This window comes from Dama dama, chromosome X (assembly GCF_033118175.1).
Source record: "Dama dama isolate Ldn47 chromosome X, ASM3311817v1, whole genome shotgun sequence".
NCBI lineage: Eukaryota > Metazoa > Chordata > Mammalia > Artiodactyla > Cervidae > Dama > Dama dama.
Genome location: NC_083714.1, coordinates 157,493,225 through 157,637,403, shown reverse-complemented (window position 1 = coordinate 157,637,403; position 144,179 = coordinate 157,493,225). Strand labels below are relative to the sequence as shown.

The 144,179-nt window shown below is 44.1% G+C and overlaps 2 pseudogenes; one reads left to right on the top strand and one right to left on the bottom strand.

The window, feature by feature from the left end:
- The window catches only part of LOC133052984 (solute carrier family 25 member 3-like), a 14,448-nt pseudogene extending 10,306 nt beyond the window's left edge, over nt 1–4,142 (bottom strand).
- Nucleotides 4,143–42,948: 38,806 nt separating this feature from the next.
- On the top strand, nt 42,949–120,816 carry LOC133052983 (histone-lysine N-methyltransferase PRDM9-like; annotated as a pseudogene).
- The last annotated feature ends 23,363 nt before the right edge of the window (nt 120,817–144,179 follow it).

The following is a 144,179-nucleotide window of genomic DNA, read 5'->3' as shown; positions in this document are numbered from 1 at the left end:
TCATGCATTGTCAACACTTAGATTATTAGTGGGGAGGGCCTGACCATGGCAAACCAGCTACCTGACCAAAAGCTTCCTCTTTCAGCAGAACCAAAGCCCAGGATCCACCCATGTGCCTCCTTCTCTCTGGCCTTCTCCAGTCAGAAATTCCTCAGCTAACACATCCAATGCAGTCACCCCTCTCAGACCCTCCTGAGACCATCTGAAAGAGACCACCTACAACCAGAGGATCCTTCCCCAGGCAATCAAAATCAGTGATATTCAGATCCACACAGCCTGAGTGACAAACCTGAGGGTCAGGAGGCCAAGGAAAGGCCCCAACCTTTGCTGGAAAGCATAAGGCTGAAGAGGATTTCAAGGGCCTCTTCCTATTCACCTGGAGGACAAATGGGGGGTTCTGGGGTGCATGAGAGAATGAAAGAGGAGCCCAGCACAAGCCAGAAACAATCCGGAGGACACAGGCCCATTGCTCACGAAGGCAGAGGTCTCAGGGATTATGAGAGTCACGTATGGAGAGTGTGGGCAAGGCTCCAAGGACAGGTCAAGTCTCAGCACACACAAGAGGACACACACAGGGGAGAAGCCCTATGTTTGCGGGGAGTGTGGGCGAAGCTTCAGTCGGAAGTCAGATTTCATCAACCAGAGGACAAAAACAGAGGAGAAGCCCTATGTTTGTGGGGAGTGTGGGCGATGCTACTGTCAGAAGGCTCATCTCATCACACACCAGAGCACACACAGGGGAGAAGCCCTATGTTTGTGGGGAGTGTGGGCGATGCTACTGTCAGAAGGCTCATCTCATCACACACCAGAGGACACACACAGGGGAGAAGCCCTATGTTTGTGGGGAGTGTGGTTGATGCTGCTGTCAGAAGGCTCATCTCATCTCACACCAGAGGACACACACAGAGGAGAAGCCTTATGTTTGAGGGAGTGTGGGCGAAGCTTCCATCGGAAGTCAACCCTCATCAGACACCAGAGGACACACACAGGGGAGAAGCCCTATGTTTGCAGGGAGTGTGGGTGAAACGTCAGTCAGAAATCAGATTTCATCAGACACCAGAAGACACATACAGGGGAGAAGCCCTATGTTTGCAGGGAGTGTGGGCAAACTTCAGTCGGAAGCCCGTCCTCATCACCCACGAGAGGACACACACAGGGGAGAAGCCCTATGTTTGTGGGGAGTGTGGGCGAAGCTTCAGTGATAAGTCAAATCTCATCTCACACAAGAGGACACACACAGGGGAGAAGCCCCATGTTTGCAGGGAGTGTGGGCGAAGCTTCAGTCGGAAGTCACTCCTCATCAGACACCAGAGGACACACAGAGGGGAGAAGCCCTATATTTGCAGGGAGTGTGAGTGAGTCATGATCAACAAACCACACCTTAACTACAGGAGGATTACTGCAGCCACCCCATGCCTCAGTTCTAAGGGGACCTCAGAGGAGGCCTGTGACCCGTTACTGTCCCTAGGAGTATGAGGAGAGATTTCCCAGGTGGTCCAGTGGCCAAGACTCCAATGCAGAGACCCACGTTCAATACCTGATTGGGGAACTAGCTCCCACAGACTGCAACTAAGACACAGCACAGCCGAATAAATAAATATATGATAAATATTTTAAAGAAAGAGTGTGATAAGCACAGAATTACTTGTTAAATAGACATTCCGCTTTCATGACAGGAGAGGAGGTAGATAAACAGCAGAAGGTTTCTTAAGTGTTCTGGAGATGTTCATGCCAATTGCCTTCGTGGTTTTTTAGGTCTCCTTTTCTAATAAATTTTGTCTCCAAACAAATCTGAGTCCCAGACTATGTACTCATTCCCCCCTTTTCACTGACAGCAGTGGGGTCCAGTCACAGCTGAACCCCTGGGAAGGCATCATTCTGGAGCCAAGTCAGTAAGGTCACTGGACAGTCAGTCCTGGGTCCAGGGAGAGGAATCTAGGGGTTGAGACAGACTCACCAGAGAAAGGATTCCCTGGCCTCTTGGGAAGTGCGGCCTCCCCTCCTTATAGATCACAACTATCCTTTGGCCTCTCCTGGTTGCCCTCTGGTTCCCTCTGACTTCTGTAGCATCAAAGGTGATGTCCACGTGCATGTGTGTGTGTATGCAAGCATGCCTGGCTCAGAATGGGCCATCTGGTCTCTGCCGCCCCCTTGGGGTAATCACAGCATCTGGACTCCAGATTCGACCACAGGGATCCAGTTCTCAACCCTGCCCCCAGCAGCTCTGTGAGCTGGGGCAAGATGCTCAACCTCTCTGTGTCTCTATTCTCATCTGTGATACGGGGTGGGAGCACCAGCATTTTGGTCTGATGCGGAAGCACAGGCGGAATCTGGCAGAGGCTGGCTGAGAATGCAAGCCCCACCGTTGCTGTCCTTTGTGTTTTTTTCTTCAATCTTTTTTATTTTTTAATAGAAGGATAATTGCTTTACAGAATTTGTTTCCTGCATGTCCTCCAGTCCCCACACCTTCCAGGTCTTCAGAGCTAGACGAGGAAGGGGCCGTTTAGGAACCCTGCTGCCCTGATGACTGGGTGTGAGGTCAGGGGTGCTAAGGGAGGCCGACCTCCCTTAGCACCCCTGCCGTTCCTACTGAGCTGGGCAGCCCCAGGGCCCCTCCACAGACAGGCAGTGCCCACAGTCGTCCCCCCTGCCGAGAACAGAGCCTGGAGCCGTGTTTGCAGGAAATCCCTGTCCGCCCCCATCCCCCCGCCACACAGAGGGTCCTTGAATCCCACACCGCGGCTTCTCTATGCGTGTGCCTCGTTCCTGTGCCCGTGCACTCTGGGCAATGCTGTCGCGACCCTGAAATTCTTAACCATGGAATAGTTCATCCTTACATTTCCCTTTCATGAGTGAAGTCTGATGGGCCCCAGGGTGAGCTGTGAGCAGGGCAGATGCACACACAGCACGGGTCCTGGGGTGACCGAGCGGCACGAGGGGACAAGTTGGACACAAAGCCCCCCACCATGGGTGAGTGAGGGTGGGGACAGCACCAGGAAGCCACTCTTGCTGAGACCCGGAAGTGAGCTCAGACACAGAGTGGGGGCAATGGGGTTCTTAAGGTCGACCACACCCTCCCCTCTGTGAGTGACCTCTGCTCTGGCCTGGTCCTTCCAGAAGGGGTTCAGGAGGCTGAAGTCCGCCCGGCTACCAGAAGACACCAAGGGGAGAGTGGGCCACGGGGCGGGGGGCAGAGGGTGCGAAGTCCAGGACTCGGGACAACGGCCCTCAGTTCCCTCCATGTGCCAGGCTTGTGAAGCGTCTCTACATGAACCACATCAGTGATAACCACCCACTATTATTTTCCGGTTTCTATGCTTTCTTAAAGGAACACGTTTGTCTGTGGCTTGGTTTCCATACAGGAAGGGAAGCCACATAAACTCCCCATCTTCTTTGCCTTCAGGCCGGGGCCATGGGAGGGAGAGTTAGGGCTGGTGCAGGCAGAGGGGCTTCAGCTGAAAAACGGTGGGGATCCAGAAACCTGCAGGGGCTTCTCAGCTGCACCTCCCACCAGAGTTGGGCCTGGAATCCCCTGGAAGGCTGAGCAGGTCAAAGCTTATCCCTCCCCTCCCCTCAAAAAGCTGGCTCCTGGGGCCAGCCCAGAACACCCACAAATCCCCCATCACCCACAAACCCACACAGGCCCTCCCTCACAGAAGTGGGATGAACTGGATGGTGGCACAGATGGTGTGTGATCCCAGAGCTGGGGGTCTCAGCTGACCTTGAGAAAGGGGGTTGGTGCTTTACAGAGCCTCCCAGCCCAGGGAGCTGCCAGCAGCCACAAGCCATGATCTGAAGCGGTGCTGGGAGATGGAGAGTGGTGACTCCAGACAACCTTCCAACGTTCAGGGCTCAGCGTTCAGCCTGCAGGATCCACAGCCGTCAGCTCAGCCACCACGCTCTGCACTAGGTTGCTATTTAGCCCTGAAACCTACACTGCAGGAGGCCCTCTAAATGTGGCATCCTGTCCAACAAACTCTCAGTCACACCCTCCAAGCCTGACCCAGGCCCAGCTTTGCTGAGAGGGTCTCACTGGGACCCAGGTTCCCCCTCCTGCTTTCCCACATTCCGTACCAGAGTGGGGAGAAGGCAGGGGCTGGGGGTACAGTGCCTCCAAGCAGGTAGGGCGGGCGTTCTCCCATCATCCCTTGTTGTCCATCCCTGGGAGCACAGTCTCATGTCACTTTTACCAGCAGAGGACATGTGTCCCCAGATCCGGCCCACTCTCTAGGGGGTGTGAACTGTGAGCACTAACACAGGAAACCCCAAGTGACCTGCTTAGGCTGGAAGACTAGTTCCTGGGATGTGAGCTGAAGTCTGAAAGTAGCTTCTCATTGGGATTAGCCTTCTCCAGATGTAGCTTGGGGGCAGCAAGTGTGCAATAAGTGGCCCCCAGCTGGGGCAGCCACACAGTGCCTCTTGACAGCCCTGTGGAAACTGTGCACCAGAGTCACCAGGAGCCCACATTCACCCTGCAGATGGCTTCTGAGAGGTCAGTGACAGACTAAAGCAACCATGAGCCTGTACTCACAGCAGAAAGCCTCTGAGAGGTCTGTGACAGACCAGAGTGACCACGAGCCTGTACTCACCCAGTGGATGGCCTCTGATAGGTCTGTGATGGACCAGAGTGAACACAAGCATGCATTCACTTAGCCAATGGCTTCTGACAGGTCTGTGACAGACCAGAGTGACACAAGCATGAATTCACCCAGTGGACAGTTTCTGGTAGGTCTGTGACAGACCAGAGTGACCACGAGCCTGCACTCACCCAGCGGACAGGCTCTGAGAGGTCTGTGACAGACGAAAGCAACCATGAGCCTGCACTCACCCAGTAGATGGCCTCTGAGAGGTCTGTGACAGACCAGAGTGACCACAAGCATGCACTCACAGGGCGGAGAGCCTCTCAGAGGTCTGCGACAGGTCAGAGTGACCACAAGCCTGCACTCACCCAGTGGTGAATTCTTGCTTGGAGAATCCCATGGACAGAAGAGTCTGGTGGGCTAGAGTCCATGGGGTCACAAAGAATCAGACACAACTGAACACCTGAGCACACACACATGAAACAGAAATGGACTCAAGGACAGAGGGAACAGACTGGCGCTCTCCAAGGAGGAGGGGGTGGTGGAGGGCCAGAGTGGGAGGCTGGGGTCAGCAGATGTAACTTTTGTAAGTAGAATGGTTAGAGAAGGCCCTGCTGCATAGCAGAGAACAATATTCAGTATCCAATGATAAACTATAAAAGAATATTTTTAAAAAGAATGTATATGGGTGTATAAGTGTATCTCTGAGCTATGAGCAGAAATTAACACACTGTAAACCAGCTATACTTCAAAATAAAAATACTGATTAAAAAAAAAAAAAAAAGAACAGACCCTAGTCAATTGCAATAGACACTCAACCCAGGAGCACCAAGTCCCGAGCAGTCAGAGCATGGACCAACCAGTCAGAAGAGGGGCCGACAGCAGACGGGGTCCCACGGTGGCCCACAGGCTGGCTGGGAGCCCTGGGCTCCATAAGCCACAAGTGTCGCTGGAGGAAATGAGAACTCTACCCACACGGCTCCCCCTCCAGCTCAAAACAAAGCGGCTCTGCTTCCCCTGACCCCTTAACTGAAGGGGTCCCGGGATGCCCTGGCTTGGTGCTGGGACCAGGAATGTACTGGTCAGACCCTAATGCAGGGGAGGTCTGTGAGGGAAGCTCTGGAGCGGGTGGGCCAGGATGAGCGCAGCAGCTCCGCCCATTCTTCGAACGTCGGACAAAACAGAGCCCAGGAGGCCGGAAAGTGCCCTAATGGAGGGCAGGCCCCACGTCGGAGCCTTCGCTCTCAGGCTGAAGCCCAGCGCTGCCCCCCTGTGCCAGTCTGCAGCACGTTCTGCACATGCCCTGACGGCTCAGCCACTGAGCCCCAAGGAGAAGGCTTGTGATGGCAGCCAGGCCCACAGGCACCAGCAGCACTGACCATCTGGCTCCCGGTCCAACAGCAAGGTCCAGCTGAGACCAGTGGACACGTTGTCAGTGGTGCTCCAGGGTGGGCCACGAGTCATCAGTAAATGGCAGTGTTGTGATGCAGGCCAGCAGGACTCAGCCTGGCGGATTGCTAGAATCAGCGGGGACACACCGACACATGAACACTCCCGGCCCTGGGTCAGGCAGACACCCGAACAGGCAGACAACTGCAGAGAGCAGAGTCCATGGAACAGACAAGGAGCACCCGTCCCCGGGCAGGGAAGGGGCCCCATCTCAGGGGGCGCCCTTGGGATTCCCCAGCTTAAGCATAAAGAGGCTTCAGGCACAGGTGGTAGGAGGAGACTTGGAGCTGCTTATAAGTCATGCAAGGCAGGACACGCAGGTGAGTGAAGGCCAGAGGGAATGTACCATAGAAAACAGAGTGTCTGGGGAACAGACGGGCTTGGGTGGAGCTGACCACAAGGGGGCTGGGAGTCCTCGTTTAGAAACCCTGTACGCCTCTCTCCCGTCTCGGCGTGCTAATCTACTTAACACCCACTCTGCAGCCTGATGCCGACTCTCCTCCGCATCTCCACACTCGGACCATCCACTCATTCACAGATATTTGCTTAGCACCTGCCTCTGGCCAGGTCGTGTTCCAGGCACGGGACAGCCGTGAGGAGACAGACAATAATCCCAGTCCTTGGGGGCAGAAACTCTACCAGAGGCCAGATGCACCACTTCTGGGGCTGAGCCCCGGCCTTGCCCTCCTCACCCGCCGGCCAGCCCTGCTGGAGCTCCGGGCCCAGATGCAGTTCTGTCTGAGCATGCCCCCTCCTCCAAGAAGGCGCCTCTCTGGAGTCGCCGCCCGTCAGCCCCTGCCTCCCCGAGTCCTGTGTCCTTCTCAGCACAGACCACCATCGGAAACGGACTCCCCGCCACCTGCATGACCTCAGTGTACCTGGCAATCTCACGTCCTCGGTGAAGGAAGGTTTCAGCTACCCTCACGCCTTTTCTGCTGAGTTCCCTCCACAGATTCCCATCATGGTAGCCTGGAAGGACTCTCCACATGGGTGTGGGCCAGGGGCTCGGTGGGTCCCGAAAGAGTGGGTCCCCTGGGCCGCTCCAGTGGTCAGGGTAGACAGGGACCTCCCAGCAGTGGCTCGGACCGGCCGGCAGGCCGATCAGGTTCCTTCTCCCTGGGACCACGAGGGGGCAAGGCTCTCATCGCTGCTCAGGGTCGTGGCTGCCCAGGAACGGGTGTCAGTTCCACAGTCCTGAGCACCCTGTGAGCTGTTACATGTTTTACCTGTGCGATCTCAGCTCCCTCAGGCAGAACGCTCTAGGCTACACACTTGGAAGAATCTACAGGAGTGGTTTCAGTTCAGTTCAGTTGCTCAGTCATGTCTGACTCTTCACGACCCCATGGACTGCAGCACACCAGGCCTCCCTGTCCATCACCAACTCCCGGAGTTTACTCAAACCCATGTCCATTGAGTCGGTGAGGCATGCGACCATCTCATCCTCTGTCGTCCCCTTCACCTCCCGTCTTCAGTCTTTCCCATCATCAGTCAGACATGACTGAGCAACTGAACTGAACTGATGCGACTGTGAATAAATGCAAGAAGAAGAAATCAAAGTCCTATCCCCTTTGTTTATCATATTGCCTCCTGACTGTCAGCCCTTCCTTCTATGAGCCCCTAGACTCCTCAAGGAGGGCAGGGACAGGTCTTGAGGCATCAGCCTGCTTGTTCCCCTCTCTGCTGGCTGAGAATTGAAGCCAACTTTCTATTTCCTCCAGACTCAGTCTCTATCTTCTTTTATTCAGCTTCAGTGGGCAGAGGAGGCCAAGATTTCGGTCAGCAACAATACCACTAACCTGACCACCAGTTCAATCTGAATTAACACCACCACGCACGGCCTAGTAATTAGACTCACAAGCCTACTCCTCCTTAATCAATGATAACAGCCTCAATTTCTCATTAGTTTTCTCCCACTCCCTATGGACACCACCACTGATTTTAACTACATGGTTATGACCCTTTATACTAACCGTCAACACCACTTATTAAAAGAATCTCTACCAGGAAAAAAATATTATCACTGCTAGTCATACTATAATTACTTTAATTATAACATTTACTGCCATAAAATTAATTCTTTTATATATTCTATTTGGAGGAACACTTGTTTCAACACTCATTATCATTACCCAAAGAAGAAATGAAGCAGAACACGTTAATGCAGGCCTCTATTTATTTTATACCATAGTAAGTTCTCTCCCCTTCTTAGGAATACTTGTCTACATTCAAAATGCAGTAGGATCTTTAAATATTCTAATGCTGAGCCCAATCAGTATCCAACTCTTGATCCAATGGTTTCATATGGTTAGTATGCATAATTGCCTTTATAGTAAAAATAAAATCGTATGGCCTCCACCTTTGACTACCTAATGCACATGAAGAGGCCCCTATTGCAGGCTTCATAGTTCTGGCTATGCTGCCAGCACTACTAAACTTTGGATGCTATGGTATACTACGAATTACGAATTACAATAGTTTGAAACACACCAACAGACTTCATAGGGTATCCACTCATTCTATTGTCCTTATGAGGCATAATTATAACCAGCTCAATTTGCTTGTGCCAGACAGACCTAAAATCACTCACTGCATACTCTTCTGTCAGCCACATAGCACTTTGCTATCCTTACCCAAACACCTTGAAGTGGTATAGGAGCCACAGCCCTAATAATTGCCCACAGTCTTACATCCTCTGTTTTGTTCTGCCTGGCAAATTCAAATTACCATTTCCATCGCCAAACAATAATGCTAGCCTAAAGCCTACAAATGTCCATTCTACTAATAGCAACCTGATGATTACCAGCAAGTTTAACAAACCTAGCTCTACCCCCAACTATTAACTTGATTGGAGAGCTATTTGTAGTAATATCCTTCTTGTGATCAAGCATTGCAATTATTTTAATAGGAATTCATATAGTAATTGCTTCCCTATACTTTTTATATATAGTCATTACAACACAGTGAGGCAAATACACACCACATAAGCAGTATCTCTCCATCTTTTACATGAGAAAATGCTCTCTTTTCTTTAACCATCTTACCTCTTCTACTCTTACCCTTAAACCCAAAAATCATTCTAGGCCCCTATACTGTATATATAGTTTAGAAGAAAACACTTGATTGTGAATCTAGTAAGAGAAGACAATACCTTCTTATTTACCACAGAAATAGATAAGAATTGCTGATTCTATACTCCCATGACTAACAGCACGGCTTTTTCAAACCTTTATCCATTGGTGTTAGAACCAAATAATTGGTGCAACTCCAAATAAAAGTAATAAATTAAATTTCCTCTTTCACTCTAGCCTCACTACTTATATCATCTATCATAATAACAAACACTATCATTTATAAAACCACCACATACCCTCTATATGTAAGATTATCTCACATGCCTTCACCATTAGCTTAGTTCCAACAATAATATTCATGTATACAGTCCAAGAGATAATTATCTCTAACTGGCACTGATTCACACTACAAACCCTTAACCTATCATTCAGTTCTAAAACAGATTATTTCTCAATAACGTGTGCTGGTGGCCCTATTTTTCATATGATCAACTATAGACTTCTCAATATGATCCATTCACTCAGACCCCATCATTAACTGATTCTTCAAGCACTCCTTTTCCTTGTTACAATACTAATTCTTGTTACCACTAATAATCTCTTCCAATGACTTACTGGCTGAGAAGGAGCATGGATTATGTCCTTCCTGCTCATTGGATGATGGTGTGGATGGCAGATGCAAACACGGTGGCACTACAGGCAATTTTGTATAACACCACAGTCGCTCAGCTGCATCCGACTCTTTGCAACCCCATGGACTGTAGCCCACCAGGCCCCTCAGTCCATGGGGTGTTCCAGGCAAGAATCCTTGAGTGAGTTGCCATTTCCTTCCCCAGAGGTGAATCACCTCAGCGAAGCCCAAAGACTGACTGGAAAGAGGAGGCAGACTGCTGGCTTGCACTGTGTGGATGTGGGGATGCAGGGCACGGGGGCGTGGATGTGAGAAAGCGGGACCAGGGGGGCATGGGTCTGTTTTGTAAAACTCCGTGCTGCTGCTGCTGCTGCTAAATCACTTCAGTCGTGTCCGACTCTGTGCAACCCCATAGACGGCAGACCACCAGGCTCCTCCATCCCTGGTGTTCTTCGGGAACAACACTGGAGTGGGTTACCATTTCCTTCTCCAATGCATGAAAGAGAAAAGTGAAAGTGAAGTCACTCCGTCGTGTCTGATTCTTTGCGACCCCCATGGAACACAGCCTACCAGGCTCCTCCATTCATGGGATTTTCCAAGCAAGAGTCCTAGAGTGGGGTGCCATTGCCTTCTCCAAACCCTAGGCTGATACAGGTTTTATTAAAACAACAGCATGATTCTTACTTAACTTCAATGCATGACACAACAAGTTTTTATCCTCAGCTCAGTTCAGTTGCTCAGTCGTGTCCACCTTTTTGCGACCCCATGAACCTCAGCACACCAGGCCTCCTTGTCCATCACCAACTCCTGGAGTTTACACAAACTCATGTCCATTGAGTTGGTGATGTCATCAAACCATCTCATCCTTTGCCGTGCCCTCCTCATCCTGCCCCCAATCCCTCCCAGCATCAGGGTCTCTTCCAATGAGTCAGCTCTTTGCATCAGGTGGCCAAAGGATTGGAGTTTCAGCTTCAACATCAGTCCTTCCAATGAACATCCAGGACTGATCCCCTTTAAGAGGGACTGGGTGGATATCCTTGCAGCCCAAGCGACTCTTCAAGAGTCTTCTCCAACACCACAGTTCAAAAGGATCAATTCTTCAGTGCTCAGCTTTCTTTATAGTCCAACTCACACATCCATACAAGACTACTGAAGAAAACATAGCCTTGTCTAGACGGAATTTTGTTGGCAAAGTGATGTCTCTGCTTTTTAAGATGCTGTCTTCATTGCGCATAACTTTCCTTCCAAGGAGCAAGCGTCTTTTAATTTCAAGGCTGCAAACACCATCTGCAGTGATTTTGGAGGCCTGTTTCCACTGTTTCCCCAACTATTTGCCATGAAGGGATAGGACCAGATGCCAGGCTCTTAGTCTCCTGAATGTTGAGTTTTAAGCCAACTTGTTCACTCTCCTCTTTCACATTCATCAAGAGGCTATTTAGTTCTACTTCACTTTCTGCCATAAGGGTGGTGTCATCTGCATGTCTGAGGTTATTGATATTTCTCCTGGTAATCTTGTTTCCAGTTTGTACTTCCCCCAACCCAACATTTCTCATGATGTACTCTGCATATAAGTTAAATAAGGAGGCTGAAAATATACAGCCTTGACATATCTCTTTTCCTATTTGGAACCAGTCTGTTGTTCCATATCCAGTTCTAACAGTTGCTTCCTGACCTGCATACAGGTTTCTCAAGAGGCAGGTCAGGTGGTCTGGTATTCCCATCTCTTTCAGAATTTTGCACAGTTTATTGTGATCCACACAGTCAAAGGCTTTGGTATAGTCAATAAAGCAGAAATAGATGTTTTTCTGGAACTGTCTTGCTCAACTTAATTCAAATTTACCTATATTAGGTTTAGTATTAGCTGCAATGGGAGAATTTGCCAATTTGGGCTACACCCATAATTACCCTCAACAATCGAGGGACCACATCAGTCTCTGCCCTAATCCACTCAAGCACAATAGTAGTAGCAGATATGTTCGTACTCATTCACCTCTAGCCTCTGACAGAAAGCTATAAATGTACCCCATCAGTTACATTATGCCTAGGGTCTATTACAACATTTATAGCAATATGTGCAGTTACCCAGAATGATATAAAAATAAATCATTGCTTTCTCCACCTCCAACCAATTAGGCCTCATGATAGTAACAATTGGCATCAACCAAGTCTACCCAGCATTCCTCTTTCTGCAAAAAAATGCTTTTGCCTTGTTCAAAGCCATTCTGTTTCTGTAATCCAGATTGTTCACAACCTAAATGCTGAACAAGATATTCAGAAAATAGGAGGTCTGTTTAGAGCTATGACTTTTACTACAACCGCCCTTATCATTGGCAGCTTAGCATTGACAGGAATGCCTTTCCTCACTGGATTCTACTCTAAAGACCTAAATATTGAAACTGAATATGCCTTATACCAATGCCTGATCCCCTGCACAAAATGCCACCTCACTCACAGCCGTCTACAGCATCCTGACTCTCTTCTTCATGCTACTAGGACGGCTTCAATTTTCTACTCTGATTATCATTGACAAGAACAACCCCCTCCTAATTAATTAAATGCCTACTAGTTAGAAGTATTTTTGCTGGCTTTATTATCTCCAACAATATTCTCCAACAGCAGTTCCACAAATAACCATACCTTACTACCTCAGAATAACTGCCCTGGCCCTGAATATTCTAGGCTTCATCTTGGCACTCAAAACTATCAGTAACACAAAACCTGAAGTACAACTATTCAAATGTATTCAAGGATACTTTTCCACTATCATACACTGCCTGACCCCTTATTTAAATTTAACCAGCCAAAAGTCAGCATCCCCCTTCTAGACTGAATCTGATGAGAGGATATTTTGCCAAAACCCACCTCCGTCAATCAAATACAAATGTCTATATTAGTATCAGATCAAAAGGGGCTAATCACACTGTATTTCTTCTTTCCTTATCACCTTACTCATCAGTACAATTTAAATTTGCATAAGTAATTTCTGTAATAATTAGTTATGACCAACTTGTAACATGGTTGGTTCCCCTTCTCTACAAGCTAATTTATTGCAGCACTTACTATAGTCCACTTACTATCTCTTCATGAAACAGGATCAAATAACTCAGTAGGAATTTCTTCTGATATAGACAAGGTCCCATTCCATCTATATTATACATTTAAAGACATCTTGGGTGCCTTGCTACTAGTTCTGGGGTTAAAAATACTAGTCCTATTTTCACCTGACCTACTAGAAGACCCAGATAGCTACATCCTGGCAAACCTCTCAACACACCTTCACACATCAAGCCAGGATGATACTTCTTATTCACATATGCAGTCCTACGATCAAGCCCTAACAAACTAGGCAGAATTTTAGCCTGAATCTTTTCTATCCTAATCTAAGTATTAAATCCATTAGTTCATACATGCAAACAACAAAGCATGACATTCTGACCATTCAGCCAGTGCCTATTCTGATTTCTAGTAGTGAACCTCTTAACACTCACATGAATTGGTGGACAACCAGTAGAACATCCCTTTATCATCAATGGACAACTAGTAACTATTAAATGTTTTTCCTTATCCCACTATCACTGTCAGTAACTAGCATTACCTAAAATAATCTAAAATGAAGCAAAGCATTTTCTAAATCCAGATTGAACATCTGGAAGTTCATGGTTCATGCTCTGTTGAAGCCTGGCTTGGGGAATTTTGAGCATTACTTTGCCAGCATGTGAGATAAGTGCAGTTGTACCGTAGTTTGAGCATTCTTTGGCATTGTCTTTCTTTGGGATTGGAATGAAAACTGACCTTTTCCAGTCTTGTGGCCACTCCTAAGTTTTATAAATTGGCTGGAACATTGAGTGCAGCACTTTCACAGCATCATCTTTAAAGATTTGAAATAGCTCAACTGGAATTTCATCACCTTCACTAGCTTTGCTCATAGTGATGCTTCCTAAGGCCCACTTGATTTCACATTCCAGTATGTCTGGCTCTAGGTGAGTGATCACACTATCGTGATTATCTGGGTTGGGAAGATCTTTTTTGTACAGTTCTGCTGTGTATTCTTGCCATCTCTTCTTACTATCTTCAGCTTCTGTTAGGTCCCTACCATCCCTGTCCTTTATTGTGCCCATCTTTGCATGAAATGTTCCCTTGGTATCTCTAATTTTCTTGAAGAGATCTCTAATCTTTCCCATTCTATTGTTTTCCTCTATTTCTTTGCACTGATCACTGAGAAAGGCTTTCTTATCTCTCTTGGCTCTTCTTTGGAACTCTGCATTCAAATGGGTATATCTTTTTCTCCTTTGCCTTTCACTTCCCTTCTTTTCAGAGCTATTTGTAAGGCCTCCTCAGACATCCATTTTGCCTTTTTGCATTTCTTTTTTTCGGGATGGTCTTGATCACGGCCTCCTGTTCAATGTCACACAGTTCCATCCATAGTTATTCAGGCACTCTGTCTAGCAGATATAATCCCTTGAATCTATTTGTCACTTCCGCTATATAGTCAAAAGCGTTTTGATTTAGGTCATATCTGAATGGTCTAGTGGTTTTTCCTATTTTCTTCTATTTAAGTCTGAATTTGGCAATAAGGAGTTCATGGTCTGAGCCACAGTCAGCTCCCAGTCTTCTTTTTGCTGACTGTATAGAGCTTCTCCATCTTTGGCTGCAAAGAATATAATAAACCTGATTTCAGGATTCACCATCTGGTGATGTCCATGTGTAAGAGTCATCTCTTGTGTTGTTGGAAGAGGGTGTTTGCTATGATGAATGCATTCTTTGGGCAAAACTCTATTAGGGTTTGCCCTGCTTCATTCTGTACTCCAAGGCCAAATTTGCCCGTTACTCCAGGTATTTCTTGATTTCCTACTTTTGAATTCCAGTCCACTTCAATGAAAAGGACAACTTTTTTGCATGTTAGTTCTTGAAGGTCTTGTAGGTCTCCATAGAACCATTCAATTTGAGCTTCTTCAGCCTTATTGGTCGGGGCATAGACTTGGATTACTGTGATATTGAATGGTTCACCTTGGAAATGAACAGAGATCATTCTGTCGTTTTTGAAATTGTATCCAAGTACTGCATCGGACTCTTTTGTTGACTATCAGGGCTACTCCTTTTCTTCTAAGGAATTCTTGCCCAAAAGACATAATGGTCATCTGAATTATATTCACCCATTCTAATTCATTTTATTTCACTGATTCCTGAAATATTAATATTCACTCTTGCCATCTCCTGTTTGACCACTTCTAATTTGCCTTGATTCATGGACCTAACATTCCAGGTTCCTATGCAATATTGCTCTTTACAGCATCGAACTTTACTTCCATCACCAGTCACATCCACAATTGGGTGTTGCTTTTGCTTTGGCTCTGTCTCTTCATTCTTTCTGAAGTTAGTTCACCACTGATCTCTAGAAGCATATTGGGCACCTACCGACCTGGGGAGCTTATCTTTCAGTGTCCTATCTTTTTGCCTTTTCATACTGCTCATGGGGTTCTCAAAGCAAGAATACTGAAGTGGTTTGTCATTCCCTTCCCAGTGGCCCATGTATTGTCAAAAATCTCCAATGACCCATTCGTCTTGACTGGCTCTACACAGCACGGTTCATAGTTTCACTGACTTAGACAAGGCTGTGGTCCATGTGAACAGATTGGATAGTTTTCTGTGATTGTGGTTTTCAGTCTGTTTGTGCTTTGATGGAAATCCAATTTTCTGTTGAAGGGCGAGGTTTTGTTCCCTCTCTGTTTTTTGACGTGAGGCCAAACTATTGTGAAGGTGATGAAGATAACTGCGACCTCCTTCAAAAGATGCCATGTGGGCCCTGCTACAGTCAGGCCCCCAACCCTGCAGCAGGCCACCACCAACCCACGCCTCCAGCAGAGACTCCTGGACACTCATGGGCACGTCTTGGTCAGTCTCCTGTGGGCCACTGCTTCTTTCTCCTGGGTCCTGGTGTGCACTAGGCTCTGTTGTGCCCTCCAAGAGTCTGTTTCCCCATTCCTGCGGATGTCCTCACAGCTCTGTGGTGGGTTAATGGTGACCTTCTCCAAGAGGGATTATGCCATACCCAGGTCTACATCACCCAGAGTGCCTGTTCCTGCAGCAGTCCACTGCTGACCCGTATCTCCTCAGTACACACCCAGACACATGTCTGTCTCAGTCTCCATGTGGCTGAGGTCCTGCTGTGCACAGAGTGTGATTGAGCCCTCTGAGTGTCTCTGGCAGGTGTGGGGTTTGATTCTGAATGTGACTGTGCCCCTTGTACCATCTTAGTCAGTCAGTTCAGTTGCTCAGTCGTGTCCAGCTCTTTGTGACCTCATGGACTCTAGCACACCAGGCCTCCCTATCCATCACCAACTCCCAGAGTTTACTCAAATTCATGTCCGTTGAGTTGGTGATGCCATCCAACCATCTCATCCTCTGTCGTCCCCTTCTCCTCCTGCCTTCAGTCTTTCCCAGCATCAGGGTCTTTTACAGTGAGTCAGTTCTTCACATCAGGTGGCCAAACTATTGGAGTTTCAGCTTCAACATCAGTCCCTCCAATGAACATTCAGGACTGATTATGTTTAGGATGGACTGGTTGGATCTCCTTGCAGCCCAAGGGACTCTCAAGAGTCTTCTCCAACACCACAGTTCAAAAGCATCAATTCTTCGGTACTCAACTTTCTTTATAGTCCAACTCTCACATTCATGCAGGATTACTGGAAAAACAATACACCTGACTAGACGGATCTTTGTTGGCAAAGTAATGTCTCTGCTTTTTAAATGCTGTCTAGGTTGGTCATAACTTTTCTTAAAAGCAGTAAGCGTCATTTTATTTCTTGGCTGCAATCACCATCTGCAGTGATTTTGGAGTGAAGAAAATAAAGTCAGCCACTGTTTCCACTGTTTCTCCATCTATTTGCCATGAAGTGATGGGACCAGATGCCATGATCTTAGGTTTCTGAATGTTGCTGCTACTGCTATGTCACGTCAGTCGTGTCCGACTCCATGCAACTGAGTACCCCGTAGATGGAAGCCCACCAGGCTCCCCCATCCCTGGGATTCTCCAGGCAAGAACACTGGAGTGGGTTGCCATTTCCTTCTGCAATCAATGAAAGTGAAAAGTGAAAGTGAATTCGCTCAGTCGTGTCCGACTCATCACAACCCCATGGACTGCAGCCTACCAGGTTCCTCCAACCATGGGATTTTCAGGGAAGAGTACTGGAGTGGGGTGCCATTACCTTCTCCTCTAAATATTGAGATTTAAGCAAACTTTTTCACTCTCCTCTTTCCTTTTCATCAAGCGACTCTTTAGTTCTCCACTTTCTGCCATAAGGGTTGTGTCATCCACATCTCTGAGGTTACTGACAATGCTCCCAGCAATCTCAATTCCAGCTTGTGCTTCCTCCAGCCCAGCATTTCTCATGATGTACTCTGCATACAAGTTAAATAAGCAGGCTGAAAATATAAAGCCTTGACATACTTCTTTCAAATTTGGAACCAGTCTGTTGTTCCATGTCCAGTTCTAACAGTTGCTTCCTGACCTGCATACAGGTTTCTCAAGAGGCAGGTGAGGTGCTCTGGCATTCCCATCTCTTTCAGAAATTTCCACAATTTATTGTGATCCACAGTCAAAGGCTTTGGCATAGTCTATAAAGCAGAAATAGATATTTTTCTGGAACTCTCTTGCTTTTTCAATGATCCAGTGGATGTTGGAAATCTGATCTCTGGTTGCTCTGCGTTTTCTAAAACCAGCTTGAACATCTCAATGTTCACAGTTCACGTATTATTGAAACTATCATATCTATTACTGTGGGCAGGAATCCCTTAGAAGAAATGAAGTAGCCATCATAGTCAACAAGAGAGTCTGAAATGCAGTACTTGGATGCAGCCTCAAAAATGACAGAAGGATTTCTGTTCATCTCCAAGGCAAACCATTCAATATCACAGTAAACAAAGGCTATGCCCTGACCAGTATTGCTGAAGAAGCTGAAGTTGAACAGTTCTATGAAGACCTGTAAGATTGGAATGCAAAAGAAGGAAGTCAAGAAACACCTGGAGTAACAGGCAAATTTGGCTTTGGAGTACAGAATGAAGCAAGGCAAAGGCTAATAGAGCTAGGCCAAGTGAATGCACTGCTAAAAGCAAAGACCCTCTTTGGAAAAAAGTGTACTTAAAACTCAACAATCAGAAAGCTAAGGTCGTGGCATCTAGTCCCATCATATCTGGCAAATAGATGGAAAAACAATGGAAACAGTGACAGAATTTATTTGGGCAGTTGGGGGGGGGGGGGGCTCCGCCAGGCTTCAGCAATACATAAACTGTAAACTTTCAGATGTTCAAGCTGGTTTTAGAGAAGACAGAGGAACCAGAGATCAAATTGCCAACATCCACTGGATCATCAAAAAAGCAAGAGAGTTCCAGAAAAAGATCTACTTTTGTTTTATTGACTATGCCAAAGCCTTTGGCTGTGTGGATCACAATAAACTATGGAAAATTCTGAAAGACATGGGAATACCAGACCACCTGACCTGCCTCCTGAGAAACCTGTATGCAGGTCAGGAAGCAACACTTAGAGCTGGACATAGAACAACAGACTGGTTCCAAACATGAAATGGAGTAGGTCAAGGCTGTATATTATCACCCTGCTTATTTAACTTATATGCAGAGTACATCATGAGAAACCCTGGGCTGGAGGAAGCAAACGATGGAATCAAGATTGCCAGGAGCAATAACAATAACCTCAGATATGAAGATGACACCACCCTTATGGCAGAAGGTGAAGTAGAACTAAACAGCCTCTTGATGAAAGTGAAAGAGGAGAATGAAAAAGTTGGCTTAAAACTCAACATTCAGAAAACCAAGATCATGGCATCTGGTCCCATCACTTCATGGCAAATAGATGGGGAAACATTGGAAACAGTGACAGGCTATTTTGGGGGGGTTCCAAAATCACTACAGATGGTGACTGCAGTCATGAAATTAAAAGACACTTGCCATTTGGAAAAAAAAAAAAACAAAAAAACAAAAACCAAAAAAACTATGATACACCTAGACAGCATATTAAAAAGCAGTGACATTACTTTGCCAGGAAAGGTCTGTCGAATCAAAGCTATGGTTTTTCCAGTAATCACGTATGGATGTGAGAGTTGGACTATAAAGAAAACTGAGCCCCGAAGAATGGATGCTTTTGAACTGTGGTGTTGGAGAAGACTCTTGAAGAGTCCCTTGGACTGCAAGGAGATCCAACCAGTCCATCCTAAAGGAGATCAGCCCTGGATGTTCATTGGAAGGACTGATGCTAAAGCTGAAACTCCAATACTTTGGCCACCTGGTGCGTAGAGCTGACTTATTTGGAAAGACCCTGATGCTGGGTCAGACTGAAGGCGAGAGAAGGGGACAACAGAAGATGAGATGGTGAGATGGCATCACCGACTCAATGGACATGGGTGTGGGTCGTCTCCAGGGGTTGGTGATGGACAGGGAGGCCTGGAATGCTGCAGTCCATGGGGTCAGAAAGAGTCGGACGGGACTGAGCAACTGAACTGAACCAAGTCACTGTTATTAACAGTCTCCTTCCTATCAATTTGAGCATTAGACCCCTGATTCCAATGTGACCAATGAATACATTTACTCTCAAATATTTTCTATCCCTAACACTAAGCCCTATGCATATGACACAGATCCTTATCCATCCTATTATCAAGTACACTTCCACAAGCATAAGAAATGTGTCTGACTAGACTTACTTTGAGAGAGTAAATAATAGAGATTTAAATCCTCTTATCTAGAATTGTAGGAGTTGAACATACCCCTAAGAATCCAAAGTTCTTTGTGCTACCAAATTACACCACATTCTATAAGTAAGGTCAGCTAATTAAACTATACTGTATCTCAAAAATGTTCATTGTTACCCTTTCTGTACTAATAAGCCCCATCATCTTTATCATTATCCTAGCAATTATTTCCTCATGATTTATTGTCATTATAATTATCTTCATTGATTACTTATCTGATTTGGCTTTGAAATAAATATATTAGGCATGATCCCCATCATAATAAATAAATTCAACCCAGGAGCAACAGTAGCATCAACTAAATACTTGACACAATCCACCACATCAATATGACTCATGATAACTGTCATTATTTATTATTCTCAGGGCCATGGACTGTCACAAAACTATTTAATCCAAAAGCATCCATATTAATAACAATAGCCTTATGAATAAAACTTGAAATATCTGCATTTCACATTGGAGTATCAGAAGGTATACAAGACATTTTACTAACATCTGGCTTCATTCTATGACCATGACAAAAACTTGCACCCATGTCTGTGCTATACCAAACTTCACCATCAATTAATTTAATAGTGAACTCTGTGCTGTGCTTAGTCGCTCAGCCATGTCATACTCTTTTTGACCCCACGGACTGTATCCCACCAGGCTCTTCTGCTATGGGCATTCTCCAGGCAAGAAAACTGGAGTGGGTTGCCATTGCCTTCTCCACTAAACCTGGTTATATTATCTTAACTTCCACCATATTCAGAATGTTCATAACCAACTTCACCACCACCACATTATCACTATGACATACATGCAACAAGATACCAATCCTAACAACCCTTATCCTCATCATTCTATTAGCAATAGGAGGCCTCCCACCACTATTAGGATTCAGACCCAAGTGAATAATTATTGAAAAAATAACAACAACCAAAAAAAGCATCGTTTTACCAACAGTTATAGCAATCATGGCACTACTGTGCTTCAACATAAGACTCACACCCTCCACGGCACTAACCTTATTCCTCTCTGCAAATAACAGAGAAAACATGACGATTCTACAATATGAAGCAAATGACACTCCTATCCACAAGAACTGTAATAGCCACATTATTTCTACGCATAACACCAATTCTCTCAGTGCGGGAATAGGAATTTAGGTTAAATAGACCAAGAGCCTTCAATGCCCTGTGTGCTGTGGGCTTAGTCGCTCAGTCATGTCCAACTCTTTGCGATCCCATAGACTAGCCCTCCAGGCTCCTCTGTCCATGGGATTCTCCAGGCAAGAATCCTGGAGTGGGTTGTCAGTTCCTTCTCCAGAGGATCTTCCTGACCCGTGGATGGAACCCAGGTCTCCTGCATTGCAAACAGATTCTTTATTGTATGAAATACAGGAAAATTCCTGTACTACAAGGATGTTCCTTATACTTCAGAGCCCTGAGCAAGTATAATTTACTTAATTCCTGTTCATAAGGTTTGCAAGATTATATCTTACATCAATTGAATGCAAACCAGACACCTCAAGCTCATCCCTCTCTAGATTGGTGGGCTATAACCCCATGAACTTTTAGATAACAGCTAAATACCCTGGTCAATTGACTTCAACCTACTTCTATTGCAAAAGGAAAAAAAGAAAAAAAAATAAAATAATAACAGTGGTATAAGTCCCAGCAAATTGAACCGGCTTCTTTGAATTTGCAATTCAACATGAAATATTCATCACAGGACTTAGTAAAAAGAAAAAGTGGATTAAACCCCTGTCTTTAGATTTACAGTCTAAAGATTACTCAGCCATTCTGCCTATATTCATTAACTGCCTATTATTTTCAACTCACCGTAAAGATATCGGTACTATATACTTACTATTTGGTGCTTGAGCTGGGAAGGCAGTGTTGCAGTGAGAGGGAAAAAGGAGGAATGAGTTTTTCTCCTTTCTTTTCTGACAACAAAGAAGATAAAGAGACGAGTGAGCAGGCCTGAACATTCCTAACTTTTTTTTTTTTAACCTGTAACTGCTCCTCACGCTGAATGTCTGTGACGAAGTTTGCTTTTCTGTCCCTTCACTCTGAAGAAGCTACCCGTGGCACCTATTTTCCTTTGACTCTGCGCTAAATATATCCCCATCTGCTGTTTACCCTCAGAACACTCTTCCCCTTGAGGTTACGTATCAGAAAGAAGGCCACAGGGTCACCGAATGCCAGACTCAATTACTGGGTTATTGACATCAGTCTCCTACTGTCTTTGAAACAATGCAAAAGGAAGAAATCAAGATCCTATCCCCTTTGCTCCTCATCACTGATTCCTGAGTGTGAGTTCTTGCCTTCTATAAGCCCCTAGATTCATCTCGGGGGGCAGGGCACAGCTCTCGAGGCATAAGCCTACAGCCTTTCTCCTCTCTACCAGCTAAAAAGAAAAAAAAGCCACCTTTCTATTTCCTCCAAACCCTGTCTCCATATTTTCCATTCAGCGTCATTGGGCAAAGAAGGCCAAGGTTTTGGCTGGCAACAGTAGGCACAGTCCCAAGGTTCTTAATCTGTGCTGGGTTGAGCCAACCTGGAACTCGACTTGGAGATGACCAAGTTTATAATGTAATTGTAACAGCTCATGCATTTGTAATAATTTTCATTATAGTACTCCCTATGATGATTGGAGGCTTTGGTAACTGATTAGTTTCCCTAATAGGTGGAGCTAATGACATAGTTTTCTCTGAATAAATAAGCTTCTGACTTCTCCCTCCCTCTTTCCTCTTACTGCTTGCATCACCAATAGCTGAAGCAGGCACTGGCACAGGCTGAGCTGTCTACACCTTTAGCCAGAAATCTAGCTCATGCTGGAGCTTAAGTAGACTTTACTATTTGTTCCCTACACCTAACAGGTGTTTCTTCTGTCTTAGGTGTTATCAATTTTATTACTACTACTATTAATATAAACCCCTGCCATATCCCAACATCAAACGCTGTTATTCATGTGATTAGTCCTAATCACAGCCATATTACTATCACTAACTGTATTGGCAGCTGGTAATTTTACTATGCTATTAACAGACTGAAATCTAAGTACAGCTTTCTTTGATCCTGAAGGAGGAGAGGACCCAATACTGTATCAACATTGATCTGATTTTTGCTACACTCTGAAGTATATCTTTTGATTTTGCCAGGATTTAGGATGATTTCACATATTGTAACCTATTACTTAGGGGAAAAGAAACTTTCAGGTGCATGGGAATGGTCTGAGCTATAGTGTCAACTGGATTCTTATGATTTATTGGATGAGAACATCGTATATTCACAGTAAGGATGTATGTTGACACACAAGCCTATTTCACATCAGCCACTATTATTATTACCAGGCCAACAAGAGTAAAAATGTTCAGTTGATTAGCAATGCCTCATGACAGTAACATTAAATGACCCCAGCTATAATGTGAGTCCTAGGTTTTGTATTTCTTTTCACAGTCAGAGGGTTAACAGGAATTTTCCTGGCTAATTCACCTTCAGATATTTTCTTCATGATATATACTATGTAGTTACATACTTGCATTATGTACTTTCAGTGGGAGATTTGCTATTATAGGGGGCTTTCTGCACTGAATCTCATTATTCTCAGGCTATAATCAACTTGACATGAGCAAAAATTCACTTCATAAATGTATTTGTAGATGTTAACATAACCTTTTTCAAAAACACTTTCTAGGCCTGTTTGGAATACCACAACAACATTCTGACCACCCAGATGCATACACAGTATGAAATACTATTTCATCTATAGGCCCATTCATTTCTTTAACCACAGTAATACCAATAATTCTCATTACCTGAGAAGCATTTGCATCAAGACGAGGTCTTAACAGTAGAATAACCATATCACACACTCAAAGAACCTATGCACATCATTTTAAAATAAATAAGGAAGGAATCAAACCCTGAACTACTGATTTCAAGCCAAAATCATAACCATGATTTCTTTCTCTATTTAGGAGATATTAGTGAAATATTGTATCACTTTGTTGAAGTTAAGTTATAGGTGAAAAATCTGTATATATCAATGGCATATCCTCTACAACTAGACTTTCAAGATGCAACATAGCCATCACAGAAGAATTCTTACACTTCATGATAACACATTAGTAATTGTTTTCTTAATCAGCTCACTAGTACTTTATATTATCTCACTTATTTTGACAACAAAACTCACACACACTGGCACTATAGACACACAAGAAGTAGACTATCCAAAAAATCTTACAAGCTATTATTTTCATCTTAATTGCCTTTCCATCCCTATAAGTTTTATACATAATAGACAAAATTAACACTCCATGCCTTATGATATAAACTATCAGTCACCAAAGACATTGAAGCTATGAATATACAGTTTATGAAGACTTGAATTTTGACTCCAATATAATTCCAACATCAGAGTTAAAGCCAGGGTATTTGGAAGTAGATGATTGGGTTGTTTTACCTATAGCGATAGTTAAATGAATGTCAATTTCCACAGAAGAAGAGCTATGCTCATGAGCTGTGACTTCTCTAGGACAAAAATCAGATGCGATCCCAGGGCACCTATACCAAACAATTTTTCTAACACTAATTCAGTTCAGTTCAGTTGTTCAGTCATGTCTGACTCTTTGTGATCCCATGAAGCGCAGCACACCACACCTCCCAGTCCATCACCAACTCCCGGAATCCACCCAAAACAGTGTCCATCAAGTCGGTGATGCCATCCAACCATCTCTTCCTCTGTCGTCCCCTTATCCTCCTGCCCTCAATCCCTCCCAGCATCAGGGTCTTTTCAAATAAGTCAGCTCTTTGCATCAGGTGGCCAAAGCATTGGAGTTTCAGCTTCAACATCAGTCCTTCAATGAATATTCAGGACTGATCTACATTAGGATGGACTTGTTGGATCTCCTTGCAGTCTAAGGGACTCTCAAGCATCTTCTCCAACACCACAGTTCAAAAGCGTCATTTCTTCTGTGCTCAGTTTGCTTTATAGCTCAATACTCACATCCATGCATGACCACTGGGAAAAGGATATACTTGACTATACAGACCTTTGTTGACAAAGTAATGTCTCTGCTTTTCAATATGCTGTCTAGATTGCTCATAACATTCCTTCCAGGGAGCAAGTGTCTTTTAATTTCATGGCTACAATCACCATCTGCAGTGATTTTGGAACCTAGAAAAATAAAGTCAACCACTGTTTCCCCATGTATTTAACATGAAGTGATGGGACTGGAGGCCATGATCTTAGTTTTCTGAATGTTAAGCTTTAAGCCAATATTTTCACTCTCCTCTTTCACTTTCATCAAGAGGCTCTTTAGTTCTTCTTCTCATTCTGCCATAAGAGTGGTGTCATCTGCATATCTGAGGTTATTGATATTGCTCCCAGCAAACTTGATTCCAGCATGTGCTTCCTCCAACCCAGCATTTCTTATGATGTACTCTGCATATAAGTTAAATAAGCAGGGTGATAATATACAGCCTTGATGTACTCCTTTTTCTATTTGGAACCAGTCTGTTGTTCTATGTTCAGTTCTAACTCTTGCTTCCTGACCTGCATATAGGTTTCTCAAGAGACAGATCAGGTGGCCTGGTATTCCCATCTCTTTCAGAATTTTCCACAGTTTATTGTGACCCACACAGTCAAAGGCTTTGGCATACTCAATAAAACAGAAATAGATCTATTTTTGGAACTCTCGTGCTTTTTTGATGATCCAGCAGATGTTGGCAATTTGATCTTTGGTTCCTCTGCCTTTTCTAAATCCAGTTTGAACACCTGGAAGTTCATGGTTCACGTCTTCCTGAAGCCTGGCTTAGAGAATTTGAAGCATCACTTTACTAGCCGTGTGAGATGTGTGCAATCATGGGGTAGTTTGAGCTTTCTTTGGCATTGTTTTTCTTTGGGATTGGAATGAAAACTGACCTTCCCAGTCCTGTGGCCACTTCTGAGTTTTCCAAATTTGCTGACATATTGAGTGCAGCACTTTCACAGCATCATCTTTTAGGATTTGCAATAGCTTAACTGGAATTCCATAACTCCACTAGCTTTGTTCACAGTGATGCTTCCTAAGGCCCACTTGATTTCACATTCCAGGATATCTGGCTCTAGGTGAGTGATCACAATATCATGATTATCTGGGCCATGAAGATCTTATTTTTACAGTTCTTCTGTGTATTCTTGCCACCTCTTCTTAATACCTTCTGCTTCTATTAGGTCCCTACCATTTATGTCCTTTATTGAGCCCATCTTTGCATAAAGTGTTCCCTTGGTATCTCTGATTTTCTTGAAGAGATCTCTAGTCTTTCCCATTCTATCGTTTTCCTCCATTTCTTTGCACTGATCACTGAGGAAGGCTTTCTTCTCTCTCCTTGCTATTCTTTGGAACTGTGCATTCAAATGGTAATATCTTTCCTTTTCACTTCCCTCCTTTCACAGCTATTTGTAAGGCCTCCTCAGACAGCCATTTTGATTTTCTGTATTTCTTTTTCTTTTCTGTATTTTTGGGGATGGTCTTGTTTTCTTTCTCCTCTACAATGCAATGAACCTCCACCCATAGTTCATCAGGCACTCTATCAGATCTAGTCCCTTAAATCTATTTCTCTCTTCCACTGTATAGTCATAAGAGATTTGATTTATGTCATACCTGAATGATCTATTGGTTTTCCTTATTTTCTTCTATTTCCACTCTGAATTTGGCAATAAGGAGTTCATGATCTGAGCCATAGTTGGCTCCTTGTCTTGTTTTTGCTGACTGTATAGAGGATCTCCATCTTTGGCTGCAAAGAATATAATCAACCTGATTTTGGAGTCATCCATCTGTTGATGTCCATGTGTAGTCTTCGCTTGTGTTGTTGGAAGACAGTGTTTGCTATGACCAGTTCATTTTCTTGGCAAAACTCTATTAGCCTTTACCCTGCTTCTTTCTGTACTCCAAGACCAAATTTGCCTGTTATTCCAGGTGTTTCTTGACTTCCTACTTTTGCATTCCAGTCCCCTTTAATGAAAAGGACATCTTTTTGGGGGTGTTACTTCTAGAAGGTCTTGTATGTCTTCATAGAACTGTTCAACTTCAGCTTCTTCAGCATTACTGGTTTGGCCATAAACTTGGATTACTATGCCATTGAATGGTTTGCCTTGGAAACTAACAGGGATCATTCTGATGTTTTTGAGATTGCATCCAGTTACTGCATCTCAGACTCGTTTGTTGACTATGATGGCTACTCCACTTCTAAGGGATTCCTGCCCACAGTAGTAGATAAAATGCTCATCTGTGTTAAATTCATCCATTCCAGTCCACCTTAGTTTGTTGATTCCTATAATGTCAATGTTGACTCTTGTCATCTCCTGTTTGACCACTTCCAATTTGCCTTGATTCATGGACTTAACATTCCCAGGTTCCTATGCAATATTGCTCTTGAGAGCATCAAACCTTGCTTCTATCACCAGTCCCGTCCACAACTGGGTGTTGTTTTTGCTTTGGCTCCATCCCTTCATTATTTCTGGAGGTATTTCTCCACTGATCTTCAATAACAAATTGGGCAACTACCCACCTGGGGAGTTCATCTTTCAGTGTCTTATCTTTTTTGCCTTTTCACACTGTTTATGGTGTTCTCAAGGCAAGAATACTGAAGCGGTTTGCCATTCCCCTCTCCAGTGGACCACATTCTAACCCTAACCCTAATCCATACATCTTAGTTCACTTATTCCTCAAACGTCAATGTTCACTCTTGCTATCTTCTTCTTGACCACTTCTAATTCACCTGGATTCATAGGCCTAACATTCCACGTTCCTATGCAATATTGCTCTTGACAGCATCAGACTTTATTTATACCACCATACACACCCACAACTGTTTCTGTTTTCACTTAGCCTTTTCATTCCTTCTGGATTTATTTCTTCACTCTTCTCCAGTAGCATGTTGGGCATCTACCAACCAGGGGAATTCATCTTTCAGTGTCATATCTTTTTGTCTTTTCATACTGGACAACTGAATATTAAATGCCAGCTGAATTCTTAGGCAGTTATTATTCAGGAGGATTCAGGTTTTTGTAGTTGTTCAGTTGCTAAGTCTTGTCTGACTCTTTGTGACCCCATGGACTGCAGCACGCCAGGCCTTGCTGTCCTTGACTATCTCTGGGAGTTTGCTCAAACTCATGTCTGTTGAGTGGGTAAAGCCATTCAACCATCTCATCCTCTGCTGCCCACTTCTCCTCCTGTCCTCAACCTTTCCAAGCATCAGGGTCTTTTCCAATGAATCAACTCTTTGCATCAGGTGGCCAAAAGATTGGAGCTTCAGTCCTTCCAATGAATATTCAGGGTTGATTTCACAAGAACTTTCTCTTTAACACATACAAATATTTAGTACAGCTCAATTAAATAAAAAAACTCACGAAAAAACAATCAGCCAAAGGTCTAAATGCATGTTTCTCTAAAGAGTTCATACAGACGATAATAAAAGCACATGAAAAGATGCTCAGCATCACTAGTGCTTTGAGAAAGGCAAATCAGATGTACCATGAGGTATCACCTCACATTGGTCAGAATGGCCACATCAAAAACCTACAACAATAAATTCTGCAAAGGATGTGGAAATAAAGAAACCCTCCTACACTGTTGGTGGGAATGTAAATTGGTACACCCATTAGGTAGAACATTATGGAGGTTCTTTTAAAAACTAAGCACAGAAGTACCCAGTGATCCAGAAATCCAATACCTAGGAGTAGATCCAGAATAAAAAGCAAAATTTTAAAAGACACCGGCACTCCAAAAATCATGGCAGCACTAGGTACAACAGCCAAGACAGGGGGAGCAACTTAAGTGTACAAGGACAGACGAATGGATACAGAAAATGAGGTACATATACACAATGCAATATGGCTCAGACATAAAAAAGGATGAAATAATGCCATTTCCAGTTACAGGGAAGAAACTAGAGGTGATCAAACTAAGTGAAATAACTGATAAAGGGAAAGATAATAGAGAGTATCACTTCTGTAGAATCTAAACATGGAAACAAATGAGCGTCATTACAAAATGCAAACAGATTCACAGACTCAGAAACTTACCCTTAACAAAATGGAAAGGTGGCGGGGGCGGGGGCGGGGAGTAATTAGCTGCACAGATCAATATTTACATGTCATAACTGGTGCGGTTTTTGTTGTTTAGTTGCTCAGTCATGTCCGACTATTTGCAACCCCATGAACTGTAGCCTGCCAGGACAAAGGATGCCCATGGGATTCTCCAGGCAAGAATAGTGGAGTGGCTTGCCATTTCCTTCTTCAGGGAATCTTCCCAATCCAGGGATCGATCCCAGGTCTCCTGAAAGTCTCCTGCATTGCAGGTGGATTCTTTTACCACCGAGTGACCAGGGAAGCCATAAAACAGGTGGTGAAGGGCTTTAAATAGGCACAAGTTTGACAGGGCTTTAAATGACATCTGCCCTCAAGAAATGTCCTGGGGTATTTCATCAGAAAAGAATTCCAAACAGGGTCAAGTTGCAAGAGGCCAGTTTCAAGAGATAAATTGTACTCACAAACTATAAAATAATAAAGCACATGGACAGATAGTCCACACCAATAATTATTAAATCAATGCCAATCAAAACTTCTATGAGGTATCACCTCACGCTGGTCATGGTGGCCATCATTACAATGATCTACAAAGAATAAAGATTAAATAAATAAATAAAATAAAACATCTGCAAAGAATATATGGAAAATGAAATTCTCCTACAATCTTTTTGGGAATTGTCAATGGTGAAGCTACTTTGGGAAACAGCCTGGTGCTTCCAAGAAATACAAAACATAGAGATATCACGTGACCCTGCAATCCCACTCATGGGCCTAGGTCCAGAGAATGTGAAGTGAAAGTCACTCAGTCGTGTTCAACACTTTGCAACACTATGAACTATGCAGTCCATGGAATTCTCTAGGCCAGAACACTGGAGTAGGTAGCTTTTCCCTTCTCCAGGGGATCTTGCCAACACAGGGATCAAGCCCAGGTCTCCCACATTGCAGGCAGAGTCTTTACCAGATGAGCCACAAAGGAAGCCCAAGAATACTGGAGTGGTTAGCCCATCCGTTCTCCAGTGGATCTTCCTGTCCCAGGAATCGAACTGGGGTCTCCTGCATTGCAGGCGGATTCTTTACCAACTGAGCTATAAGGGGAAGCGCAGGTCCACAGAAAATCACCATTCAAAATGACACGTGCACCTTGATTTTCAGGGCAGCATCTTTCAACAGGCAAGACATGGAATCCATCAAAAGGTCCAGTGGAAGAAAAGTGAGGGCAAGGTGGTACATCTACTCTGGAACACCACTCAACCATAAAACAGATTGAAACCGGGATGCTTTCAGCAGCATGGGTGTGCTAAGATATCATCACACCAGGTGAGGGAACTCAGAGACAGAAACACAAATATCATGAGATATCACTTACAGGCGTAGTCTATAAATTCATAATAATAACCTAATGTACAAAACAGACTTAACAGCCTGCGAAAATCAAATTATGAGTATCAAAAGAAAAAAAGAACGGATAATGAGTTTAGGGTTTATATACACACTAAGATCTAACAAATAGATAAGCAAATAAGACCTAGTGAAAAGAACAGGGAACTCTACTAAAGAGACTGTAATAACCTATATGAGGAAAAAAATGGAAAAACAATAGATTCACTTCTATGAAAAATCAAATTTAGTAACTGTACAGGTAAAACGAATAAAACAATGGAAATCAGCCTGACTCCAATAGAAAATAAAAATTAAATTACAGAAGATCCATCTATGGGACCCCAGACAGTGGCGACCCTACAGATTAGGTCTGTGATACACTATGATGTAAGTATGACACCGCCAAAGGTTTCCACCCAGCAGAACACAGAGCAGCAACCCATTCAAAGGTGCCTGACCTCATGTGAATGTCCCAAGATGAAGAGAAGAAACACCACAGGTTAATCAGGGCAACACCCTCCATTCAGATATTGGGGATCTCCAAGCGGCAAGACACACAGAGGTGAAGAGCAGACACGGGGTCTCTGGGCACAGGATCCAGCCCCGTGTGGACGGGGTGAGAAACACACGGTCCCCAAACCCTGCATCTGGGGCCACATGACTCTTGGTTAGGACACCAGATCCCTGATGGCTGGGCCGCAAAGGCAGAAACGAGTGGGTTCTTGGAAACTTCTCTCATCCCAGAGAAGTCACCCTCTACTGCCCTTTGGTTCTGTCTGATACTAACTGTTTTGACAGCTGTCACGATAATGTTGATCACACTGCCTTGGCTCCAGCAGGCTCCGTTCTTTGTTTTCTCACTGAAGTGTTGAGAAAATATACCCCGTGCAGGGCTAGAAGACGAGGGTCAGGTCTGGTGTCTGCTGAGCGGGGACAGCTGATGGGAAGGCGATCACATAGCAACCTCACCTGCTGCCCATTTGTTTTTTGCCTGAACCTTGTACCCTGGAATCAATTAGCCAGGTGAACCTGCCTCCCTACTCAAACTGAATCTGCTGAAAAACTGGAATAATTACCAAGTAGCCCACCTGAGGAGTCTCCATGAGCCTCAGGGCAGGTGAGCCTGGCAGGAGTATAGACTAAGAGCCCTACTGCAGCACTGACCCCTGGGAGGACCATGGAACCCCTCTCCGAGAAGGGCACATTACCCAGAGAGGCCCACCTCAACTCCAGACCCCAGACCTCTGAGCACTGACATTCAGACACAGGCACAGAGTTTTCCAGGACTGAGGCCAGGCCCAGTCCGCACCCAGGTCTCCATGTTCTTGTGCACACAGAACATGGTCAGGTGTCAATATTCTCATTGCAGAAAGGAAGCAGTCTTGTCTAAACATAATCAGTGCAGACAGGATTGAAAAATCAAAGTGTTCATCATTCAGACATGTCTGACTCTTTGTGACCACATGGACTGTAGCCCTCCAGCCTCCTCTATCCATGGGATTCTGCAGGCAAGAACACTGGATTCAGTCGTCATTCCCTTCTCCAGGGGATCTTCCCAATCCAGAGATGAACCCAATTCTCCTGCACTGCATGCAGATTCTTTACCATCTAAGCCACCAAGGAAGCCCCTAGACAAGACAGAGAGGTCCAAATCTACCATGCAGACAGAACTTGACCAGGTTTAAACTAGCATAAAGTTGCTCTCCCTGGAGGCACATGTCTCTCATCATTGGACAGGGGCCTCACCCTCAGGTGGAAACTAGCAGGTAAGTTTCTTAAAGAAAAAATCATTACTGGGCCCCACATGTCACCCACATCAGGAAACCAAAAGAATCTTTGTCATTAAACACTTTAACAGGCAAAACAAAACTGTTACCAGTATCTTTGGCCTTGTGGTGGTTAGGATGCAGGGAAGATCCGGGGATTTCTTAGATTTGAGTCCAGTGTCTTGTAAAGACAGACAGAAAGTTCCCTGATTGCTTCTCCCATGCTTCCAGCAGGAGGCAGCCACACTGGAAGCTTTCTAGAAAAGGATATTCTTTATCAGAAGAAGAATTGTTGAAATGGAAAGCATACTAGTTAGTATTTGCCAACCTAAAATATTCTTAAAAGCTTGGCCCCCAGATCTTTGCAGTTCCCACTGGTTCCTTTGTGTTCAGATTGTCAGGAGAGAAACAATCCGTTGTTTCAAACTGGTTTCTTCTAATTCTGTTATTTGCTATTATATGAATGAAAGGTCACACTTGAAAAAATACATAAGAAAATTCTTTCCAAAAAACAAACAAACAAACAAACAAAAAAAAAAAAAACATGGAGTCAAGGAGCCCATAATCTGTATGAACTCTGCCTTCTAACAACTTCAATTTCAAAGACTGAGGGCAGGAGGAGAAGGGGATGACAGCGGACGAGATGGTTGGATAGCATCACCAACATAATTAACATGAGTTTCAGCAAACTCTGGTAGATGGTGAAGGACAGGGAAGCCCAGCATCCTGCAGTCTATGGGGTTGCAAGAAGTTGGACACGACTGAGCAACTGAAAAACATCAAGCTTCAAATTTCTGCCTGGAGAAACCTGATAAAATAAGCACCCTGATTTTGTCACTTCTCTGTTTAAACTCTCCTAAAATGAAATTGATATTCATAGAACATGTAAGAGTTTCTGAGTTTTGAGATGTCACACCAAGGTAACAGGTGCTGGTGAGAATAGAACGCTGCTGGTGGGCAAAACGTTCTTCAAACAAAGCTCTGTTTCAAACTGGATTGAAATACAACACTACATGGGTACATGAAGTATGAACCAAGAGCCTAAATATAGCAGGCAATATGTAAAAGCAAATTTGGTATCCCATATGTGAGAGTAAAAGCTACTGGTTTTTGCAGTAGTCATGTATGGATGTGAGAGTAGGACCACATAGAAGGCAGAGCACTGAAGAACTAATGCTTTTGACCTGTGGTGCTAGAGAAGACTCTTGAGAGTCCCTGGGTCTGCGAGGAGATCAAACCAGCAATCCTAAAGGAAATCAGTCCTGAACATTCATAGGAAGGACTGACACTGAAACCAAAGCTCCAATCCTTTGGCTCCCCGATGTGAAGAGCCGACTCACTGGAAAAGACCCTGATGCTGGGAAAGACTGAAGGCAAATGGAGAAGGGGATGACAGAGGAAGAGATGGTTGGATGGCATCACTGATTCCACTGTCATGAATTTGAGCAAGCTTTGGGAGTTGATGATGGGCAGGGTCACCCTGCCCTGGTGTGCTGCAGTCCATGGGGTCACAAAGAGTCAGACACAACTTAGCAACTGAACAGCAACTACAACAACATGAGAATAAATGTTTCTTGACAGACCTGCAGCTGGTACGCACACATTGGTTTAGAACACTCTCCAACACAGATTGTCTCTAAGGTGATGAAGTGTGTCACAAGTGCATGAACCAAAAGGTAATGCATTCAGTCCAGGATGGGATAGAATGTAACTGTGAACAGTCTGTAAAACTTACAGAGTCTGTAATCCACTCAAGATTTCAAATAATAAAACATTCACCTGAAATTTAAAGCCTCTTGGAAAGTTGCATCCTATCTATGAAAACATTCCACAGATTTCTTTTCATAATCAATTTTCACAGTGATAACACTTTAACTCATCAGTTGTTGATATTATTACCAAGATGAACTTGTTCTCATGGGTGTGGGAAATGAAGTGGATCCATTGTGATTGCTCTCTGGTCAAATGACTCTCGCAATTTCTAATTATGTTCTATATCCACAATATTTATTTTTACATCCATCGAAGTCTACTTCTCAGATCTTTATGTATACCAAACAGTAGATACCTGGTGAGTTCAGATTATATTAAACACTCTTTCCATAACTTTTCCAATGTCAATTGAATCAGAACAAGGTGAAGCAGGGAGAAGTGTTGAAATTTTAAATGACCTCTAAGGACCCTAAAAAAAAAAAAAAAAATTAGACAGAAATCCTAACCATTACTGGTCTATACAAAAGAATCACAATGTGTCTTTTTCATGAAATTGCAACAGTTGACTAACTAGAGTTGCAACAAGTTGGAGTTATGCTTGATTTGAGTTGAAACAGTTTGGATGTGCGCATATGAGGATATATAGGATGATACATACTTAAGGAGGTAACGAGTATGAATCCAAAAATTTATAAAGTATACTTTGTAAACAAAGATGAAACATTTAACTTGTTTTCAGTATATCACCCTTCCAGACTTTGCCATCATCTACTGACTGCCTGTGGACTTGTTGGTTTAGTGCCCTCAGATTAAAACTAGTCACATGCATCTTGCTTAGCTGTGTTCTCTTTGTTTGAAATTGTTTATGTTTCTCTCCCCTAGTATGCTCTTATAAATGCGACTATCTGTATCACTTATATTGTCTATAAGGTTGTCTCCTTCATTGTCCACTGTGTAACCATCCTCCTGTATACAGATATTTACATGTCTATCTATATAGATATCTATGTCTATATGTATCTAAAATAGATATTTATATCTGTATATACATAGATAGTTATGTCTATATGTACATATATATTTATATCTCTATGTATATAGATATTTATGTCTGTATGAACCTAGGTATTTATACATCCATGTACCTAGAATGTACATTTCTATGCATATAGACATTTGTATATCTACGTACCTAGACATTTATATATCTTTCTTGACATTTACATATCTATGTACCTAGATATGTACATTTATGTACACTTATGTATATACAAATAGATGTCTTACCAGTATAACAGGGCCTGTAGAAAAGGGAGCACTCCTACAAAAAGACCTGACTTGGCAACTGAACAACAACAAAATAGAAAATACTCTCGGTTCACCTGCCACCAACAACATATTGTATATCAATGTTACTACAATATGAAATAAAGTTTACTTTAAAGAAATAATGTTTAAGGGGACTTCCCTGCAGTCCAGTGGTTAAGATTCTGTGCTTCAGATGCAGGGGGGGAGGGTTCGACACTTGGTCAGGGAACTAAAAATCCCACATGCCACATGGACCTGCCAGTAAATTTAAAAAATTATTAAAATAAATAAATAAGAATGTTCAGAAAGAACACACAAGCTTTTCAGTGTTTCTACAGGTACATTCCATATTGAATTCGAGTCTTGAGTTAAAACGTGAAAGTTTTCACTTTCAAGGTAATCACAACTGGGCATGAAAATGTCCTGACACCTTGTGGCCATTCCTTGCAATAGCAATCTTAAAACTTATGCTTATGAGAACATTTCATGCAAAGACGGGCTCAGTAAAGGACATCAATGGTATGGACCTAACAGAAGCAGAAGATATTAAGAAGGGGTGGCAAGAAAACACAGAAGAACTGTACAAAAAACATCTTCATGAACCATACAGTCATGATGGTGTGATCACTCATCTAGAGCCAGACATCCTGGAATGTGAAGTCAAGTGGGCCTTAGGAGACATCACTACAAACAAAGCTAGTAGAGGTGATGGAATTCCAGTTGAGCTATTTCAGATCCTAAAAGATGATGCTGTGAAAGTGCTGCACTCAATCTGTCAGCAAATTTGGAAAACTCAGCAGTGGCCACAGGACTTGAAAAGTCAGGTTTCATTCCAATCCTGAAGAAAGGCAATGCCAAAGAATACTCAAACTACTGCACAATTGCACTCATCTCATACACTAGCAAAATAATGCTCAAAATTCTCCAAGCCAGGCTTGAGCAATACGTGAACTGTGAACTTCCAGATCTTCAAGCTGGTTTTAGAAAAGGCAGAGAAACCAGAGATCAAATTGCCAACATCCACTGGATCATCGAAAAAGCAAGAGAGTTCCAGAAAAAATATCTATTTCTGCTTTATTGACTATGCCAAAGGCTTTGACTGTGTGGGTCACAATAAACTGTGGAAAATTCCCAAAAAGTGGGAATGCCAGACCACCTGACCTGCCTCTTGAGAAATATGTATGCAGGTCAAGAAGTAACAGTCAGAACCAGACATGGAACAACAGACTGGGTCCAAATCGGGAAAGGAGCATATCAAATCTATATATTGTCACCCTGCTTATCTAAATTCTATGCAGAGTACATCATGAGAAAAGATGTAGCACATGGATGAAGCACAAGCTAGATTCAAGATTGCTGGGAGAAATATCAGCAATGCAGATGGCACAACCCTTAAGGCAGAAAGTGAAGAAGACCTAAAGAGCCTCCTGATGAAAGTGAAAGATGAGAGTGAAAATGTTGGCTTAAAGCTCAACATTCAGAAAACTAAGATCATGGCATCTGGTCCCATCACTTCATGGCAAATAGATGGGGAAACAGTGGCTGACTTTATTTTGGGGGGCTCCAAAATCACTGCAGATGGTGACTGCAGCCATGAAATTAAAAGACACTTACTCCTTGGAAGAAAAGTTATTGCCAACCTAGACAGTATAGTAAAAATCAGAGATGTTACTTTGCTAACAAAGGTCTGTTTATTCAAGGCTATGGTTTTTCCAGTGGTCATGTATGGATGGGAGAGTTGGACTATAAAGAAAACTGAGGGCTGAAGAATGGGTGCTTTTGAACTGTGGTGTTGGAGAAGACTCGAGAGTCCTTTGGACTGCCAGGGGATCCAACCAGTCCATTCTAAATGAGATCAGACTTGAGAGTTCATTGAAAAGACTGATGTGGAAGCTCAAACTCCAGTGTTTTGGCCACCTGATGTGAAGAGCTGACTCATTTCAAAGGACCCTGATGCTGAGAAAGATTGAGGACAGGAGGAGAAGGGGACAACAGAGGATGAGATGGATGGATGGCATCACCGACTCAATGGACAGGAGTTTTGGTAAACTCTGGGAATTACTGAGAGACAGGGAGGCATGGCGTGCTACAGTCCATGGGGCTGCAATGAGTCAGACATGACTGAGTGACTGAATTGAACTGATAAGGGGAAAGAATATGAAGAAGAATAGGTATCTATATCTATATCAAGAATAGATATCTATATGTATACCAGACCAGCTGGAATGTAAGGGATGCTGATGGTGACTGGTTCTGACTCTCAAGACTTCAATCGACTGAAGCTTGGAGTCTCCCACAGCCCAAGACCCTTAATGAACATGCCTGGAAAGTTAAAGTGTTAGTCACTCACTCATGTCTGATTCTTTGCAACCCCATGGACCACCAGCCTCCTCTGTCCGTGGGATTCTCCAGGCGAGAATACTAGAGTGGACTGCCCCACCCTCCTATTGGAATCTTCCTCATTTAGGGGTTGAACCCGGGTCTTCTGCTATGCAGAGATTGTTGACCATCTGAGTCACCACAGAAGCCGGAACATGCCTGTACTCATAGATTAAAGTTTACCCAACTTTGTGGTTTACAAAGACCCTGCTCTGGAAAGCTCCATGGTGTTATCCATAGTTCTGCAAGTAATACAGTTTTCCTTCCCATGAGCCTTGTCTGAGTTATACATCCTGGCTCTACAACCACTAAGAGGTAAATTCACTTTTCTGGTAACATTTCTCCATCCAGACTCCCAACCACCACTTGACACTTATTCTACACCCAGTCACTTTGCTTCCAATACATGGAAATCACATTATTTTTCTGTGAGCAAAGCTACCTAAGGGCCAGAAACAGTGTCCCTATTTTATCTTGTGAAGCCAGTAGGTGTCAGGCAAACTCAGCTCAGTGGATCCACAGTCCTCCAGATCGATGCCTCAGCTTCCAGAAAACTCTTCCAAGGCTCTGAGGTTTTATTTATACCTCATTTTTGAAGGCTTTTCATACCTACGTTAAATATACAGATGGCTCATCAGTGCCACTTCTACTTTCAGGTTAAAAATTCTCCAAGTTTTTTCTAACATCCTTATTCCATGATTTGTGTTTAAATCTTTGACCATACTGGTGTTTATCTTGTGTCTCATGAGAATGTAGCTAATTACACCGTTTTCCCTTGAATAATGCAGTACTCACCACATAAGAGTTCTTGCCAAAACTGGATTTGAAAAGGTAGGGCACAGGGGGACCCAGGATACACTCCGGGAGCAAGGTTACAGTCTGGTGGAGCCGATATACGAGTTGAGAGCACTGGAAAGAAACATTCAGCCTGAGGACAACTCGCCCACTTGAGGATCCAGGCCTAAGAGGCCAGGCCTGAAAACAAAGAAACTAGCCAAGAGGCGCCTGCGCACTGGAGGATTGACAGACACGCCCACAGAGCAGCCAATCCCCGAGTGAAGGCCCGGGGCCTCCATGGCCATCCACACCCTCCGGGCGCCTATTGGCCAGACTGCCTCAGTCACAATGCCGATTGGTCGCTTGTGCCTGACAGGGTACAGGCAGGCTGCTGGCCCTTCACTTCACCTCAGAGCCGAAGGACTGTACGTCGCTGAACCTCTAGCGCTCCTGGGGACAGGGTTGGCAGCGCGGCAGGACAGCTGGGAGGCTGACAGGAACGCGTCCTGCGCAGCCATCATAAACCCTTAGCCTGATGGCTTCAAATTCCAGGGTGGGAGGCCCGAAATCCTGTCAACTTTGAGTAACCTGAGTCCTAATCTGAAGGGGGCTTGATCTCATCAGCTTCAGGGATTACAAGTCCCTTCACCCACAAAAACACCAAATCCCCTAGTGCTGCGACCCTCCAATACCTAGATTAACCCCAGTTCCCCACAGCCTGAGGCACCCTAAAAATACCACCCTCAGAGAGATCAAATTTCCTCAACCTCGCAGACCCTGAATCCCTCCACCTGTGAGCTCTTAAAACTGTTCCTCCTCAAGACCCTAACTGTCCTGCCTGTCGGAGATTTAAAGTCCCTTAAAAAGAAACCCCCGATTTCGTCAGCCTCACAGATGCCAAGTTTTCTCACCCTGCGCAGTCTACATCAGACAAAAGATCCCCAGTCCCCTCTGTCTGAGGACCCCAGTTACTTCAGCCCTTGGGACCCAGATCTCTTCAAGCCGAGCGACTTCTCCATTAGACGTAGAACCTACGTTATGCCCAGATTTTTCCGAGTGTCCAGGAGGAGATCCTCAAAACCCTTCTTGGAGAAACATTCCCTCTGCTGCACTGGAACAGAGCCCTGATTTCAGCCTGACCCCAGTCCAGCAGTTAGGGGTTTCCGGGTCTCATCAAAAATCCCTCCGTCTCCTACAGACACTTCCCTCCCAGTGCCTTCCCTCAGAGGGGCTGAATTGTAGGGGAACCAAAGAAACCAAATCTAGTTCACATTAGGCTGATCTGTCATATCTAGTCAGGATCCGTCCATCCCACCAGTACCCTCACCCCGAATTTCCCCTCACCTTCCTGCCCTGGACACTCCACCCAAGGAAGACAGACCAGGCACTGGACACTGGTCTGGGCTCTCTCAGCACCTTCTTCTTCCACAGGCACCTTGGCCTTGAGCACTCCAATGGCCTTGAAGACGAACAGGTCTCCAGAGGAGAGCACTGAGGGAGATGCCGGGAGAACAGAGTGGAAGCCCACGGTGAGAGGTGGAGGCGGCAAACCTGGGCTCTAAGCCAGCTCTATAGGAAGGACACGGTGCTGGTCCCTGAAGCACCACAGACTGCTTGCCTGGGCAGCTGAGTGAACTTCCCTGTGACTGTACACAGGATGGGAATGCCTGGTCCTGCCTGAGATGGTGGGGTGGAGTGGGACAAAACAGGACACTAGCTTCATCAACTGCTCTGTGTCCAGGGAGAGTTAGGAAAATGTTCAGTGTTTGTTCAGTTAAGCAGGACACAGTCGGGAAGGAAAGTCTTCATCCCTGTCTCACACAGACCATCCAGTAGCTTCAGGCTACTCCCTGCACAAAAGGTGGAGGAGAAGCCTCAGCTCTAAGGTCTGACTTAGATTAGTAAATCACTGACGAAATCTGTTATTTTCCTTAGGCCAAAGATGCTTTCAAAGACATCTCCGTATACTTCTCCAAGGAAGAATGGGAAGAGATGGGAAAATGGGAAATAATCCGATATAGGAATGTGAAAAGAAACTACGAAGTGCTGATTGCTATAGGTAACAGGAAGTGCTGGGTGCCTGTGAGCCTGGGAAACATGAAACAGGTCTTCACCCTCAGTGTTCACTTGGCCCGCTCTTAGGTGGCTCCATCTGCTCACAGTTCCCTTTGGTGTGGAGACTAACCTGGAGGAAATGTTTACAGTTTTGCACCAAAGGGAGGTTGACCCTGCAGTGCAGAGCTCACCTCTTGCCTTGTTCTAGACTCCCCCAGCCCATCCCACTGATTCCCTGACTTTGTGACACTTCCCATGGCTTCTGTGATTTGTTTCTCCTTCTTAGGACAAATGTTTTGCTTCTTTCCAGGGTTCAGAGCCACTCGACCGGATTTCATGCATCACCGCAGGCAGCACATCAAACCCCAGGTAGATGACACTGAGGATTCTGATGAAGAATGGACACCAAGGCAGCAAGGTGAGAGGCCGGGAGGATTTGGAGGTGTCTTCCTGAAACCAGCATGGGCTTAGGTCTCAACTACATCTCAGCCATTAGCAAGGAAAACATAATTTTCAGCGTTCTGAAGTGGTTGTGGCCAAATATTTACATAAGCCTGAATGAAGATGAATGTATAGGTTTTCCAGTGTAATTCTCAAAAGTTTTATGGTTAAAATTTATCATTCTTTTTAAAAAGAATTATTTTTGCTAAACATTCTTAGTGAAAGAGAGTTAAACAAACCTTAGAAATAAATTCACTAAACAGATTTAATACTCTCATTAGTTATTAAATTAAATCTCTTAGAAAAGGAAATGATTAACATATTATGTCAAGATACATTATTTCTGTATGTATATAAAACAAAACCCATGATCTCCTTACCTAAGGTTAAACTAATTCTTTATTTTGATTCTGGGAAAGGGTTGGAGAGAACTATTTATTCTCCATGATCTTTCCCACATTTCACTGACCAGAGATAGCATCAGGTAAATAAAATGAAGTACACTTATTATAAAATAGAAGTGAGCACTCACTTTCTCTTCAGCTGCTCAAAGAGTTTAGAAGAGTTAATCTGCCTAGACTGGAGAAAACAATTTAGATAGTTCTATGATTCTCCATCTATGGATTTCTGTTCTCCCAGATTTTTAAAAATTATTTATTTAGTTTTGGCTGCACTGGGTCTTCATTGCTGTCCATGGGCTTTCTCTGGTTCCTGTGAGTGTCTTCTTGTTGCAGAGCATGTACAGGCTCTATAGTTTGTGACATACAGGCTTAGCTGCCCCGCAGAATGTGGCATCTCCCTGGGCCAGCCATCAAACCTGTGTCCTCTGCATTGGCAGGCAGATGCTCATCCACTGTGCACCAGGGAAGTCCCTCTGTTCCGTGAGGTTATTAAAACTAGTGAAAGGGACATGAAAAGCAAACATTTGGTTGTCTGCAAAGGTTTTGACATAAGGAGAGATTCTTCATAGGGAATACATACACCTCGGTTTACCATATACCTACACATCTTGATTTACCTTTTTAACAATTTCTGACTGTATGGCACATTGTTGCTAACTATGTGCACGTTAGTGTTAGTGACCATAGTGCTAATCACTCAGTCATGTCTGACTCTGCGTACTCATAGACTGTAGCCCACCAGGCTCCTCTGTCCGTGGGATTCTCTAGGCAAGAATCCTGGAGTGGGTTGCCATCTCCTGCTCCAGGTGATCTTCCCAACCCAGGGATTGGGCCTGCATCTGTTGCATCTCCTGCATTGGAGGTGGATTTTTTTACCACTGAGCCACCGGGGATATATATACACATTGATGTACAACAAATCTGTAGAAATGTTACATCTTGCATAACTGAAGTCCTAACCCACTGAGTAACAATTCTCCAACCGTTCCTCCTCACAGCCCTTGGCAACCACGATTATATTTTCTGTTTCTATGGATTTGATTAATTTAGATACCTCATCGAAGTGGAATCAGGCAATATTTGTCTTTTTTGATTGGTTCATTTCACTTAGTATATTATCATCAAGGGCCATCCATGATGTAGCAATTGACAGAATTCATTTTTAAGGCTTCAAAACATTCCATTGTGTGCATGTGGATATAATAGCCCTAACATATATCTTATATATGATCTTTATCTTTTATCCACCAATGATCATTTAGATTGCTTACACATCTTGCCAATTGGGAATAATGCGGAAATGACCATACATGTGCCCACTATTTATTCAATAAAGGAAATACACCCTTGAGTGGGATTGCTAGATCATACAGCAGTTCTAATTTTCTGTGAAAACTCCATACTGTTTTCTAGAAAGCTTGCAACATTTTATATTGCCAACAATAGTGTATAAGTGTTCCAATTTCTCCATATCCTTACCACGCTTGCTATTGTCTTCTTAGACATATTGCCCATCACAGAAGGTTTCAATTTGTATTTCCCTATTGGTTAGTAATATTGAGTATCTTTTCATATGTTTGTTGGCCATTTGTGTATTTTCTCTGGAGAAATGTCTATTCAATTCCTTCTCTCACTGTTAGTCAGCTCAGACTGCCATAACAAAACAGACTGCATTCCTTACACCACAGAAATTTGTTTTCTTACAAGGCTGGAGCATGGAAAGTTGATATCAAGGTGCCATCATGGTCAATCAGGTTTTCTTCTGGGCTTATAGGTACCCTTCATACTGGTGTATGCTTAGTAACCACTTATCAGATGCATATTTTACAAATATTTTCTACCATCCTGTAGGCGTCCTTTTCAACTCTGTTCAGTGTCCTTTGCTGCACAGAGGTTTTAAGATTAATCTCATTCGTCTATTTGTACTTTGTTACTAATACTTGTGCACTTGGTTCCATATCTGAGAAATCATTGCTGATTCAATGTCCTGAAGCTTCACCCTTGTTGTCTTCTAAGAGTCTTATCAAGTCTTGCATTTAGGTCTTTAATCCATTCTGAATTGATTTTTCTTCAAGATGTAAGAGGTTCATTATTTTGCATATGGTTATTTTGTTTCCCCAGCACCATTCATTACAGGGATTAAACTTTCCCCATTATCTTGACACCCGAGATGAAGATCATTAGACCAGGTACCCAAGAGTTTATTTCTGGCTGTCTATTCTGTTCCATTGATTGACATATCTGTCTTTACACCAGTCAGCTTCCTCAGTGGCTCAGCAGGTGAAGAATCTGCCTTCAGTGCAGGAGACACAGGAGATGCGGGTTCACTCCATGGGTTAAGAAGATCCCCTGGAGAAGGAAATGGCAACCCTGTCCAGTGTTGTTGCCTGAGAAATCCCCTGGACAGAGGAGCCTGTTGAGCTACTGTCCAAAAGGTCACAAAAAGTCAAGAAGACTGAGCGACTAAGGATACATTTTTTTGCCAAATCTACACTCTTTTGGTTCCTGTACCTTTGTAGTATATTCGGAAATCAGAGGCCTCCAGCTTTGCTGTTCTTTCTAAGATTGCTTTGCCTTTTTGGGGTGCTCTGAGATTCCGTGTTAACTGTTGGATGGATTTTCTATATCTGAAAAAAATTCCATTGGGATTTTAATAGGAATTGCATTGAATCTTTAAATTGCTTTGCGTAGTATGAACAGCTTAATAATATTAAGCCTCCAAATCCATAAACATGAGACATCTGTCTATTTATTTATGTCAGATTCCTTTCAGCATTATTTTGTAGTTTTCAACATATAAGTCTTTCATCTCCTTGAGTTTATTCTTATTTACTTCATTCTTTTAAATGCTATTATAAATAAGATTATTTGTCCAGTGTCTAAGACTCCACACTCCCAGTGCAGAGAAGTTGTGTTCAGTCCCTAGTCAGGGAACTAGAATCCACATGCCACAACAAAGGCCTGGCACAAACAAATAAATAAAAATAAATATATATTTTTTAAATTTAGCTCTTGAATATAGCTTTTAAAAAATAAATAGGATTGTTTTCTTACTTTCCTTTCTGTAATGGTCATTCTTCATGCACGGAAAGATATTTGAATGTTGATTTTGTACCGTGCAACTTTCTGTGCAGGATTTTTGTGTGTGTGGATTTAAAGATATTTCTGCACATAAAACCATGCCCCTGTGAACAGACATAATTTTACTTCTTTCTTTCCAAATGGAAGCCTTTTGTTTCCATTTCTAACCTAAAGCCCTGGCTAGGAGTTCTAATATTATGGTGAACAGAATTGTTGATAATGGGCATCCTTGGCTTTTTTTCTTGATCATAGAAGTTTTTAGCTTTTCACTGATGACTAGGATGTTAGAGGTAGACTTTCAATATATGACCTTTATTATATTGTAGTAACTTCCTCATATTTCTACATTGATGAGTGCTTTTGCCATGAAAGACTAGTAAATTTATTAGATACTTTATGAACATCAGATGAGGCACAGATGAAGTTTCATATTTTTTTTTAATTTTAAGAAAATTATGTAATGCTCCCAGTGGAGCCATGGGAGGTGATGATACAGAAATAATCTTCCATTCCTCCTTTGGTAATCATTGTCTTTGTCACTCTCTGGCTTAGAATTATGTGTCCTTAATTAGAATACGCAGAGTTTGGAAACATTTCCCAACCAAAACACTGATTCTCATCACTTTTCAGGTAAACCTTCTTCGATGGTCTTCAGAGTAGAGCACAGTAAACACCAGAAGGTGAGTATTTCCCAAATCCTGTTGCCAAAATATCCTCCTCATGGATCCAGTCACAGGTGAGAATAGGAGGAAACACAGAGATCCTGGAGACGGCTGCCTTCCTGCCCTGGATCTTTAGCACACTGCCTGATATCATCACCATCTTTACAGTTAGTAAGAAAAACAGCAGTAGCAGGAGGTTCTGTTGTTACATTATTTTCATTATTTTCATAATATTTCAGACTTCAAGCGTTTTATGTGAATAAACTTACTTAAACCTTAAATCAATCCTACAGTACCTATAAGTAGGTATATAGCTATCACCATTATAGATCCCAAAAATGAGGTAAAAAACGTTTGATTATATGCCTGAGATCACAGTATCACTGGTAGTGCAATCTAAACCAATGCACGTTCTCTAAACCACTTACAAACTGATTAAAACTTCCATAGTTCTATGAAGCTGATTCATACATCTTTATATCATTCATCTGAGAGATGTTTTCAACCTCAGTTCTTTTGTGCTGTGCTAGGGAGGGATATGCTAAGACATCTGACTAAGGGATGCTTAAGGACATGCTGGGCAGTTTGTAGAGTGGATGGTCCAAGGTGAAGAAGGAGACAGGATCCCTACCTCAGAGCCTCCCACTCCAATAAGAGGAAGCAACTTGCAACCCTGAGAAGCCTCAGGTTTATGACTGAAAAGCAACAAATAAGAAAATAACAGAAGGACTTCACATAGATTACCCACTTTTGAGTAGAAACTCATCATCTGGACATCATTTCAAATGCTCATTCCTGTAGGAGCGAGGAACAGCTCCTCCTCGGAGCTCTAATAGGCAACTCTCCTGTTTGGAATCATTTGTTTAGCCTGCCCCTGTGTTGTGAGCTTTGGGAGGCTAGCCCACACCCATTCATTCTCAGAAGTCCAGGCCCAGCTCAAAGCCCTTGAGGGCCCCCTGAATGTTTTGTGAATGAGTGACTCCACACTTAAGCATTCATCTAGGAGTAGAAAGGTCAAAGGATGCTGAAGATAGTATCTGTGAGGTAGACTTCAAATATAGATGCAGTTTAGGGTATAAATTGATACCAGGGATGTACGCTCACGTTCTTACTGTATTAAGTAGTTCACACAACAATTTGTTGTAAGTTATTAAATTTCATGTCTACTATAATATTAAGAATTAGCCTGTATACCAATGAATGGATCAGCAAACTGAGTAGAACTAGCTCATGATACAGTCTTGTTCAAGGAGAACTGATGAGACCAGCTACTTTAATTCCAAACATTGTCTCTAGGCCATGGCAACCTGCAACTTTCATCTCATTTTCTTTATTGTCTAAAAGTGTTTCTGCCGGTCGTCTTTTCTCTTCTTAATCTCACTGATTTCTCACGTTATTTTCCAGATGTGTTTTGTCCCCTCTGTAATTTTCCATACTTCCTTGTCCATCAAAGTGCCAGTAATTAATACAACCCCCACAGATCTCTCTACGAGCACTTACCCTCTTCTTTCCCTGACCTCCAGCTATTCTCCCTGCCTTGCTCTCATTTTTATGCAGAAAATTGAAGGGGAATAACATTAAGATGTGAATTCTAGTTTTGATTCACTATCCACCTAGGTCCTTTTGTTACATTCCAGTGTTCAGCCGCACCTCCCGCCCCCAAATCAGTTATTTCCAAGAATTGTCAAAGTATTAACTAAAACATGCATGTGAAAACACTTCATAAAGTCCTAAAGAACTAAAGAAATGCATGTTGTCTTTTACTCACATGGAAGAGAATGTCCAGGGCACCATTAAGTAAGGAATCTAGTTTGAAGGAATAGCCGGGAGTAGCAAAATTGCTGAAAACAAGTGGCTCCAAGCAGGCTCAGAAACCAGTGCCCCATCACAGAAAAGCAAGGACCCCTGGACAGCACCCCAGACAAAAAGTCGGTAAGAGAAACTTTGGGGAGTTCCTTTAATTAGTTCCTCTAATCCCTGTAGAAAAACTAATAAGTATGGCCTAGGTGTGTGGCATGGATTTTGGGTAGGCATGGGTTAAGATGGACTGATATGAGACATGAAGTTAGCACTGGGGCCTTGGGAAAATCTTATACATTTTCTGATGTCCTGATTGCTATATGTAAAGTGAAGATAAGGATACATAACTCATACAGTGCTTGAAAGCCTTACATTAAATGCAAAAGTCTGACACCTACAAGTAGTTCAATAAACCCAGCTGTGATGATGGGAACCGAGCTTTATTAGTGTTTATGCCCAGACCTCTGCTCAGTACCTTACGTGTCATGTTCCCTTAACATATATTTTCTGAGTAGATGTGTCGGTGAACTATTTCTTAAGTAAGAAGGTGGGGAAGTTAAACCTACTAACAGGAAGTGCAGGAAGCTATCACTGAACTGGGCATCTGTGGTCAGTGGAGCCTCAGTCTCCTGAATCTGTAGTTAAAGGGACAAGAAGCAAAGTATAGAGAATGGACTTCCTGGTGGTGAAGCGGTTAAGACTCCATGCTTCCACTGCAGGAGGTGTGGGTTCCATTCCTGGTCAGGGAACTAAGATCCCACAAGCCATGCAGCGTGGAGAAGAAATAAATAATGTATCATTAAAAAAATAAAATTACAAAAGTAAAAGTTTGAAAAATACATGTAAGAAAGTTTTAACAGAATGTATAGATGGACGGTAGGAGATCTCACACTTACCAATAAAACAGGGACTAACTCCCCAGACCCCACTGGCCTTGCTTAGCTTCTGTTCTCCATCTTAGAACTCAGAAGAAAAGAGACTGGAGTGAAGAGGTACAGTTTACGAGAAAGAAAGGGCCACATATACCAAGAGGTCAGCCAACCCTCTGTGAGTGACCCCGGTGGCCCACTCAGGGAGAAGGGGTTATGGTGCCTTGGTCCACTAACCCTACCTCATTATTTGGTCCCCCGGCCATCCCCTTCCTCTATGACTTGGGGTGCAGGATCGAGGCCAAATGCCATGAATGCCCCAGTTCTTTCTGAAGGGCGTTACAACCAGCAACAACACGATACCTCCTCTCATCACTGTTCTCACCTCCAGATTGTGAGGAGTGTCAGAACTTCTTCATCGACAGCTGTGCTGCCCATTGGCCCCCAACCTTTGTAAAGGGCTGTGCAGTGGAAAAGCGGCATGCCAACCGCTCAGCCCTCATGCTGCCCCCTGGGTTAAGCATCAGACTGTCGGGCATCCCTGACGCTGGGCTTGGAGTGTGGAATGCGGCGTCTGATCTGCCACTGGTACTGCACTTTGGGCCCTATGAGGGCAAGATCACAGACGATGAAGAGGCTGCCAAGAGTGGATATGCCTGGCAGGTGAGAAGCACCCGTTTCCCTGTCCTCTGGCCTCTAACCGCTTGTGTGTGGTGGGGGTTACTTCATGTCTACATGCGAGGACGCAGATGGTGATAACCCGGTCGGCAATGACACAGTCAGCCCTGGGTACTGTGTGCCCTGGGGGTCAACAGAAGACTTCCATCTAAAGGTCAGAGGAGAGGTGGGACCACAGTGTAGAGACACTCAGGACCTCTATCTAAAGGTCAGAAGAGAGGTGGGAACACAGTATAGAGATACACAGAAGTGACTCCTCCCTTGTGGAGCCCTTGTCTTCAATGAGCCAAGGAATCAGACTTGGAATGATGAGTAAGGGGCTTACCATGTTGTCCGACTGGCAGTTGAATCCATATAGGCTGAAAAGGACCAATGACTACAGAGGGAAATAGCTCTTCTATATCTTCCTACCAAAAAACAAATAAAATAAAGAGGAAAGCTTATAACTCTTTTTCTGACACTCAGATCACCAAAGGGATGAACGGCTATGACTATGTGGGTTGTAAGGACACGTCTTGGGCCAACTGGATGAGGTGAGTGCAGTGAGTCTGCAGTGTGTAGACATTGAGACTCCCTCAATCCCACGCCCCTTTCCTTCTCAACCCGGCTCCCTCAACAGCTTTCACATCTTCTTTCCTCTTTTCCCTCCATATCATGCTCTTTCATTTCAAAAGACACTAGAAAGAAGCAAATAAAAATATGGCATGTGCCATCAAGATACAAGTCTATATGCTGAACAAAACTGGTGGACTTGAAAACAACTTGAGGAGTCTAGATTCACCAGGGACACTTTAACTCACTTAAAGGACACTTACCATGCACTTTATGTTTCAGTTTAGACAGTGAACTTCGTTACTGAAGCAGATCACACAACCCATGTCTGTCCTTTTGGAGAACATACTGCAAACAGACATTAGCCAATTGATTTTAGGAAGAGTAACCTTATTTTTTTCTCTTTGAGTAACTGCACAGCAACAGGAAAACCTAATACAGGAGACCTTGACTCTATGTGGGCAACAACCTCTTCAGGCTTGGTTGCAGTGAGAAGTGGGCCCTGAGGCCTCAGAAGGAATGGGAGGCAGGACGGCCCTAGGCGGGGCCATTTTCTGAGGGCCTCCCTTTCATCAGGGCAGGCAGACAGTGAACAAACTATTAATGTTCCATGTCTCAAGCTATACCAGAACTCTCTCCAACTTTCCGTGGGAGGGGGTGGGCAGGGAAATAGGACCCTGGATACACGTGGGGAGATAGGAGAAAGCCTCGGGAGAGAAAGCAGGCTGGGGTGAGTGCTGAGGGCTGTGTGTCAGCCAAGGAGCACTAAGTCCTGCAGATGGAAGAGAACTTAATTCAGAGTTTAGAGGAGCTGGAGGTCACCAGCCTCACGGACAGTCCAAGTAGAGATGAGTCTGGAACTGGGCTCTGGAGAAATGGCTAATTAGGTAAGGAGAGAAAAGCATGGGAATTCACATGGCCTGGTTAAAGGTGTGAACAGAAGGTCCACATGAGGGGCGGCCTCAGAGGCAGAAGGCAAGGAGCTGGGCATGGTCGGAGAGTGGAGGGCACTCAGCACCTGAGGTTTCTTTCCCTTTCCCGGTCTCGACCCCAGGTATGTGAACTGTGCTCGGGATGATGAGGTGCAGAACCTGGTGGCCTTCCAGTATCATGGGCAGATCTTCTACCGAACCTGCCAGGTGGTCAGGCCGGGCTGTGAGCTGCTGGTCTGGTACGGGGACGAGTATGGTCAGGACCTTGGCATCAAACGGAACAGCAGGGGGAAGAGTGAGCTCATGACCGGGAGAGGTGACTGTTACCCCTCTTCCAGCACTGGACCCCATCCTCCGAGCCTCCGTGGTCCAATTTCGAAGCAGAGTACAATCCAGTCCAAAGTCAGTAGGGTTGCAAATAAATGCCTCAGAATTTGATTCTTTTCATATGATTGTTAGGAAAAATTTTTATATTAAAAATACTAGTTCTAATTTTTACTATTTCATGCAAAAAAATGTGTAATATCACCTTCTGCTGAAAGGCTGAGAAGCAAAAAGCAACATTTCTAGCACCTAGCAGCACTCTGTCCTTTACCTGTTTCTTCCTCATTTCCTCCCATATGTACGCGACACATGTACAGTGATGTGCATTCAGTTACTGTTCCAGTTTATTGTCATGTGAGTTCATACTCTATGTCAGACAGGGCTCCACGCACTGAAACAGACAGAACAACGGCCCTGGGTCAGCAGGGGCTTCGTACCAGACAGGGGCTGGTGCTCTGAGGAAAACCAGTGCAGGGAACGTGCCTCGGGTCAGCGTGCAGAGGGTGGGGTGTGGTGCATGATGGTGCAGCAGGGTCTGGGCAGAGATAACACCTGCGGGAAAGGATTCCAGGCAGGGGAGCAGCCAGTGCTGCAGCCTCAGGGCCGGGAAGAGAGGCCATGCCAGGAATCTCAGGAGGAAGCACAGAGGGAGAGGAAGGAGGCTGTATGGGACACGGAAGCCTCAGGGTCTGTGTCCACGTGCAGGCACCAGGGGTCCTCCTGGGTGACACAGAACAACCATATGTCTTTCACCTGCAAGCATCATGTTCTCTGTGCTAAGACGATGCTTTGGTTCATTTTGGGGACGAGACATCAGCGGGGAGTCCCCTCAGAGGTCAGTTCATTGCCAGACATGAGGGGAGAGTGGGCTGGCTGAAGATGCTTTCGAGTGAGGATGTGAAGAGTCTGGCTGGAGATGTATTTTTAAATAGGGCTTCCTAGTGCACGTTAAATGGACTAAGCCTGAATGTAATAAATGAGGTATGAGTACTGGTGAGGCTTGAGAAAGGATATGCCTTTATTTTATTATCTATGGGAAACTGAGAGAGGAGAAATTTGTGAACCTGTTTGGGCAGCAGGCGCCAGAGAACTGTAGTCAGTGAGACCTGGGCCTCGTTCAGTTTCAAACCCACTTCCTGCAGAGATCGGCACAAAGGCTGCTCTTTGAACAAGGAGCCACAAAGTCAGATTACCCACACCTGGTGTAACCACCCCCTGTGCTGCCTCCCATATGCAGAGAACTCCAGGTCAGGCGCCCCTAACTTAATAGACCCTTTCTCCTCACAGGGAGCCATTCAGGAGATTTCACCTAAGTCATCAAGTCTTATCTCTCAGTAGGGTAAATACCTGTGGCCACTGTGACGTGACTTTTCAGACCATTACCCGCAGGGAAAGTCCCTACAGATCCACCTCTATCAGGAGAGATGCTGCCTCTGATGCTGCTGGAAGGTCCCTATCTGGGTCATATGTAGAAAAGGCCCCTGACACCAACTTCCTGGATTTCTGTAGATGTAGAGAATAAGAGTGGAGTGGAAACGTGGACTATAAAGACACACTCGATGAGAGACAAATTATGCACTGTCAATGCTTAGATAATTAGTGAGGCACGCCTGACCACGGCAAACCAGCTACCTGACCAAAAGCTTCCTCTTTCAGCAGAACCGAAGCCCAAGATCCACCCATGTGCCTCCTGCTCTCTGGCCTTCTCCAGTCAGAAATTCCTCTGCTAACACACCCAATGCAGTCACCTCTCTCAGCCCCTCCTGAGACCATCTGAAAGAGACCTCCTCCAACCAGAGGATCTCTGCCCAGGCAATCAAAATCAGTGATACACAGATCCACACAGCCCGAGTGACAAACCTGAGGGTCAGGAGGCCAAGGACAGGCACCAACAATTGCTGAAAAGAGTAAGGCTGAAGAGGATATCAAGGGCCTCTTCCTACTCAACCAGAGGACAAATGGGGGGTTCTGGGGTGCATGAGAGAATGAAAGACGAGCCCAGCATAAGCCAGAAACTGAATCCAGAGGACACAGGCACATTTCTCATGGGGCCAGAGGTCTCGAGGATTATGAGGTTCCAATACGGAGAGTGTGGGCAAGGCTCCAAGGACAGGTCAAGTCTCAGCACACATGAGAGGACACACACAGTGGAGAAGCCCTATGTTTGCGGGGAGTGTGGGCAAAGCTTCAGTCAGAAGTCAGATTTCATCAGACACCAGAGGACACACACAGGGGAGAAGCCCTATGTTTGTGGGGAGTGTGGGCGAAGCTTCCGTCAGAAGTCAGCCCTCATCAGACACCAGAGGACACACACAGGGGAGAAGCCCTATGTTTCCAGGATATGTGTGCATAGCTTCAGTCAGAATTCCCTCCTCATCAGACACCAGAGGACACACACAGGGGAGAAGCCATATGTTTGTGGGGATTGTGGGTGAAGCTTCAGTCAGAAGTCAGATTTCATCATCCAACAGAGGACACACACAGGGGAGAAGCCCTATGTTTGTGGGGAGTGTGGGCAAAGCTTCAGTCACAAGTCCGTCCTCATCAGACACCAGAGGACACACACAGGGGAGAAGCCCTATGTTTGCAGGGAGTGTGGGTGAAGCTTCAGTCAGAAGTCAGATTTCATCAGACACCAGAGAACACACACAGGGGAGAAGCCCTATATTTGCGGGGAGTGTGGTCGAAGCTTCTGTCAAAAGTCAGCACTCATCAGACACCAGAGGACACACACAGGGTAGAAGCCCTATGTTTGTAGGGAGTGTGGGCGAAGCTTTAGTCAGAAGACCCATCTCATCAGACGCCAGAGGACACACACAGGGTAGAAGCCTTATGTTTGCGGGGAGTGTGTGTGAAGCTTCAGTCAGAAGTCCGTCCTCATCAGACACCAGAGGACACACACAGGGTAGAAGCCCTATGTTTGCAAGGAGTGTGAGTCATGACCAAAATACCACACCTTAGCCACAGGAGGATTACTGCAGCCACCCCAAGCCTCAGCTCTAAGGGGGCCTCAGAGGAGGCCTGTGACCCATTACTGTCCCCAGGAGTATGAGGAGAGACTTCCCAGGTGGTGCAGGGGTCAAGACTCCAATGCAGAGACCCTTGTTCAATACCTGATTGGGGAACTAGCTCCTACAGGCTGCAACTAAGACACAGCACAGCCGAATACAGAAATATATGATAAATATTTTAAAGAAAGAGTGTGATAAGCACAGAGTTACTTGTTAAATAGACCTTCCACTTTCGTGACAAGAGAGGAGGTGGATAAACAGCAGAGGGTTTCTTAAGTGTTCTGGAGATGTTCATGCCAAGGGCCTTCGTGGTTTTTTAGTACTCCTTTTCTAATAAATTTTGTCTCCAAACAAATCTGAAGCCCAGACTATGTACTCATTTCCCCCTTATCACTGACCACAGTGGAGTCCAGTCATAGCTGATCCCCTGGGAAGGCATCATTCTGTAGCCAAGTCAGTTAGGTCACTGGACAGTCAGTTCCTGTGTCCAGGGAGAGGAATGAAGGGTTTGAGACAGACTCACCAGGAAAGGGGTTCCCTGGCCTCCTGGGACTTGCCCCCTCTCCTCCTTATAGACCTCGACTCTCCTTTGCCCTCTGCTGGTAGCCCTCTGGTTCCCTCTGACTTCTGTAGCTACAAAGGTGAAGTCCACGTGCACGTGTGTGTGTGTGCGCACCTGGCTCATCATGGGCCGTCTGGTCTCTGCTGCTCCCTCAGGGTCATCACAGCATCTGGACTCCAGAGTCGACCACAGGGGTCCAGTTCTCAGCCCTGCCCTCAGCAGCTATGTGAGCTGGGGCAAGATGCTCAACCTCTTCGTGTCTCTAATCTCAACTGTGATACGAGGTGGGAGAACCAGCATTTTGGTCTGATGCGTAAGCACAGGCGTAATCTGGCAGAGGCTGGCTGAGAATGCAAGCCCCACCTTGCTGTCCTTTGTGTTTTTCTTTAATCTTTTTTTATTTTTTAACAGAAGGATAATTGCTTTACAGAATTTGTTCTCTGCATGTTTTCTGCAAGCCAAAAATAAATAAATAACCTTTTTTAAAGTAGGACTTCACAACATTCTCTGCTGATCCAGAGGCTAGGACTCTGAGCTCCCAACACAGGGAGCCACGTTCAATCCCTTCTCAGGTCACTATTTCCCACATGCTGCAACTGAAGCTCCTGCTTGCCACAGCTAAGACCCAGCACAGCCAATCAAATGAATACTTAAAAGTAGGAGGCGGTTCATCTGTCTCCATAGAAAACTGCAACATTTTAGGAAAAAAAAAAAAAAAAAGATCTTATTTTGCAAGTGCTCATGGTTGATTGCAAAAATTTTCTCATAATATGCAGCTGTTAAAAAAAAAGAAATTTATAAAATACACAAACTAAAACCCACCCATAAATGTGTGGGGAACATCAATTACTGCAGCATCTGGCCACCACACATGGGAACACACGTCCGTGTTTTTCTTCTACAAAGATGCTTTCAGCATCCAGCCCCCTTCCCACCGGCCTCTGCTCTGCTCACCAAGGAGACTGCGCTTTGGCCTTGTGACCTGGGGGTTTCTGTTGAACTCAGGGAGGCAGAGGAGGAGGGCTGTGTGGTTGGGGGCACCGTTTGGTCTGCAGTGAGGAGAGAAGCGCGAGTGCTCCACCTCTGGGCCCAGTAATTCCAGGGGCCTCGGGGAGCCGCCCGGGAAGAAGCCTCTCAAACACCTTCCCTGCAGTCTCCACAGTTACAGCACATCCCACGTCTCAGGGTTCAGCTGTGGGTTAACAAGACCTCTCTTGTTGGACAGAAAAGTGTTTCCACAGAGAATCTGCCTGGATCTTGGCCTCGGTTGGTACAGACGTAACAGGCAGTACGTTCAGGGCTCAGGGGAGTTAGTTCTGAAGCTCTCTGGGTTTAGGGATACAGCACCTCCTCACCTCCACCCCTTCCATGGTCATGGAGCCTTCTCTTCCAGAGGAAGGTGTTTGGGAACATCAGCCACAAAGACAGACACTAAAGAGGAGCAAGGCCAAGGCAGGCGGGGCTGGGTGTTCCTGGGGGAGCAGAGGGGCCTGGGACACTCCAAACTGGACCCCTGCCCCACTGGCTTCTCCTCCTTCTCGCTGGGCATGCAGCTTTCACCTGCTGGGTGCCCGCCAGTGAGGGGCCCCCAAGACACCAAGCTGGGGTTGGCGATGTGGGAGCTGGATGCCAGGGAACCCGAGACCCTGCAGCAGGTCAGTGCACTGTGGACGAGGGCCGGCCTCACTGAACGGTTAGGCCATGTGCACTCAGGACACCCTCTCTGGACCCCGGGTGGAGGTGCTGCTGCCCCCAGTGCCCACCTGGGTCTCAGGAGGTGGAAGAGAGACCGGGTTGTCTTTCCCACCTCCTGCCCAGAGAATGACAAAGGCCAGTTCCCAAAAGTCAGAGCAGGGTGGGGAGAGTGAGTCTTGGGTCTCACAACTGCTGCCTGGATCCCTCTTGGCTGGTTCCCCTTCTGCATTGTCTTTACACCAAATCTCGCAAGGACGAGGCAGTCCGGGTGCCCACAGCATCACTCACCCAGGTGCCGACAATCCTCCTTATTTATTATTGGCAGGGAGACAGGGTGGCTGGTGTGACGCTCCCCTGGACCAGTGAGGAAAACCCCCAGGGTGTGTCCATGCAACCTCCTGAGACCCAGGTGGGAATTGGGGGCAGAACACCTCCAGGTGGGGTCTGGAGATGGTGTCCTGAATGGACACGGCCTAAATGTCCAGTGTGGCTTCAGGGGGTACGGGCAAGAGGGGCACGAACTCATTTCTAAATATTTCAGACAACCACTGAGTTCCTTTTGGTTTTTGGTTCCAGATATTTTTATATGGTCCATTTTCAGAGTCTTTATTGAATCTGTCACAATATCGCTTCCATTTTATGTTTTGATTTTTTGACTGCAATGCATGTGTGGTTGTTACCAAGTCCAAGCTCGCTCTGCACGCCTCACAACAGGGCGATAAATCAGAGGCGAGGTGCTGAGGCAAGGAAGATGACTTTACTCGGAAAGCTGGTGGATTGAGAAGACAGCAGACTAATATCTCGAAGAAACCATCTTGTCAGGGTATGGATGCCAGTGTCTTTTATAGAACACAGAGCTGGGAGCTGAGGAAATTCACTAAAAAGGCCATTAATCTGGCAAATATCACCTGGAATGGCCAGTCTCGGAGGGATATGTGTTACTTTCTCCCTGCTGTAGCCATCCACAGGTGGCCAGGTCCTGGACAGAGGCAGAGGGGCGGGGTTTCCTGAGGCAGGCCATTATGTATGGATAGCATCCCTGTAGCAAACAGACCAACAGCAAGCAAAGGTTAGAGTAAAACATTCAACATGGAGTCAGATTTTGTTCTTCCCTGTAACAATTCCCAGTGTCAGCATCCATTCCCCAATCTTTTGGGAAAAGGGGTGATGAGTGTTCTAATTGCTCCACTAGTTGCATCTTTTGGGGAGTGCCCACCACTGGTGCCAATGTTCTGAATGTAGAGATTTGTCTTTGTTGTTCTTTGGAAAGTCTCTACTTCTTATGTATAGACATAATAATATTATATTACAGGTCTTGAGAGTTGTTTTATTCAGTACAAATCTTTTAGGACTTCAAAACCAGGGGACAGCATCTAAAGTTAAGGAATTTAGCCCTTTTCCATGTGTGGGAAGATGCAGCAGCCATCTCACTGAAATTATCCCCTTTGATACACACCTTACCACCTGGGACCAGCATCGTGTCTTCTCCTTCCTGAGTTTCCTCGGGGATCACAGTGGGGAGTGGCTGCAGTCTGATGGCTGCTGGAAAGCAGGTATTCTTTTCTTTCCTGAGTTTCCTGAAGGTTCACCATGAGGAGTGGCTTCAGTTTGATGGCTTCTAGACTGTAGGAGGGGGAACCTGGGTCCCCATTGAGATCATCTTAGCTCTGGAATTGCCGCCCATCAGCCCCTGCCTCCCCGTGTCCTGTGTCCTTCTCAGCACAGACCACCATCTGAAACAGCCTCCCCGCCACCTGCATGACCTCAGTGTACCTGGTGATGTCATGTCCTCGGTGAAGGAAGGTCCCAGCTGCCCTCACGCCCTTTCTGCTGATTTCCACCAAATATTACTGTCACGACTGCCTGGAAGGACTCTCCCCATGGGTGTGGAGCAGGGGCTCATTGGGGCCTGAGAGGGTGGGCCCCCTGGGCCGCTCCAGTGGTCAGGGTAGACAGGAACCTCCCAGCAGTGGCTCGGACAGGCCAGCAGGCCGATCAGCTTCCTTCTCCCTGGGACCACGTGGAGGCAAGGCTCTCATCTCTGCTCAGGTTCCTGGCTGCCCAGGAACGGCTGTCAGTTCCACAGTCCTGAGCACCCTGTGAGCTGTTACACGTTTTACCTGTGTGATCTCAGCTCCCTCAGGCAGAACGCTCTGGGCTACACACATGGAAGAATCTACTGGAGTGGTTTCAGTTCAGTTCAGTTGCTCAGTCGTGTCCGACTCTTCACGACCCCATGGACTGCAGCCTACCAGGCCTCCCTGTCCATCACCAACTCCCGGAGTTTACTCAAACCCATGTCCATTGAGTCACTGAGGCCATCCAACCATCTCATCTTCTGTCGTCCCCTTGTCCTCCCACCTTCAGTCTTTCCTGTCATCAATCAGACATGACTGAGCAACTGAACTCAACTGATGCGACTGTGAATAAATGCAAGAGGAAGAAATCAAAGTCCTCTCCCCTGTGTTTATCATACTGCCTCCTGACTGTGAGCCCTTGCTTCTGTGAGCCCCTAGACTCCTCAAGGGGGGCAGGCACAGGTCTTGATGCATGAGCCTGCTGGGTTCCCCTCTCTGCCAGCTGAGAATTGAAACCAGCTTTCTATTTCCTCCAGACTCAGTCTCCATATTCTTTTATTCAGCTTCAGCAGGCAGAGGAGGCCAAGATTTTGGTCAGCAACAATACGACTAAACTGATCACCAGGTTAAACTTGATTAACACCACCACGCATAGCCTACTAATTAGACTCACAAGCCTACTCCTCCTTAATCAATGATAACAGCCTCAATTTCTCACTAGTTTTCTCCCACTCCCTATGGACACCACTACTGATTTTAACTACATGATTATGACCCCTTATACTAATAGTCAATACCAAGTATTAAAAGAATCTCTACCAGAAAAAGAAATATTATCACTGCTAGTCATACTATAATTACTTTAATTTTAACATTTACTGCCATGAAATTAATTCTTTTATATATTCTATTTGGAGGAACACTAGTTCCAACACTCATTATCATTACCCAAATAGGAAATCAAACAGAACACCTTAATGCAGGTCTCTATTTATATTATACCCTAGTAAGTTCTCTCCCCCCTTAGGAATATTTGTCTACATTCAAAATACAGTAGGACCTTAAAATATTCTAATGCTGAGCCCAATCAACATCCAACTCTTGATCCAATGTTTTCATACGGTTAGTATGCATAGTTGCCTTTATAGTAAAAATACCATTTTATGGCCTCCACCTTTGACTACCTAACGCACTGGAAGAAGCCCCTATTGCAGGCTTCATAGTTCTGGCACTGCTGCCAGCACTACTAAAATTTGGATGCTATGGTATAGTACGAATTATGAATTACAATAATTTGAAACCCTCTAAGAGACTTCATAGGGTATCCACTCGTTCTATTGTCCTTGTGAGGCATAATTATAAGCAGCTCCATTGGCTTATGCCAGACAGACCTAAAATCACTCACTGCGTACACTTCTGTCAGCCACAAAGCATATTGCTATCCTTACCCGAACACCTTGAAGTTGTATAGGAGCCAGAGCCCTAATAATTGCCCATAGTCTTACATCCTCTGTATTGTTCTGCCTGGCAAATTCAAATTACCAGGTCCATCGCCAAACAACAATCCTAGCCTAAAGCCTACAAATATTCCTCCTACTAATAGCAACCTGATGATTACCAGCAAGTTAAACAAACCTAGCTCTACCCCCAACTAATAACTTCATTGGAGAGCTACCTGTAGCAATATCCTTCTCAATGTGATCAAACATTGCAATTATTTTAATAGGAATTCATATAGTAATTGCTGCCCTATATGCTTTCTATATACTCATTACAACACAGTGAGGCAAATACACTCACCACATAAACAGTATCTCTCCGTCTTTTATATGAGAAAATGCTCTCATATCTTAACCCATCCTACCTCTTCTACTCCTATCCTTAAACCTAGAAATTATTCTAGGCCCTCTACGCTATATACATAGTTTAGGAAAAAAAAAACAAACAAAAAAAACACTCGATTGTGAATCTAGTAAGAGAAGACAATACCTTCTTATTTACCACAGAAGTAGATAAGAATTGCTGATTCTCTACTCCCTTGACTAACAGCATGGCTTTTTCAAACTTTTATCCATTGGTGTTAGGAACCAACTAATTGGTGCAATTCCAAATAAAAGTAATAAATTAAATTTCCTCTTTCACTCTAGCCTCACTATTTATATCATCGATCATAATAACAAGCACTAACATTTATAAAACCACCATATACCCTCTATATGTACAATTATCTCATATGCCTTCACTATTAGTTTAGTTCCAACAATAATATTCACATATACAGACCAAGAGATAATTATCTCAAACTGGCAATGAATCACACTACAAACCCTTAAGCTATCATTCAGTTCTAAAACAGATTATTTCTCAATAATGTGTGCTGATGGCCCTATTTGTCACATGATCAATTACAGACTTCTCAATATGATCCATTCACTCAGACCAAAACATTAACTGATTCTTCAAACACTCCTTTTCCTTGTTACAATACTAATTCTTGTTACCACTAATAATCTCTTCCAATGACTTACTGGCTGAGAAGGATCAGGGATTATGTCCTTCCTGCTCATTGGATGGTGGTGAGGATGGCAGATGCAAACACGGCAGCACTACAGGCAATTTTGTATAACACCACAGTCGCTCAGGTGTGTCCGACTCTTTGCAACCCCATAGACGGCAGCCCACAAGGCCCCTCAGTCCATGGGGTGTTCCAGGCAAGAATCCTGGAGTGGGTTGCCATTTCCTTCCCCAGGGCCAAAACACCTCAGCGAAGCCCAAAGACTAACTGCAAAGAGGAGGTAGACTGCTGGCTTGTGCTGCGTGGGTGTGGGGATGAAAGGCACGGGGGCGTGGATGTGAGAAAGCGGGGCCGGGGGATGTGGACCTGTTTTGTATAACCCTGTTCTGCTGCTGCTGCTGCTGCTAAGTCGCTTCAGTGGCAACCCACTCCAGGATTCTTGCCTAGAACATCCCATGGACTGAGGGGCCTGGTGGGCTGCTGTCTATGGGGTTGCAAAGAGTCGGACACACCTGAGCGACTGTGGTGTTATACAAAATTGCCTGTAGTGCTGCCATGTTTGTATCTGCCATCCTCACCATCATCCAATGAGCAGGAAGGACATAATCTCTGATCCTTCTCAGCCAGTAAGTCATTGGAAGAGATTATTAGTGGTAACAAGAATTAGTATTGTAACAAGGAAAAGGAGTGTTTGAAGAATCAGTTAATGTTTTGGTCTGAGTGAATGGATCATATTGAGAAGTCTACAATAATTTGAAATCCACTAACAGACTTCATAGGGTATCCACTCATTCTATTGTCCTTATGAGGCATAATTATAACCAGCTCAATTGTTCTGCCTGGCAAATTCAATTTACTGGGTCCAACACCAAACAATAATCCTACCCTAAAGCCTACAAGTGTTCCTCCTACTAATAGCAACCTGATAATTACCAGCAAGTTAAACAAACCTAGCTCTACCCCCAACTATTAACGTGATTGCAGAGCTATCTGTAGCAATATCCTTCTCATGATCAAACACTGGAATTATTTTAATAGGAATTAATATTGTAATTACTGCCCTATACTCTTTATATATACACATTGCAACACAGTGAGGCAAATACACACACCATATAAACACTATCTCTCCATCTTTTACATGAGAAAACACTCTCATATCTTTACCCATCCTACCTCTTCTACTCCTATCCTTAAACACAAAAATCATTCTAGGCCCCCTATACTATATACATAGATTAGAAAACAAACAAACAAACAAAAACACTCGATTGTGAATCTAGTAAGAGAAGACAGTACCTTCTTATTTACCACGGAAGTATATAAGAATTGCTGGTTCTATACTCCCATGACTACAGCATGGCTTTTTCAAACTTTTATCCATTGGTGCTAGGAACCAAAAAAGTTGGTGCAACTCCAAATAAAAGTAAAAGATTAATTATCCTATTTTACTCTAGCCTCACTACTTATATCTCCTATCATAATAACAAGCACTAACATTTATAAAACCACCACACACCCTCTACATGTAAGATTATCTCATATGCCTTCACCATTAGCTTAATTCCAACAATAATGTTCATGTATACAGGCCAAGAGATAATTATCTCAAACTGGCACTGAATCACACTACAAACCCTTAAGCTATCATTCAGTTCTAAATTAGATTATTTCTCAATAATGTGTGCTGGTGGCCCTATTTGTTATATGATCAACTATAGACTTCTCAATATGATCCATTCACTCAGACCCCAACATTAACTGATTCTTCAAACACTCCTTTTCCTTGTTACAATACTAATTCTTGTTACCACTAATAATCTCTTCTAATTACTTACTGGCTGAGAAGGAGTAAGGATTATGTCCTTCCTGCTCATTGGATGATGGTGTGGACGGCAGATGCAAACACGGCAGCATTACAGGCAATTTTGTATAACACCTCAGTCACTCAGCTGTGTCCAACTCTGTGCGACCCCATGGACTATAGCCCACCAGGCCCCTCAGTCCATGGGGTGTTCCAGGCAAGAATCCTGGAGCGGGTTGCCATTTCCTTCCCCAGGGCTAAAGCACCTCGGCGATGCCCAAAGACTGGCTGGAAAGAGGAGGCAGACTGCTGGCTTGCACTGTGTGGATGTGGGGATGCAGGGCACGGGGGCGTGGATGTGAGAAAGCGGGGCCAGGGGGGCGGGGACCTGTTTTGTATAACACGGTGCTGCTGCTGCTGCTGCTGCTAAGTCGCTTCAGTCGTGTCCGACTCTGTGCAACCCCATAGACGGCAGACCACCAGGCTCCTCCGTCCCTGGGATGCTTCGGCAACAACACAGGAGTGGGTTGTCATTTCCTTCTCCAATGCATGAAAGTGAAAAGTGAAAGTGAAGTCACTCCGCCGTGTGTGATTCTTCGCGACCCCATGGACCACAGCCTACCAGGCTCCTCCATTCATGGGATTTTCCAGGCAAGAGTCCTAGAGTGGGGTGCCATTGCCTTCTCCCAACCCTATGCTGATACAGGTTTTATTAAAACAACACCATGATTCTTGCTTAACTTCAATGCATGACACCTACAACTAATTTTTATCCTCAGCTCATTTGAGTTGCTCAGTCGTCTCCAACATTTTGTGACCCCATGAACCTCAGCTCTCCAGGCCATAACCAATTCCCAGAGTTTACCCAAACTCATGTCCATTGAGTTGGTGATGCCATCAAACCATCTCATCCTTTGCCGTGCCCTCCTCATCCTGCCCCCAATCCCTCCCAACATCAGGGTCTTTACCAATGAGTCATGTCCTCACATCAGATGGCCAAAGTATTGGAGTTTCAGCTTCAACATCAGTCCTTCCAATGAACATCCAGGACTGATCTCCTTTAAGATGGACTGGGTGGATCTCCTTGCAGTCCAAGGGGCTCTCAAGAGTCTTCTCCAATGCCACAGTTCAAACTCATCAAGTCTTCAGTGCTCAGCTTTCTTTATAGTCCAACTCTCACATCCATACATGACTACTGAAAAAACCATAGCCTTGACTAGATGGACCTTTGTTGGCAAAGTAATGTCTCTGCTTTTTAATATTTTGCCTTGGTTGCTCATAAGTTTCCTTCCAAGGAGCAAGCGTCTTTTAATTTCATGGCTGCAATCACCATCTGCAGTGATTTTAGAGCCCTGCTTCCACTGTTTCCCCATCTATTTGCCATGAAGTGATAGGACCAGATGCCCTGATCTTAGTTTTCTGAATGTTCAGTTTTAAGCCAACTTTTTCACTCTCCTCTTTCACTTTCATCAAGAGGCTCTTTAATTCTACTTCACTTTCTGCCATAAGGGTGGTGTCATCTGCATACCTGAGGTTATTGATATTTCTCCTGGTAATCTTGATTTCAGTTTGTACTTCCTCCAGCCCAGCATTTCTCATGATGTAGTCTGCATATAAGTTAAATAAGCAGGGTGACAATATACAGCCTTGACATTCTTCTTTTCCTATTTGGAACCAGTCTGTTGTTCCATGTCTAGTTCTAACAGTTGCTTCCTGACATGCATACAGGTTTCTCAAGAGGCAGGTCAGGTGGTCTGGTATTCCCATCTCTTTCAGAATTTTGCACAGTTTATTGTGATCCACACAGTCAAAGGCTTTGGTATAGTCAATAAAGCAGAAATAGATGTTTTTCTGGAACTCTCTTGCTCAACTTAATTCAAATTTACCTATATTAGGTTTAGTATTAGCTGCAATGGGAAAATTTGCCAATTTGGGCTACACCCATAATTACCCTCAGCAATAGAGGGCCCACATCAGTCTCAGCCCTACTCCACTCAAGCACAATAGTAGTAGCAGATATGTTTGTACTCATCCACTTCTAGCCTCTGACAGAAAGCTATAAATGTATCCCATCAGTTACATTATGCCTAGGGGCTCTCAGAACATTTACAGCAATATGTGCCATTATCCAGAACGATATTAAAAAAAAGAAAGAAAAGAATCATTGCTTTCTCCACGTCCAGTCAATGAGGCCTAATGATAGTAACAATTGGCATCAACCAACTCTACCCAGCATCCCGCTTTCTCCAAAAAACTGCTCTTGCCTTTTTCAAAGCCATTTTATTTATGTAACCCAGATTATTCACAACCTAAATGATGAACAAGATATTCAAAAAATAGGAGGTCTTTTTAAAGCTATGTGTTTTACTACAACCGCCCTTATCATTGGCATCTTAACATTGACAGGAATGCCTTTCCTCACTGGATTCTACTCCAAAGACCTAAATATTGAAACTGTGAATATGCCTTATACCAAGGCCTGATCCCCTCCACAAACTGCCACCTCACTCACAGCCATCTCCAGCATCCTCACTATCTTCTTCATGCTACTAGGACAGCCTCAATTCTCTACTCTGATTGTCATTAACAAGAACAACCCCCTCCTCATCAATTAAATGCCTACTAGTTGGAAGTATTTTTGCTGGCTTTATTATCTCCAACAATATTCCCCCAACAGCAGTTCCACAAATAACCATACCTTACCACCTCAAAAGAACTGCCCTGGCCCTGAATATTCTAGGCTTCATCTTAGCACTCAAAACTAGCAGTAACACAAAACCTGAAGTACAACTATTCAAATGTATTCAAGGATACTTTTCCACTATCATACACTGCCTGACCCCTTATTTAAAATTAACCAGCCAAAAGTCAGCATCCCCCTTCTAGACTGAATCTGATGAGAGGATATTTTGCCAAAAACCACCTCCCTCAATCAAATAAAAATGTCTATATTAGTATCAGATCAAAAGGGGTTAATCACACTGTATTTCCTCTTTCCTTATCACCTTACTCATTAGCATAATTTAAATTTCCACAAGTAATTTCTTTAATAACAATTAATTGTGACCATCTAGTAACATGGTTGGTTCCCCTTCTCTACAAGCTAATTTATTGCAGCACTTACTATAGTCCACTTACTATCTCTTCATGAAACAGGATCAAATAACTCAGTAGGAATTTCATCTGATATAGACAAGATCCCATTTCATCTATATTATACATTTAAAGACATCTTGGGTGCCTTGTTACTAGTTCTGGGGTTAAAAATACTAGTCCTATTTTCACCTGACCTACTAGGAGACCCAGATAGCTACACCCCGGCAAACCTCTCAACACAGCTTCACACATCAAGCCAGAACGGTACTTCTTATTCACATATGCAGTCCTACAATCAAGCCCTAACAAACTAGGCAGAATTTTAGCCTGAATCTTTTCTATCCTAATCTAAGTATTAAATCCATTAGTTCATACATGCAAACAACAAAGCATGACATTCTGACCATTCAGCCAGTGCCTATTCTGAATTCTAGTAGTGAACCCCTTAACACTCATATGAATTGGAGGACAACCAGTAGAATATCCCTTTATCATCACTGGACAACTAGTATCTATTATATGTTTTTCCTTATCCTACTATCAATGCCAGTAACTAGCATTAACTAAATAATCTAAAATGAAGAGAAGTCTTCATAGTGTATCCATGCTTCTGGTCTTGTAAACCTGAAAAGGAAAACCATAAAACTCCCTAAGACTCCTTGCACAAGTTTGTGTCAGCAAGTAGTATTACTCCTTGATGGTGAACAGTAAATAAAAATAATCTAATATTAGGTTATTAATTGCACTGTTAACCCAACAGAGGCATTCACTCAAGCAAAGATGAAAAGAGGAAAAAGAACTCGGCAAACATAAACCCTCCTGTTTACCAAAAAACATCCTCTCTAGCATCACTAGTATTAGAGGCACTGCGTGCCCAGGGACAATCGTTAAACAGCTGTGGTGTCCTGACCGTGCAAATGTAGCCTAATCATTGGTTCTCTAAATAACGACTTATATAAATGGACGCACAAGGGTTCTACTCTTACTTCTCTTCAGTGAAACTGACTTTCCCATGAAGTCAGGGGAAAAAACCAATCAGCCGAGAAGACCCTATGGAACTTCAATTAATTAGCCCCCCAAATAAAGTTAAACAAAGGGATAACAGAACTTTTAATGAGCTAATCATTTTCATTGGGGTGACCTTGAAGAACTAAAGATCCTCCAAGTGTCTTTTAAAGCCAAGACCACCCAGTCAAATCAAATTATCACTTATTGATCCAAGAAATTGATCAACGAAACAAGTAACCCTAGGGATAATAGCACAGTCCTATTTTAGAGTTCATATTAACAACAGTGTTTACAACCTTGATGTTGGATCAGGACACCTGAATGGTGTGACCAGTATTAAAGATTTGTTTTGTTCAACAATTAAAGTTCTATATGACCTGAGTTCAGACCAGAGTCATTCAGGTCGGTTTCCGTCTGTTATACAATTTTCCCAGTAGGAAAGGACAAGAGAAATAAGGCCAACGTTAAATAAGTGCCTTAAAACAATGAATAATTTTATCTTAATGGATAAGTAAAACATTTCCACCCACCCAAAAACAGGCCTTATTTAAGGTGGCAGAACCTGATAACTCCATAAAACTTGAACCTGTATGATCAGAGATTTAAATCCTATCCTTAACAAACTGTTCATAATATTCTAATAGTTATTATGCCCATCCTCCTAACTATAGCATTCTTGACACTAGTGGAATGAAAGGTTCTAGGCTATACACAATTCTGAAAAGGCCCAAATGTTGTACGGCCATACAGCCTACTCCAAATTATTGGTGATGCAGTCAAACTATTTATTAAAGAAGCCCTATGACCAGCCTCATCCTCAGGTTCTGTACTTATCCATGAACCTATCTTTGCCTTGAGCCTAGCTTTAACCATATGAATTCCTCTACCCAAGCCATCAGTTAAGTCGTTCAGTCATGTCTTATTCTTTGTGACCCCATGGGTTGCAGCACGCCAGGCCTCCCTGTCCACCACCAAATCCTGGAGTTTGCTCAAACTCATGTCCATGGAGTCAGTGATGCGGTCTAACCCTCTCATCCTCTGTTGCCCCTTTCTCCTGCAGCCTTCAATCATTCCCAGCATCAGGGTCTTTTCCAATGAGTCACTTCCTCACATCAGGTGGCCAAAGTACTGGAGTTTCAGCTTTAGCATGAGTCCTTCCAATGGATATTCAGGACTGATTTCCTTTAGGATGGACTGGCTGGATCTCAATGCTGCCCAAGGGACTCTCAAGAGTCTTCTCCAACACCACAGTTCAAAAGCATCAATTCTTCAGCTCTCAGCTTACATTATAGTCCAATTCTTACATCCATACATGACTACTCTATAGTCCAACTCGCACACCCATACATACATGAAAAACCATAGTTTTGACTAGACGGACCTTTGTTAGCAAAGTAATATTTCTGCTTTTTAATATGCTATCTAGGGATTCTTTTCTTCTTTTCTTTTCTTTCTTTTCCTCCAAGGAGCAAGCGTCTCTGAATTTCACGCCTGCACTCACTATCTAGAGTGATTTAGAAGCCCAAAAATATAAAGTCAGCCACTGTTTCCCCATCTACTTGCAAGAAGTGATGGGGCCACATGCCATGATCTTAGTTTTCTGAATGTTGAGTTTTAAGCCAACTTTTTCACTCTCCTCTTTCACTTTCATCAAGAGGTTGTTTAGTTCTTCTTCACTTTCTGCCATAAAGGTGGTGTCATCCACATATCTGAGGTTATTGATATTTCCCCCAGCAATCTCGATTCCAGTTTGTGCTTCATCCAGTCCAGTATTTCTCATAATGTACTCTGCATATAAGTTAAATAAGCAGAGTGACAATATACAGCCTTGACGTACTCCTTTTCCTATTTGGAACCAGTCTGTTATTCCATGTCCAGTTATAACTGTTGCTTCCTAACCTGCATATAGATTTCTCAGCAAGCAGGTCAGGTGGTCTGGTATTCCCATCTCTTGAAGAATTTTCCACATTTTGTTGTAATCCACACAGTCAAAAGTTTTGGCATAGTCAATAAAGCAGAAATAAGTGTTTTTTCTGAAATTCTCTTGCTTTTTTTGATGATTCAATGGTTGTTGGCAATTTGATCTCTGGTTCCTCAACCTTTTCTAAATCCAGGTTGAACATCCAGAATTTCATGGTTCATGCTCCGTTGAAGCCTGACTTGGACAATTTTGAGCATTACTTTGCCAGCATGTGAGATGAGTGCAGTTGTACCGTAGTTTGAGCATTATTTGGCATTGTCTTTCTTTGGGATTGGAATGAAAACTGACCTTTCCAGTCCTGTGGCCACTCCTAAGTTTTATAAATTGGCTGGAACATTGAGCACAGCACTTTCACAGCATCATCTTTTAAGATTTGATATAGCTCAACTGGAATTTCATCACCTTCACTAGCTTTGTTCATAGTGATGCTTCCTAAGGCCCACTTGATTTCACATTCCAGGATGTCTGGCTCTAGGTGCGAGATCACACCATCATGATTATCTGGGTCAGGAAGATCTTTTTTGTACAGTTCTTCTGTGTATTCTTGCCATCTCTTCTTAATGTCTTCTGCTTCTGTTAGGTCCCTACCATTCCTGTCCCTTATTGTGCCCATCTTTGCATGAAATGTTCCCTTGGTTTCTCTAATTTTCTTGAAGACATCTCCAGTCCTTCCCATTCTATTGTTTCCCTCTATTTCCTTGTACTGATCACTGAGAAAGGCTTTCTTATCTCTCCTGGCTCTTCTTTGGAACTCTGCATTCAAATGGGTATATCTTTCTTTTTCTCTTTGCCCTTCACTTCTCTTCTTTTCAAATCTATTTGTAAGGCCTCCTGAGACATCCATTTTGACTTTGGCATTTCTTTTTCTTGGGGATGGTCTTGATCACTGCCTCCTCTACAATGTCACAAAGCTTCATCCATAGTTATTCAGGCACTCTCTCTAAAGATATAATCCCTTGAATCTATTTGTCACTTCTACTGTACAGTCATAAGGGTTTTGATTTAGGTCATACCTGAATGGTCTAATGGTTTTTTCTATTTTATTCTATTTAAGTCTGAATTTGGCAATAAGGAGTTCATGGTCTGAGCCACAGTCAGCTCCCAGTCTTCTTTTTGCTGACTGTATAGAGCTTCTCCATCTTTGGCTGCAAAGAATATAATCAATCTGATTACAGTATTGACCATCTGGTGATGTCCATGTGTAGAGTCTTCTCTTGTGTTGTCAGAAGAGGGTGTTTGCTATGATGAATGCATTCTTTGGGCAAAACTCTATTAGGGTTTGCCCTGCTTCACTCTGTACTCCAAGGCCAAATTTGCCCATTACTCCAGGTATTTTTTGATTTCCTACTTTTGCATTCCAGTCCACTTTAATGAAAAGGACACTTTTTTAGGTGTTAGTTCTTGAAGGTCTTGTAGGTCTCCATAGAACCATTCAATTTGAGCTTCTTCAGCCTTATTGCTCGGGGCATAGACTTGGATTACTATGATATTGAATAGTTCGCCTTGGAAATGAACAGAGATCATTCTGTCGTTTTCACGATTGCGTCCAAGTACTGCGTCAGATTCTTTTGTGACTATCAGGGCTACTTCATTTCTTCTAAGGAATTCTTGCCCAAAAGACATAATGGTCATCTGAATTATATTCACCCATTCTAATTCATTTTATTTTGCTGATTCCTGAAATATCAATATTCACTCTGGCCATCTCCTGTTTGACCACTTCTAATTTGCCTTGATTCATGGACCTATCATTCCAGGTTCCTATGCTATATTGCTCTTTACAGCATCAGACTTTACTTCCATCATCAGTCACATCCACAACTGGGTGTTGCTTTTGCTTTGGCTCTGTCTCTTCATTCTTTCTGGAGTTATTTCTCCACTGATCTCTAGAAGCATATTGGGCACCTACCAACCTGGGGAGCTTATCTTTCAGTGTCCTAACTTTTTGCCTGTTCATACTGCTCATGGGGTTCTCAAAGCAAGAATACTGGAGTGGTTTGCCATTCCCTTCTCCAGTGGCCCATGTTTTGTCAGAAATCTCCACCAGGACCCATTCATCTTGGCTCGCTCTACACAGCACGGTTCATAGTTTCATTGAGTTAGACAAGGCTGTGGTCCATGTGATCAGATTGGTTAGTTTTCTGTGATTGTGGTTTTCAGTCTGTCTGTGCTTTGATGGAAATCCAATTTTCTGTTGAAGGCTGAGGTTGTGTTCCCTCTCTGTTTTTTGACCTGAGGCCAAACTATTGTGGAGGTGATGAAGATAATGGCGACCTCCTTCAAAAGATGCCATGCGGGCCCAGCTATAGTCAGTGTCCCCAACCCTGCAGCAGGCCGCCGCCAACCCACGCCTCCAGCAGAGACTCCTGGACACTCATGGGCACGTCTTGGTCAGTCTCCTGTGGGTCACTGCTCCTTTCTCCTGGGTCCTGGTGTGCACTAGGTTCTGTTGTGCCCTCCAAGAGTCTGTTTCCCCAGTCCTGTGGACGTCCTGGCAGCTCTGTGGTGGGTTAATGGTGAACTTCTCCAAGAGGGCTTCTTCCATACCCAGGTCTATTGCACCCAGAGTCCCTGGCCCTGTGGCAGTCCACTGCTGACCCGTATTTCCTCAGGACACACCCAGACGCAATTCTGTCTCAGTCTCTGTGTGGCTGAGGTCCTGGTGTGCACAGGGTGCGTCTGAGCCCTCTGTGTGTCTCTGGCAGGTGTGGGGTTTGATTCTGAATGTGATTGTGCCCCTCGTACCATCTTTCTGGGGCTTCTCCTTTGCCCCTGGACGTGGGGTATCTCCTCAGAGTCACTCGAGTGTGACACAATTGCTGCTCCAGCATATGATAGAAACATCAGTCAGTCAGTTCAGTCACTCAGTCGTGTCCGACTCTTTGTGACCCCATTGACTCTAGCACACCAGGCCTACCTATCCATCATCAACTCCCGGAGTTTACTCAAATTCATATCCATTGAGTCGGTGATGCCATCCAACCATCTCATCCTCTGTCGTCCCCCTCTGCTCCTGCCTTCAGTCTCTGCCAGCATCAGGGTCTTTTCCAGTGAGTCAGTTCTTCACATCAGGTGGCCAAAGTTTTGGAGTTTCAGCTTCAACATCAGTCCATCCAATGAATATTCAGGACTGACTATGTTTAGGATGGACTGGTTCAATCTCTTTGCAGTCCAAGGGACTCTCAAGAGTCTTCTCCAACACCATGGTTCAAAAGGATCAATTCTTCAGTACTCAGCTTTCTTTATAGTCCAACTCTCACATCCATGCAGGATTACTGGTAAAACAATACCCTTGACGAGACACATCTTTGTTGGCAAAGTAACGTCTCTGCTTTTTAAATGCTGTCTAGGTTGGTCATAACTTTTCTTAAAAGCAGTAAGTGTCATTTTATTTCTTGGCTGCAATCACCATCTGCAGTGATTTTGAAGCACAAGAAAATAAAGTGAGACACTGTTTCCACTGTTTCTCCGTCAATTTGCCATGAAGTGATGGGACCAAATATCATGATCTTAGTTTTCTGAATGTTGCTGCTGCTGCTGCTGCTATGTTACTTTAGTTGTGTCCAACTCTGTGCAATCCCGTAGACAGAAGCCCAGCAGGCTCCACCATCCCTGAGATTCTCCAGGCAAGAACACTGGAGTGGATTGCCATTTCCTTCTCCAATCAATGAAAGTGAAAACTGAAATGGAGTCACTCAGTCGTGTCCGACTATTCACAACCCCATGGACTGAAGCCTACCAGGCTCCTCCAACCATGGGATTTTCCAAGCAAGAGCACTGGAGTGGGGTGCCATTGCCTTCTCCTCTAAATATTGAGCTTTAAGCAAACTTTTTCACTCTCCTCTTTCAGTTTCATCAAGAGGCTCTTTAGTTCTTATTTACTTTCTGCTATAAGGGTGGTGTCATCAGCATTTCTGGGGCTGTTGATAATGCAGCCAGCAATCTCGATTCCAGCTTGTGCTTCCTCCAGCCCAGCATTTCTCATGATGTACTCTGCATACAAGTTAAATAAGCAGGCTGACAATACACAGCCTTGACATGCTCCTTTCAAATTTGGAACCAGTCTGTTGTTCCATGTCCAGTTCTAACAGTTGCTTCCTGACCTGCATACAGGTTTCTCAAGAGGCAGGTGAGGTGCTCTGGCATTCCCATCTCTTTCAGAAATTTCCACAATTTATTGTGATCCACAGTCAAAGGCTTTGGCATAGTCAATACAGCAGAAATAGATACTATTTGGAACTCTCTTGCTTTTTCAATGATCGAGTGGGTGTTGCAAATCTGATCTCTGGTTCCTCTGCCTCTTCTAAAACAACCTTGGACATCTCAATGTTCACAGTTCATGTATTATTGAAACAATTATATCTACTATTGTGGGCAATAATCCCTTAGAAGAAATGGAATAGCCATCATAGACAACAAGAGAGTCTGAAATGCAGTACTTGGATGCAGTCTCAAAAACGACAGAAGGATTTCTGTTCATTTCCAAGGCAAACCATTCTATATCACAGTAATCCAAGGCTATGCCCTGACCAGTATTGCTGAAGAAGCTGAAGTTGAACAGTTCTATGAAGACCTGCAAGACTGGAATGTAAAAGAAGGACATCAAGAAACACCTGGATTACCCGGCAAATTTGGCCTTGGAGTACAGAATGAAGCAAGGCAAAGGCTAATAGAGCTATGCCACGTGAATGCACTGGTAAAAGCAAACACCCTCTTAGGAAAAAAGTGTACTTAAAACTCAACCATCAGAAAACTAAGGTCGTGGCATCTAGTCCCATCATTTCATGGCAAGTAGATGGGAAAACAATGGAAACAGTGACAGAATTTATTTGTGGGGTGGGGGTGGGGGTTCGCCAGGCTTCAGCAATACGTGAACTGTGAACTTTGAGATGCTCAAGCTGGTTTTAGAAAAGACAGAGGAACCAGAGATCAAATTGCCAACATCCGCTGGATTATCAAAAATGCAAGAGAGTTCCAGAAAAACATCTATTTCTGTTTTATTGACTATGCCAAAGCCTTTGACTGTGTGGATCACAATAAACTATGGAATATTCTGAAAGACATGGGAATACCAGACCACTTGACCTGCCTCCTGAGAAACCTGTATGCAGGTCAGGAAGCAACAGTTAGAACTGGACATAGAACAGTGGACTGGTTCCAAACATGAAATGGAGTACATCAGGGCTGTATATTATCACCCTGCCTATTTAAATTATATGCAGAGTACCTCATGAGAAACCCTGGGCTGGAGGAAGCACAAGCTGGAATTGAGATTGCCAGGAGCAATAACAATAACCACAGATATGCAGATGACATCACCCTTATGGCAGAAAGTGAAGTAGAACTAAAGAGCTTCTTGATGAAAGTGAAAGAGGAGAGTGAAAAAGTCAGCTTAATACTCAACTTTCAGAAAACCAAGATCATGGCATCTGGTCCCATCACTTCATCACAAATAGATGGGGAAACATTGGAAAGAGTGACAGACTATTTTGGGGGGCTCCAAAATCACTACAGAAAGAGACTGCAGCCATGAAATTAAAAGATGCTTACTATTTGGAAAAAAAAAATATGACACACCTAGACAGCATATTAAAAAGCAGTGACATTACCTTGTCAACAAAGATCCATCTAGTCAAACCTATGGTTTTTCCAGTAGTCATGTATGGATGTGAGATTTGGACTATAAAGAAAGCTCCGCGCCAAAGAAAGGATGCTTTTGAACTGTGGTATTGGAGAAGACTCTTGAGAGTCCCTTGGACTTCAAGGAGATCCAACCAGTCCATCCTAAAGGAGATCAGCCCTGGATGTTCATTGGAAGGACTGATGCTAAAGCTGAAACTCCAATACTTTGGCCACCTGATGCAAAGAGCTGACTTATTTGAAAAGACCCTGATGCTGGGACAGAATAAAGGCGGGAGGAGAAGGGGATGACAGAGGATGAGATGGTGAGATGGCATCACCGACTCAATGGGCATGGGTGTGGGTCAACTCCAGGGGTTGGTGATAGACAGGGAGGCCTGGAATGCTGCAGTCCATGGGGTCACAAAGAGTCGGACGGGACTGAGCAAGTGAACTGAATCAAGTCACTGTTATTAACAGTCTCCTTCCTATCAATTTGAGCATTAGACCCCTGATTCCAATATGACCAATGAATATATTTACTCTCCAATATTTTCTATCCCTAACACTAAGCCCTATGCATATGACACATATCCTTACCCATTCTTATCAAGTACTCTTCCACAAGCATAAGAAATGTGTCTGACTAGACTTACTTTGAGAGAGTAAATAATAGAGATTTAAATCCTCTTATATCTAGAATTATAGGAATTGAACATACCCCTAAGAATCCAAAGTTCTTTGTTGTACCAAATTACACCACATTCTATAAGTAAGGTCAGCTAATTAAACTATTGGGCCTGTACCCCAAAAATGTTCATTGATACCCTTTCTGTACCAATAAGTCCCATCATCTTTGTCATTATCCTATCAACTATTTTCTCAGGATTTATTGTCACTATAATTATCTCCATTGATTACTTATCTGATTTGGCTTTTAAATAAATATATTAGGCATGATCTCCATCATAATAAATAAATTCAACCCAGGAGCAACAGAAGCATCAACTAAATACTTGACACAATCCACCACATCAATATGACTCATGATAACTGTCATTATCTATTATTCTCAGGCCAATGGACTGTCACAAAACTATTTAATTCAACAGCGTCCATATTAATAACAATAGCATTATGAATAAAACTGGAAATATCTGCATTTCACATTGCAATACCAGAAGGTATACAAAGACATTTTACTAACATCTGGCTTCATCCTATGACCATGAAAAAACTTGCACCCATGTCTGTGCTATACCAAACTTAACCATCAATTAATTTAATAGTGTACTGTGTGCTGGGCTTAGTCACTCAGCCGTGTCTGACTCTTTTTGATTCCAGGGACTGTATCCCACCAGGCTCTTCTGCTGTGGGCATTCTCCAGGCAGGAATACGGGAGTTGGTTGCCATGCTCTCCTCCAGGGGATCTTCCCAAGCCAGGGATCAAACCCAGGTCTTCCACACTGCAGGCAGATTCTATATCTTCTGAGACACCAGGGAAGCCCACGTTGATACAAGCTATATCCACATTATCCACTATAATTGGAGGCTGAGGATGGTGAAATCAGATGCAGTATGCAAACTCACAGCCTAGTCATCAACGGCCCACATAGGATGTATAAACGCCATCGTATTATGTAATCCCACTCTGACAGCACTAAACCTGGCTGCTGCTGCTGCTGATAAGTTGCTTCAGTTGTGTCCGACTCTGCAGTCCCATAGTCGGCAGCCCACCAGGCTCTGCCGTCTCTGGGATTCTCCAGGCAAGAACACTGGAGTGGGTTGCCATTTCCTTCTCCAATGCATGAAAGTGAAAAGTGAAAGTGAAGTCACTCCATCGTGTCTGATTCTTCGCGACCCCATAGACCACAGCCTACCAGGCTCCTCCATCCATGGGATTTTCCAGGCAAGAGTACTGGAGTAGGTTGCCATTGCCTTCTCCACTAAACCTGGTTATATTATCTTTACTTCCACCATATTCAGAATGTCCATAACCAACTCCACCACCACCACATTATCACTATCACATACATGCAACAAGATACCAATCCTAACAACCCTTATCCTCATCATTCTATTATAAACAGGAGGCCTCCCACCACTATTAGGCTTCAGACCCAAGTGAACAATTATTGAAAAAATAACAACAACCAAAAAAAGCATCGTTTTACCAACAGTAATAGCAATCATGGCACTACTGTGCTTCAACATATGACTCACACCCTCCACGGCACTAACCTTATTCCTCTCTGCAAATAACAGAGAAAACATGACGATTCTACACTGTGAAACAAATAACACTCCTATCCACAATAACTGCAAAAGCCACAACAATTCTACCCATAACACCAATTCTCTCAGTGCGGGAATAGGAATTTAGGTTAACTAGACCAAGAGCCTTCGCTGCCCTGTGTGCTGTAGGCTTAGTCGCTCAGTCATGTCTGACTCTTTGCGATCCCATAGACTGTAGCCCACCGGGCTCCTCTGTCCATGGGATTCTCCAGGCAAGAATCCTGGAGTGGATTGCCATTCCCTTCTCCAGGGGATCTTCCCAACTCACAGATGGAACCCAAGTACCCTGCATTGCAAGCAGATTCATTATTGTATGAACTACAGGAAAATTCCTGTACTACAGGGATGTTCCTTATACTTCAAAGCCCTACGCAAGTATAATTTACTTAATTCCTGTTTATAAGGTTTGCAAGATTATATCTTACATCAATTGAATGCAAACCAGCCACTTCAAGCTAAACCCTCTCTAGATTGGTGGGCTAAAACCCCAGGAACTTATAGTTAACAGCTAAATACACTGGTCAACTGACTTCAACCTACTTCTGTTACAAAAGGAAAATAGGAAAAAAAAAAAGTGGTATAATTCTTAGCAAATTGAACTGGCTTCTTTGAATTTGCAATGCAACATGAAATATTCATCACAGGACTTAGTAAAAAGAAAAAGTGGATTAAACTCCTGTCTTTAGATTTACAGTCTAAAGCTTACTCAGCCATTCTCCCTATGTTCATTAACTGCCTATTATTTTCAACTAACCATAAAGATATCGGTACTATATACTTACTATTTGGTGCTTGAGCTGGGAAGGCAGTGTTGCAGTGAGAGGGAAAAAGGAGGAATGAGTTTTTCGCCTTTCTTTTCTGACAACAAAGAAGATAAAGAGAAGAGTGAGCAGGCCTGAACATTCCTAACTTTTCCTTTTCCTGTAACTGCTCCTCACGCTGAATGTCTGGGACTAAGTTTGCTTTTCTGTCCCTAAACTCTGCAGAAGCTACATTTGGCACGTATTTTCCCTTGCCTCTGCACTAAATATATCCCCATCTGCTATTTACCCTCAGAACACTCTTCCCCTTGAGGTTACGTATCAGAAAGAAGGCCACAGAGTCACCGAGTGCCAGACTCAATTACTGGGTTATTGCCGTCAGTCTCCTTCTGTCTTTGAAACAATGCAAAAGGAAGAAATCAAGATCCTATTCCCTTTGCTCCTCATCACTGATTCCTGACTGTGAGCTCTTGCCTTCTATAAGCCCCTAGATTCCTCATGGGGGGCAGGGCACAGCTCTCGAGGCATAAGCCTACAGCCTTTCTCCTCTCTACCAGCTAAAAAGAAAAAAAAGCCACCTTTCTATTTCCTCCAAACCCGGTCTCCATATTTTTCGTTCAGCGTCAGTGGGCAAAGAAGGCCAAGATTTTGGGTGGCAACAGTAGGCACAGCCCCAAGGTTCTTAATCTGTGCTGGGTTGGGCCAACCTAGAACTCGACTTGGAGATGGCCAAATTTATAATATAATTGTAACAGCTCATGCATTTGTAATAATTTTCATTATAGTACTCCCTATGATGATTGGAGGCTTTGGTAACTGATTAGTTTCCCTAATAGGTGGAGCTAATGACATAGTTTTCCCTGAATAAATAAGCTTCTGACTTCTCCCTCCCTCTTTCCTCTTACTGCTTGCATCACCAATAGTTGAAGCAGGCACTGGCACAGGCTGAGCTGTCTACACCTTTAGCCAGAAACCTAGCTCACGCTGGAGCTTAAGTAGACTTTACTATTTGTTCTCTACACCTAACAGGTATTTCTTCTGTCTTAGGTGTTATCAATTTTATTACTACAACTATTAATATAAACCCTGCCATATCCCAATATCAAACACTGTTACTCATGTGATTAGTCCTAATCACAGCCATATTACTATCACTACCTATTTTGACAGCTGGTATTTTTACTATGCTATTAACAGACTGAAATCTAAATACAGCTTTCTTTGATCCTGAAGGAGGAGAGGACCCAATACTGTATCAACATTGATCTGATTTTTGCTACACTCTGAAGTATATCTTTTGATTTTGCCAGGATTTAGGATGATTTCACATATTGTAAACTATTACTTAGGGGAAAAGAAACTTTCAGGTGCATGGCAATGGCCTGAGCTATAGTGTCAACTGGATTCTTAGGATTTATTGTATGAGAACATCATATATTCACAGTAGGGATGTATGTTGACACGCAAGCCTATTTCACATCAGCCACTATAATTATTACTAGGCCAACAAGAGTAAAAATGTTCAGTTGATTAGCAATGCCTCATGACCATAACATTAAATGATACCCAGCTATAATGTGAGTCCTAGGTTTTGTATTTCTTTTCACAGTCAGAGGGTTAACAGGAATTTTCCTGACTAATTCATCTTCAGATATTTTCTTCATGAGATACACTATGTAGTTACATAGTTGCATTATGTACTTTCAGTGGGAGATTTGCTATTATAGGGGACTTTCTGCACTGAATCTCATTATTCTCAGGCTATACCCAACTTGACTTGAGTAAAAATTCACTTCATAAATGTATTTGTAGATGTTAACATAACCTTTTTCAAAAACACTTTCTAGGCCTGTTTGGAATACCACAATATTCTGACCACCAAGATGCATACACAGTATGAAATACTATTTCATCTATAGGCCCTTTCATTTCTTTAACTACAGTAATACCAATAGTTCCTATTACCTGAGAAGCATTTACATCAAGACGAGGTCTTAACAGTAGACCAACCATATCACACACCCAAAGAACCTATGCACATCATTTGAAAATAAACAAGGAAGGAATCAAAACCCTGACTACTGATTTCAAGCCAAAATCATAACCATGATTTCTTTATTTATGAGATATTAGTAAAATATTATATCACTTTGTTGAAGTTAAGTTATAGGTGAAAAATCTGTATATATCAATGGCATATCCTCTACAACTAGACATTCAAGATGCAACACCAGCCATCATCGAAGAATTCTTACACTTGTTGATAACACATTAGTAATTGTTTTCTTAATCAGCTCACTAGTAGTTTATATTATCTCACTTATTCTGACAACAAAATTCACACACACTGGCGCTATATACACACAAGAAGTAGACTATCTGAAAAATATTAGCAGCTATTATTTTCATCTTAATTGCCTTTTATACATAATAGACAAAATTAACACTCCATGCCTTATGGCATAAACTATCAGTCACCAAAGATATTGAAGCTATGAATATATAGACTATGAAGACTTGAATTTTGACTCCTATATAATTCCAACATCAGAGTTAAAGCCAGGGTATTCGGAAGTAGATGATTGAGTTGTTTTACCTATAGCGATAGTTAAATGTTAATTTCCACAGAAGATGTGCTACACTCGTGAGCTGTGCCTTCTCTAGGACGAAAATCAGATGCGCTCCCAGGGCACCTATATCAAACAATTTTTCGACAACACTATTTCAGTTCAGTTCAGTCACTCAGTGATGTCTGATTCTTTGCAACCCCGTGGACTGCAGCACACCACGCCTCCCTGTCCATCACCAACTGCCAGAGTTCACCCAAACCCATGTCCATCAAGTTGGTGATGCCATCCAACCATCTCATTCTCTGTCGTCCCCTTATCCTCCTGCCCTCAATCCCTCCCAGCATCAGGGTCTTTTCAAATAAGTCAGCTCTTTGCATCAGGTGGCCAAAGTGTAGGAGTTTCAGCTTCAACATCAGTCCTTCCAACGAACATCCAGGACTCATCTCCATTAGGATGGACTGTTGGATCTCCTTGTGGTCCAAGGGACTCTCAGGCATCTTCTCCAAAACCGCAGTTCAAAAGCATCAATGCTTATGTGCTCGGTTTCCTTTCTAATCCAATACTCACATCCATACATGACCACTGGAAAAAGAATACACTTGACTAGACAGACCTTTGTTGGCAAAGTAACATCTATGCTTTTTAATATGCTGTCTAGATTGTTCATAACGTTCCTTCTCAGGAGCCAGTGTCTTTTAATTTCATGGCTGAAATCACCATCTGCAGTGATTTTGGAGCCCAGAAAAATAAAATCAACCACTGTTTTCACTGTTTCCCCATCTATTTAACATGAAGTGATGGGACTGGAGGCCATGATCTTAGTTTTCTGAATGTTAAGCTTTAAGCCAACTTTTCACTCTCTTCTTTCACTTTCAATAAGAGGCTCTTTAGTTCTTCTTCTCATTCTGCCGTAAGGGTGGTGTCATCTGCATATCTGTGGTTATTGATATTGCTCCAGGCAATCTTGATTCCAGCTTTTGCTTCCTCCAGCCCAGCGTTTCTTATGAAGTACTCCGCATATAAGTTAAATAAGCAGGGTGATAATACACAGCCTTGATGTACTTCTTTTTCTATTTGGAACCAGTCTGTTGTTCTATGTCCAGTTCTAACTCTTGCTTCCTGAACTGCATACAGCTTTCTCAAGGGACAGGTCAGATGGCCTGGTATTCCCATCTCTTTCAGAATTTTCCACAGTTTATTGTGACCCACACAGTCAAAGGCATTGGCATACTCAATAAAACAGAAATAGATCTTTCTCTGGAACTCTCTTGCTTTTTTGATGATCCAGCAGATGTTGGCAATTGGAACTCTGGTTCCCCTGCCTTTTCTAAATCCAGCTTGAACATCTGGAAATTGACGGTTCATGTCTTGCTGAAGCCTGGCTTGGAGAATTTTAAGCATCACTTTACAAGCGTGTGAGATGAGTGCAATCGTGGGGGTACTTTGAGTATTCTTTGGCATTGCCATTCTTTGGGATTGGAATGAAAACTGACCTTTCCAGTCCTGTGGCTACTGCTGAGTTTTCCAAATTTGCTGGCATATTGAGTGCAACATTTTCACAGCGTCATCTTCTAGGATTTGAAATAGCTAAACTGGATTTCCATCACCTCCACTAGCTTTGTTCATAGTGATGCTTCCTAAGGCCCACTTGATTTCACATTCCAGGGTGTCTGGCTCTAGGTGAGTGATCACACTATCATGATTATCTGGGTCATGAAGATTTTTTTTGTACAGTTCTTCTGTGTACACTTGCCACCACTTCTTAATGTCTTCTGCTTCTATTAGGTTCCTACCATTTCTGTCCTTTATTAAGCCCATCTTTGCATAAAGCATTCCCTTGGTAACTCTGATTTTCTTGAAGAGATCTCTAGTCTTTCCCATTCTATTGTTTTCCTCCATTTCTTTCCACTGATCACCAAGGAAGACTTCCTTATTTCTCCGTCCTCTTCTTTGGAACTCTGCATTCAAATGGGAATATTTTTCATTTTCTCCTTTGTTTTTCATTTCCCTCCTTTCACAGCTATTTGTATGGCCTCCTCAGACAGCCATTTTGATTTTCTGTATTTCTTTTTCTTTTCTGTATTTTTGGGGATGGTCTTGATTTCTGTCTCCTCTACAATGCCATGAACCTCCATCCATAGTTCATCAGGCACTCTGTCTATCAGATCTAGTCCCTTAAATCTATTTCTCTTTTCCACTGTATAGTCATAAGGGAATTGATTTAGGTCATACATGAATAATCAAGTAGTTTTCGCTATTTTCTTCTATTTCACTCTGAATTTGGCAATAAGGAGTTCATGATCTGAGCCATAGTTGGCTCCTGGTCTTGTTTTTGCTGACTGTATAGAGCTTCTCCATCTTTGGCTGCAAAGAATGTAATCAAGCTGATTTCAGGGTCTTCCATCTGTTGATGTCCATGTGTAGAGACTTCTCTTGTGTTGTTGGAAGACGGTGTTTGCTATGACCAGTGGATTTTATTGGCAGAACTCTGTTAGCCTCTGCCCTGCTTCATTCTATACTCCAAAGCCAAATTTGCCTGTTATTCCAGGTGTTTCTTGACTTCCTACTTTTGCATTCCAGTCCCCTTTAATGAAAAGGACATCTTTTTGGGATGTTACTTCTAGAAGGTCTTGTAGGTCTTGATAGAAGTGTTGAACTTCAGCTTCTTCAGCATTACTGGTTGGGCCATAGACTTGGATTACTATGACATTGAATGGTTTGCCTTGGATACTAACAGGGGTCATTCTGTTGTTTTTGAGATTGCATCCAATTACTGCATCTCAGACTCGTTTGTTGACTATGATGGCTACGCCACTTCTAAGGGATTCCTGCCCACAGTAGTAGATATAGTGCTCATCTGTGTTAAATTCACCCATTCCAATCCACCTTAGTTTGCTGATTCCTAGCATGTCAATGTTCACTCTTGTCATCTCCTGTTTGACCACTTCCAATTTGCCTTGATTCATGGACTTAACATTCCCAAGTTCCTATGCAATATTGCTCTTGATAGTATCGAAACTTGCTTCTATCACCAGTCCCATCCACAACTGCATGTTGTTTTTGCTTTGGCTCCATCCCTTCGTTCTTTCTGGACGTATTTCTCCACTGATCTTCAATAACAAAGTGGGCACCTACCCACCTGGGGAGTTCATCTTTCAGTGTCTTATCTTTTTGCCTTTTCACACTGCTTATGGGGTTCTCAAGGCAAGAATACTGAAGTGGTTTGCCATTCCCTTCTCCAGTGGACCACATTCTAACCCTAACCCTAACCCACACATCTTAGTTCACTTATTCCACAAATGTCAATGTTCACTCTTGCTATCTTCTTCTTGACCACTTCTTATTCACCTGGATTCATAGACCTAACAATCCACATTCCTATGCAACATTGTTCTTTACAGCATCAGACTTTACTTATACCACCATACACACCCACAACTGTTTCCATTTTGACTTAGCCTTTTCATTCCTTCTGGATTTATTTCTTCACTCTTCTCTGGTAGCATATTGGGCACCTACCAACCAGGGGTATTCAGTTTTCAGTGTCATATCTTTTAGTCTTTTCATACTGGACAACTGAATATTAAATGCCAGCTGAATTCTTAGGCAGTTAATATTCAGGAGGATTCAAGTTTTTGTAGTTGTCCAGTTGCTAAGTCTTGTCTGACTCTTTGTGACCCCATGGACTGCAGCATGCAAGGCCTCCCTGTCCCTGAATATCTCTGGGAGTTTGCTCAAACTCATGTCTGCTGAGTGGTTATGCCATCCAACCATCTCATCCTCTGATGCCCACGTCTCTTCCTGTCCTCAAACTTTCCCAGCATCAGGGTCTTTTCCAATGAGTCAACTCTTTGCATCAGGTGGCCAAAGATCAGAGCTTCAGTCCTTCCAGTGAATATTCAGGGTTGATTTCACAAGAACTTTCTCTTTAACACATAAAAAGTATTAGTACAGCTCAATTAAAAAAAAAATAAAACTCACCAAAAACAATCAGCCAAAGGTCTAAATGCATGTTTCTCTAAAGAGGTCATAGCGACGGTTATAAAAGCACATGAAAAGATGCTCAGCATTACTAGTTCTTTGAGAAAGGCAAATCAAATATACCATGAGATATCACCTCACATTGGTCAGAAAGGCCACATCAAAAACGTACAACAATAAATTCTGCAGAGGGTGTGGAAAGAAAGAAAGCCTCCTACACTGTTGGTGGGAAGGTAAATTGGTACAACCATTCGGTAGAACATTATGGAGGTTCTTTTAAAACTAAGCACAGAAGTACCCAGTGACCCAGAAATCCAATACCTAGAGGTAGATCCAGAAAAAAAAAGCAAAATTTTTAAAGACACCTGCATTCCAAAGATCATGGCAGCACTAGGTATAATAGCCAAGACAGGGGAGTAACTTAAGTGTACAAGGACAGACGAATGGATATAGAAAATGAGGTAAATATACACAATGAAATATTGCTCAGACATAAAGAAGGATGAAATAATGCCATTTCCAGTTACAGGGAAGAAACCAGAGGTGATCAAACTAAGTGAAATAATTGAGAAAGGAAAAGACAGATAATAGAGAGTATCACTTCTGTGGAATCTAAAAATGGATACAAATGAGCGTCATTACAAAAGGCAAACAGATTCACAGACTCAGAAACTTACCCTTACCAAAATGGAAAGGTGGCAGGGGGTGGGGGGAGTAATTAGCTGGTACAGATCAATATTTACATGTCAGAACTTGTGCGGTTTTTGCTGTTTACTTGCTCAGTCATGTCCGACTCTGTGCAACCCCATGAACTGTAGCCTGCCAGGACAAAGGATATCCATGGGATTCTCCAGGCAAGAATGCTAGAGTGGTTTGCCATTTCCTTCTTCAGGGAATCTTCCCAATCCAGGGATCCAGCCCAGGTCTCTGAAAGTCTCCTCCATTGCAGGTGGATTCTTTTACCACTGAGTGAGCAAGGAAGCCATAAAACAGGTGCTGAAGGGCTTTAAGTAGTCACAAGTTTGACAGGGCTTTAAATGACATCTGACCTAAAGAAATGTCCTGGGGTATTTCATCAGAAAAGAATTCCAAACAGGGCCAAGTTTCAAGAGGCCAGTTTCAGGAGATAAATTGTACTCACAAAGTATAAAATAATAAAGCACATGGACAGACAGTCCACCCTAATAATTATTAAATCACTGCTAATCAAAACTCCTATGAGGTATCACCTCACGCTGGTCATGGTGGCCATCAAAATGATCTACAAAGAATAAAGATTAAATAAATAAATAAAATAAAACATCTGCAAAGAATATACAGAAAACGAAATCCTCCTACAATCTTTTTGGGAATGTAAATGATGAAGGCACTATGGAAAACAGCATGTAGCTTCCAAGAAATATAAGACACAGAGGTATCATATGACCCTGCAATCCCACTCATGGGCCTAGGTCCAGAGAATGTGAAGTGAAAGTCACTCAGTCGTGTTCAACACTTTGCAACACTATGGATTATACAGTCCATTGAATTCTCTAGGCCAGAACACTGGAGTGGGTAAACTTTCCCTTCTCCAGGGGATCTTCCCAACACAGGGATCAAGCCCAGGTCTCCTGCATTGCAGGCAGATTCTTTACCAGCTGAGCCACAAAGGAAGACCAAGAATACTGGAGTGGGTAGCCCATCCTTTCTCCAGCAGATCTTCCTGTCCCAGGAATTGAACTGGGGTCTCCTGCATTGCAGGTGGATTCTTTACCAACTGAGCTATCAGGGAAGCATGGTCCACTGAAAATCACCATTCAAAATGACACATGCACCTTGATTTTCAGGGCAGCACTCTTTCAATAGGCAAGACATGGAATCCACCAAAGGTCCAGTGGAAGAAAAGTGAGGACAAGGTGGTACACCTATAACTGGAACACCACTCAACCATAAAACAGAGTGAAACAAGGATGCTGTCAGCAGCATGGGTGTGCTAAGAAATCATCACACCAGGTGAGGGAACTCAGAGACAGAAAGACAAATATCATGAGATATCACTTACAGGCACAATCTATAAATTCATACCAATGACATAATGTACAAAACGGACTTCACAGCCTGTGACAATCAAATTATGAGTATCAAAAGAAAGAAAGAAGGGATAAAGAGTTTAGGATCTATATACACACTAAGATCTAACAAATAGATAAGCAAATAGGACCTAGTGAAAAAACAGGGAACACTACTAAAGAGATTGTAATAATCTATATGAGGAAAAAAAATGGAAAAAGAATAGATTCATTTCTATGTAAAATCAAATTAAGTTACTGTACAGCTAAAACTAATAAAACAATGGAAATCAACCTGACTCCAATAGAAAATCAAAATAAAATTAAAGAAAATCCATCTAGGGTACCCGAGACAGTGGCGACACTACAGATTAGGTCTGTGATACACTATGATATTAATATGACACTGCCAAAAGTTTTCACCCAGCAGAACACAGAGCAGGAACCCATTCAACGGTGCCTGACCTCATGTGAATGTTCCAAGATGAAGAGAAGAGAAAGGACCACAGGTTAATCAGGGCAACACCCTCAAATCAGATGTTGGGGATCTACAAGGGACAAGACACACAGAGCTGAAGAGCAGACACCGGGTCTCTGGGCACAGGATCCGGACCTGTGTGGATGGGGTGAGACCCATACGGTCCCCAAACCCTGCATCTGGGGCCACATGACTCTTGGTTAGGACACCAGATCCCTGATGGCTGGGCCCCAAAGGCAGAAATGACTGGGTTCCTGCAACCTCCTGGGTTCTTGGAACCTTCTCTCGTCCCAGAGAAGTCCCCCTCTCCTGCCGTTTGGTTATGTCTGATACTAACTGTTTTTACACCTGTCACGATAATGCTGAACACACTGCCTTGGTTCCAGCAGGCTCCATTCTTTGTTTTCCCACTGAAGTGTTAAGAAAACACACCAGGCGTGGGGCTAGAAGACGAGGGGCAGGTCTGGTGTCGGCTGAGCAGGGACGGCCGACGGGAAGGCGATCACATAACAATCTCACCTGCTGCCCGTTGGTTTTTTGCCTGATCCTTGTACCCTGGAATCAATTAGCCAGGTGAACCTGCCTCCCTACTCAAACTGAATGCACTGAAACACTGGAATAATTACCAAGTAGCCCACCTGAGGAGTCTCCATGAGCCTCAGGCAGGGGAGCCTGACAGGAGGAAAGACTAAGAACCCTACTGCAGCACTGACCCCGGGAGGGCCTTGGAACCCCACTCAGAGGAGGGCACATTACCCAGAGAGGCCCACCTCAGCTCCAGGCCCCAGACCTCTGAGCACTGACATTCAGACACAGGCACAGAGTTTTCCAGGACTGAGGCCAGGCCCAGTCCGCACCCAGGTCTCCACGTCTTCATGTACACAGAACATGGTCAGGTGTCAATATTCTCATTGCAGAAAGCAAGCAGTCTTGTCTAAACATAATCAGTGCAGACAGGATTGAAAAATCAAAGTATTCATCGTTCAGACATGTTTGACTGTTTGTGACCACATGGACTGTAGCCCTCCAGCCTCCTCTGTCCATGGGATTCTGCAGGCAAGAATACTGGATTCAGTCGTCATTCCCTTCTCCAGGGGATCTTCCCAATCCAGAGATGAACCCAATTCTCCTGCACTGCATGCAGATTCTTTACCATCTAATCTACCAGGACAATCCCAGACAAGACAGAGAGGTCTAAATCTACCATGCAGACAGAAGTTGGTCAGGTTTAAACTAGCGTAAAGTTGCTCTCCTGGAGGCACAGGTCATACACATGCAGGGTCTCTCATCATTGGACAGGAGCCTCACCCTCATGTGGGAACTAGCAAGTAAGCTTCTCAAAGAAAAAATCATCACTGGGCCCCACATGTCACCCACATCAGGAAACCTAAAGAACTTTGTCATTAAACACTTTAACAGGCAAAACAAAACTGTTACCAGTATCTCTGGCTTGTGGTGGTCAGGATCCAGGGAAGATCCAGAGATTTCCTACAGCTGAGTCCAGTGTCTTGTAAAGACAGACAGAAAGTTCCCTGATTGCTTCTCCCATGCTTCCAGCAGGAGGCAGCCACACTGGAAGCCTTCTAGAAAAGGATATTCTGTATCAGAATAAAAATTGTTGAAATGGAAAGCATACTAGTTAGTATTTGCCAACCTAAAATATTCTTAAAAGCTTGGCCCCCAGATCTTTGCAGTTCCCACTGGTTCCTTTGTGTTCAGATTGTCAGGGTAGAAACAATCCACTGTTTCAAATCGGTTTCTTCTAATTCTGTTATTTGCTATTATATGAATGAAAGGTCACACTTGAAAAAATACCTAAGAAAATTCTTGCAAAAAAAAAAAAAAAAAAATTGAGTCAAGGAGCCCATAAGCTGTATGAACTCTGCCTTCTAACAATTTCAGTTTCAAAGACTGAGGACAGGAGGAGAAGGGGATGACAGAGGATGAGATAGTTGGATAGCATCACCAACACAATGAACAGGAGTTTGAGCAAACTCTGGTAGATGGTAGGGATGGGAAGGCCAGCATGCTGCAGTTTATGCGGTTGCAAAGAATTGGTCACGACTGAGCAACTGAACCACATCAAGCTTCAATTTTCTGCCTGGAGAAACCTGATAAAATAGGCACCCTGATTTTGTCAATTCTCTGTTTAAACTCTCCTAAAATGAAATTGATATTCATATCAACATGTAAGAGTTTCTGAGTTTTGAGATGTCACACCAAGGTAACAGGTGCTGGTGAGAATAGAACGCTGCTGGTGGGCAAAATATTCTTCACATAAAGCTCTGTTTCAAACTGGATTGAAATACAACACTACATGGGTACATGAAGTATGAACCAAGAGCCTCAATATAGCAGGCAATATGTAAAAACAAATTTGGTATCCCATATGTGAGAGTGAAAGCTACTGGTTTTTGCAGTAGTCATGTATGGATGTGAGAGTAGGACCACAAAGAAGGCAGAGCACTGAAGAACTAATGCTTTTGACCTGTGGTGCTAGAGAAGACTCTTGAGAGTCCCTGGGTCTGCGAGGAGATCAAACCAGTCAATCCTAAAGGAAATCAGTCCTGAACATTCATAGGAAGGACTGACGCTGAAACCAAAGCTCCAATCCTTTGGCCCCCTGATGTGAAGAGCTGACACACTGGAAAAGACCCTGATGCTGGGAAAGACTGAAGGCAAATGGAGAAGGGGATGACAGAGGAAGAGATGGTTGGATGGCATCACTGATTCAATGGACAGCAGTTTGAACAATCTCCAGGAGTTGGTTATGGGCAGGGATTCCTGGCGTGCTGCAGTCCATGGGGTCACAAAGAGTGAGACGCAACTTAGCCACTGAGCAGCAACTACAACAACATGAGAGTGAATGTTTCTTGTCAGACCTGCAGCTGGTACGCACACATTGGTTTAGAACACTCCCCAACACAGATTGTCTCTAAGCTGATGAAGTGTGTCACAAGTGCATGAACCAAAAGGTAATGGATTCAGTCCAGGATGGAAGAGAATGTAACTTTGAACAGTCTGTGAAACTTACAGAGTCTGTAATCCACTCAAAATTTCAAATAATAAAACATTCACCTGAAATTTAAAGCCTCTTGGAAAGCTGCATCCTATCTTTGAAAACATTCCAAAGATTTGTTTTCATAATCATTTTTCACAGTGATAACACTTTAACTCTTCAGTTGCTGATATTATTACCAAGATGAACTTGTCCTCATGGGTGTGGGAGATGACGTGGATTCATTGTGATTGATCTCTGGTCAAGTGACTCTCGCAATTTCTAATTATGTTCTATATCCACAATGTTTATTTTTACGTCCATCGAAGTCTACTTCTCAGATCTTTATGTACACCAAACAATAGATACCTGGTGAGTTCAGATTATATTAAACACTCTTTCCATAACTTTTCCAATGTCAATTGAATCAGAACAAGTTGAAGCAGGGAGAATTGTTGAAATTTTAAATGATCTCTAAGGACTGTAAAAAAAAAAAAAAAAAACTTTAGACAGAAATCCTAACCATTACTTGTCTATACAAAAGAATCACAATGTGTCTTTTTCATGAAACTCCGACAATTGACTATCTAGAGTTGCAACAAGTTGGAGTTATGTTTGATTTGAGTTGAAACACTATGGATGTGGGCATAGGAGGATATATAGGTGATACATACTTAAGAAGGTAACAAGTATGAATCCAAAAATTTATAAGGTATACTTTGTAAACAAACGTAAAACATTTAACTTGTTTTCGCTATCTCACCCTTCCAGACTTTGCCATCATCTACTGACCCCCTGTGGACTTGTTGGTTTAGTGCCATCAGATTAAAACTAGTCACATGCATCTTGCTTAGCTCTGTTCTCTTTGTTTGAAATTGTTTATGTTTCTCTCTCCTAGTATGCTCTTATAAATGCCACTATCTATATCACTTATTTTGTCTATAACATGGTCTCCTTCATTGTCCACTGTGCAACCATCCTCCGTGTATACAGATATTTACATGTCTATGTATATAGATATCTATGCCTATATGTATCTATAATAGATATTTATATCTGTATGTACATAGATAGTTGTGTCTATATGTACATAGTTATTTATATGCTTATGTATATAGATATGCATGTCTCTATGAACATAGGTATTTGTACATCTATGCACCTAGAATGTACATTTCTATTCATATAGACATTTGTATATCTACGTACCTAGGCATTTATATCTCTCTCTGGATATTTACATATCTATGTACCTAGATATTTACATTTATGTACACGTATGTACATACAAATAGATGTCTTACCAGTATAACAGAGCCTGTAGAAAAGGGAGCACTCCTACAAAAAGACCTGACTTGGCAGCTGAACAACAACAAAATAGAAAATACTCTCGGTTTACCTGCCACCAACAACACATGGTATATCAATGTTACTACAATATGAAATAAAGTTTACTTTAAAGAAATAATGCTTAAGGGGACTTCCCTGCAGTCCAGTGGTTAAGATTCTGTGCTTCAAATGCAGAGTGTGAGGGTTCTACACTTGGTCAGGGAACTAAAAATCCCACATGCCACATGGACCTGCCAGTAAATTTTAAAAATTATTAAAATAAATAAATAAGAATGTTCAGAAAGAACACACAAGGTTTTGGGTGTTTCTTCAGGTACATTTCATATTGAATTACACTCTTGGGTTAAAACTTGAAAGTTTTCACTTTCAAGGCAATCACAACTGGGCATGAAAAAGTCCTGACGCCTTGTGGCCATTTCCTGCAATAGCAACCTTAAAACTTATGTTTAAGATTTGAATTTCTCTGATAATGAGTGATGTTGAGCATCTTTTCATGTATTTGTTAGCCATCTTTATTTCTTCTTTGGAGAAACCCACTACAATATTGTAAAGTAATTAGGCTCCAACTAATAAAAATAAATGGGGAAAAAAAAAAAAAAAACAGACTTATGCTTATGAGAACATTTCATGCAAAGATGGGCTCAGTAAAGGACATCAATGGTATGGACCTAACAGGAGCAGAAGATATTAAGAAGGGGTGGCAAGAAAACACAGAAGAACTGTACAAGAAACATCTTCATGACCCAGATAATCATGATAGTGTGATCACTCATCTACAGGCAGACATCTGGGAATGTGAAGTCAAGTGGGCCTTAGGAGATATCACTACAAACAAAGCTAGTAGAGGTGATGGAATTCCAGTTGAGCTATTTCAGATCCTAAAAGATGATGCTGTGAAAGTGCTGCACTCAATCTGTCAGCAAATTTGGAAAACTCAGCAGTGGCCACAGGACTGGAAAAGGTGAGTTGTCATTCCAATCCCAAAGAAAGGAAATACCAAAGAATGCTCCAACTACTGCACAATTGCACTCATCTCATACACTAGCAAAATAATGCTCAAAATTCTCCAAGCCAGGCTTGAGCAAGACATGAACTGTGAACTTCCAGATCTTCAAGCTGGTTTTAGAAAAGGCAGAGAAACCAGAGATCAAATTGCCAACATCCACTGAAAAATGGAAAAAGCAAGAGAGTCCCAGAAAAAATATCTATTTCTGCTTTATTGACTATGCCAAAGCCTTTGACTGTGTGGGTCACAATAAACTGTGGAAAATTCCCAAACGATGGGAATGCCAGACCACCTGACCTGCCTCTTGAGAAATCTGTATGCAGGTCAAGAAGCAACAGTCAGAACCAGACATGGAACAATAGACTGGTTCCAAATTGGGAAAGGAGCATATCAAGGCTATATATTGTGACCCTGCTTATTTAACTTCTATGCAGAGTACATCATGAGAAATACCGGGCTGGATGAAGCACAAGCTAGATTCAAGATTTCCGGTAGAAATATCAGCAATGCAGATGGCACAACCCTTATGGCAGAAAGTGAAGAAGAACTAAAGAGTCTCCTGATGAAAGTGAAAGAGGAGAGTGAAAATGTTGGCTTAAAGTTCAACATTCAGAAAACTAAGATCATGGCATCTGGTCCCATCACTTCACAGCAAACAGATGGGGAAACAGTGGCTGACTTTATTTTGGGGGGCTCCAAAATCACTGAAGATGGTGACTGCAGCCATGAAATTAAAAGACACTTACTCCTTGGAAGAAAATTATTACCAACCTAGACAGTATATTAAAAATCAGAGATGTTACTTTGCTAACAAAGGTCTGTTTATTCAAGGCTATGGTTTTTCCAGTGGTCATGTATGCATGGGAGAGTTGGACTGTCAAGAAAGCTGACTGTTGAAGAATGGGTGCTTTTGAACTGTGGTGTTGGAGAAGACTCGAGAGTCCCTTGGACTGCAAGGGGATCCAACCAGTCCATTCTAAACGAGATCAGACCTGAGTGTTCATTGGAAAGAATGATGTTGAAGCTGAAACTCCAGTGTTTTGGCCACCTGATGTTAAGAGCTGACTCATTTCAAAGGACCCTGATGCTGAGAAAGATTGAGGGCAGGACGAGAAGGGGACGACAGAGGATGAGATGGTTGGATGGCATCACCAACACAATGGACATGAGTTTCGGTAAACTCCGGGAGTTACTGATAGACAGGTAGGCCTGGCGTGCTACAGTCCATGGGGCTTCAAAGAGTCAGACACGACTGAGTGACTGAATTGAACTGATAAGGGGAAAGAATATGAAGAAGAATAGGTATCTATATCTATATCAAGAATAGATATCTATACGTATACCAGACCAGCTGGAATGTAACAGATGCTGAAGGTGACTGTTTCTGACTCTCAAGACTTCAATCAACTGAAGCTTGGAGTCTCCCACAGCCCAAGACCCTTAATGAAGATGCCTGTAAGTTAAAGTGTTCGTCACTCACTCATGTCTGACTCTTTGCAACCCCATGGACCACCAGCCTCCTCTGTCCGTGGGATTCTCCAGGCAAAAATACTGGAGTGGACTGCTCCGCCCTCCTCTTGGGATCTTCCTCATTTAGGGGTTGAACCCGGGTCTTCTGCTATGCAGAGATTGTTTACCATCTGTGTCACCACAGAAGCTGGAACATGCCTGTACTCATAGATTAAAGCTTACCCTACTTTGTGGTTTTCAAGGACCCTGCTCTGGAAAGCTCGGTGGTGTTCTCCATGGTTCTGCAAGTAATACACTTTTCCTTCCCATGAGCTTTGGCTGGGTTGTACCTTCTGGTTCTACACCCACCAAGAGGTAAACTCGCATTTCTGGTAACATTTCTCCATGCAGACTCACAACCACCACTTCATACTAATTCTACAGCCAGTCACTTTTCTTCCAATACATGTAAATCACATTATTTTTCTGTGAGCAAAGCTACCTAAGGGCCAGAAACAGTGTCCCCATTTTATCTTGTGCAGCCAGTATGTGTTAGGCAAACTCAGCTCAGAGGATCCACAGTCCTCCAGATCGATGCCTCTACTTACAGAAAACACTTGCAGGACTTTGAGGTTTTACTTATACCTCATTTCTGAAGGCTTTTCATACCTACATTACATATACAGATGGATCATCAGTGCCACTTCTACTTTCAGGTTAAAAATCCTCCAAGTTTCTTCTAACATCCTTATTCCGCACGTTGTGTTTAAATATTTGACCACACGGTGCTTATCTTGTGTCTCATCCGAATGTAGCTAATTACACCGATTCCGTTGAATAATGCAGTACTCACCACATAGAGTTCTTGCCAAAACTGGATTTGATAAGGTAGGGCACAGGTGGGCCTAGCATACACTCCGGGAGCACAGTTACAGTCTAGTGGAGCTGATACCAGTTGAGGGCACTGGAAAGAAACATTCAGCCTGAGGACAACCCGCCCACTTGAGGATCCAGGCCTAAGAGGCCAGGCCTGAAAACTAAGAAACCAGCCAAGATGCGCCTGCGCGCTGAAGGCTTGACAGACACGCCCACAGAGCAGCCAATCCCCGAGTGGTGGGGCGGGGCCTACATCACGCTCTGCCCACCTCCAGGCGCCTATTGGCCAGACTGCCTCAGTCACAACGCGGATTGGTCGCTTGTGCGTGACAGGGTACAGGCAGGCTGCTGGCCCTTCACTTCACCTCAGCGCGGCAGGACTGGACTTCGCTTAACCTCTAGCTCTCCTGGGGACAGGGTGGGCAATGCGGCAGGACAGCTGGGAGGCTGACAGGAAAGCGCCCTGTGCAGCCCTCATAAACCGTTAGCCTAATGGCTTCAAATTCCAGGGTGGGAAGTCCGAAATCCTGTCAAATTTGAGTAACCTGAGTCCTAATGTGAAGGGGGCTTGGTCTCGTCAGCTTCAGGGATTACAAGAAACACCAAACCGCTTAGTGCTGCGACCTTCAAATACCTAGATTAACCCCAGTTCCCCTCAGCCTGAGGCACCCTAAAAATAGCATCCGCAGAGAGACCCAATTTCCTCAACCTCGCGGACCCTGAATCCCTCCGCCTGCGAGCTCTTAAAACTCTTCCTTCTCAAGACCCTAACTGTCCTGCGTGTTGGAGACCTAAAGTCCCTTAATAAGAAACCCCCAATTTCCTCAGCCTCACAGATCCCAAGGTTTCTCACCCTGCGCAGTCTACGTCAGACAAAAGATCCCCAGTCCCCTCTGTCTGAGGACCCCAGTTACTTCAGCCCGTGGGACGCAGATCTCCTCAAGCCGAGTGACTTCTCCCTTAGACATAGAACCTACGTTATGCCCAGATTTTTCTGAGTATCCAGGAGGAGATCCTCAAAACCCTTATTGGAGAAACATTCCCTCTGCTGCACTGGAACAGAGCCCTGATTTCAGCCTGATCCCAGTCCGGCAGTTAGGGGTTTCTGGGTCTCCTCAAGAATCCCTCGGTCACCCACAGACACATTCCTCCCAGTGCCTTCCCTCAGAGGGGCTGAATTGTAGGGGAACCAAAGAAACCAAATCTAGTTCACATTAGGCTGATCTGTCATATCTAGTCAGGATCCGCCCATCCCACAAATACCCTCACCCCGAATTTCCCCTCACCTTCGTGCCCTGGACACTCCACCCAAGGCAGACAGACCAGGCACTGGACACTGGTCTGGGCTCTCTCAGCACCTTCTTCTTCCACAGGCACCTTGGCCTTGAGCACTCCAATGGCCTTGAGGACGAATAGGTCTCCAGAGGAGAGCACTGAGGGAGATGCCAGAAGAACAGAGTGCAAGCCCACGGTGAGAGGTGGAGGCGGCAAACCTGGGCTCTAAGCCAGCTCTATAGGAAGGACATGGCGCTTGTACCTGAAGCATCACAGACTGCTTGCCTGGGCAGCTGAGTGAACTTCCCTGAGACTATACACAGGATGGGAATGCCTGGTCATGTCTGAGATGGTGGGGTGGAGTGGGAGAAAACAGGACACTAGCTTCGTCAACTGCTCTGTGTCCAGGGAGAGTTAGGAAAATGCTCAGTGTTTGTTCAGTTAAGCAGGACACAGTCGGGAAGGAAAGTCTTCATCCCTGTCTCACACAGACCATCCAGTAGCTTCAGGCTACTCCCTGCACAAAAGGTGGAGGAGAAGGCCCAGCTCTAAAGTCTGACTTAGATTAGTAAATCACTGATGAAATCTATTATGTTCCTTAGGACAAAGATGCTTTCAAAGACATCTCCGTATACTTCTCCAAGGAAGAATGGGAAGAGATGGGAAAATGGGAAATAATCCGATATAGGAATGAGAAAAGAAACTATGAAGCACTGATTGCTATAGGTAACAGGAAGTGTGGGTGCCTGAGCCTGGGAAACATGAAGCAGGTCTTCACCCTCAGTGTTCACTTGGCCCGCTCTTAGGTGGCTCCATCTGCTCACAGTTCCCTTTGGTGTGGAGACTAACCTGGAGGAAATGTTTACAGTTTTGCACCAAAGGGAGGTTGACCCTGCAGGGCAGAGCTCACCTCTTGCCTTGTTCTAGACTCCCCCAGCCCATCCCACTGATTCCCTGACGTTGTGACACTTCCCATGGCTTCTGTGCTTTGTTTCTCCTTCTTAGGACAAATGTTTTGCTTCTTTCCAGGTTTCGGAGCCACTCGACCGGATTTCATGCCTCACCGCAGGCAGGTCATCAAGCCCCAGGTAGATGACACTGAGGATTCTGATGAAGAATGGACACCAAGGCAGCAAGGTGAGAGGCCGGGAGGATGTGGAGGTGTCTTCCTGAAACCAGCCTGGGCTTAGGTCTCAACTACATCTCAGCCATTAGCAAGGAAAACATAATTTTCAGCATTCCGAAGTGGTTGTGGCGGAATATTGGTATTAGCCTGAATGAAGATGAATGTGTAGGTTTTCCAGTGTAATTCTCAAAAGTTTTATGGTTGAAATTTATCATACTTTTTACAAAGAATTACTGTTGCTAAACATTCTTAGTGAAAGACAGTTAAAGAAACCTTTGAAATAAATTCACCAAACAGGTTTAATACTAATCTCATTCGTTATTGGATTAAATCTCTTAGAAGAAAAATGATTAACATATTATGTCAAGATGCATCATTTATGTATGTATATAAAACAAAACCCATGATCTTCTTACCCTAAGGTTAAACTAATTCTATATTTTGATTCTGGGAAAGGGTTTGAGAGAACTATTTATTCTCCATGATTTTTCCCACATTTCACTGACCAGAGATGGTATCAGGTAAGTAAAATGAAGTGCAGTTATTATGAAATAGAAGTGAGCAGCTCACTTCCTCTTCTGCTGCTCAAACAGTTTAGAAGAGTTAATCTGCCTAGACTGGAGAAAACAATTTAGATAGTTCTATTATTCTCCATCTATGGATTTCTGTTCTCCCAGATTTTTAAAAATTATTTATTTAGTTTTGGCTGCACTGGGCCTTCATTGCTGTCCATGGGCTTTCTCTGGTTGCGGTGAGTGTCTTCTCGTTGCAGAGCACGTGCAGGCTCTGTAGTTTGTGACACACAGGCTTAGCAGCCCCACAGAAAGTGGAATATTCCTGGACCATCCATCAAACCTGTGTCCTCTGCATTGGCAGGCAGATTCTCATCCACTGTTCACCAGGGAAGTCCCTCTGTTCCCTTAGGTTATTAAAACTAGGGAAAGGGACATGAAAACCAAACATTTAGTTGTCTGCAAAGGTTTTGATATAAGAAAGATTCTTCATAGGGAATACATACGCCTCGGTTCACCATACGCCTGCACGTCTTTATTTACCTTTTTAAAATTTCTGAGTGTATGGCACACTGTTGCTAACTATGTGCACGTTAGTGTTAGTGGCCATAGTGCTAATGGCTCAGTCATGTCTGACTCTGCCTACCCATAGACTGTAGCCCACAAGGCTCCTCTGTCCATGGAATTCTCTAGGCAAGAATCCTGGAGTGGGTTGCCATCTCCTGCTCCAGTTGATCCTCCCAACCCAGGAACTGAGCATGCATCTGTTGCATCTCCTGCATTGCAGGTGGATTTTTTGCCGCTGAGCCACCAGGGATATATATACACATTGCTGTACAACAAATCTGTACAAATGTTACATCTTGCATAACTGAAGCCCTAACCCACTGAGTAACAATTCTCCACTCCTTCCTCCTCACAGCCCTTGGCAACCACGATTTTATTCTCTGTTTCCATGGATTTGATTAATTTAGATACCTCATGGAAGTGGTATTGGGCAATATTTGTCTTTTTTGATTGGTTCATTTCACTTAGTATAATATCATCAAGGCCTATCCATGACGGAGCATATGACAGAATTCTTTTTTAAGGCTTCAAAACATTCCATTGTGTGCATGTGCATATAATAACCCTAACATATATCTTATATATAATCTTTATCTTTTATCCACCAATGATCATTTAGATTGCTTACACATCTTGCCAATTGGGAATAATGCGGAAATGACCATACATGTGCCCACTATTTATTCAATATCTTGCTTTCAATTCTTTATGGAAATACACTCTTGAGTTGGATTGCTAGATCATACAGCAGTTCTAACTTTCTGTGGAAACTCTATACTGTTTTCTAGAAAGCCTGCAACATTTTACATTGCCAACAATAGTGTATAAGGGTTCCAATATATCCATATCCTTACCACGCTTGCTATTGTCTTCTTATATATATTGCCCATCACAGAAGGTTTCAATTTGTATTTCCCTGTTGGTTAGTAATATTGAGCATCTTTTCATATGTTTGTTGGCCATTTGTGTATTTTCTCTGGAGAAATGTCTATTCAATTCCTTCTCTCACTGTTAGTCAGCTCAGACTGCCATAACAAAACAGACTGCATTCCTTACACCACAGAAATTTGTTTTCTTACAATGCTGGAGCATGGAAATTTGATATCAAGGTACCATCATGGTCAATCAGGTTCTCTTCCGGGCTTATAGGTAGCCTTCATACTTGTGTATGCTTAGTAACCACTTATCAGATGCATATTTTACAAATATTTTCTACCATCCTGTAGGCGTCCTTTTCAACTCTGTTCAGTGTCCTTTGCTGCACAGAGGTTTTAAGATTAATCTCATTTGTCTATTTGTACTTTGTTACTAATACTTGTGCACTTGGTACCTTATCTGAGAAATCATTGCTGATTCAGTGTCCTGAAGCTTCACCCTTGTTGTCTTCTAAGAGTCTTATCAAGTCTTGCATTTAGGTCTTTAATCCATTCTGAATTGATTTTTCTTCAAGATGTAAGATGTTCATTATTTTGCATATGGTTATTTTGTTTCCCCAGCACCATTCATTACAGGGATTAAACTTTCCCCATTATCTTGACACCCGAGATGAAGATCATTAGACCATGTATCCAACAGTTTATTTCTGGCTGTCTATTCTGTTCCATTGATTGACATATCTATCTTTATGCCAGCCGGCTTCCTCAGTGGCTCAGCAGGTGAAGAATCTGCCTTCAGTGCAGGAGACACAGGAGATGCGGGTTCACTCCATGGGTTAAGAAGATCCCCTGAAGAAGGAAATGGCAACCCTGTCCAGTATTCTTGCCTGAGAAATCCCCTGGACAGAGGATCCTGGTGGGCTGCAGTCCAAAAGGTCACAAATAGTCAAGAAGACTGAACGACTAAGCATACATTTTTTGCCAAATCTACCCTCTTTTGGTTCCTGTACCTTTGTAGTATGTTCTGAAATCAGAGGCCTCCAGCTTTGCTGTTCTTTCTAAGATTACTTTGCCTATTTGGGGTGCTCTGAGATTCCATGTTAACTGTTGGATGGATTTTCTATATCTGAAAAAAATTCCATTGGGATTTTAATAGGAATTGCATTGAATCTTTAAATTGCTTTGGGTAGTATGAACAGCTTAATAATATTAATCCTCCAGATCCATAAACATGAGACATCTATCTATTTATTTATGTCAGATTCCTTTCAGCAATATTTTGTAGTTTTCAACATATAAGTCTTTCATCTCCTTTAGTTTACTCCTAATTACTTCATTCATTTCAATGCTATTATAAATAAGATTATTTGTCCAGTGTCTAAGACTCCACACTCCCAGTGCAGAGAAGTTGGGTTCAGTCCCTAGTCAGGGAACTAGATCCCAAATGCAACAACAAAGACCTGGCACAAACAAATAAATAAAAATAAATATATGTATTTTTAATTTAGCTCTTTACTATAGCTTTAAAAAATAAAAAATAAATAGGATTGTTTTCTTAGTTTCCTTTGTGGAATGGTCATTCTTCATGCACAGAAAGATATTTGAATGTTGATTTTGTACCATGCAACTTTCTGTGCAGGATTTTTGTCTGTGTGAATTTAAAGATTTTTCTGCACATAAGACCATGCCCCTGTGAACAGACATAATTTTACTTCTTTCTTTCCAAATGGAAGCCTTTTGTTTCCATTTCTAACCTAAAGCCCTGGCTAGGTGTTCTAATATTAAGGTGAACAGAAATGTTGATAATGGGCATCCTTGGCTTTTTTTCTTTTTTTCTATTTTTTTTGTTTTATTTATTTATTTATTTATTTTATTTTGTTTTTCAGTGGGTTTTGTCATACATTGATATGAATCAGCCATGGATTTACACGTCTTCCCCATCCCAGTCCCCGCTCCCACCTTCCTCTCCACCCGATTCCTCTCGAAACATCCCACCTTCGCCTTCTCCCACAGAGTTCAAAAGTCTGTTCTGTATTTCTGTGTCTCTTTTTCTGTTTTGCATATAGGGTTATCGTTACCATCTTTCTAAATTCCATATATATGTGTTAGTATGCTGTAATGTTCTTTGTCTTTCTGGCTTACTTCACTCTGTATAAGGTGCTCCAGCTTCATCCATCTCATTAGGACTGGTTCAAATGATTTCTTTTTATGGCTGAGTAATATTCCATGGTGTATATGTACCACAGCTTCCTTATCCATTCATCTGCTGCTGGGCATCTAGGTTGCTTCCATGTCCTGGCTATTATGAACAATGCTGCAATGAACATTGGGGTGCACGTGTCTCTTTCAGATCTGGTTTCCTCAGTGTGTATGCCCAGAAGTGGGATTGCTGGGTCATATGGCAGTTCTATTTCCAGTTTTTTAAGAAGTCTCCACACTGTTTTCCATAGCGGCTGTACTAGTTTGCATTCCCACCAACAGTGTAAGAGGGTTCCCTTTTCTCCACACCCTCTCCAGCATTTATTGCTTGTAGACTTTTGGATAGCAGCCATCCTGACTGGCGTGTAATGGTACCTCATTGTGGTTTTGATTTGCATTTCTCTAATAATGAGTGATGTTGAGCATCTTTTCATGTGTTTGTTAGCCATCTGTATGTCTTCTTTGCAGAAATGTCTGTTTAGTTCTTTGGCCCATTTTTTGATTGGGTCATTTATTTTTCTGGAATTGAGCTGCAGGAGTTGCTTGTATATTTTTGAGATTAATCCTTTGTCTGTTTCTTCATTTGCTATTATTTTCTCCCAATCTGAGGGCTGTCTTTTCAACTTACTTACAGTTTCCTTTGTAGTGCAAAAGCTTTTAAGTTTCATTAGGTCCCATTTGTTTAGTTTTGCCTTTATTTCCAATATTCTGGGAGGTGGGTCATAGAGGATCTTGCTGTGATTTATGTCGGAGAGTGTTTTGCCTATGTTCTCCTCTAGGAGTTGTATAGTTTCTGGTCTTACATTTAGATCTTTAATCCATTTTGAGTTTATTTTTGTGTATGGTGTTAGAAAGTGTTCTAGTTTCATTGTTTTACAAGTGGTTGACCAGTTTTCCCAGCACCACTTGTTAAAGAGGTTGTCTTTTTTCCATTGTATATCTTGCCTCCTTTGTCGAAGATAAGGTGTCCATAGGTTCGTGGATTTATCTCTGGGCTTTCTATTCTGTTCCATTGATCTATATTTCTGTCTTTGTGCCAGTACCATACTGTCTTGTTGACTGTGGCTTTGTAGTAGAGTTTGAAGTCAGGCAGGTTGATTCCTCCAGTTCCATTCTTCTTTCTCAAGATTACTTTGGCTATTCGAGGTTTTTTGTATTTCCATACAAATTATGAAATTCTTTGGTCTAGTTCTGTGAAAAATACCATTGGTAGTGTAATAGGGATTGCACTGAATCTATAGACTGCTTTGGGTAGAATAGCCATTTTGACAATATTGATTCTTCCAATCCATGAACACGGTATGTTTCTCCATCTGTTTGTGTCCTCTTTGATTTCTTTCATCAGTGTTTTATAGTTTTCTATGTATAGGTCTTTTGTTTCTTTAGATAGATATACTCCTAAGTATTTTATTCTTTTTGTTGGAATGGTGAATGGTATTGTTTCCTTAATTTCTCTTTCTGTTTTTTCATTGTTAGTATATAGGAATGCAAGGGATTTCTGTGTGTTAATTTTATATCCTGCAACTTTACTATATTCATTGATTAGCTCTAGTAATTTTCTGGTAGAGTCTTTAGGGTTTTCTATGTAGAGGATCATGTCATCTGCAAACAGTGAGAGTTTCACTTCTTCTTTTCCTATCTGGATTCCTTTTACTTCTTTTTCTGCTCTGATTGCTGTGGCCAAAACTTCCAACACTATGTTGAATAGTAGTGGTGAGAGTGGGCATCCTTGTCTTGTTCCTGATTTCAGGGGAAATGCTTTCAATTTTTCACCATTGAGGGTGATGCTTGCTGTGGGTTTGTTATATATAGCTTTTATTATGTTGAGGTATGTTCCTTCTATTCCTGCTTTTTGGAGAGTTTTAATCATAAATGAGTGTTGAATTTTGTCAAAGGCTTTCTCTGCATCTATTGAGATAATCATATGGTTTTTATCTTTCAATTTGTTAATGTGGAGTATTACAATGATTGATTTGCAGATATTGAAGAATCCTTGCATCCCTGGGATAAAGCCCACTTGGTCGTGGTGTATGATTTTTTTAATATGTTGTTGGATTCTGTTTGCTAGAATTTTGTTAAGGATTTTTGCATCTATGTTCATCAGTGATATTGGCCTGTAGTTTTCTTTTTTTGTGGCATCTTTGTCTGGTTTTGGAATTAGGGTGATGGTGGCCTCATAGAATGAGTTTGGAAGTTTACCTTCTTCTGCAATTTTCTGGAAGAGTTTGAGTAAGGTAGGTGTTAGCTCTTCTCTAAATTTTTGGTAGAATTCAGCTGTGAAGCCATCTGGTCCTGGGCTTTTGTTTGCTGGAAGATTTTTGATTACAGTTTCGATTTCCTTGCCTGTGATGGGTCTGTTAAGATCTTCTATTTCTTCCTGGTTCAGTTTTGGAAAGTTATACTTTTCTAAGAATTTGTTCATTTCATCCAAGTTGTCCGTTTTATTGGCATAGAGCTGCTGGTAGTAGTCTCTTATGATCCTTTGTATTTCAGTGTTGTCTGTTGTGATCTCTCCATTTTCATTTCTAATTTTGCTAATTTGGTTCTTCTCTCTTTGTTTCTTAGTGAGTCTTGCTAATGGTTTGTCAATTTTGTTTATTTTTTCAAAAAACCAGCTTTTAGCTTTGTTGATTTTTGCTATGGTCTCTTTAGTTTCCATTGCATTTATTTCTGCCTTAATTTTTAAGATTTCTTTCCTTCTGCTAACCCTGGGGTTCTTCATTTCTTCCTTCTCTAATTGCTTTAGGTGTAGAGTTAGGTTATTTATTTGGCTTTTTTCTTGTTTCTTGATGTAAGCCTGTAATGCTATGAACCTTCCCCTTAGCACTGCTTTTACAGTGTCCCATAGGTTTTGGGTTGTTGTGTTTTCATTTTCATTCATTTCTATACATATTTTTATTTCTTTTTTGATTTCTTCTATGATTTGTTGGTTATTCAGAAGCGTGTTATTTAGCCTCCATATGTTTGAATTTTTAACAATTTTTTCCCTGTAATTGAGATCTAATCTTACTGCACTGTGGTCAGAAAAGATGACTGGAATGATTTCAATTCTTTTGAATTTTCAAAGACTAGATTTATGGCCCAGGATGTGATCTATTCTGGAGAAGGTTCCGTGTGCACTTGAGAAAAAGGTGAAGTTGATTGTTTTGGGCTGAAATGTCCTATAGATATCAATTAGGTCTAGCTGGTCCATTGTGTCATTTAAGGATTGTGTTTCCTTGTTAATTTTCTGTTTAGTTGATCTATCCATAGTTGTGAGTGGGGTATTAAAGTCTCCCACTATTATTGTGTTACTATTAATTTCCTTTTTCATACTTGTTAGTGTTTGCCGTATATATTGTGGTGCTCCTATGTTGGGTGCATATATATTTATAATTGTTATATCTTCTTCTTGAATTGATCCTTTGATCATTATGTAGTGTCCTTCTTTGTCTCTTTTCACATCCTTTATTTGAAAGTCTATTTTATCTGATATGAGTATTGCGACTCCTGCTTTCTTTTGGTCTCCGTTTGCATGAAATATTTTTTTCCAGCCCTTCACTTTTAGTCTGTATGTGTCTCTTGTTTTGAGGTGGGTCTCTTGTAGACAGCATATATAGGGGTCTTGTTTTATCCATTCAGCCAATCTTTGTCTTTTGGATGGGGCATTCAACCCATTTACATTTAAGGTAATTATTGATAGGTGTGGTCCCGTTGCCATTTACTTTGTTGTTTTGGATTCACGTTTATACAACCTTTCTGCATTTCCTGTCTAGAGAAGATCCTTTAGCATTTGTTGAAGAGCTGGTTTGGTGGTGCTGAATTCTCTCAGCTTTTGCTTATCTGTAAAGTTTTTGAATTCTCTTTCATATCTGAATGAGATCCTTCCTGGATACAGTAATCTAGGTTGTAGGTTATTCTCTTTCATTACTTTCAGAACGTCCTGCCATTCCCTTCTGGCCTGGAGGGTTTCTATTGATAGATCAGCTGTTATCCTTATGGGAATCCCTTTGTGTGTTATTTGTTGTTTCTCCCTTGCTGCTTTTAGTATTTGTTCTTTGTGTTTGATCTTTGTTAATTTGATTAATATGTGTGTTGGGGTGTTTCACCTTGGGTTGATCCTGTTTGGGACTCTCTGGGTTTCTTGGACTTGGGTGGCTATTTCCTTCCCCATTTTAGGGAAGTTTTCAGCTATTATCTCCTCGAGTATTTTCTCATGGCCTTTCTTTTGGTATTCTTCTTCGGGGACTCCTATGATTCGAATGTTGGGGCGTTTCACATTGTCCCAGAGGTCCCTGAGGTTGTCCTCATTTCTTTTGATCCTTTTTTCTTTTTTCTTCTCTGCTTCATTTATTTCCAGTATTTTATCTTCTACCTCACTTATCCTATCTTCTGCCTCCGTTATTCTACTCTTGGTTCCCTCCAAAGTGTTTTTGATCTCATTCATTGCATTGTTCATTTTTAATTGACTCTTTTTTATTTCTTCTAGGTCTTTATTAAACATTTCTTGTATCTTTTCAATCTTTGTCTCCAGGCTATTTATCTGTAACTCCATTTTGTTTTCAAGATTTTGGATCATTTTTATTATCATTATTCTAAATTCTTTTTCAGGTAGATTCCCTATCTCCTCCTCTTTTGTTTGACTTGGTGGGCATTTTTCATGTTCCTTTACCTGTTGGGTATTTCTTTGCCTTTTCATCTTGTTTAGATTGCTGTGTCTGGAGTGGGCTTTCTGTATTCTGGAGGTCTGTGGTTCCTTTTTATTGTGGAGGATTTATCCAGTGGGTGGGGTTAGATGATTGGCTTGTCAAGATTTCCTGGTTAGGGAAGCTTGCGTCAGTGTTCTGGTGCGTGGAACTTGATTTCTTCTCTTTGGAGAGCAATGGAGTGCCCAGTAATGAGTTTTGAGATGGGTCTATGTGTTAGGTGTGACCTTGGGCAGCCTGTATGTTGATGTTCAGGGCTATGTTCCTGCGTTACTGGAGAATTTGCGTGGTATGTCTTGCTCTAAAACTTATTGGCTCTTGGGTGGTGGTTGGTTTCAGTGTAGGTATGGAGGCTTTTGGACAGTCACTTATTACTTAAAGTTCCATGTAGTCAGGAGTACAGGTTTTGGGCTTAAGTCTCCTGCCTCTGGATTTCAGTTTTATTCTTCCTGTAGTCTCAGGACTTCTCCAACTATACAGCACTGATAAGAAAACTTCTAGGTTAATGGTGAAAAGATTCTCCCCCATTAGGGACACCCAGAGAGGTTCACAGAGTTACATGAAGAAGAGGAGAGGGAGGAGGGAGATAGAGATGAGCAGGAGGAGAAAAAAGGGGGACTCAAGAGGAGAGAGAGAGATCTACGCAGCTGTCTGTTCCCAGAGTGTTCTCCGTAGCCCAGTCACCTACAAAGATTCACAGAATTGGATTGGGAAGAGAAGGGGAAAGGAGGAAATAGAGATGTTCTGAGGTAGAAAACAGAGAGTCAAGATTGGGAGAGAATAATCTTTGGTTTAAAAATAGGGCTTCTCTTCTTCTTCTTCTTTTTTTTTTTTGTAAGGTTATAGTGTATTGAAAATGAAAATTAAGGAGCAGTAGAGGAGTACTAGAGGACTTTAAAAGAAATAAGAGAAAAAGAGAAATAGAAAATAGAAGAGAAAAAGGAAAGAAAAAAAGAAGAAAGAAGAAAAAAAAGAAAAAGAAAAAAAAGAAAAAAAAATTTTTTTCCCCTAATTAAAAGAATCGTAAAAATCTATGGAAATGAAAGTTAAGGAGTAATGGGGGAGTAATAGGGGATTTTAAAGGAAAATAAATGAGAAAAAATAAAAAAGAAAAAATAAAAAAAGAAAAAAAAAAGAGAAAAAAGTAAAATTATATCTAGGAGTTTCTTTGGAGCTGTTGCGGTCAGTGTGGGTTTGGCTCAGTTTCAGATAGCTCCTCGTTCCAGCTTACGCTTCTTGATATCTACAGGCCCCTTCCTGTGTAGTCGGTGTTTTCTAGAGGGATTTTAATCTGTTGCACCAGTCCCTTCTGAAGCAGTTCCCTTTGTTTATTTGGCTTCTGTTTGCAGGTCTCTTCAGAGCCTCATTTCCGCCCTGACACAGGCGGGCAGAAGTGGACTCTTATTCAGGTAGCTAGTTCTGTCGCTCTGTGGGGAGGGGCTGGCGCCGCGGGGAGGGGCTGTCGCTGCGGGGAGGGGCTGATGCTGCGGGGGGGGCTGGCGCTGCCGGGAGGGGCTGACGCTGCTTTCTCCATCTGCGCTGCTCAGGCTTCCGGCTGTTCTATATGGAGCGCGCCCCGTGCTGCGCGAGGTTCCAGCCCTCGGGTGTTCCACAAAAGCGCGGAACGAAAAGCTGCGCCTGCTCTCTGTGCCTTCCCCGTCAGAGCAGTCCAGGCAGCCAGGGGCTTGTGGCCGCACTCTCCCCAGGTGTGGCGCGCCCACTCCCTTCCACGGACCCAGTCTCAGTTTCCTCTGGCGCCAGTTGGGTGCGTGCGCCTTCTGCCCTCCGCGTCCCCAGCCCCAGACCCCGCCCGTGCCAGTTGGGTGCCTGCACCCTGTGTCTCGCCGTGACCTTCGCTCCCCCCTGCCTCCGACGGGGCTGGGCCGGTCCGCAGCCTGCGAGCTCTTCTCTGGACTTTCTCGGTCCCTTTGTTCTGCGAACGGCCAGCAGTGTGTTCGGGCCGGTTAATTTACTCTCTCTCTTTTGGTCTCCCACAGTTCAAGTTGGCAACTCACAGAAGCTCCCGCCGATTGTCCTCAGGGCACTCAGGCCCGGACCCTACCCCAAGCAATGCCACCTAAGACTCCCTTCCCGGGACGGACCTCTGTCCTTAGCTCTTTTGTCTCACTTTTTATCTTTATATTTTGTCCTACCTCCTTTTGAAGACAATGGGCTGCTTTTCTGGGCACCTGATGACCTCAGCTAGCGATCAGAAGTTGTTTTGTGAAATTTGCTCTGCGTTCAGTTATTCTTTTGATGAATTTGTAGGAGAGAAAGTGGTCTCCCCGTCCTACTCCTCTGCCATCTTGAATTCTAGTTTTGATTCACTATCCACCTAGGTCCTTTTGTTACACTCCAGTGTTCAGACCAGCCCCCCCCCCCCAAAAAAAAAAAAAATCAGGTATTTCCAAGAATTGTCAAAGTATTAACTAAAGTCATGCATGTGAAAACACTTCATAAAGTCCTAAAGAACTAAAGAAATGAATGTTGTCTTTTACTCACATGGAAGAGAATGTCCAGGGCACCATTAAGTAAGGAATCTAGTTTGATGGAATTGCTGGGAGCAGCAAAATTGCTGAAAACAAGTGGCTCCAAGCAGCCTCAGAAACCAGTGCCCCATCACAGAAAAGCAAGGACCCCTGGACAGCACCGCAGAGAAAAAGTCGGTAAGAAAAACTTTGGGGAGTTCCTCTAATTAGTTCCTCTAATCCCTGAGGAAAAACTAATAAGTATGGCCTAGGTGTGTGGCATGGATTTTGGGTAGGTGGGGTTTAAGCTCGACTGGTCTGAGACCTGAAGTTAGCACTGGGGCCTTGGGAAAATCTTATACATTTTCTGAGGTCCTGATTGCTGTCTTTAAAGTGAGGATAAAGATACATAACTCATACAGTGCTTGATAGCCTTACATTAAATGCAAAAGTCTGACTCCTAAAAGTAGTTCAATAAATCCAGCTGTGATAATGGGAACCGTGCTTTGTTAGTGTTTATGCCCAGACCTCTGCTCAGTGCCTTATGTGTCGTGTGCCCTTAACATATATTTTCTGAGTAGATGTGTTGGTGAACTATTTCCTAAGTTAGAAGGTTCGGAAGTTAAACCTACTAACGGGAAGTGCAGAACGCTATCACTGAACTGGGCAAATGTGGTCATTGGAGCCTCAGTCTCCTGAGCCAGTAGTTAAAGGGAAATTAAAAAAAGTATAGAGAAGGGACTTCCTGGGGGTGAAGTGGTTAAGACTCCACGCTTCCACTGCAGGAGGTGTGGGTTCCATTCCTGGTTGGGGATCTAAGATCCCACAAGCCAAGAAATAAATAATGGAATAATAAAGCATAAAATTACAAAAGTAAAAGTTTGAAAAATACATGTAAGAAAGTTTTAACAAAGTGTATAGATGGACAGGTAGGAGATCTCACACTTTCTGATAAAACAAAGACTAATTCTCCAGACCCCACCAGCCTTGCTTAGCTTCTGTTCTCCACCTTAGAACTCAGAGGAAAGGAGACTGGAGTGAAGAGGTACAGTCTACGAGAAAGAAAGGGCCATGTGTACCAAGAGGTCAGTGAGCCCGAGGATGACGACTAACTCTGTGAGTGACCCTGCTGGCCCACTCATGGAGAAGGGGCTACGAGGCCTTGGTCCAGTAACCTCACGTCACCATCTGGTCCCCCAGTCATCCCCTTCCTCTATGACTTGAGGTGCAGTATCGAGGCCAAATGCCATTGTTGCACGAAGGGGGACCCCTTCCAGGGCTCGAAACTGGGCTCTTGTCTAACACTCGGAACTGAATTGTCCAAGGAGACACATGCGGACAAAGCAAGAGATTTTATTGGGAAGGGCACCCAAGTGGAGAGCAGTAGGTAAGAGAACCCAGGAGAACTGCTCTGCCTCGTGGCTCACAGTCTCAGGTTTTATGGTGATAGGATTATTTTCCGGGTGGTCTTTCGTGAATCATTTTAATTCAGAGTTTTTACTGGTGGCACACGAATCTCTCATTCAGGATGGATGCTAGCGAGAGGGATTCTGGGAAGTGGACAGACATGCGGTGTCTCCTTTTGATCTTTCCCGAACTCTTCCGGTTGGTGGTGGCTTATTAGTTCCGTATTCCTTATCAGGATCTCCTGTCATAAAACAACTCATGCAAATGGTTACTATGGTGCCTGGCCAGGGTGGCGGTTTCAATCAGTGTGCTTCCCCTAACAACTCCCCCCTGAGAGACTTTATACTCAAGATGCTTCTTGGGAATTGGGGCAGAGGTCTCTTTCTTCTGTAAATTTTTCCTGCTGTGCCTGGGCATGGGCCTGCCTAGCAGAGCAGAAGTCTCTCTCTACCTGATCTAAGTTGGAGTGTTCTATATCTGAAACCAGCTTTTACTCTTGTAATAACAGCAATTTAGTTTGAAACTGTTGGCGCCTCTCAGAGATGAAATAGACAGGGGCCAAACAGGAGACCTTCCAGGATGGTCATCACTGGTCCCCAGAAATAGGAGGCAACATTTGGAGTGAGGGCTGCAGGGTTTGTGACTTTTTTTTTTTTTTTTTTTTTGCTTGGCTGGTGGTGAAGGAACAGAGCTGTGCTCCAGGAATCGTGTTTAGTCTAAAGTTACCATCTTCCACCTGGGTGGTGGCTCCAGTTCTGTAGAAGAACTCAAAAGACATTGTTATGCATATTTCTTTGAGTAGGAACCAGGACCCTGTCTCAAGGCTGCACCACCATATGATTGTTTCTCCTGTTTCAGTATTCTCTCCCTTCCCTGATTTGCAATCGTTTGAATCCACCCTTTGGAACTCAGGGAAGGTCAAGGAGGCTGAAAGAAGCCTATATCTTACAGATGAGAAATGGGGAACATACAGCAGATCTGTACTCCAGAGTCACCACCCACAGAGTCCTGCTCAGTTTTAATTTAGGGAACAGGGCAACTATGACTGTGATAAGTTTTTGTCAAAATGGGGCATAGGACCACCTCAGCTTGGAGAAGAGACACTGAATTGGAAGTATTCCTGAGTTCTAAGTCCTAGATCTGAGCCTTGTATGATTAAAATCTCAATCTTTTGGTCTGCCATTTTGTTGTAACAGACCCAATTAGTAGTAGCTGGAGGAGGGATAACTGGAATTTTAATAGACAAAATAAATCTCTTCTTTTTAAAAATAGGCCTGAAAAAAAAATTAAAAAAATAAAAATAAAAATAGGCCTGAAACCCAGTCTAGTCCTGGCACTTCAGGGAGACTTTTAGCCAGGTGGCCAGTTGTCTAGTTTTATAAAAAGTAAGGTAGAAGTTATTAGCATCCAGCAGACATTGTTTTGAGAATGGTGGCATCTAAGCCTGACACGACTCAGAAAACTCAAGTGTTTAGCAATATAACGTCTAATCTGAAATTACACCCATAGCAACACCTGGTTATTTTCCAGAATGTCTGAACCATAGCTGAGTACTCTATTTTGATTTGTAGTTGTAAAATTTTCCTCAATAGCCAAAGCAGATGTCACCACTACTGACGTCAGTGTTTCTCTAGGTATGAGAAGATGCAAGAATTGGGACTCATAAAATCTCTTGAAAAGATCTAACTATCTGAAGGCCTGTTCTGCCAGTTTTTTTCAGAGCACCGAGTGCCTCATTCCTGATTTTCACCCTGAACTCCTTTCAGGGCTATTGAAAGTCAGCAGTTGCACAGGCCGTGATTTAATCTCTGTAGATGTAGATGGCAAGTGTCAATCTTCAGTCGGCAGAGCCCCTTTTTGCTCATAAACTTGACCATGATTTTGAGGGGGGCATTTCATGACCATTTTATCCCATGGTGCTGAGAATGTCCATTTTCAGGTTTGGCAAAGATTTTGTTGACAGGCCACTCAATGTGCTGTTACTGGACTAGGCCATTAAACAGTATCCAAAATTCTCTGGACCACCTGTCTTACTAGCCTCTTGGTCCAGGAAGACATTCCCTCTTGTTGCTTTTTTTCATATCTAGAGTTACACTGTTATCATCATCGATCTCATAGGGAACTATATATTATTTTATCAGAGGCCTCAGTCACACATTTGGTGGTGTAAAAAACAGCAGTTTTGTAAAACAGGTGAAATACAAAGAGCATAGCCAGCAGTATTAGTAAAGTCACAAATAAGACTTAAGAGCTTCCATTAGATGTAGCCCAGTATATCCCAGGTCGTCTGACTTAGTCTACTCTGCACGAATCTTTATCTTGCATGGAAATTATACATTGGCACCACCATCTATAAGGCACATAGGCCAGTATATCTCAGGTCGTCTGACTTAGTCTACTCTGTACAAATCTTGATCTTTCAGGGAAATTATACATTGGCACCACCGTCTATAAGGCACATAGCCCAGTTCTTTAGTGTTACTAGACTGATTATCCTTAGTATGATTTAATTGTTTCCAACACAGAGGAGACTTTAAACCTAAATTACCATAGCCTGGTGTTATCTATATAAATCCATCTCATAATTGTGGGAGTTTTTTTTTTTTTTTTTTGATAAAACTTTTCTTGTTTCTCTGATTAAGCCTGAGTAATAGAAAACAGCTCAAATTTACGGCCAGAGTCAGAGCAGGCATTATTAATTGGCCCAGTGAGGGGATCCCATCTAGTAGCATCACAGTGACCTGAATATGACTGTAATTTTTTTTTTTTAAGTAAATTTTTTCACGGCCAACCAGTTAGAATCTTATATTAGAGAAATTTACCAAGGTAACCCAGAATTGGATACAGGTAATTGGCCACAAACCCAACAATTGGATTGATAAATAAAACTAGCATAGGATCAGGCCTATGATAGGAAAGCATTTGATTTATATGCAAAGGTCTAAAAAGTCAAGAAAACATTATAAATGATCATACGAAGCAGATCCTGCATCTTGGGCAAGCTGCCTACCTCTGATGTAGTGGTCTTTTCATCCTGGTGTAGTGTAGCTTTTCCTGTTTGAGCATCACTTTAAGGTGAGATCAGGTCGGCTGTCTTTTCTATAGACCAATCCAGTGTAAGGGCCTTTGGAAGTGGGAATTAATCTAAGAGTTAATTTTCCTTCAGTTTCATTGTGCATGAGCTAGTTAAGAGTACCTGATAAAATGTCGTTCCATCCAGGTTGGAGACAGTCCCTTAAATTATGTCTTTTGCCAGTCCTGGTTGCAGGTCATGAGGCATCTGATCTTCATCCAAAGACAGATTACTGAGATAAGCTTCAGAAACAAACTTAGGGTGTTCTTTAAGAATTCAATTAAATTTTACATTAATATCACATAACAGAAAAGAACTATCTAAGAAATGAGTCTTACTACATGCAGACCTCCATTAACTGAGATTTAACATTTTTTGAAATATCTTTTTTTTTTTTTTTTCCTAAAGTTACCCTCATTTTTATCAAATATAACCAAATTAAGACTAGTTTGTTTGCAAAACAGGTCTGTTCTCACTAATTTTGGTCTCATGATTTATATAACCATAATTGATCATAGACTTTTTATTTTGCTGAAACATTTATAGAATCTCAGACTGAACTTTTAATATAAAACAGGGCTGGGAAACTCACACCAAAGGCTTATCACAGATTTTGTCTAACAAATCTAGGTGAACTCTTTTCTTTTTAAGGGCTCAAAAATTCCTTGAGATTTTTCTACCTGTTAGTGAAATAACCTTCCTAGCTCATTTGATAAACTTACTGGAAACCTAAGAGTTCTAAATTTCTGGAGGAGTCAGATAGAGAGAAAATATAATTGTTTTGTTCATAACGTATAATTTTACCAAATTATTTTCATAATCAGTTTGAGAGGAAGGTTTTCCTTACTCCCGGAAAACACAAGATTCAAACCTGTAATTTTTTTAGATAGAAACCATAGGTTATAAGCATATTCGCTGGTTCATTCAGTCCTTTGTTAACTTTTGTGAAGTCATCAGGTTTCTAATTAGAACACAAAGACATATCAAAATGTTAAGAACTCCATATAATTTCTAGGATATCTGTATTAGTAATTTTATCATACATTATAACATGAGCAGATTTATTACTCATTTGATAATCTTTTTCATGTAATTTAACCAACCGAATAAACACAGTTTAATATCTCTCTTTGGGATGTTTCAGGGGCCCTCTGAAGCACCCCAAAGTTAGCTAGAGGTCAAAGGAACTTCAAAAGAATTCGATTTAGGCAGTTTTATTGAAAAGATCAATTAAAAGCGTTTAGAACATTTGGTCAGATTTAGTCAATGTTGATGGGTGTATCATTTAGCTTGTTGATATGTCACAATGGGCGTAAATACCAAGGCTCAAGGTCTAGTAAAAGTCAGCTCCACCATCTTGGACCTAAGTGGCTCTAACCAGTTTTCTTATGACCCTGTCATTCCTAACAAAATCCATTTATCTAATTAATTGTAATCCAATTTTAGAAAATCCTGATCATGCATAACTCTTTTTAGTAGTTTTTCATACTTTTTTACTGAAAGCACACTTCCTGCTTTCAATTAGCAACCAAGAGCTAACTTTTATATTAGCATTTTATAGATTGGTGAGCATAAATACCAGTGATAATTTCTAAAACCCTTGCTTTCTTAAAACATTTTAGGATGGCATCAAACATTATTCATTTATAGTCCCAAATCTCTTTAGTTTTTCTGTAAAAGGAAATCAGTGTTTAGTAGTAAATGTTTCAAAATCTTATTTTCTTTGGAAATGACCTAATTATTTAATAGACTTCCAATACTTAGTTTAGCACAACCCTTAGAAATTCAAGGTATGCCAATCTGGGCAGACTATTTTAAACAGATATTTTTAAAGAATAATTATTCTTAATAGAATTTATATACAAACTCATACCTCATTTACATTTTTTAGAAGTTTTTTCACTCGAGGTAATTTCCTTGTTGACAAACTTGTAACAGGTATAATATTTAACTTATATTAAACCTAGGTACAATGAAAATATTCTACTTGATGTTAATTACTCTAAGACATGTCTATATTAGATAGGTCAACAAACAAACATTAATATCAGGTATTTAGTACTGAATATTTCCCAGTTCACCTAAACCTGGAATTTATTGTTTAATTTAGAATTATTTTATTTGTAAGCACTTATCTTTTTTTAAGCCAATTAAATAGAGCTAATTTACAAATTAACCTAAAAAATAATACCCAGAGACAAAGACATACCAAAACATATTTAGACAGACACAGTGCAAGATCTAGCTTCATTTTCTAAGTTAGGTCATGAATTAGGTATTACAATATAAAATTTACTAGTTTATAAAAAAGTTGAAATAAATAACATTTTTAAAGGCATTTTCCTTTTTCTCTCAGTCTCAGGAGTTAGAGATGGTCTATGTAAGTGTTACTGAGAGCCCTGGTCTCAAGGCACAGGGAAAGAAAATCAAGTTCTAACGAAATGGCAGCAGGTCTAAATGGTGGCCAGATAAAGCAAAATGGCCATCACAAATCACAACACAGAACATAGTTAAAGCACACACATATAAACCTGGCAGTCCTCATCAGACACTCCCTTAAATACAAGAATACAGTCTCTCAGAAAGCCTTCCATAGAGACACAAAACTTCAGATGTCTTCAAAGATTTCAAAAGGAGGAAGGAAGCCAGGTTGAAAGAAGAAGGAGGAGGAGGCGGCAAAGGGGGACAAAAGGGGTGGCCTTACAGACGTCTCCTGCCACTTACAGATACCCAGGCATTACGGGACTTCTCCCTGGGCTTCCAGAAAAGGGAGGACTGGAACCCGGCCCTACCAGAAACCAGACCAGAAAATTCGAGTTCTTTGCCAAGCGGAGGTGATAGGTCTCCAATCCTCAGCTCAAGCTGAGGCCCTTCCACCAGATTCCTGCGTCCAGGACCAGGGGACTAGAAAAATGGGAAGGATAGGAAGGGCTAGGGAGAGGAAAGAGAGAGGGAAGGGGAGAGGTCAACAAAGTCTCTTGTTCCTTACCGGTCGGGGCACTCTGGCCAGTTGTCCGCATCAGGAGAAGTCCAGGGACAAAAAAGTCTCAGTTGCAGCTGCTGGGTCTGGTTCATTGGCAGGCAAGCTGGGCCCTGAGTACCCCGAGTGGTCAGGATATCAGTCTCAGTGAAGAAGAGTCCCACCAGAGTCGCCATTTGTTGCAAGAAGGGGGACCCCTTCCAGGACCCAAAACTGGGCTCTTGTCTAACACTCGGAAATGAATTGTCCGAGGAGACACATGCTGACAAAGCAAGAGATTTTGTTGGGAAAGGGCACCTGGGCGGGGAGCAGGAGGTAAGGGAACCCAGGAGAACTGCTCTGCCTCGTGGCTCACAGTCTCAGGTTTTATGGTGATGGATTAGTTTCCGGGTGGTCTTTGGCGAATCATTTTAATTCAGAGTCTTTCCTGGTGGCTGACACATCCCTCAGCCAAGATGGATGCTAGCAAGAGGGATTCTGGGACATGGACAGACATGCGGTGTCTCCTTTTGATCTTTCCCGAACCCTTCCAGTTGGTGGTGGCTTATTAGTTCCGTATTCCTTATCAGGATCTCCTGTCATAAAACAACTCATGTAAATGGTTACTATGGTGCCTGAACAGGGTAGGCGATCTCAAACAGTGTGCTTCCCCTAACACCATGAGTGCCCCAGTTCTTTCGAGGAGGTCGTTACGACCAGCAACTTCACTATCCTTCCTCTCATCCCTGTTCTCACCTCCAGATTGTGAGGAGTGTCAGAACTTCTTCATCGACAGCTGTGCTGCCCATGGGCCCCCAACCTTTGTAAAGGACTGTGCAGTGGAAAAGGGGCATGCCAACCACTCAGCCCTCACTCTGCCCCCTGGATTAAGCATCAGACTGTCGGGCATACCTGATGCTGGGCTTGGAGTGTGGAACAAGGCGTCCGATCTGCCGCTGGGCCTGCACTTTGGCCCCTATGAGGGCCAGATCACAGACGATGAAGAGGCCGCCAAGACTGGATACGCCTGGCAGGTGAGAAGCACCCGTTTCCCTGTCCTCTGGCCTCTAACCGCTTATGTGTGGTGGGGGGTACTTCATGTCTACATGCGAGGACGCACATGGTGATAACATGGTCAGCAATGACACAGTCAGCCCTGGGTACTGTGTGCCCTGGGCGTCAACAGAAGACTTCCATCTAAAGGTCAGAGGAGAGGTGGGACCACAGTGTATAGACACTCAGGACCTCTATCTAAAGGTCAGAGGAGAGGTGGGGCCACAGTGTAGAGACACTCAGGACCTCTATCTAAAGATCAGAGCAGAGGTGGGACCACAAGGTACAAACGCTCAGGACCTCTATCTAAAGGCCAGAGGAGAGGTGGGACCACAGTGTACAGAGACAGAGGAACTCTGTCTAATCATCTGGGGAGAAGTGGGAACACAGTGTACAGACACTCCGGACCTCTATCTAAAGATGAGAGGAGAGATGGGACCACAGTGTACAGACACTCAAAACTTCTATCTAAAGATCAGAGGAGAGGTGGGACCACAGTGTACAGACACTCAGGACCTCTATCTAAAGGTCAGAGGAGAGGTGGGACCACAGTGTACAGAGACAGAGGACCTCTATCTAAAGATCAGGGGAGAAGTGGGAACACAGTGTAGAGACACTCAGGACCTCTATCTAAAGATGAGAGGAGAGATGGGACTACAGTTTACAGATACTCAGGACCTCTATCTAAAGATAAGAGGAGAGGAGGGAACACAGTCTACAGAAACACAGGACTTCTATCCAAAGGTCAGAGGAGAGGTGGGACTACAGTGTACAGACACTTAGGACCTCTATCTAAAGGTCAGAGGAGAGGTGGGAACACGGTGTAAAGACACTCAGGACCTCTATCTAAAGGTCAGAGGAGAGGTGGGACCACAGTGTACAGACACTCAGGACCTCTATCTAAAGGTCAGAGGAGAGGTGGGACCATTGTGTAGACACACTCAGGACCTCTGTCTAAAGGTCTGAGGAGAGGTGGGAACACAGTAGTACAGACACACAGAAGTGACTCCTCCCTTGTGGAGCCCTTGCCTTCAATGAACCAAGAGACTCAGACTTGGAATGATGAGTAAGGGGCCCACTGTGTGGTCCGACAGACAGGTGAATCCATGCAGGCTGAAAAGCATCAATGACTACAGAGGGAAATAGCTCTTCTATATCTTCCTACCAAGAAAAAATAAAAGAAAGAGGAAAGCTTGTAACTCTTTCTCTGACACTCAGATCACCAAAGCAAGGAACTGCTACGAATATGTGGATGGAAAGGACACGTCTTGGGCCAACTGGATGAGGTGAGTGCAGTTAGTCTGCAGTGTGTAGACATTGAGACTCCCTCCATCCCATGCCCCTTTCCTTCTCAACCCGGCTCCCTCAACAGCAATCACATGTTCTTTCCTCTTTTCCCTCCATATCATGCTCTTTCATTTCAAAAGACACTAGAAAGAAGCAAATAAAAATATGGCATGTGCCATCAAGATACAAGTCTATATGCTGAACAAAACTGGTGGACTTGAAAACAACTTGAGGAGTCTAGATTCACCAGGGACACTTTAACTCACTTAATGGACACTTACCATGCACTTTATGTTTCAGTTTAGACAGTGAACTTCGTTACTGAAGCAGATCACACAACCCATGTCCTTTTGGAGAACATAATGCAGACAGACATTATTCAATTGATTTAGGAACAGTAACCTTAATTTTTCTATCTTTGAGTAACTACACAGTTCCAGGATAAGCGAATACAGGAGACCTTGACTCTATGTTGGCAACAACCTCCTCAGTCTTGGTTCCAGTGAGAAGTGGGCCCTGAGGCCTCGGAAGGAATGGGGGGCAGCATGGCCCTGAGTGGGGCCATTCTCTGAGGGCCTCTCCTTTCATCAGGGCAGGCAGATAGTGAACAAACAATTACTGTTCTGTGTCTCAAGCTATATCAGAGCTCTCTCCAAGTTTCCGTGGGAGGGGGTGGGCATGCAAATAGAACCCTGGATACACGTGGGGAGATGGGAGATAGCCTTGGGAGAGAAGGCAGGCTGGGGTGAGTGCTGAGGGCTGTGTGTTAGCCAAGGAGCACCAAGTCCTATCGATGAAAGAGAGCTTAATTCAAAGTTTAGAGGAGCTGGAGGTCACCAGCCTCAAGGACAGTCCAGGTGGAGATGAGGCTGGAACTGGGCTCTGGAAAAATGGCTAATTAGGTAAGGAGAGAAAAGCATGGGAATTCACATGGCCTACCCGAAGGTGTGAACAGAAGGTCCACATGAGGGGCAGCCTCAGAGGCGGAAGTCAAGGAGCTGGGCATGGTCGGAGATTGGAGGGCACTCATCACCTGAGGTTTCTTTCCCTTTCCCGGCCCCTACCCCAGGTATATGAACTGTGCACGGGACGATGAGGAGCAGAACCTGGTGGCCTTCCAGTATCACGGGCAGATCTTCTACCGAACCTGCCAGGTGGTCAGGCCGGGCTGTGAGCTGCTGGTCTGGTACGGGGATGAGTATGGTCAGGACCTTGGCATCAAGAGGAACAGCAGGGGTAAGAGTGAGCTCGCGACCGGGAGAGGTGAGTGTCAGCCCTCTTCCAGCACTGACCCCATCCTGGGAGCCTCCGTGGTCCAATTTCGAAGCAGAGTATGATCCAGTGTAAAGTCAGTTGAGTTGCAATTAAAATGCCTCAGAATTTGATTCTTGTCATATGATTGTTAGGAAAAATTATTATATTAAATATGCTAGTTCTAATTTTTAATATTTCATGCAAAAAAAATGGGTAACATCACCTTCTGCTGAAAGGCTTAGAAGCAAAAAGCAACATTTCTAGCACCTACCAGCTTTCTGCCCTTTACCTATTTCTTCCTCATTTCCTCCCATTTCTAAGCAACACATGTACAGTGATGTGCATTCAGTTACTGGTCCAGTTTGTTGTCATGTGTGTTCATACTCTGTGCCAGAGGGGGGCTTCACGCACCGAAACAGACAGAACCACTGCCCTGGGGCAGCAGGGGCTTCACCCCAGACAGGGGCTGGTGCCCTGAGGAAAACCAGCGCAGGGAACATGCCTCGGGTCAGCGTGAGCAGAGGGTGGGGTGTGGTGCAGGACGGTGCCGCGGGGTCTGTGCAGAGATAACACCCGTGGGGAAGGATTCCGGGCAGGGAAGCAGCCAGTGCTACAGCCCCAGGGCCGGGAAGAGAGACCATGCCAGGGGTCGTTGGAGGAAGCACAGAGGGAGAGGAAGGAGGCTGGACGGGACACGGAAGCCTCAGGGCCTGTGTCCACATGCAGGCACCAGGGGTCCTCCTGGGTGCCACAGAACAACCACGTGTCTTTCACCTGCAAACATCATGTTCTCTGTGCTAAGACGATGCTTTGGTTCATTTTTTGGAAGATACAGCCGGGGGGAGTCCACTCAGAGGTCAGTTCATTGCCAGACATGAGGGGAGATTGGGCTAGTTTAATATGCTTGGGAGTGAGGGTGTGAAGAGTCTGGCTGGAGATGTATTTTTAAATAGGGCTTCCTAGTGCACGTTAAATGGACTAAGACTGAATGAAATAAATGAGGTATGAGTACTGATGAGGCTGGAGAAAGGATATTCCTTTATTTTATGATTTATGGGAAACTGAGACAGGAGCAATTTGTGAACCAGTTTGGGCCACAGGGGCCAGAGACCTTTAGTCAGTGGGACCTGGGCCGCTCGGTCTCATCCAGTCTCAAACCCACTTCCTGCAGCGATTGGCACAAAGGCTGCTTTTTGAACAAGGAGCCACAAAGTCAGATTTACCCACACCTGCTGTAACCACCCGCTGTGCTGCCTCCCATATGCAGAGAGCTCCATGCCAGGCGCCCCTAACTTAATAGACCCTTTCCCCTCACAGGAAGCCTCTCAGGACATTTCACCTAAGTCATCAAGTCTTATCCCTCAGTAGGGTAAATACCTGTGACCACTGTGACATGACATTTCAGACACTTAGACGCAGGGAAATTCCCTACAGATCCACCTCTATCAGGAGAGATGCTGCCTCTGATGGTGCTTGAAGGTCCCCATCTGGGTGATATGTAGAAAAGGCCCTGACACCAACTTCCTGGATTTCTGTAGATATAGAGAATAAGAGTGGAGTGGAAACGTGGACAATAAAGAGACACCCAATGGGAGACAAATCGTGCACTGTCAACACTTAGATAATTAGTGAGGCAGGCCTGCCCATGGCAAACCAGCTACCTGACCAAAAGCTTCCTCTTTCAGCAGAACCGAAGCCCAAGATCCACCCATGTGCCTCCTGCTCTCTGTCCTTCTCCAGTCAGAAATTTCTCAGCCAACACACCCAACGCAGTCACTCCTCTAAGAATCTCCTGAGACCATCTGAAAGAGACCTCCTCCAACTAGAGGATCCCTGCCCAGGCAATCAAAATCAGCGATACGCAGACCCACACAGCCCTAGCGACAAACCTGAGCATCAGTAGGTCAAGGAGAGGCCCCAACAATTGCTGAAAAGCATAAGGTTGAAGAGGATTTCAAGGGCCTGTGCCTACTCACCCCGAGGACAAATGGGGGGTTCTGGGGTGCATGAGAGAATGAAAGACGAGCCCAGCACAAGCCAGAAACTGAATCCAGAGGACACAGGCACATTGCTCACGGGGGCAGGGGTCTCGAGGATTATGAGGTTCACGTACAGAGAGTGTGGACAAGTCTCCAAGGATGGGTCAAGTCTCAGCACACACGAGAGGACACACACAGGGAAGAAGCCCTATGTTTGCGGGGAGTGTGGACGAAGCTTCCATCGGAAGTCCACCCTCATCAGACACCAGAGAACACACACAGAGGAGAAGCCCTATGTTTGCGGGGAGTGTGGGTGATGCTACTGTCAGAAGTCAGCCCTCATCAGGCACCAGAAGACACACACAGGGGAGAAGCCCTATGTTTGCGGGGAGTGTGGGCGAAGCTTCAGTCAGAAGTCCGTCCTCATCACCCACCAGAGGACACACACAGGGGAGAAGCCCTATGTTTGCGGGGAGTGTGGGCGAAGCTTCAGTCAGAAGTCCGTCCTCATCACCCACCAGAGGACACACACAGGGGAGAAGCCCTATGTTTGCGGGGAGTGTGGGCGAAGCTTCCATCGGAAGTCCACCCTCATCAGACACCAGAGAACACACACAGCGGAGAAGCCCTATGTTTGCGGGGAGTGTGGGCGAAGCTTCAGTCAGAAGTCCGTCCTCATCACCCACCAGAGGACACACACAGGGGAGAAGCCCTATGTTTGTGGGGAGTGTGGGCGAAGCTTCCATCGGAAGTCCACCCTCATCAGACACCAGAGAACACACACAGCGGAGAAGCCCTATGTTTGCGGGGAGTGTGGGCGAAGCTTCAGTCAGAAGTCCGTCCTCATCACCCACCAGAGGACACACACAGGGGAGAAGCCCTATGTTTGTGGGGAGTGTGGGCGAAGCTTCAGTCAGAAATTCCATCTCATTTCACACCAGAGGACACACACAGGGGAGAAGCCCTATATTTGTGGGGAGTGTGGGCAAAGCTTCATTAAGAACTTCAACCTTATCAGACACCAGAAGACACACACAGGGGAGAAGCGCCATGTTTGCAGGGAGTGTGGGAGAAGCTTCAATGATAAGTCAAATCTCATCTCACACCAGAGGACACACACAGGGGAGAAGCCCTATGTTTGCGGGGATGTGGGCAAAGCTTCAGTCGGAAGTCACCCCTCATCAGACAACAGAGGACACACACAGGGGAGTAGCCCTATGTTTGTAGGGAGTGTGAGTGAGTCATGACCAACAAACCACACCTTAGCCACAGGAGGATTACTGCAGACACCCCATGCCTCAGCTCTAAGGGGGCCTCAGAGGAGGCCTGTGAACCATTACTGTCCCCAAGAGTATGAGGAGAGACTTCCCAGGTCGTCCAGGGGTCAAGACTCCAATGCAGAGACCTAAGTTCAATACCTGATTGGGGAACTAGCTCCCGCAGGCTGCAACTAAGACACAGCACAGCCGAATAAAGAAATATATGATAAATATTTTAAAGAAAGAGTGTGATAAGCAAGAATTACTTGTTAAATAGACCTTCCACTTTCGTGACAGGAGAGGAGGTAAAAAACAGCAGAGAGTTTCTTAAGTGTTCTGGAGATGTTCATGCCAATTGCCTTCGTGGTTTTTTAGTACTCCTCTTCTAATAAATTTTGTCTCCAAACAAATCTGAAGCCCAGACTATGTACTCATTCCCCCGTATCACTGACAGTAGTGGAGTCCAGTCGTAGCTGAACCCCTGGGAAGGCATAACTCTCGAGCCACGTCAGTTAGGTCACTGGACAGTCAATCCTGCGTCCAGGGGAGGAATGCAGAGTGGAGTCAGACTCACCAGGGAAGGGAATTCCTTGGCCTCCTGGGAATTGGGACCTCTCCTCCTTATAGACTCCGACTCTCCTTTGGCCTCTCCTGGTGGCCCTTTGTTTCCCTCTGACTTCTGTAGCCGCAAAGGTGAAGGCCATGAGCACGTGTGTGTGCGTGTGCACGCGCCTGGCTCAGCATGGGCAATCTTGTCTCTGCTGCTCCCTCAGGGTCATCGCAGCATCTGAACTCCAGATGCGACCACAGGAGTCCAGTTCTCAGCCCTGCCCCCAGCAGCTGTGTGAGCTGGGGAAAGATGCTCAACCTCTCTGTGTCTCTACTCTCATCTCTGATATGAGGTGGGAGCACCAGCATTTTGGTCTGATGCGTAAGCACAGGCGTAATCTGGCAGAGGCTGGCTGAGAATGCAAGCCACACCTTTGCTTTCCTTTTTGTTTTTTCATTCAATCGTTTTTTTTTTTTTTTTTTTAATAGAAGGATAATTGCTTTACAGAATTTGTTTCCTGCATGTCCTCCAGCCCCCACACTTTCCAGGTCTTCAGAGCTAGACGAGGAAGGGGCTGTTTAGGCAGTGGGCTGCCCTGATGAGGGAGTGTGAGGTCACGGGTGCTAAGGGAAGCCAAACTCCCTTCCCACCCCTGCCGTTCCTGCTGAGCTGGGCAGCCCCACGTCTCCTCCACAGACAGGCAGTGCCCACAGTCATCCCCCTGCAGAGAACAGAGCCTGGAGCCAGGTTTGCAGGAAATCCCTGTCCGCCCCCATCCCACCCCCACACGGAGGGTCCTTGAATCCCACACCGCGGCTTCTCTCTGCATGGGCCTCCTACCTGTGCCCGTGCGCTCTGGGCAACGCTATCGTGACCTTGAAATTCTTAACCATGGAATAGTTCGTCCTTACATTTCCCTTTCATGAGTGAAGTCTGATGGGCCCCGGGTTGAGCTGTGAGCAGAGCAGATGCACACACAGAACGGGTCCTGGGGTGACCGGGCTGCACGAGGGGAGAAGGTGGACACAAAGCCCCCCCACCCTGGGTGAGTGAGGGTGGGGACAGCACCAGGAAGCCACGCTTGCTGAGACCCGGAACAGAGCTCCAACACAGAGTGGGGGCAATGGCGTTCGTAAGGTCGAACACACCCTCCCCTCTGTGAATGACCTCTGCCCCGGCCTGATCCTTCCAGGCCACCAGAAGACACCAAGGGGAGAGTGGGCCACGGGGCGGGGAGTGGAGGGTGCGAAGTCCAGGACTCGGGACAACGGCCCTCAGTTCCCTCCGTGTGCCAGGCTTGTGAAGCGTCTCTACATGAACCGCATCAGTGATAACCACCCACTATTATTTTCCGGTTTCTATGCTTTCTTAAAGGAACACGTTTGTCTGTGGCTTGGTTTCCCTACAAGAAGGGAAGCCACATAAACTCCCCATCTTCTGTGGCTTCAGGCCGGGGCCACGGGAGGGAGAGTTAGGGGTGGTGTAGGCAGAGGGTCTTCAACTGAAAAACGGTGGGGATCCAGAAACCTGCAGAGGCGTCTCACCTGCACCTCCCACCAGAGCTGGGCCTGGAATCCCCTGGAACCCTGAGCAGGTCAAACCTTCTCCCTCCCCTCCCCTCTGCTCCCCTGCCCCCAAAAAGCTGACTCCTGGGGCCAGCCCACAACACCCCCAAATTCCCCATCACCCACAGCCCCACACAGGCCCTCCCTCACAGAAGTGGGATGGCCTGGGTGGTGGCACAGATGATGTGTGACCCCAGAGCTGGGGTCTCAGCTGACCTTGAGCAAGGGGGTTGGTATTTTACACAGCCTCCCAGCCCAGGGAGCTGCCAGCAGCCACAAGCCAGGATCTGAATCAGAGCTGGGAGATGGGGAGTGGGGATGCGAGCTCTCTGATGTCCCATCCTGTCCCCAGGACAGCGGCCAGGCCCCACCTGACACCGTGACTGCCCTGCACGGGCACACAGGACACCAGCAATCATGGGACGGACAGCCAGCTGCCTCCGCTGCACACTCCACCCTGACCACGGTGGCCCCGTGGCTGTACCAGCCCCGCCGGCGCGCGGCTCTGCTTGGCTGCCAGGGCTCACGGACCCTGGGTGAGTCGGTGAGGGCAGAGCTCCAGAGGCCAAGTCTGTCTTCAGCCACCAGACCTGCCCTGCTTACTGGACTCATGAGCACAACCAGTATCTGAAGCCAAGATGCCTTTGGGAGACTGACACCACAGACGCTGACCTCAGAGCTCAGACTCCTGAAAACTTACTAAGCTGATTATTTTTAGGCTTTTTTTTTACAAGGGGATGTTGCCAGGAAGTGGGAAGGGGAATGACTCCCTTGGTGGTGCTGTGGTTAAGAATCCACCTGCCAATGCAGGAGACACGGGTTCAATCCCTGATCTGGGAAGACCCCACGTGCCGTGGAGCAACTAAGTCCGTTCACAACTACTGCAGCCCAAGAGCCTAGAGTCTCTGCTTCTCACCCAGAGCAGCCCCCGCAGGGAGAAGTTCAGCACAGAAACGAGAGAGCAACCCCCACGCCTGACAGCCAGAGACAAGCCCGCACAGCAGCGAAGACCCAGCAAGCCGAAAATAAATATATAACCTTGCTTTAAGTAGGAGATCGCAGCATTCTCTGCTCATCCAGAACCTAGGACTCTGAGCTCCCAGCACAGGGGGCCACATTCAATCCCTGGTCAGGCACTATTTCCCACATGCTGCAACTGAAGGCCCTGCATGCCACAGCTAAGACCCAGTGCAGCCAATTAAATGAATACTTAAAAGGAGGAGGCTGTTCATCTGTCACCATAGAAAACTGCAACATTTTAGAAAAAGGAAAAAAAAAATAAGAGCTTATTTTGCAAGTGCTCATGGTTGATTGCAAAATCTTCTCATAATATGTAGCTGTTTAAAAAACAAGAAACTTAGAAAATACAGAAACTAAAACCCACCCATAAATGTGTGGGGAACACCAATTACTGCAGCATGCGGCCACCACACACGGGAACACACGTCCGTGTTTTTCTTCTACAAAGAAGCTTTCAGCCTCCATCCCTCTTCCCACCGGTCTCTGCTCTGCTCACCAAGAAGACTGTGCTTTGGACTCGTGACTGGGGGGTTTCTCTTGAACTCAGGGAGGTTGAGGAGTAGGGCTGTGTGGTTGGGGGCACCGTTTGGCCTGCAGTGAGAAGAGAAGCGCGAGTGCTCCGCCTCTGGGTCCAGTAACTCCAGGGGCCTCTGGGAGCTGCCCGGGAAGAAGCCTCTCAAACACCTTCCCGGCTGCATCCACAGTTACAGCACGTCCCACGTCTCGGGGTTTAGCTGTGTGTTAACAAGTCCTCTCTTGTTGGACAGAAAAGTGTTTCCACAGAGAATCTGCCTGGATCTTGGCCTCGGTTGGTACAGATGTAACAGTCAGTACGTTCAGGGCTCAGGGAAATCAGTTCTGAAGCTCTCTGGGTTTAGGGATACAGCACCTCCTCACCTCCACCCCTTCCATGGTCATGGAGCCTTCTCTTCCAGAGGAAGGGGTTTGGCAACATCAACCACAAAGATACATACTGAAGAGGAGAAAGGCCACGGCAGGCGGGGCTGGGTGTTCCTGGGTTAGCAGAGGGGTCTTGGACACTGCATGCTGGACCCCTGCCCCACCGCCTTCTCCTCCTTCTCACTGGGCATGCAGCTTTCACCTGCTGCATGCCCGCCAGTGAGGGGCCCCCAAGACACCAAGCTGGGGTTGGCGATGGGTGAGCTGGATGCCAGGGAACCCGAGACCCTGCAGCAGGTCAGTGCACTGTGGACGAGGGCCGCCCTCACTGAACGGTTAGGCCCTGTGCACTCAGGACACCCTCTCTGGACCCCAGGTGGAGGGCTGATGCCCCCAGTGCTCACCTGGGTCTCAGGAGGTGGAAGAGAGACCCTGTTGACCTTCCCACCTCCTGCCCAGAGAATGACAAAGGCCAGTTCCCAAAAGTCAGAGCAGGGTGTGCAGAGTGAGTCTTGGGTCTCACAGGGTCCCTGTGAAGAAGGGTTCACTGCTCCCTGGATCCCTCTTGGCTGGTCCTCCTTCTGTGTTGTCTAAACACCAAATCTCACAAGGACGAGGCAGTCCAGGTGCCCACAGCATCTCTTGCCCAGGTGTTGACAACCCTCCTTATTTTTTATGGGCAGGTAGACAGGGTGGATGATGTGACGCTCCCCTGAACCAGAGAGGAGACCCCCCAGGCTGTGTCTCTTCTACTCCTGAGACCCAGGTGGCACTGAGGGCAGAGCACCTCCACCGGGGTCTGGAGAGGGTGTCCTGAATGGACAGGGCCTGACTGTCCAGTGTGGCTTCAGGAAATACAGGCAAGAAGGGCACAAACACCTTTCTAAATATTTCAGACAACCACTGAGTTCCTTTTGGTTTTTGGTTTCAGATCTTTTTATATGGTCCATTTTCAGAGTCTTTATTGAATCTGTTACAATATAGCTTCCATTTTATGTTTCAATTTTTTTACTGCAATGCATGTGGGAATGTTACCAAGTCCAAGCTTGTTCTGCACGCCTCACAACAGGCCGATTAATCAGAGCCGAGATGCTGAGGCAAAGAATATGACTTTACTTGGAAAGCCAGCAGATTGAGAAGATAGCAGGCTAATATCTCAAAGAAACCATCTTGTCAGGGTCTGGATGCCAGTGTCTTTTATAGAACACAGTGCTGGGAGGTAAGGAAATAAAGTAAAAAGGCCATTAATCTGGCAAATATCTCCTGGAATGGCCAGCCTTGGAGGGATATGTGTTACTTTCTCCCTCCTATAGCCATCCACAGGTAGACAGGTCCCGGACAGAGGCAGAGGGGCGGGGTTTCCTGAGGTATGCCATTATGTATGGACAGCATCCCTGTAGCAAACAGACCAACAGGAAGCAAAGGTTAGAGTAAAGCATTCAACATGGAGCCAGATTTTGTTCTTCCCCGTAACAATTCCCCAGTGTCAGGGTCCACTCCACAATCTTATGGGAAAGGGGTGATGACTGTTCTAATTGCCCCACTACTTGCATCTTTTGGGGAGTGCCCACCACTGGTGCTACTGTTCTGAATGTTGAGATTTGACTTTTGTTGTTCTTTGGAAGGTCTCTACTTCATATGTATAGACATAATAATATTACAATACAGGTGTTGAGAGTTGTTTTATTCAGTAAAAAACTTTTAGGATTTCAAAACCAGGTGGCAGCATCTAAAGTTAAGGAACTTAGCACTTGTTTGTGTGTGGGAAGATACAGCAGCCATCTCACTGAAATCATCCCCTTTGATACATAACTTACCACCTGTGACCAGCATCCTGATTTCTCCTTCCTGAATTTCCTTGGGGATCACAGTGTGGAGTGGCTGCAGTCTGATGGCTGCTGGAAAGCAGGTATTCTTCCCTTTCCTGAGGTTCCTCAGAGCTCACCATAAGGAGTGGCTTCAGTTTGATAGCTTCTAGAGAGTAGGAGGGGGAACCTGGGTCCCCACAGAGATCATCTCAGCAGAGAGAGCAAGCACGTCCTGTGACTCCAGACAACCTTCAAACGTTCAGTGCTCAGCGTTCAGCCTGCAGCTCAGCCACCATGCTCTGCACTTAGTTGCTATTTAGCCCTGAAACATACACTGCAGGAGGCCCTCTAAATGTGGCGTCCTGTCCAGTAACCTCTCGGTCACACCCTCCAAGCCTGACGCAGGCCCAGCTCTGCTGAGAGGGTCTCACTGGGACCCAGGTTCCCCCTCCTGCTTCCCACATTCTGTACCTGAGTGGGGAGAAGGCAGGGGCTGGGGCACAGTGCCTCCAAGAAGGTAGGGCAGACGTTCTCGAATCACCCCTTGTGGTCCATCCCTGGGAACACAGTCTAATATCAGTTTTAGCAGCAGAGGACATGTGTCCCCACACATGGCCCACTCTCTATCACAGACCTCTCTAGGGGATGTGAGCACTAACACAGGAAACCGCTAGTGACCTGCTTAGGCTGGAAGACTAGTTCCTGGGATGTGAGCTAAAGTCTGAAAGTAGCCTCTCATTGGGATTAGCCTTCTCCAGACGTAGCTTGGGGGCAGCAAGAGCGCAACAAGTGGGCCCAGCTGGGGCAGCCACACGGTGCCTCTCGACAGCCCTGTGGAAACTGTGCACCAGAGTGACCAGGAGCCCACATTCACCCAGCAGATGGCTTCTGAGAGCTCAGTGACAGAATAACGCAACCACGAGCCTGCACTCACCGAGCGGATGGCCTCTGAAAAGTCTGTGAGAGGCCAGAGTGACCACGAGCCTGGACTCATCGGTGGACGGCCTCTGAGATATCTGTGACAGACCAGAGTGACCACAAGCATGCATTCACCCAGCAGATGGCCTCTGAGAGGTCTGTGACAGAACAGAGTGATCACAAGCATGCATTCACCCAGCAGATGGCCTCTGAAAGGTCTGTGACAGACCAGAGTGACCACGAGACTGCACTCAGCTAGTGGATGGCCTCTGAGAGGTCTGTGACAGGTCATAGTGACTACAAGCCTGCACTCACATGGCGGACAGCCTCTGAGAGGTCTGTGACAGACCAGAGTAACCACGAGTCTGCTCTCACCCAGCAGATGGCTTTTGAGGGTCTGTGATAGAGCAGGGTGACCACAAGCGTGTATTCACCCAGCGGACAGTTTCTGAGAGGTCTGTGACAGGCCAGAGTGACCACGAGCGTGCACTCACACAGGGGATGGCTTTTGAGAGGTCTGGGACAGACCAGAGTGACCACAAGCATGCATTCACCGAGCAAATGGCCTCTGAGAGGTCCGTGACAGACCACAGTGACCACAAGCATGCATTCACCCAGCCGATGGCCTCTGAGAGGTCTGTGACTGACCAGAGTGACCACAAGACTACACTCCTCCAGTGGATGGCCTTTGATAGGTCTGTGACAGGTCAGAATGACTAAAGCCTGCACTCACACGGCAGACAGCCTCTGAGAGGTCTGTGACAGACCAGAGTGACCACGAGCCTGCACTCAGCAAGTGGATGGCCTCTGATAGGTCTGTGACAGACCAGAGTGACCACAAGCCTGCACTTACCCAGCGGATGGCCTCTGACAGGTCTGTGACTGAACAGAGTGACAACAAGACTACACTCACCCAGTGGATGGCCTCTGAGAGGGTTGTGACAGACCAGAGTGACCACAAGCCTGCACTCACCCAGCGGATGGTCTCTGATAGGTCGGTGACACACCAGAGTGACCACAAGAATGCATTCACCCAACAGATGGTCTCTGAGAGGTCTGAAACAGGTCAGAGTGACCACGAGCCTGCACTCACCCAGTGGATGGCCTCTGAGAGGTCTGTGACAGACCAGAGTTACCACAAGCATGTTTTCACCCAGATGATGGCCTCTGAGAGGTATGTGCCAGGCCAGAGTTTCCTGAAGCATGAATTCACCCAGTGGATGGCCTCTGAGAGGTCTGTGACAGGTCAGAGTGACCACGAACCTGCACTCACCCAGCGGTGAATTCTTGTCTGGAGAATCCCATGGACAGAAGAGCCTGGTGGGCTACAGTCCATGGGGTTGCAAAGAATCAGACACAACTGAACACCTGAGCACACACACATATGAAACAGAAATGTACTCAGGGACAGAGGGAACAGACTGGCACTCTCCGAGGTGGAGGGGGTGGTGGAGGGCCAGAGTGGGAGGCTGGGTCAGCAGATGTAGCTTTTGTAAGTAGAATGGTTAAAGAAGGCCCCGGTGCATAGCAGAGAACAATATTCAGTATCCAATGATAAACTGTAAAAGAATATTTTTAAAAAGAATGTATATATCTGTATAAGTGTATCCCTGAGCTGTGCAGCAGAAATTAACACATTGTAAGCCAGCCATAATTCAAAGAAAAAAGAAAAAATACTGATTAAAAAAAAAAAAAAAAAAGAATAGACCCTAGCCAATTACAATAGACACTCAACCCAGGAGCACCAAGTGCCAAGCAGTCAGAACATGGACCAACCAGTCAGAAGAGGGGCCGACAGGAGACGGGGTCCCATGGCGGCCCACAGGCTGGCTGGGAGTCCTGGGCACCGTAAGTCACAAGTGTCGCTGGAGGAAATGAGAACTCTACCCAAACGACTCCCACTCCACCTCAAAACAAAATAGCTCTGCTTCCCCTGAACCCTTAACTGAAGGGGCTCCAGGACGCCCTGGCTTGGTGCTGGGACCAGGAATATGCTGGTCAGACCCCACTGCAGGGGAGGTCTGTGAGGGCAGTTCTGGAGTAGGTGGGCCAGGATAAGCGCAGCAGCTCCACCCATTCTTCGAAAGTCTGAAAAAACAGAGCCCAGGAGGCCGGAAAGTGTCCTAATGGAGGGCAGGTCCATGTCGGTGCCTCTGCTCTCTGGCTGAGGCCCAGTGCTGACCTCCTGTGCTGGTCTGCAGCGCGTTCTGCACACGCCCAGATGGCTCAGCTGCTGAGCCCCAAGGTGAAGGCTTGTGATGGCAGCCAGGCCCACAGGCACCAGCAGCATTGACCTTCTGGCTCCCGGCCCAACAGCGAGGTCCAGCTGAGACCAGTGGGCACGTTGTCAGCGGTGCTCCAGGGTGGGCCATGTGTCACCAGTAAATGGCGGTGTTGTGATGTAGGCCAGCAGGACTCAGCCTGGCGGATGGCTAGAATCAGCAGGGACACACCGACCCATGAACACTCCCGGCCCTGGATCAGGCAGAGACCCAAACAGGCAGACAACTGCAGAGAGCAGAGTCTATGGCACAGACAAGGGCCCTTTCCCGGGCAGGGAAGTGGCCCCATCTAAGGGGGCGCCCTTGGGATCCCCCACCTTAAGCATAAAGAGGCTTCAGGCAAAGGTGCTAGGAGCAGACTTGGAGGTGCTTTTAAGTCATGCAGGGCAGGACACGCAGGTGAGTGAAGGCCAGAGGGAATGTGCTGGAGAAAACAGAGGGTCTGGGGAACAGACGGGCTTGGGTGGAGCTGAGCCAAATGGGGCTGGGAGTCCAGACTCAGAAACCCTGTATGCCTCTCTCCCGGCTCGGCCTCCTAATCTACTTAACCCCGACTCTGCAGCCTGACGCCGCCTGTCCTGTGCATCTCCACACTCGGACCGTCCACTCATTCACAGATATTTGCTTAGCACCTGCCTCTGGCCAGGTCGTGTTCCAGGCACGGGACAGCCGTGAGGAGACAGACAATAACCCCAGTCCTTGGGGGTCAGAAACTCTACCAGAGGCCAGATGCACCACTTCTGGGGCTGAGCCCCGGCCTTGCCCTCCTCACCCGTCGGCCAGCCCTGCTGGAGCTCTGGGCCCAGATGCAGTTCTGTCTGAGCATGCCCCCTCCTCCAAGAAGGCGCCTCTCTGGACTCGCCGCCCGTCAGGCCCTGCCTCCCCGAGTCCTGTGTCCTTCTCAGCACAGACCACCATCTGAAACGGCCTCCCTGCCACCTGCGTGACCTCAGTGTACCTGGCGATGTTACGTCCCAGTGAAGGAACGTCCCAGCTGCCCTCACGCACTTTCTGCTGAGTTCCCACCACAGATTCCCATCACGACGGCCTGGAAGGACCCTCCACATGGGTCTAGGGCAGGGGCTTGTTGGGGCCTGAGAGAGTGGCTCCCTGGGCCGCTCCAGTGGTCAGGATAGAGAGGGACCTCCCAGCAGTGACTCGGACTGGCTGGCAGGCCGATCAGCTTCCTTCTCCCTGGGACCAAGAAGGGGCAGCGTCTCATCACTGCTCAGGTTCCTGGCTGCCCAGGAAGGGCTGTCATTTCCACAGTCCTGAGCACCCTGTGAGCTGTTACATGTTTTACCTGTGTGATCTCAACTCCCTCAGGCAGAACGCTCTGGGCTACACACTTGGAAGAATCTAGTGGAGTGGTTTCAGTTCAGTTCAGTCGCTCAGTCGTGTCCAACTCTTTGCGACCCCATAGACTGCAGCACACCAGGCCTCCCTGTCCATCACCAACTCCCGGAGTTGACTCAAACGCATGCCCATTGAGTCAGCGATGTCATCCAACAATCTCGTCCTCTGTCATCCCTTTCTCCTCCCGCCTTCAGTCTTTCCCATCATCAGTTAGACATGACTGAGCAACTGAACTGAACTGATGCAACTGTGAATAAATGCAAGAGGAAGAAATCAAAGTTCTATCCCCTTTGTTTATCACACTGCCTCCTGACTGTGAACCCTTCCTTCTATGAGCCCCTAGACTCCTCAAGGGGGGCAGGCAAAGGTCTTGAGGCATGAGCCTGCTGGGTTCCCCTCTCTGCCAGCTGAGAATTGAAGCCAGCTTTCTATTTCCTCCAGATTCAGTCTCCATGTTCTTTTATTCAGCTTCAGCAGGCAGAGAAGGCCAAGATTTTGGTCAGCAACAATACCACTGACCTGATCACCAGGTTAATCTGAATTAACACCACCACGCATGGCCTACTAATTAGACTCACAAGCCTACTCCTCCTTATTCAATGATAACAGCCTCAATTCCTCCTTAGTTTTCTCCCACTCCCTCTGGACACCACCACTGATTTTAACTACATCATTATGACGGCTTATATAATTGTCAACACCACGTATTAAAAGAATCTCTACCAGAAAGAAAATATTATCACTGCTAGTCATACTATAATTACTTTAATTATAACATTTACTGTCATAAAATTAATTCTTTTATATATTCTGTTTGGAGCAACACTAGTTTCAACACTCATTATCATTACCCAAAGAGGAAATTAAGCAGAACAGCTTAATGCAGGTCTCTATATATATTGTACCGTAGTAAGTTCTCTCGCCCTCTTAGGAATACTGGTCTATATTCAAAATACAGTAGGACCTTTAAATATTCTAATGCTGAGCCCAATCAATATCCAACTCTTGATCCAATGGTTTCATATGGTTAGTATGCATAATTGCCTTTATAGTAAAAATACCATTTTGTGGCCTCCACCTTTGACTACCTAAAGCACATGAAGAGGCCCCTATTGCAGGCTTCATAGTTTTGGCTATGCTGCCAGCACTACTAAACCTTGGATGCTATGGTATACTACGAAATACAAATTACAATAATTTGAAACCCACTAACAGACTTCATAGGGTATCCACTCATTCTATTGTCCTTATGAGGCATAATTATAACCAGCTCCATTTGCTTATGCCAGACAGACCTAAAATCACTCACTGCCTACTCTTCTGTCAGCCACATAGCACTTTGCTATCCTTACCCGAACACCTTGAAGTGGTATTGGAGCCACAGGCCTAATAATTGCCCATCCTCTATTTTGTTCTGCCTGGTAAATTCAAATTACCAGGTCCATTGCCAAACAATAATCCTAGCCTAAAGCGTACCAATGTTCCTCCTACTAATAATCAGCAACCTGATGATTACAGCAAGTTAAACAAACCTAGCTCTACCCCCAACTATTAACTTGATTGGAGAGCTATTTGTAGTAATATCCTTCTCGTGATCAAACATTGCAATTATTTCAATAGGAATTCATACAGTAATTGCTGCCCTATACGCTTTATGTATACTCATTACAACACAGTGAGGTAAATACACACACCACACAAACAGTATCTCTCCATCTTTTACATGAGAAAATGCTCTTATATCTTTCCCCATCCTACCTCTTCCACTCCTATCCTTAAGCCCAAAAATCATCCTAGGCCCCCTATACTGTGTATATAGTTTAGAGAAAAACACTTGATTGTGAATCTAGGAAGAAAAGACAATACCTTCTTATTTACCACAGAAGTAGATAAGAATTGCCAATTCTATACTCCCTTGACTAACAGCATGGCTTTTTCAAACTTTTATCCATTGGTGTTAGGAACCAAATAATTGGTGCATCTGCAAATAAAAGTGATAAATTAAATTTCCTCTTTCTGTCTAGACTCACTATTTACATCATCGATCATAATAACAAGCACTAACATTTATAAAAGCACCACATACACTCTATATGTAAGATGATCTCATATGCCTTCACCATTAGCTTAGTTCCAACAATAATATTCATGTATACGGGCCAAGAGATAATTATCTCAAACTAGCACTGAATCACACTACAAACCCTTAAGCTATCATTCAGTTCTAAAATAGATTATTTCTCAATAACGTGTGCCGGTGGCCCTATTTGTCATATGATCAATTATAGACTTCTCAACATGATCCGTTCACTCAGACCCCAACATTAACTGATTCTTCAAATACTTCTTTTCCTTGTTACAATACTAATTCTTGTTACCACTAATAATGTCTTCCAATGACTTACTGGCTGAGAAGGAGCCGGGATTATGTCCTTCCTGCTCATTGGATGACGGTGTGGACGGCAGATGCAAACACAGCGGCACCACAGGCAATTTTGTATAACACCTCAGTTGCTCAGCTGTGTCCGACTCTTTGTGACCCCATGGACTGTAGCCCACAAGGCCCCTCAGTTCATGGGATGTTCCAGGCAAGATTCCTGGAGTGGGTTGCCATTTCCTTCCCCAGGGCCAAAACACCTCAGTGAAGCCCAATGACTGACTGGAAAGAGGAAGCAGACTGCTGGCTTGCGCTGCGTGGATGTGGGGATGCAGGGCACGGGTGCGTGGATGTGAGAAAGTGGGGCCAGTGGGGTGTGGGCCTGTTTTGTATAACTCCGTGCTGCTGCTGCTGCTGCTGCTAAGTCGCTTCAGTCGTGTCCGACTCTGTGCAACCCCATAGACGGCAGCCCACCAGGCTCCTCCATCCCTGGGATGCTTCGGGCAACAACTGTGGAGTGGGTTGTCATTTCCTTCTCCAATGCATGAAAGTGAAAAGTGAAAGTGAAGTCACTCCGTCATGTCTGATTCTTTGCGACCCCATGGAACACAGCCTACCAGGCTCCTCCATTCATGGGATATTCCAGGCAAGAATACTAGAGTGGGATGCCATTGCCTTTTCCAAACCCAATGCTGACACAGGTTTTATTAAAATGACAGCACGGTTCTTACTTAACTTCAATGCATGACACTTACAACAAATTTTTATCCTCAGCTCAGTTCAGTTGCTCCGTTGTGTCCAATTTTTTGCGACCCCATGAACCTCAGCACACCAGGCCTCCTCATCCATCAGCAGCTCCTGGAATTTACGCAAACTCCTGTCCATTGAGTCGGTGATGCCATCCAACCATCTCATCCTTTGCCGTCCCCTTCTCCTCCTGCCCCCAACCCCTCCCAGCATCAGGGTCTTTACCAATGAGTCAGCTCTTTGCAGCAGGTGGCCAAAGTTTTGGAGTTTCAGCTTCAACATCAGTCCTTCCAATGAACACTCAGGACTGATCTCCTTTAAGATTGACTGGTTGGATCTCCTTGCAGTCCAAGGGACTCTTCAAGAGTCTTCTCCAAATCACAGTTCAAAAGCATCAATTCTTCAGCGCTCAACTTTCTTTATAATCCAACTCTCACATCCATACATGACTACTGAAAAAAAATTGCCTTGAGTAGACGGACCTTTTTTGGCAAAGTGATGTCTCTGCTTTGTAATATGCTGTCTTGGTTGTGCATAACTTTCCTTCCAAGGGGCAAGCGTTTTTTAATTTCCTGGCTGCAATCACCATCTGCAGTGATTTTGGAGCCCTGTTTCCACTGTTTCCCCAACTATTTGCCATGAAGTGATAGGACCAGATTCCATGATCTTAGTTTTCTGAATGTTAACCTTTAAGCCAATATTTTTACTCTCGTCTATCACTTTCATCAAGAGGATCTTCAGTTCTTCTCATTCTGCCATAAGGGTGGTGTCATCTGCATATCTCAGGCTATTGATATTGCTCCCAGCAATCTTGATTCCAGCTTGTGCTTCCTCCAACCAGCGTTTCTTATGATGTACTCTGCATATAAGTTAAGTAAGCAGGGTGATAATATACAGCCTTGACGTTCTCTTTTTCTATTTGGAACCAGTCTGTTGTTCTATGTCCAGTTCTAACTCTTGCTTCCTGACCTGCATACAGGTTTCTCAAGGGACAGGTCAGGTGGCCTGGTACTCCCATCTCTTTCAGAATTTTCCACAGTTTATTGTGACCCACACAGGCAAAGGCTTTGGCGTAGTCAATAAAACAGAAATATATTTTTTTTCTGGAAGTTCTTGCTTTTTTAATGATCCAGTGGATGTTGGCAATTTGATCTCTGATTCCTCTGCCTTTTCTAATTCAGCTTAAACATCTGGAAGTTCATGGTTCGCGTATTGCTGAAGCCTGGCTTGGAGAATTTTAAGAATCACTTTACAAGCGTGTGAGAAAAGTGTGAGATGAGTGCAATCATGGGGTTGTTTGAGCATTCTTTGGCATTGCCTTTCTTTGGGATTGGAATGAAAATTGACCTTTCCAGTCCTGTGGCCACTGCTGAGTTTTCCAAATTTGCTGGCATACTGAGTGCAGCACTTTCACAGCATTATCTTTTAGGATTTGAAATAGCTCAAATGGAATTCCATAACTCCACTAGCTTTGTTCATAGTGATGCTTCCTAAAGCCCACTTGATTTCACATTCCAGGATGTCTGGCTCTAGGTGAGTGATCACAATATCATGATTATCTGGGTCATGAAGATCTTTTTTGTACAATTCTTCTGTGTACTCTTGCCACCTCTTCTTAATGTCTTCTGCTTCTGTTAGGTCCCTACCATTTCTGTCCTTTATTGAGCCCATCTTTGCATAAAGTGTTCCCTTGGTATCTCTGATTTTCTTGAAGAGATCTCTAGTCTTTCCCATTCTATTGTTTTCCTCCATTTCTTTGCACTGATCACCGAGAAAGGCTTTCTTCTCTCTCCTTGCTCTTCTTTGGAACTCTGCATTCAAATGGGTATATGTTTCCTTTTCTCCTTTGCTTTTCACTTCCCTCTTTTCACAGCTATTTGTAAGGCCTCCTCAGACAGCCATTTTGAATTTTTGTATTTCTTTTATTTTTCTGTATTTTGGGGGATGGTCTTGATTTCTGTCTCCTTTACAATGCCATGAACCTCCATCCATAGTTTATCAGGCACTCTGTCCAATAGATCTAGTCCCTTAAATCTATTTCTCTCTTCCACTGTATAGTCACAAGAGATTCGATTCAGGTCATACCTGAATGATCTAGTGGTGTTCCCTATTTTCTTGCATTTCACTCTGAGTTTGGCAATAAGGAGTTCATGATCTGAGCCATAGTTGGCTCCTGGTCTTGATTTTGCTGACTATATAGAGCTTCTCCATCTTTGGCTGCAAAGAATATAATCAACCTGATTTCGGTGTCATCCATCTGTTGATGTCCATGTGTAGAGACTTCTCTTGTGTTGTTGGAAGACAGTGTTTGCTATGACCAGTGCATTTTCTTGGCAGAACTCTATTAGCCTTTGAGGAATAGGCAGTACATCTACAACTGGAACACCACTCAACCATAAAACAGAGTGAAACAGGGATGCTGTCAGCAGCATGGGTGTTCTAAGAAATCATCACACCAGGTGAGGGAACTCAGAGACAGAAAGACGAATCTCATGAGAGATCACTTATGGGCACAATCTATAAATTCATACCAGTGACCTAATGTACAAACTGGACTTCACAGCCTGCAAAAATCAAATTATGAGTATCAAAAGAAAGAAAGAAGGGATAAAAAGTTTAGGATTTATATACACACTAGGATCTAACAAACTGATAAGCAAATAGGACCTAGTGAAAAGAACAGGGAACTCTACTAAAGAGACTATAATCATATATATGAGGAGAAAAAATGGAAAAAGAATAGATTCCCTTCTATATAAAATCAAATTAAGTTACTATACAGCTAAAACTAATAAAACAATGGAAATGAACCTGACTCCAATAGAAAATCAAAATTAAATTACAGAAAATCCATCTAGGCGTCCCCAAACAGTGGCGAGCCTACAGATTAGGTCTGTGATACACTATGATGTTAATATGACACCGCCAAAGGTTTTCACCCAGAAGAACACAGAGCAGCATCCCATTCAATCTTGCCTGACCTCATGTGAAAGTCACAAGATTAAGAGAAGAAAGACCACAGGTTAATCAGGGCAACAGCCTCAATTCAGAAGTTGGGAATCTCCAAGGGGCAAGACACACAGAGGTGAAGAGCAGACACGGGGTCTCTGGGCACAGGATCCAGACCCGTGTGGACGGGGTGAGACCCACACGGTACCCAAACCCTGCCTCTGGGGCCACATGACTCTTGGTTAGGACACCAAGTCCCTGATGGCTGGGCCCCAAAGGCAGAAATGAGTGGGTTCCTGGAACGATCTCTCATCCCAGAGAAGTCCCCCTTCTCCTGCCCTTCGGTTCTGTCTGATACTGTTTTGACAGCTGTCATGATAATGCTGAACACACTGCCTTGGTTCCAGTGGGCTCCATTCTTTGTTTTCCCACTGAGGTATTGAGAAAATACACCAGGCGTGGGTCTAGAAGATGGGGGGCAGGTCTGGTGTCTGCTGAGCAGGGACGGCCAACTGGAAGGCGATCACATAGCAACTTCACCTGCTGCCCATTTTTTTTTTTTTTTGCCTGATCCTTGTACCCTGGAATCAATTAGCCAGGTGAACCTGCCTCCCTACTCAAACTGAATCTGCTGAAAAGCTGGAAAAATTACCAAGTAGCCCACCTGAGGAGTCTCCATGAGCTTCAGGGCAGGTGAGCATGGAAGGAGGAAAGATTAAGAGCCATAAGTCAGCACTGACCCCTGGGAGGGCCATGGAACCCGACTCAGAGGAGGGCACATTACCCAGAGAAGCCCACCTCAGCTCCAGACCCCAGACCTCTGAGCACTGACATTCAGACACAGGCATGGAGTTTTCCAGGACGGAGGTCAGGCCCAGTCCGCACCAAGGTCTCCACATCCTCGTGCACACAGAACATGGTCAGGTGTCAATATTCTCATTGCAGAAAGCAAGCAGTCTTGTCTAAACATAATCAGTGCAGACAGGATTGAAAAGTCAAAGTATTCATCATTCAGACATATCTGACTGTGACCACATGGACTGTAGCCATCTAGCCTCCTCTATCCATGGGATTCTGCAGGCAAGAATACTGGACTAGGTTACCATTCCCTTCTCCAGGGGATCTTCCCGATCCAGAGATGAACCCAGTTCTCCTGCACTGCATGCAGATTCTTTACCATCTAAGCCACCAGGGAAAATCCCAGACAAGACAGAGAGGTCTAAATCTACCATGCAGACAGAAGTTGGTCAGGTTTAAACTAGCTCAAAGTTGCTCTCCCTGGAAGCACAGGTCATACACAAGCAGGGTCTCTCATCCCTGGACAGGGGCCTCACCCTCATGTGGGAACTAGCAAGTAACTTTCTTAAAGAAAAAATCACCACTGGGTCCCACATGTCACGCACATCAGGAAACTGAAAGAATCTTTGACATTAAACACTTTAACAGGCAATACAAAACTGTTACCAGTATCTTTGGTCATGTGGTGGTCAGGATACAGGGAAGATCCAGGGATTTCTTATAGTTGAGTCCATTGTCTTGTAAAGACAGATAGAAAGTTCCCTGATTCCTTCTTCCATGCTTCTAGCAGGAGGCAGCCACACTAGAGGCCTTCTAGAAAAGGATATTCTTGATCAGAATAAGAATTGTTGAAATGGAAAGCATACTAGTTAGTATTTGCCAACCTAAACTACTCTTAAAAGCTTTGTCCCCAGATCTTTGCAGTTCCCACTGGTTCCTTTGTGTTCAGATTGTCAGGGTAGAAACAATCCATTGTTTCAAATTGGTTTCTTTTAATTCTGTTATTTGCTATTATATGAATGAAAGGTCACACTTGGAAAAATACATAAGAAAATTCTTGCAAAAAAAATTGAGTCAAGGAGCCCATAAGCTGTATGAATTCTGCCTTCTAACAATTTAAATTTCAAAGACTGAGGGACGAAATGCTTGGATAGCACCACCAACACAATAAACATGAGTCTGAGCAAACTCTGGCAGATGGTGAAGGACAGGGAAGACCAGCATGCTGCAGTCTATGGGGTTGCAGAGAGTTGGACATGACTGAGCAACTGAACCACATCAAGCTTCAATTTTCTGCCTGGAGAAACCTGATAATATAGGCACCTTGATTTTGTCACTTCTCTGTTTAAACTCTGCTAAAATGAAATTGATATTCATATAACATATAAGAGTTTTTGAGTTTTGAGATGTCACACCAAGGTAACAGGTGTTGGTGAGAATAGAACGCTGCTGGTGGGCAAAATGTTCCTCAAATATAGCTCTGTTTCAAACTGGATTTAAATATAACACTACATGGGTACATGAAGTATGAACCAAGAGCCTAAATACGGCAGGCAATATGTAAAAACAAATTTGGTATCCCATATGTGAGAGTAAAAGCTACTGGTTTTTGCAGTAGTCATGTATGGATGTGAGAGTAGGACCACATAGAAGGCAGAGCACTGAAAAACTAATGCTTTTGAACTGTGGTGCTAGAGAAGACTCTTGAGAGTCTCTGGGTCTGCGAGGAGATCAAACCAGTCAATCCTAAAGGAAATCAGTCCTGAACATTCATAGGAAAGACTGACGCTGAAACCAAAGCTCCAATCCTTTGGCCCCATGATGTGAAGAGCTGACCCACTAGAAAACACCCTGATGCTGGGAAAGACTGAAGGCAAATGGAGAAGGGGATGACAGAGGAAGAGATGGTTGGATGGCATCACTGATTCAACGGACATCAGTTTGAACAATCTCCAGGAGTTGGTGATGGGCAGGGATTCCTGGCGTGCTGCAGTCCATGGGGTCACAAAGAGTCAGACACAACTTAGCCACTGAGCAGCAACTACAACAACATGAGAGTGAATGTTTCTTGTCAGACCTGCAGCTGGTACGCACACATTGGTTTAGAACACTCCCCAACACAGATTGTCTCTAAGCTGATGAAGTGTGTCACAAGTGCATGAACCAAAAGGTAATGGATTCAGTCCAGGATGGAAGAGAATGTAACTTTGAACAGTCTGTGAAACTTACAGAGTCTGTAATCCACTCAAGATTTCAAATAATAAAACATTCACCTGAAATTTAAAGCCTCTTGGAAAGCTGCATCCTATCTATGAAAACATTCCATAGATTTCTTTTCATAATCATTTTTCACAGTGATAACACTTTAACTCTTCAGTTACTGATATTATTACCAAGATGAACTTGTCCTCATGGGTGTGGGAGATGACGTGGATCCATTGTGATTGATCTCTGGTCAAGTGACTCTCGCAATTTCTAATTATGTTCTATATCCACAATGTTTATTTTTACATCCATCGAAGTCTACTTCTCAGATCTTTATATACACCAAACAATAGATACCTGGTGAGTTCAGATTATATTAAACACTCTTTCCATAACTTTTCCAATGTCCATTGAATCAGAACAAGGTGAAACATGGAGAAGTGTTGAAATTTTAAATGATCTCTAAGGACCCTAAAAAAAACAACAAAAAAACTTTAGACAGAAATCCTAACCATTACTAGTCTATACAAAAGAATCCCAATGTGTCTTTTCCATGAAACTCCAACAATTGACTAGAGTTACAACAAGTTGGAGTTATGCTTGATTTGAGTTGAAACACTATGGATGTGGGCATAGGAGGATATATAGGTGATACATACTTAAGGAGGTAACAAGTATGAATCCAAAAATGTATAAGGTATACTTTGTAAACAAAGGGAAAACATTTAAGTAGTTTTCACTATCTCACCCTTCCAGACTTTGCCATCATTTACTGACCCCCTGTGGACTTGTTGGTTTAGTGCCATCAGATTAAAACTAGTCACATGCATCTTGCTTAGCTCTGTTCTCTTTGTTTGAAATTGTTTATGTTTCTCTCTCCTAGTATGCTCTTATAAATGCCACTATCTGTATCACTTATTTTGTCTATAACGTGGTCTCCTTCATTGTCCACTGTGTAACCATCCTCCGTGTAAATACATGTAAATACAGATATTTACATGTCTATGTCTATAAATACCTATGTCTATATGTATCTATAATAGATATTTATATCTCTATATAAAATTATGTCTATATGTACATAGTTATTTATACGCCTATGTATATAGAAATGAGTGTCTCTATGAACATGGGTATTTGTACATCTATGTACCTAGAATGTACATTTCTATGCATATAGACATTTGTATATCTATGTACCTGGGCATTTATATATCTCTCTGTATATTTACATATCTATGTACCTAGATATTTACATTTATGTACACTTATGTATATACAAATAGATGTCTTGCCAGTATAAAAGGGCCTGTAGAAAAGGGAACGCTCCTACAAAAAGACCTGACTTGGCAGCTGAACAACAACAAAAGAGAAAATACTCTCGGTTCACCGGCCACCAACATCACATGGTATATCAATGTTACTACAATATGAAATAAAGGTTACTTTAAAAAAATAATGCTTCGGGGGACTTCCCTGCAGTCCAGTGATTAAGATTCTGTGCTTCAAATGCAGAGGGCGAGGGTTTGACACTTGGTTGGGGAACTAAAAATCCAACATGCACATGGAACTGCCGGTAAATTTTTAAAATTATTAAAATAAATAAATAAGAATGTTCAGAAAGAACACACAAGCTTTTCGGTGATTCTTCAGGTACATTCCGTATTAAATTACAGTCTTGAGTTAAAACGTGAAAGTTTTCCCTTTCAAGGTAATCACAACTGGGCATGAAAAGTCCTGACACCTTGTGGCCATTGCCTGCAATAGCAACCTTAAAACATGCTTATGAGAACATTTCATGCAAAGATGGGCTCAGTAAAGGACATCAATGGTATGGACCTAACAGAAGCAGAAGATATTAAGAAGGGGTGGCAAGAAAACACAGAAGAACTGTGCAAAAAAGATCTTCATGAACCAGATAATCATGATAGTGTGATCACTCATCTAGAGCCAGACATCCTGGAATGTGAAGTCAAGTGGGCCTTAGGAGACATCACTACAAACAAAGCTAGTAGAGGTGATGGAATTCCAGTTGAGCTATTTCAGATCCTAAATGATGATGCTGTGAAAGTGCTGCACTCAATCTGTGAGCAAATGTGGAAAACTCAGCAGTGGCCACAGGACTGGAAAAGGTCAGGTTTCATTCCAATCTCAAAGAAAGGCAAGGCCAAAGAATGCTCAAACTACTGCACGATTGCACTCATCTCATACACTAGCAAAATAATGCTCAAATTCTCTAAGCCAGGCTTGACCAATACATGAACTGTGAACTTCCAGATCTTCAAGCTGGTTTTAGAAAAGGCAGAGAAACCATAGATCAAATTGCCAACATCCACTGGATCATGGAAAAAGCAAGAGAGTTCCAGAAAAAAATATCTATTTCTGCTTTATAGACTATGCCAAAGGCTTTGACTGTGTGGGTCACAATAAACTGTGGAAAATTCCCAAAAGATGGGAATACCAGACCACCTGACCTGCCTCTTGAGAAATCTGTATGCAGGTCAAGAAGCAACAGTCAGAACCAGACATGGAACAACAGACTGGTTCCAAATCGGGAAAGGAGCATATCAAGGCTATATATTGTCACCCTGCTTATTTAACTTCTATGCAGAGTACATTATGAGAAATACCGGGCTGGATGAAGCACAAGCTAGATTCAAGATTGCCGGGAGAAATATCAGCAATGCAGATGGCACAACCCTTATTGCAGAAAGTGAAGAAGAACTAAAGAGCCTCCTGATGAAAGTGAAAGAAGAGAGTGAAAATGTTGGCTTAAAGCTCAACATTCAGAAAACTAAGATCATGGCATCTGGTCCCATCACTTCTTGGCAAATAGACGGGGAAACAGTGGTTGACTTTATTTTGGGGGCTCCAAAATCACTGAAGATGGTGACTGCAGCCATGAAGTTAAAAGACACTTACTCCTTGGAAGATAAGTTATTAGCAACCTACACAGTATATTAAAAAGCAGAGACTTACTTTGCTAACAATGGTCTGTCTAGTATGGTTTTCCAGTGGTCAGGTATGGATGGGAGAGTTGGACTGTGAAGATAGCTGAGTGCTGAAGAATAGAAGCTTTTCAACTGCGGTGTTGGAGGAGACTCGAGAGTCCCTTGGACTGCAAGGGGATCCAACCAGTCCATTCTAAATGAGATCAGACCTGAGTGTTCATTGGAAAGACTGATGTTGAAGCTGAAACTCCAATGCTTTGGCCACATGATGTGAAGAGCTGACTCATTTGAAAAGACCCTGATGCTGAGAAAGATTAAGGGCAGGAGGAGAAGGGGATGACAGAGGATGAGAAGGTTGGATGGCATCACCGACTCAGTGGACACGAGTTTGGGTAAATTCCGGGAGTTACTGATAGACAGGGAGGCCTGGCGTGCTACAGTCCATGGGGATGCAAAGAGTGAGACACGACTGAGTACTGAATTGAACTGATAAGGGGAAAGAATATGAAGAGGAATCGATATCTATATCTATATCAGGAATAGCTATCTATATGTATACCAGACCAGCTGGAATGTAAGGGATGCTGATGGTGACTGGTTCTGACTCTCAAGTCTTCAACCAACTGAAGCTTGGAGTCTCCCACAGCCCAAGACCCTTAATGAACATGCCTGTAAAGTTAAAGTGTTAGTCACTCACTCATGTCTGACTCTTTGCAACTCCATGGACCACCAGCCTCCTCTGTCCATGGGATTCTCCAGGCAAGAATCCTGGAGTGGACTGCCCTGCCCTCCTCTTGAGATCTTCCTCACTTAGGGGTTGAACCCGGGTCTTCTGCTATGCAGAGATTGTTGACCATCTGAGTCACCACAGAAGCCAGAACATACCTGTACTCATAGATTAAAGCTTACCCAACTTTG